Raw genomic sequence first — 144,179 nt, 5'->3', positions numbered from 1 at the left:
TGTTGTTACTCGGCAAAGGGGATTTAAGGTCCCAGGTGGAATGAAGTCTGCTAATCAGCTGACCTTAAAATAAAAAAGCTCATCCTGGATCATCCAGGTGGATCGAGTGTAATCACAAGCATACTTTTAAAGAAGCAGAAGATCTGACCAGAGAGGAAGAAGTTGAAGGGGTGCAGTAGAAGGAAGACTCATACTGCTGTCTTTGAAGACAAAGAAAGAGGGTCATGAGCCAAGGAATGTGGGCAGCCTCTAGAAGCTGTTGTGAAGATTCAGTGAGTTTGTACATATAAAGTGCTTAGAACATGGTTGGTACATAACAGGCCCATGTGTATATGTTTGATATTATTACCTTTATGAAATTAGAATCACCTTATTTAAATCTAATAAGGAAAACAAAAAATAAAAGCAATGCACAAACTCACTTATAAATACAAATGCACAATTTTAAATGAATTATCAGAAAATCAGCACTTCCCTGGTGGTCCAGTGGTTAAGAATCCGCCTGCCAACGCAGGGGACACGGGTTCAATCCCTGGTCCAGGAAGATTCCCACATGCCGTGAAGCAACTAAGCCCGTGTGCCACAACTACTGAGCCTGCATTCTAGAGCTCGCAAGTCGCAACTACTGAACCCACATGCTGCAACTACTGAAGACCGTGTGCCTAAAGCCTGTGCTCCACAACAAGAGAAGCCACCACAATGAGAAGCCCGCACACCGCAACGAAGAGTAGCCCCCGCTCGCCGCAACTAGAGAAAGCCTGCGCACAGCAACGAAGACCCAATGCCACCATAAATAAATAAATAAATAAAAAATTTTTTTTAAAGAAAATTAAATCCATTGGTTTATCATAAGACTAATACACCCACATTAGGAACACAAGGATGGCTTAACCTCACAAAATCTCTTATTGTAATCCATTACAACAACCAATTAAAGAGGAAACTGCATGTTGTGTGGTTATAAGATAAATCTAAAAATAAATCTAAAAATCAAGAGGTTTTTTTTCTGTACTGGTAATTACCAAGGATTACTTTAAATAATAATTTTTAAAACCTAGAAAAGTGAGTTTGGGGAATATGAGAAGATCATGGAATGCCAGTCCAAAATATCTGGTATTTACTTGGTATACAGTAGAGAAAGCTCAAACTGGAAAATAACATAAATGGGTCTATTTTTGTGGAGATGGGGAGCAATGGAGCTATCGAAGGCAGAGAGACCTTACCAGTCAACAGGTGATGAGAAACTGAGCTGGAACAGGGGTCTTTCCAGAGGAATTAGTTATATTTTGGAGAAACCAATAGAATTTGGTAACTTAACTAATTTTGGTAACTAAAGTCCAGACTGGGTAGATGGTCCTTCTGCTAGGCTATGTAGTGAAGGATGATGGAAGTATTTCGGGAAAGATGACATTGAGTTTAGTCAAGCTGATTTTGAAGTACCTCCAAAATGCCCAAGTGGTAGGAAATACGGATCAGAAGCTTCAAGTAAAAAGTAGAGTCTAAAACATTAATAGCGAAATCATTCGTAGAGGGATGATAGTTGGAGCTACAAGAGTCAATGAGATCACCTAGGGAGACTGCATAGCCTGGAAGGAGGGCCAAGACGGAACTTTAGAAAATGCTGACATTTAAGGGACGGAATGAGGACAAGAATTCAGTAAGAAGCTTGAGTAGCTGTTGGAGAGCAAGGAGTGTGCAGAGCTACATAAGCCAGGGATGAATTCCAAAAAGGATTACTTGCCTGCAGTCTGGAATGCTAGAAGGGTCACGTGGGAGGAGCATTCTGCAACAGGACCTCCAATTCTTGGGGAAAAGAAGTTCAGTGAAGTGCTGGGGTTGAGAGGAAGCATCTCGCAGTCTACTGGTCGCGCAGACATAAGGAGTAGGTGGAATCAAGAATCTAAACCACTTTTCAATAAAAGTGAGTAAGATCTTAAACTTGGGGATCAGACTAATATGGATTCAAATCCCAACTCTGTGCTTAACTTTTCTTATATGTTAAAAAGGGATAGTACTAGTACCAGCTTAGTAGGAGCTACTGTGATAATTGAGACAATTGGTTTCAGAGGCTTAAGTGGCACCTAGCCCATGATAAGTGGTCAATAAATTTGGGGTATTATTGTTATTTCAATAAAATAGATGAAACCATCTGCTGAGAAAAGTCAGGATGCAGGAGTAAAAGCAGAAACAACTATTATGCGTATTTAAATAGACCACTGCCCATACTTCCAAAAATAAAAAAAATGACCAGGAGGCAGTAAGCGGCCAGTTGAATTAGGCTGAGATGAACTTGTAATAGACCAAACCAACCCACACAGTCAGGCCAGTCCTCCCTGCATCACTCCACATTGAACAATGGGGTGGGAGTGGAACAAATGAATTGTCAGGAGCATTTCAGTTTGAGGAATGGCAAGGGTTAAAACAATCTAGTGTGGGAAAGGGATAAGATCTGAGCAAAGTAGGGAGATCCCGCTAGACTTGGAGGATGGGGCAGTGTTATGGGAGTGGGAGGTCAGATTAGGACAAAGATTAAGTTAACTGGTAGTGAGGAAGGAAAAATGTCTGGAAATAAGTAACTTAAATCCGAGGGAGAGATTCAGAGACCTGGGCATCTCACCAGCCAATTTCTTCTATTTCTATGTTGTGTGTTCTATTTCTCCTATGTTCTCTCCCTTACCTATGTACCTCTAGTACATTCAATAATCATTTCTAAATAACAATGCTAATTATAACTAACATTTTTAGAGTCAGGCAGATGCTGTGTTAAGCACAGTTCCCAAAATACTTCTATGGATCAGAACGCCTTTGATGCCCATTCCTGTTGACTAAACTTGCTCAGAGTAAGTGGCAGAACTGGGATTTGAACCTGGATAATCTGAATCTCAAGGCTGAGCAAGTAAGTACAGCACATACTTCAACTTGAGCATCACACAGGCAGCCTCCAAAACGATGGCCCCAGTAAACCCTGCCTCCTGGTAGTCTCACCCTTGAATAATTCCCTCCCCTTGCATGTGGGCTGTAATTAGTGGCTGGCTTCTAGCAAATAGAATGCAGCAGAGGTGAGGAGAGGTCACTTCTGGGATCAGGTTACAAAGAGGCTGTCTTCTGTCTGGAGCGCTCTCTCACTCACTCACTCTGCTGTGTTGTGAGCTGTCCATGAGAGACTCATGTGGCAAAGAACTGAGGAAGTCCTCTGGCCAACAGTCAGCAAGGAACTGAGACCCCCAGTTCCAGAAGCCTACAAATAACTGAATCCTGCCAACAACCACGTAAGTGAGCTTAGAAGCAGATTCTCCCCTGTCAAGCCTTCACATAAGACCACAGCCCCAGCCTGCACTCTGACCACAACTTTGTGAGAGACCTTGAGCCAGAGGCACTCAGTTAAGCCATGCCCAGATTCCTGACCACAGAAATTAAGAGATAATAAGTGTTCATTTTTACAAGCTGCTGAGTTTTGGAGTAAGTTATTATGCTACAATAGGTAACTAATGCAAGCATCTACTCTGTGCCTGACACTTCATGGATGTTGGGAATACAGAACTACATAAGATTCAGTCTCTGACATCTGAGCACTTATAGGGGAAACAAGGATATGAACAAGTGATTCCAACAGAACATGGTCCAGGCATGGGGGCAGGTAGACTAGCACTCAGCTCTAATTGAGAGGAACCAGAAAACCCTCACAGAGAAGGCGAAGCTTGATTTGGGTCTTAGGATGATTCTAAGTTAGTCAGATGGATAGTTAGGGAATGAATAGTTTTATACAGACAGAACAGATACGTACGTGCCAAGTATAGACAATGAAACGGCAATTAAATACTTGTGGTTGAGTGTGGCTGGCATTACAGACAACTAAATAATGGAAAGTCTTGTGTGCTTTGCAAGAATTTGCAAACATTCAAAAGACCATAATATACAATACATATTTGATTTATTCAAGAACCTGGACTATCTTGAAGTCATTTTTAGGTTAGAGGTCACAAATGGCATCGCATTAGGAATATGGCCTGCACACATGCCTGTCTGTCCCTCAACATTATTTTATTGGTTTGAATTAGTTGTTAATATTTAACACATAAGAGGTTTCAGATAAATATCCAGATGCCCAGCTTTGATTAACATGTCAGAGATCTTACATTCCCATTTAACAACAATTGGCTGGACTGAGGTGGCAACTGCCCCCTTCAGACAGAGCACACACACTCCAGTTTACCACAGTTCCCACCTGGCCCACTGAAGACCTTTAACTTTGCATCTCTTGCTCTGGGAACATAAATGTGTACTCAGTATAAACATCACAGCCGTCAGGAAATGTACTGGTGAACCCCCATCACCTCATCAACTGAGCAACCACTTGGAAAGATCAAGCAGAAAAAGTATTGATTTAAGACGGTGTTTCTTACACTTTAATGTGCACACAAATCACCTGGGTCTTGTTAAAATACAAATTCTGATTCGGTAGGTCTGTTGCGGAGCCTGAGATTGTGCATTTCTAACTTACAAGCTCCCAGATGATATTGATGCTGCGGGTCTAAGGACCACACTTTGAGTGGCAAGGGGCAAGGGGACCATGGCATTGCCCTTCTAGCCTTGAGAGTCAGAGTTCTACTGGGATCGTGGCTTGTCCTCTCTGCTAAAAGAGCCTCTTCTGATTGGAGCCCTGGATTTGACCTGGATTGGGGATGGAAACTGAGAGAAAACAAAAAAATAAGTGTGTTGAAAAGATTATCCCTTCCAGAGTTTTGTAGAACTTGTGGAAACTAAAGTAGCACTTATTGACATCTTCCATGTGCCCCAGGTTATCTCATTTAATCCTCACACAAAACACCCACAACAACTACAAATTATAAGGCATACGTGTAGGGTAGGGGGTAAGAAAGTGGGCTCTGGAGCCAGGTTGCCTAGGTTCATATCCCAGTTCTGCCACTTTCTAGGTGTACAACTTTGAGCAAGTTACTAACCTCTCTCTGTGTCAGTTTCCCATCAGTAAAATTGGGGATTATAACAGTACTACCTCACAAGATGTTGTGAGGATTAAATGAGTGAATACATGGATTGTGCTCAAGACAGTGTCTGGCATATAGAATTATTTGCTATTATTAATGTCTCTTCTTTATAGATGAGGAAATGAAGGCTATACAAAGTTGATTTGGTCACAGATCAAATGATGGGCCCAGCTTTCTTTCCAATGACTTTAGGGAGTAAAGGAAGAGAAAAAGGCGCAGGTCAGTGAAGCCATGTCTGGGGAGAAAAATGGTCCATGCCCTCCCCCTAGGTCCTTTTCTATCCTACTCCACAGTTCATTCTTGTCCAGGAGACATAGACACATGGCAATAATAATAATAAGTAAAATGTACTGAATATGTACATCATCTCATTTAATCCTCATGACAATCTTATGATGTAGGTACCACTGCATTGTTATTCCTCCAATTTGCAGATGGATGTTAGGAGACTTGCCCAAGTTCACATACTTAGTAAGTTTTAGAACTAGCATTCAAACCAAGGCAGTCTGGCTTCAGAATCTGGAGAGCTATACTGACTGAATAAAAATTGCATATATAAATGGCCTCATGATGATTTCAAAAAACATCTTAGAAACACAAAATACCAGTTTTGTATAAACTCTTTTGGAAAACAGAAAAGGGAGAAATACTTCCCAATTTATTTTATAAGACCAACATTACCCTACTACCAAGCTCAGAGGAAGATATCACAAGAAAACTGCAGACCAATATTCCTCGTGATTATACATGCAAAAATGCAAAATAAAATATTAGCAGATTGAATCTAACAATATATAAAAAGGATAATATATTATGACCTCTAAGGTTTTACCCCAGGAATGTAAGGTTAGTTTAACATTCAAAATAAATCAGGTAGGGAATTCCCTGGTTGTCCAGTAGTTAGGGCTCGGCACTTTCAGTGCCATGGGCCTGGGTTCAATCCCTGGTAGGGGAACTAAGATCCCACAAACCATGCTGTGTAGAAGGAAACACACACACACACACACACACACACACACACACACACACAAGATAAATCAGGTAATTCATCATATTAACAAACTAAAAAAGAAAAACATATATGATCATCTCAATAGATGCAAAGAAAAAGCTCATTTATAAAAATCCAACAACATTCATTTCCAATAAAAACTCTTAGCAGTGTAGGACTAGAAGGGAACTTCTTCAACCTGGTAAAGAGCATATACAAATAAACTACAGCAAACTTCATGATGAAAGAATGAATGCTTTTCCCCTAGGATAAGAAACAAGACAAGAATGCCCTATCCAGATGGAAACAAAAGAAGTAAAACTGTCTTTATTTGCAGATGACATTATCTTCTATGCTGAAGATCTGATGGAATCAACAAAAAAGCTACTAGAACCAATAAACTAGTTCAGCAAAGTTGCAGGATACAATTTTAATACACAAAAATCAACTAGATATCTATATAATAGCAGTGAACAATCAGAAATTTAAATTAATAAAACAATACCATTGGGCTTCCCTGGTAGCGCAGTGGTTGAAAGTCTGCCTGCCAATGCAGGGGACACGGGTTCGAGCCCTGGTCTGGGAAGATCCCACATGCTGCAGAGCAACTAGGCCCGTGAGCCACAACTACTGAGCCTGCGCATCTGGAGCCTGTGCTCCCAACAAGAGAGGCCGGGATAGTGAGAGGCCCGCGCACCGCGATGAAGAGCGGCCCCCCCTCGCCGCAACTGGAGAAAGCCCTCGCACAGAAACGAAGACCCAACACAGCCAAAAATTAATTAATTAATTAATTTTAAAAAAATACCATTCACAATAACATCAAAAATATGAAATACTTAGAGATAAATCTGACAAAAGATGTGAAAGACTTACAGGCTAAAAATAAAACATTGCTAAAAGAAGTCTTAAAAAGGCCTAAATAAAGGGAGAGATATACTATGTTCATGGGTTCATGAAGATTCAATATTATTAAGACGATGCAAATTCTCCCAACTTAATCTGTAGATCCCATGAAATCCAAATAGAAATCCCCAGCAGGCTTTTTTGTGGAAATTGAAAAACTGATTCTAAAATGTATATGGAAATACAAAGGACCAAAAATAGCCAAAATACCTTTGAAAGAAAAAGAACAAAGTAAACTACTAATACTATCTGATTTCAAGACTTATTATAAAGCTATAGTAACAGGACAGTGTGGATTGGCATAAAGATAGACAAATAGATCAATGAAACAGAACAGAGTCCAGAAATAGACCCACATATGTACAGATAACTGATTTTAAGAAAGGCACAAAGGCAGTTCAGTAGGGAAAAGATAATCCCTTCAATAAATGGTACTGGAACAATTAGTCATCTGCAAAAAGAAAAATGAACTTCTATCCATACCTCACATCATATGTAAAAATTAACTCAAAATGTATCATAGATCTAAATATAAAGCTTAAAACTATAAAACATTTAGAACATAGGAGAAAACCTTTGTAACCTTGATCTAGACAAAGATTTTTTAGATTCCTCATCAAAAGCATAATCCATAAAACAACAAACTGATAAGCTAGACTTTATCAAATCAAAAACTTTTGATCTTCAAAAGATATTGTTAAGAGAATGAAAAACAAGGTGGAGACTGAGAGAATCATATAACTGATAAATCATATAGTTAATAAAGGACTTGTATCCTGAACATATTAAGAACTCTCAAAACTAAATAATACGAAAACAAAGAAGCCAATAAAAATGGTCAAAATATTTCATAGAACAGACCCACACCAAAGAAGGCATACAATTGGCAAATAAGCACATGAAAAAAGATTTAGTCATTAGTCTTTAGAGAAAGGTGAATTAAAATCACACCACTACAATACCTATTAGAATGGTTAAAACTTAAAAGATTGGCTACACCAAGTGTTGATGAAGATGTGGTGAAAATAGAACTCTCATACACTGCTGGAGAGAATGTAAAATTGCACAATCACTTTGGAAAACAGTTTGTTAGTTTCTTAAAAAGTTTAAAATGTACCTACCATATGAACCTACCATTCTTCTCCTAGGGGTTTCCCCAAAACAAATAAAAGTATATATCCATACAAAAATATGTACGTGAATATTCATAGCAACTTTATTTTTAATAGCTAAAAACTGTAAATAACCCAAATATCCATCAACAGGTGAATTAAACTAACTGTGGTATGTCCATACAATGGAATACTACTCAGCAATAAGAAAGAATAAAATATTGATACATGCTACAACATGGATAAATCTCAAAATTATTATGCTGACTGAAAGAAACCAGACCCCCCCAAAAGTGCTTACTGTATTATTCCATTTTTATAAAATTGTAGGAAATGCAAACTAATGTACACTGACAGAAAAAAGATCAGTGGCTGTCTGGGAAGGTGGGTGGGAAGACCAAAAAGGAGGCACAGGAAACTTCTGAGGGTGATGGACACGTCCATTATCTCAATTGTGATGATTTCACTGGTGTAATCCCAGGTCAAAACTTATCAAATTACATACTTTAAGTATGTGCAGTTTGTTGTATGTCAATTATACCTCAAAAGGTTAAGTATAATAAAAATTTTTAACTGGATGGATAGATGGGTGGGTGAATGAGTGGGTGGATGGGTGGATGGATGGATGGATGGGGTCATCTTTTCTTCTTGAAGCCTAAGAAACAGGACATTCCCCCACTGAATTTTTTCAACATGTTTTTCCTATCCCATTAGGGGCTTTATCTGTCTCCCTGTTCATACCACATTGCCTGTCCTAACTCCTGCCACCTCTAAGGACCAAACCCTTGATCACTAATCACATTGTCATTAGTCTCCCCTCTGGGACTGTACAAGCTTTATTAGTTCAGAGCTTTTATTTCCTTACCTCACCACAATTCCAGGACTGGCCTTAGCACACAAAAAAGGCACTCAAAGATTTTCTGGTTAATTGATTTACTGATTAATTAATTGGAAAAACTATAAATTCTATAAGGTGTTAATTGTTTTCCAAATTCAATGAGATTTGGGAAATTGGGTTTTTACTAGACTGCTTACCTTCAAGGAAAAAAAAAAGTATGGGATCTTTGACTTCCAAATTTTCCATAATTGCCACATAATGCTTTGATAATCAGAAAACTGACTCTAAAAATAACTAAATGAGTACACATACCACTTAAATTTTAAAAACAACAGGCCCATCAGATTCATTGGCAACTCTAGCCAAATTAGACTGGTCCTTTCACTGTCTGTGTTATGCTGGATTTGGCATCCCAACCTCCTCTCCTCTTTAAGCTTAAAGTGGTTCCGGAAGATTCCAGGAGAAACCACAGCATGAACTGAAATAATGGATTCATGGAACAGGGTGATCAGGAAAGGAGCCAAGGTCAACCAAAGTGGTCTGCTTAGACAAAAGCCCTGATCCAGCAAATTTCTCCGAAAGAAGTATTTACAGCTTTGGAAAGCTCTGAGGAACACTGAACACTCAGGTTGATGGAATCCTGGCTCTAAGAGGTAGAGGGAACAAAGCGTTCCCTCCTGGCTTAGATTCAAGAGAGCCAGGCACTGGGTTTCTGAGTCCTCCCTGACCTCAGAGGAGACATCTGGCCTCTTTGTGCCTCTGTTTCTTCCTTTGTTTAGTGAAATTTATTTTGCCCTACTTGACTCATAGAGCACACAATAATAACAGCCACCATTTACTTAGAACTTATTGTGTTTGAGGCACTGGACTAAGAGTCATTTCATTTTCATAAACAGCACTGTTTTAATGCCCATTCTACAGATGATGTAACTGAAGTACAATGGAGTTTAAGTAATTTACCCAAGGTTCATACTGCCAGGTAAGTGGTGGATCAGGGATTTGAACTTGGGTCTACCTGGCTCAAGAGCCCTAGGTCTCAACCTCTGAAGTGATGTGGGGCTCAGATTAAATGTGATAAAGCATACACAGGAGATTGGAGGGAGCACTTACTGAGCCTCTATCATGAGCCAAGCACTTTACAGAAATCACAAATATGAATTGCTCTCAAGTTGAAAGGTGAAAGTAATATTATGTTTCTTTGTCTAGACCCAATATAATCCCGTTCAAATCCCACCCCACCCCCCAAGAATACAGGGTTATCAAGAAGTTGAGTTCACAGCCACCCCTTAGGCCCTCCCCTCCATCACTTTTCCAGCCCCTCTTCTTTCTGGGGACCTGGAAAGCCCCAAGGCACAGCAGTGGCTGGCCTCCCACTGAGCATCCAGTGGTTCCATCTGCACTGCTTCCTGGAAGAAGGGGGGCACTGGCCACCACCCACCACTTCCCACCCCACCCCTTGGAGCCTGGTCTCAGGGTATCCTCCACCCCACGACTCCCAGGCCCTGCCATAGTGCCAGCTCTTCAGAGACAACCTCCAGGCACTGCTTTTGAGCAAAGCTCTCTGAAGACTCACATTTCGTTCCCAGATAACTGAGATCTGACAGCCTAAGGAGCAGTACAGCCATACTTCGGAGGTATCATGGGTTCGGTCCAGACTGCCACAATAAAGCAGATACCTCAATAAAGCGAGTCACAATATTTTTGGTTTCCCAGTGCATATAAAAGTTATGTTTACACTATACTGAAGTCTATTAAGTGTGCAATAGCATTAGTCTAAAGAAACAATGTACATACCTAAAATTAAAATGCTTTATTGGCTCTAGACTGTTACTCCCAGCTTTGGGAAATTTTCACATCAATGACCATTTTAAAATTAAACTATTTTACCGGTATGGCCTAAAAAAAATGCTTTATTTCTAAAAATGCTAACCATCATCTGAGCCTTCTGCAAATTGTGGTCACTGATCACAGATTACCATGACAAACATAATAATAATGAAAAAGTTTCAAATTTTGAGGGAATTACCAAAATGTGACATAGAGACACAAAGTGAGCAAATGTGTTGGGAAAATGGTGTCAATAGACCTGCTCAACACGGGGTCGCCACAAACCTTCAATTTGCAAAAAATGCACTATCTGCAAAGTGCAATAAAGCAAAGCACAATAAAATGAGGTCTTCCTGTATAAACTTTAAGGACACAAAGACCCACTTATCCTCCAGGGCAAGAGAAGAAAAAAAATCCCAACCTTTTCTGATGAACCCCCAGGTGAGAAAAGAAGACACAATTCATTCTTGGACAGGCTATTCTGCCATATTAAATTCCCAATGAATTGCTCTGCTGCACCTACATCATCTCATTTAACCCTCACACCAGCTCCAGCGAGGTTTTTATTTGGAGGTCTGAGTAGGGGGCGCATCACTCTGCTACATTCCATCCAAGAGGGCTCCTCCTCAGGGTGGGAATCAGTGTGGGAAGGTCATCAGCTAGGGGCAGCTACGGCTTTAAGAGGAAAATACATACAAGAGAGAAGGAAGGGGAGTCTTTCCCCAGCACCATCCAGATCTGCCTAAACCCCCCAGGTTATCAGGGGTGGTGAGAGGCCTCCTATCTTAGGTAGGAGCTATGGCCACTGTTAATATTTATTAAGCACCTATTATATCCAGGTAAATGTGCTAAACCCCTTAAGCACACTATTCTATTCCTTCTCACAACAACCAAGAAATAGAAGTCTTGTTATCCCACTTTTGCAAGTAAGAAAACTAAAGCAAACAGAAATTGTGGGGGTTTTTTTTCCAAAAAAAATCAGAGCCAGCAAGTGCTAGGGGTAAGATTTGAACCCAGGCAATCAGATTCCAGAGACTGTACTAGCTCTCATAGCACCTTTACAACTAAATCCACGAGGCAGCTGTTATTACCCTCTTTTTACGGCTGAGCAAGCAAAGAGTTGAAAAGGTGAAATAATATCCTCAAATTAGTAGGCAACAGAAGCAGAATCTCACCCTTTACCAAGGTCAGCTTGCTAGAATCTCTGCCCGCACCAAAGGAAAGTACTTGAAAAGCTAAAGAGAACATGCAAACCTAAACCTCATTTTTCTCCAAAATTTGAGTTTATCCTCACCCCTAGGGTAGAGTTAGTAAGACTTTCCTTAGGCTGTTGTGTCACAGGATCTGGAAAGAAAGGCTTGTGGTTCCTCAGATGGCTCCACTTATACACCCTTTGATCTTTGCTAGAAAATTTTGTAAAAACCTATGAAAAAGTAATAGCAAAGTTTTATGTGGTGCTTACTATGTGCCAGGCCCTGTTCGAAGCAATTATAAACATATTAACTATTTAATCCTCCAAACAACTTTATTAGGTCAATACTAGCGGTGTGCTCTGAAAAGTTTAATAACCAACTCCCAGGGGGAACATTTGCCCACGTCCTCAGTATAAACATTCCCACTATGGCCAGTTTCAGGATACCAGTGTGATGTCGTGGACCTCAGCATTGGGAAGAGATGCCCAGTAGCACGTCCTATCATTGCCAACAACCAAATGAGACACACAGAAATAGCCTCAAGAGCATACATAACAGTAAAATGGAGTCAAATGATTAGGAATTGATGAGTTTTAAGGACTTGTTACTTTGGTTTTAATATAGGTTATTTAACTACAAGTTTATAAAATTTAATTTTTAATAGTGGCTGTTTTTAACAACCAGCTCACAACATTCCTGATAATTAAACAGTTGGCTTTCATGAGATTGCTCGGGCTTCAGCATGTATCTGGTCAGTATTATTACTCCCATTTTGGGGGAAGAGGCACAGAAAGGCTGGGTAATTTGCAGCTTGGAAATGCCAAAGCCAGAATTCAAACCCGGGAGGTCTACCTTCAGTATCTGGGCCCTTCACCTTCTCACCTACTGCTTCTCTTGCAAAACTGGCTGTCTTTCTGTCCAGACCATCAGCCCATAGGCTTTCTTTTCTGCTTCTCAGTACAAACGTCCACTGCATTTAGCCGGCGACTCACAGAAGGGCTCTGGGTTGAAGTGCAGCTTCTTCCCAGCACCTCGGAAAAGAGCTAAGGCCTCCCTATGCTTCCGCGGCGAAGGGTCTCGGGCGCGGCGATTGGCTGCGCAGGACCACACCTGGCTGCGCTCGGCGTCCCGCCGGGTGAGGCCCTGCCCTCGAGGCCCGACCGCGCCTGCGTCCAACCGCACAGCCATTAAGGAAAGGAGGGTCCCTTAATGTAGTGCAAATTATAGCTGGAACACAAGCAAATTGCCGGCTTTTAAGAGCGCATAAACTGAGCGGAACCTTTGAGATGGATCGGCATAACCCTAAACGGCATCCATAATTCATACCTGCAGTAGAAATGCTTCCCAATCGGAGGGCCGGAGCCGATCTATTATTGATGGGCCCCTTAGAAGGCCGCGACAGAAGCTTTTCTCCTGCTCCAGCCATCTAACGGCGTGGTCAATTCCTCAGGCGGCGGCAGCACATTTATTCATCAGAATCAACTCCCAATTAGTTTCCTAGCAGGACCCCGGGGTGGGGGGGGATTTATTTGAGGAATCAAAGTGAGTGTTTCTAGAACAGTACCCCCGTTCCGACCCCCGCGACGCTAATCAATACACACAGAACCAACGAGCAGCAGACAAGCTTTCGTTTTCACTCAGAAATGCTGCTGCCTTTGGAAATCACGGGAAGCAACACTAAGAAGCAATATTCCTTCCTCCCCGCGGAGGAATTGGCTGGCCATGGGCTTCTTGCCGTCTATAGGGAGGTCCCTGGATTGTCAGAGCATAGATATCTGGGTGATTTTTTCCGTCACTCAGACTATGAAGTGCCAATTATATTCTAGGCTCTTTGTAAAAGGCCTTGTAACAACTCCATGAGATGGGTATTTATCCCCCCCCCTCCCATTTTATTATAGACGGGGAAATTGAGGTTAAATAACTCGCCCAAGATAAAGCAGCTAGTAAGTGGCAGTGCCAGGATTTGAGTCCAGAAAATCTGATTCCAAAATCCATGGGTTTAACCACTACTCCATGCTGCCACCTAGAGGAAGAGGGGAGGGAACCCACAAGCTGTTTCCTGTGGGTCACAAATCCCTAGTGAAACTTGGACATTCAGCTACAGTAACACTACAATAGGCTGACAGAAACCAATCAACCAGTTGAGTAAGTAAATGCTGGGGTTTTTTATGTTCCTGCTATTTTATGATGTGATTTATTGTTTTATTGAATGCCTGACTAATTTTTAAATGGCTAAATGAATTAATGGCTATTAATAAATAGATGGTTTTAAAAGACTAAATCTTTAAAGTGAGGATTGGGGAGGGGGTATGGAGGATGATCATGAAAGGGGTACCCAGAATATAAAAGGTTGAGATCCACTGGACAGAGATAAAACCATCAGGGTTTAGAGCTGAAAGGAAATATTCATCGAATACTCAGATCCGTTAAACACCTACCCAGGTACCAGCCTCTGTGTCTGGCTCCGGGGACACAAGAATCAATAAGATGTGGATTCTAATGTCCCCAACAGACTAGTCAGATAGAGAGACAAGTAAATACCTGGAACGTGTGGCAGAATAACACAGGGCTGGATATAAACAAGTCTCCCCACAACTGTGCCTTCTCCTTCCCTCCCCAGGGCAGGCTGAGCATGGTGGAGGAAATCACACCACAGTGTGAACTGCTGAGACTCTATGTGCAAACCCTCCAACCTCTGCATGGCTCTCACCCTGCTAGGCTATCCTTTTAAGTGTCCCTGGTCAGCTCCCTCTTCCACATCTTCAAGGCCAGTTCCTAAAACCCCATGTCTTCCTTCTAGAAAATTGTGGCCAGCAGTAGGAAGAGCTTAAAGCATCTACCACTCCACCAGCAAACTTCTCTACATCTGTTTCTCCCAACCTTTATGTCTCATCTCCATCCCTCTCCAAGATGGGCAAAACCACAGAGACAGTCCAGTTGGAGTAAGGTCCATGATGGGCCCTAGGCCACGGAGCTGCCCCTGAATAGAAACCAAGATGGCGTGCAGAGCTGAGAGTGGAAAGGGGAGAATGTGGAGCCAACAGGAAGGTTTGCATAACTAAGGGAGATCAACTGCAAGGTCCAAATCAGTTGCCCAAATGACCGGGCCTCCCAGCATATGGAACCAGGGGGAAAAACCAAAGACAGGGGAGCAGGATGGTGGGTCAAGCAGGCTAGTGACTGATTAGAATACTTCAATGCCCCTGTTTCCCATGACCTATAGGAGAAAGCCCAAAATGGGAAAGAATGTTATGAAGGTGGGGACATAGAAAATGTTGGAAATATCCCAAGACCCCAAATATATATCCCTATATATTTCCCCACTGCTTTTTAACTGCCAGATAAATTATAAATAGCAGTGACTGCAGATGGTGAGAGGCAGTGAGAGTGAGGTGCTGCCATGTTGATTGTATCTGGCCCGGCCTGCTCAGGAGGCCAGCACCCCATCATTCCCCAATAAATCAGTAGGTCATTTTTCACTGAACTGAAGCTCAATACTCCCATCGTTTTCTCTCCTAACCAGCCCCGAGATTGCTCTGTGCTCTTTATTACCTTTCAATGACTTAAGCCCCTGAACTGAATAACTTCATCAAGGTGTCAACCTAAACAGATTTTCCCCATAATGGCCTAACTCTCACAGGTTCTTAATGAAAAATATTGATTCCCAAGGATTAGTTGCAGATTTATGTTTTGGGATGCTGATCTCTCTATCACCTGGCACCTTATCAGTAGATGAAAGGACCTAGTTTCCCTTCGTAGTTTTAAAAAAGCAATCACTGGCTATGTCAAGCTTAAGTCCAGAAAAACAAATAAAATTCTGTGTCTGGATCCCATGGAATACTTAACAGGTAGTGAAGGGAGTGGGAGAGGGTGGCGCCGACTCACCTGTCTGTTTTTCCTCATTTAGCATCTTCACTGGTTGGGTTCTGGGGAGACCAGGCACAGAGAAGCTGGGAGCAAATGTGACAAGCAGCCCTCCTGGTCTGACCGATCTCTGAGACAGTCTGGAGAAAAGCACGCTGTGTACATCCTGTCTGTGGCTGGAGACACCAGCTGGAAGGAATTCAGCAGCTGCTGGTGCTGGCTGAAGTGGCATTCAATCAGCACCGACCAGCCTAAGTTGGCTCTGCCAACTCACTCTGTTAAATACGGTTCTGGAGTGATGAAGTGGAGACTCTAGCACCTAAAACCTCAATAGGCTGCAGAGCAGAATCTCTCCCATTAGCCAGAGGTGGCTGGGATGGAATAAGATTCATTCTTTATCTATCTGATAACTATTCATTGAGGATCTGCTATGTGCCAGGCACCACCATGCAAGGCACTGGGGACATTGGTCAGCGAGCTCAGATATGGGGTCCTCCTCTCGTGGAAAAGGCAGACCCCTCCAAAAAAAACCTCACACAAATAAAAGTAGAACTGCAGCTGTGGCAGACAAGGTGCCACAGGGTGGTGGGGACAGGGCTGTTAATGAGGGTATCTACCTAGTGAGAGAGGTCAAGGGAGATTCTCCGAGGAAGTGATGGTCAAGGTAACACCAGAAGAATGGGGAGTGTTTTGGAAAAGTAGGGAGCACTTGGGCAGAGAAGTAGTGTCTGCAAAACCCGTGTTTTGGAGGGAGCACAGCTCCGCCTGCGTGGCCACAGTGCAGAGAGAGATGAGGAGCCCAGCTCCAGAGGGCTCCAGAGAGGCAGGCAGAGGCCAGACTGTGGATTTGGGTATTATCCTAAGAACGATAAGAAGCCATTGCAGGATTTTAAAAGCAGGAGGGTGACCTGATCGGATCTTCACTTTACAAAGATCGCTTTGGCTACTCTGTGATGAACAGATGGGAACAGCTTTGGAGCAAAAACAGGAAGAAGATGAAGGCTTAGGAGGGTGGTCCAGGCAAGAGATGAAGCATTGATGCTGCTGGAGATGGAGAGAGTGGACAGAATGGAGGAAAACTCAACAGGCATGATGCTGAATTGAATGTGGGGCGGGGGTAGGCTGAGGGGAAGGGGGGGCAAGGATGATTCCCACACTTCCTGACTGAGCCGCTGCTTTCCTGAAGCGATGGCCTCTCAGTGGGGGCACCGCGGGGTTCCCTCGCCACTGGGAAGCACTGCAGAGCAGCATGTTCATGACCTTTTCAGCTCCTAGAGCAGGGCTGGCAAAAGTCTTCTGTAAAGAGCTAGAGAGAAAATATGTGTGGCTTTGAAAGCAATCCTGTCTCTGTTACTCAACTCTGCTGTTGTAAAGCAAAAGCAGCCACAGACAATATGTAACACATGAGTGTGGCTATGTCTCAATACCAAAACAAATGGCCAGCAGGATTGGCCCTTCAGGCTGTAGTTTGCTGACCCCTGCCCAAGCGAACCTAGAGGAATGTGAAAACTAGACTGACCTCCTGGATTCCCCAGTCCCGGTGAGCTGGAGTATTCCGTTGAAACAAGATGTTCGGGTCAGGGGGAGACTCCCAGAGCTGAAGCTGGGCTGATAAAATAGACCTCCGGCTTCCCCAGGCCTCCTCAGGGCCCCGAACACCTTCCAGAAAGGAAACCTGGACAAGACCTTCCTATACATATTCATCTGTATTTGTAGCAGAATTTTTTTAAAAACACCAAAAGGGTACACAAGAAACTATTAAGTGCTTATCTATAGGCCTGGGAGTGGGAATGAGACTTTCACACGTATACATTTTTATATCACTTTGGTTTTTGAACCATAGGAATATATTACTCAAGTATTAGCTACTTGAAAAAATTAGTAAATATATTTCTTCATAAAGCACCCTCTGTTTCTCTACGGATAGAAATGTATATAGTTGCCTTCCATTAGGATTTTTTTTTTACTATTGAAAAGTACCAATATTTATCCTAAAATCACAACCTAAAATTAGGCATGGGACAGATTTTAAGCACAGCACCATTGCACAGAGAACTGCAGATTTATCTGGTGAAAAGTTCACAGAAGTACCTTTTCTGGTTTGGTTCTCAGGCCTGCTCTCAGTCTGCTTCCAACTTCTCCTCTGGTGTTTTCAACAACTCCCCATCTTCAGATATCAGCACCCACTTTTACTTGGGGACCCTCCCCTGGTGCATTGGAGACCGTCGGCTGGGACTGTCAATCGAGAGGTCCCGCCCCCACTATGTGTTGGTCATGTGACCCAGGCTAAGCCAATCAGATTACTCCTCTCCGGAATGCAGCAGGAGGGGGGTCCTGCAGACAAGGAAAAATAGTGAAGGTGCCTTGATCAGGTTTTCTGTTAGTACCTGTTGTCTAGCTCTTTGGGTCAACTCTTTCAAAGGTATGATTATTTGACCTCTGTTTCGATTTTAATTGATTTTTTTTAGCCTAAGTTGTCCAGAATCCACTTTTGTGACTTGATACTGATGAAGGGATCCTGCTTAGAAATCTCCACTATCTCCCTGTGGCCTACAATACAAAGAGCAGACAGGACATATAAGTCCCAACAACCTCTAGGCCGGCACCCCCTCAGCCCCACCCTTCGTCCCCACCAGGCACCCTCTGCTTCAGCACCGCTAGAATTTCTGCCCTTTCTCCAAATGCATCCGTATACACCTCTGTGCTGTGTTCCCACTATGTCACCTGCAAAAGTCCCTACTGATCATTTGGGGCAGCAGATTGTGGCGGATCAGGGTGCCAGTCCTGGTGAAGACAGGCTTGTTATCCAGCAGTTGCTTTTTGATAAACCCGGCTCTCCAAGTGTGAGATTAGCCAGGCTCTCTTCCCTTGAGAAACACACCAGAATCTACCACAACTCTGGGATCCCCTGAGCCCATTTCAAAGATCCAAAATGATAGTGTTGTGGATATGACAGCACTGAATTAAAGCGTTTCTGCCAGCTGACCTCTATTCCTTCAAGGTCTTGATTTTCTCATCTGTAAAGTGAGGATATGAATTCTACCAACATCACAGGGAGGATTTATTCATATATTTAACAAACACTCTAGACTGGACACTGTTCTAAATGCTTTACATATATTAATTCATTTAATACTCATAACAACACTATAAGGCAAGTACTATTATTATCCCCATTTTGCAGATGAAGAAACTGAGGCACAGAGAGGTTAAGTTAGTCATCCAAGGTTGAAATGGTATGGGGATGAAATGAAAGATTGCATGGGAGTTACTTAGCACAGGGCCCAGGAGATAATACATGTTTCGTAAAATGGTAGCTATTTGTTATGGACTGAATTGTGGGCCCCCCCCCCAATTTATATGTTGAAATCTTAGCCCCCAGTGTGATTGTATCAATATTTGGAGATAGGGCCTTAAAGAGGTAACTAAGGTTAAATGAGGTCATAAAGAGGGGTCCTAATCCAATATGACTGGTGTCCTTATAAGGAGAAAGAGAGACACCAGGGATGGGCACACTCAGAAAAAAGGCCAGGTGAGGGCACAGCAGGGTGGCCATCTGCAATCCAAGGAGAGAGACCTCAGGAGAAACCAAACCTGTCAACAACTTGATCTTGGACTTCCAGTCTCCAGAACTGTGAGAGGTATATTTCTGTTGTTTAAGCCATCTCATCTGTGGTATTTTGTTATGGGAGCCCTAGTGGATGAATACACTATTGAAGAAGACCCCACCTTGTGGTGGAAGTCACAGCTGCTTTTTCAGTGCTCATGCGACAACATCACCCCAGGATGTAATCTCCTTCAGGGAGTCCCTGTCCCATTAGGATAGAGTCAAACATCCTTTGCAAGATATATTGGGCCCTCCAAAATAACACTCCAAATTCATCTTCTGTCACCCCATCCACTCTCACCCTCTGTCCAACCACAACAAACTTCACACTTCCCTAAACATGCCAGGCCTTTGTATATACTATTGCCACCTCTTATGTCCTCCTCCTGCCATGCTTTCACCCATCCCACTTTGCTGGTGAACTCCTACGCATGCTGCAAGACCCAGCCTTGGTATTTCCTCTGAAGCTTTCATTGAACTGCCCAGGCAGAGTTGGTTATTTCCTTCCCTGTGCCACTACCACACCTTGTACACAGTTCTGTTATATTACATTCTAATTGTTTGCCCTCATGTCTCTCTCATTAGAATTTCGAACTCCTTGAGGTCAGACTATGTGCATAATTTACTTAGGGGTCTCTAGCATAGTGCCTGACACAGGGTAGATGTTCAGTGGATGTTTAATGATGCAGTAAGTGAAAGAGCACCTGAATCCAGGTTAGTTTATTCTCCCTCCCATGAAAAACTATAAAGCTAATCTTGATCCATCTCAAATAAGATTACTGCTGGGAAGGCTCTAAGAAATTCTGCCAGATTAAAGAGAGTAGACATCTCTCTAAGGAATTCTACTCAAACTCATTCTCAAGCTTTCTTTTGGCTTCCTTGGGTGGTACATTCTCACCTAACTCTGGTTCCCACAAGGCTGTCACTATGGCATATACAGCCTCTAAGAGAGCCCCCAGTGTTCCCCCCTCCCAGTAGTCATGACCTCCTTTAATCCCTTCCCTTTGAGTGTGGGATGTATTTACTGATTCACTTCTTACAAACAGAATTGCATAAGTGATGCCATGTTGCTTCTGAGATTAAGTTATAGAAAGACTGATGTTTCCATCTTGGGCACTCCCTCTTGCTCTCTCTTGGATCACTTGCCCTGGGGAAAGCCAGCTGCCATGTCACACAGCATTCTGTGGAAAAGCCCATGTGCCAAGGGCCTGAGGCTTGCCAACAGCCACATTAGTGAGTTTGGAAGCAGATCCACATTCCCTCCCAGTCTAGCCTTCAGATGAGACCAAAGCCCAAGTCAACAGTTTGACTTCAGGCTCACGAGAGACCTTAAGCCAGAGGCACATACCCAAGCTGCACATGGATTCCTGACCCACAGATTCTGTGAGATAGATGTTTGTTCTGTTAAGTTGATAATTTGGGGGATAATTTGTTGTACACCAATAGATAATGAATACAGCCACCAAATGGACCCTCCCACAAGGGCAAGTGCAAGTTAGACATCCTCTCTCTTGCTTTTCACCCCTGGATTTGGATCCCTAGGCTTAGGGCTTGATAAGACATAGATTTTTATAGACATCATTTTCTCCATCATCATTGCCATCTTCATCATCATCATCTCTAAGATCTATTGATGTGCTATGTCCTAGGTACTGCACTTAGTGATTGACATGCATCATCTTCCTTAAATCCTCACAATGACCTTGTGAATTGAACTTATAAGGAAGGGTACTTTGGTTGCAAGAAACAAAAACTGACTGTAGGTAACTTAAGCCACAGGGAATTTCCTGAAAGTAAATGGAGACCAGACCCTCTAAGGTAGACTCTAGACTATAACCAGGGCTGGAAGTAGGCAGGGACCAAGGTACCTCCACAGTCTAGGAAGGAGGAAGCACAACTAAGATAGTATAGCCTGATGTTTAAAAGCATGGGCTCTGGAATCAGACTCACTGGGTTCAAATCGTAGCCCTGCTGCTTGCTAGTTTTGAGTTTGGGCAATTTACTTAGAGTCTGCATGCTTCGGTTTTCCCACCTGTAAAATGAGGATAATAATAGTATGTGTCTGATGGCTTTGTTGTATGTATTATATGAGTTTATATAATTAGTGTTTAGCACAGTGCTGGGCACTTAGTAAGTGCTACATGGGTGTTAGTTCTTATTATTGAGAGTCTTGTGGAGTGAGTCTGGGTAGGAAACCAGCATTATAACTAAATCTAACTCCACCCATTATCAGTCACTTTGTCTTGCTGCTCAGGATTCAAATCCTAGGTAGAAAGCATCAGAAGACCCCAGCTTGTTTCCTGTGCCCACTCTATTACTGTCCCATGAATATGCATCAAATCAAAGGTTAGTCCTCAAAAAGGTTAGTCCTCAAAAGAAAACTAAGAGAGTCTAGAAATAAATCCACATATAAATAGTCAAATGATTTTCAACAAGGGGCCAAAGTAATTCAATGAGGATAGGATAATTTTCCAATAAATGGTGCAAGAACAATTGGATATCCTTGTGTTGAAAAATGAACTTAGACCCTTACCTCACACCACACACAAACATTAACTCAAAATGGATCATGAGCTAAAATTTCTAGAAGAAAACATAAGAGATAGCTTTTGTGACCTTGGGTTAGGCAAACATTTCTTAGATATGACATTAAAAGTACAATCCATAAAAAAAAAATTAACAAATTAGACTTCGTCAACATTTTAAACTTTTGCTCTTTAAAAGACACCACTATGGGCTTCCCTGGTGGCGCAGTGGTTGAGAATCTGCCTGCTAATGCAGGGGACACGGGTTCGAGCCCTGGTCTGGGAAGATCCCACATGCCGCGGAGCAGCTGGGCCCGTGAGCCACAATTACTGAGCCTGCGCGTCTGGAGCCAGTGCTCCGCAACGAGAGAGGCCGCGATAGTGAGAGGCCCGCGCACCGCGATGAAGAGTGGCCCCCGCTTGCCGCAACTAAAGCCCTCGCACAGAAACGAAGACTCAACACAGCCAAAAGTAAATATAAAAATAAATAAATAAATAAAATATTTAAAAAAAAAAAAAAAAAAAAGACACCACTATGAATAATGAAAAGGTAAGCCACAGACTGGAAGAAAATATTTGCAAAACACATATCTGATAAAGGACCTGTATCCAGAATAATGAATGCCTATAACTCAGTAGGAAGAAGACAAGCCAATCTTTTTTAATTGGCAAAAGATCTGAATAAACACTTCACAAAAAAAAGATATACCAATGGATAATCAGAGTATGAAAAGGTGCTCAACACCTTTAGCCATAACAGAGATGCAAATTTAAACCACAACATACCCTTTAGAATGGCTAAATAAAAAAGTCTGACAAATCAAGTGTTAGTAAGAATATAAAGCAAACGCAATCCACATGTTGATGGTGGGAATGTAAAATGGTACAACCACTCTGGAAAATGATTTGGCAGTTTCTTAAAAAGTTACTTACCATAAAACCCAGCAATTCCACTCCTAGATATCTACTCAAGAGAAATGAAAATATGTGTCCACACAATTGCTCACAGCAATTCATAACAGCCCAAATCTAGACAATCCAAATTACTTATGAATAGGTAAACAAAATGTGCTATTTCCATACCAGCAATAAAAGGGAACAAACTATTGCTACATGCAGTGACATAGATTTCAAAAAGAGTATGCTAAGTGAAAGAAGTCAGACACGTAGACTACATACTATATGATTCTATTTACATGAAATTGCTAGAATAGGCAAACCATAGAGATGGAAAACACGTCGGTGGTTGCTTAGAGCTGGAGGTAGGAACTGGGATCGACTATAAATGGGAATGAGGAAACTTAGGGGAGTGATGGAAGTATTCTGAAACCAGCTTGTGGAGATAATTGTGCAGTTATATAAATTTGCTAAAAACTCATTGAACTGTACATTTAAAATGGGTGAATTCTAATGTATGTAAATCGTACCTCAATAAAGCCTTTAAAAAATTAATGATAAACTCTGAAAAAAAGAAAGAAGATAAAACCAATGTGGGAAGAGAAGGATGCTTGGCTGGGAGAGAAAAACACACACGTATTATCCCATTAGGAAAATTAGGAACAGCAACTTGCCTGATGTCATACAGCTAGTAAGTGGCAGAACCCACATGCAAACCTCAACTCTTTGACCCCAAACCCATGCTCCTTACCCCTCCACTAAGCCAACTTTCTCACCTTATCACACAACTTGTCTCCAGTCAACGCCCACTCACATCCCCATGTGACCAGAATATTCGTCCAAATAGTGTGTAAGCAAGAGGCACTCCAAGGTCTGATGTCCTCAGACAGTTCATTTAAGTTGCAGTTGTTACTTTTCCATGAGCTTGGAGTGCTAGGGTTGATTTGGTGCTTTTTGTATATTGCTCATCTGGCAGAGAATTACTACTCTGCTCTACAAGTTCCCACAGATGGCTTTATTTTCCATTGCTATTAAATTGGTTTTGAACAAGACATAATTCTTCAAGTGCCTGGTGAGCTCTCTGGGTTTGCTCAGGCAAGATTCCATAAAAATGTAAATAATCGGAACACTTCTGGGATTATTTATCACAACTGACTTGCGGCTGTAAATTTATGTATTAATTTCAGCTGTGAGCTTCAGTGGGGAAAAGATGAACGGTTGAAAATAGACTCTCCCACCTAACACCCTCTTTATGTCCCCATTTCCCTTTGGCTTCCAGGGAACGTACTGTAGAATGGGCCACAGATCTGAGTCTGAAAGATATTGGACAGAACTGAAAAGAAACCAGGCGGGAAAGAATAATCCATAGGCCACAGGCTCGTCTCTTACCACTCTCCCCCTTGCTCTTGGAACTCTTGCCACACTAGACTTTTTTCAGTTCCTCCGGCTGATTCCTGCCTCAGGACCCTTGCACATGCTCCCTTGGCTTATAATGTTCTTTCCTCCCTTTTTTGCCTGGTTCAATCTTTTTTTTTTTTCAAAGTCTTGCATGTTTATTTTGGGAAGTGATTCCTGGAAATAGAGGTGGGGGAAGCCTGGTTCAATCTTATCATCCTTCAGCTCTTAGCTTAGCATAACTTGTTCAGACAAGCCTTCCGTGCCCACCCATTCACCAGACTTAAAGTCTGTCTCACCTACTCAATTGTAAACTTCTATAAACTTCATGAGGGCTGGGACCATGTCTTTAGCACCTGCATCCCCAGAGTCTGGCCCAGAGTGGAAGATGGATGAATATGTGTTGAATGAACTAATGGGTCCACTTGCAGTGGGAGAACATAGCAGGGCTCTCAGTGCCCTGCCCACATGCCCTCAGATCCCTTTGCCATTTCTGCGCACAAGCACAAGTGTGCAGCCCCAGATCCCTTCACCACTGTCTGCACACAAGCACAGGTATGCAGCCCCAGGTGTGCTTTCACTCAGCCAGGACCTGCATCTCATTGTCAAGGACTGGTCTCACTTTGTGTGTGCCAAGAGCCTGCAGTGCCTAGGAATTTATGTTCCTTTTAGGGGAAAACCCTTAACCAATTAGTGATGGGTACAGGCTTATAAACTTGCCTGCTCTCTTGTCTTAATGGGACAACCATGAGGGGTAATCTTGCTGCCCCCAGGGCTCCCCTGTGGGACAGAGCCACACCGACCTTCCATGGGTCCTGGCTTGATGACACCACACTCTCCTGGCCTCTGCCTGCCCCCACCCCACTTACTCACTCTTACCAGTGTTCCTGAGAACTCCTCCTAATAAATCACTTTTACACACAGCCTCATCTCAGGGTCTGCTTCTGGGAAACCCACCCTAAAACAGAGACCCTTCTGCTGGAAAAGGTTCTCGCTGAGCTGTGATTAATATCATAAATTTTAGTGTATGAGACACTCCAAGCAGCCAGACCATTTGCTGATTCACATGAGGATAGGTCTTGCCAATAACTCTCTAACTGGCGAGGGGGAGTCATGTCCATAGAGGGGGGAATGCTAACCCCCTTCACGTTTGAATCTTCACCCCCATAACCCAGTGCCCCATTGAAAAGGGATCAGGAAGCTGGACCCCTGGCATCCCAACCAATCTGGGCATGGGGGCCTGTTGGCTAGACTGATTTGTGGGGAAGCAAGATCATCTCTACCAGCTCCTTCTCCAGGATTTCAGCTGAGGCCAAGGAAGGGGAAGACCAGGCTTATATATGGGGAGATGGGGGCCCCTCTGGCTGGAGGATCTTAGGCGGATGCGGGTATAGGCTGTGAAGGTCTATGCAGTAAGAATGCCTTCAGCTTTAAGGAACAGAATATCCAATTAAACAAGGCTTAAAAAATAGGGGCATATTTATTGAGGAATTTGCTACAAAGAGAAGTAAGAGGGTGTTATGAGAGAGAAAATTTGAGGAAACCTATATAGATGGGGTGGGCGGAAAGGCCTCTCTGAGGAGGTACATTAAATTCAAGGCCAGAGATGGAAAGGAATCATCTCCATCAGGAGAAGTAGCATGGTTGGCAAAATATAACAAAGATGTCCATGTCCTAATCCCCAGACCCTATGAATCTGTTACCTTGCATGGCAGAAGGCAGTTGTGATTAAGTCCAGGACAGTGAAGTGGGGAGATTATTCTGCACATTCACTGGACCCACTGTAACCACAGTCCTTATAAGGGAAAGTGGGAGGCAGGAGAACCAGAGAAGATGTGACAATGGAAGCAGAGGTCAGAGTGATCCAGCCATGAGCCAAGGAATGCGGGCAGCCTCTACCTCTGGAAAAGGCAAGGAAACAGATTCTCCCCTGGAGCCTCCAGAAGGAATACACCTTGATTTTAGCCCTGTGAAACCTATTTTGGACTCATGGCCTCCAGAACTGTTAGATAAGAGATGTGTGTTGTCGTTTTAAGCCACTAAGTTTGTGTAACTTGTTACAGCAGCAAGAGGAAACTAATACAGGCATTGTCATAGAGGGAAGTTGTGTGCAAAATCCTGAGGCAGGAGGGATTTTAGTGTATTTGAGAAATATGAAGGTGACCAGTGTGGCTGGGCCCTGTGATAAGGTGAGAGAGGTGGGTGGAGCCTTGTAGACCACCAGAAGAAGTTTGGATTTTATTCTAAGATTGATGGGAAGCCATTAAAAAGTTTTATTATAATCTGCTCTCCATTTTTCCAAGATCACTCTGGCTGATGAGTGTAGAAACGGATGGGGGTGCTGCGGTGAGGGCTGGTAAGAGCCAAAGCACGGAGACCAGTCAGGAAGCGGTCCCGTAATCCAGGAGTGAGATGGTGATGGCCTCCACCAAGGCAGTGGGGATGCAGATAGGAGATGGCTGCAAGATATATTTCAGACACTGATTTATTGGCTCTGAAAAAATCAAATAAAGTAATTTGGACATCTTAATGCCAGAGGCCCTTTGATCAAATTAAAGCCAGCTTTTCAGAGACCACATGTTGCCTCCTGACAGTGACAAAACAATGTCACCACAGAAGTAGTCCCCAGAGGAGGGACTCGGGGATGCTCTGATACAGCAGAGGGGGTAGAAAGAAAATGCATGTCTTCCTAAATGTCCAGAGCAACAAATGACTACCTAGCGAGAAAGCAATTTAGCCAAAGTGCAGAAGGATGGTCTGGCCACATTATGGACACGTGCAAAGTCAGAATTCTATTCATGGGGACAATGACTTATTCTCCTAAACAATGAAAAAGTCCTGACCTGTCTGAGTTCCATGAAAACCTCTAGCTCACCTCCAATTTGAAGTTACAAAAATGATCATGGATCCTTCAGGAATTCAGATTTGATGTGAAGTATTATATATCCAAAGACCTGCCAACAGATGTCACAGAGTTTTGGAAATGTTAAAGACTCATGCCTACTGACAGAAGTGTTAAGTAGAATCGGAGTTCTGATTTTATTTTTAGGCCAGGAGGGAGACAGTGTTGTCCTGGGGTGACCTTCCTGAGTGACTTTTTCTCCTCACAAGAAACAATATTTATAATGATGACTCTGACAACAAAGCAACAAGAAAGCTCACATTTCTGGGCTTCCCTGGTGGCACAGTGGTTGGGAATCCACCTGCCAATGCAGGGGACACGGGTTCGAGCCCTGGCCCGGGAAGATCCCACATGCCGCGGAGCAACAAAGCCCGTGCACCACAACTACTGAGGCTGCGCTCTAGAGCCCATGAGTCACAACTACTGAGCCCGCGTGCTGCAACCACTGAAGCCCGCGGGCCTAGAGCCCATGCTCCGCAAGAAGAGAAGCCACCACAATGAGAAGCCTGTGCACCGCAAGAAAGAGTAGCCCCTGCTCGCTGCAACTAGAGAAAGCCTGCACGCAGCAACGAAGACCCAACGCAGCCAAAAATAAATAAATAAGTAAAAATATTTTAAAAAGAAAGCTCACATTTCTTGAGGACTTACTATGTACAACAATCCTAGAGACCTATTATTACCCCCATGTTAGACATCAGGAAACAATCTTAAGAAGTAACATAATTTGCCAATGTCATGCAAGGAGGCTGTGGAGATGGGTTTAACTACAAAATCAAGTTCTAAATCAGGGATCTGTGAACCAAGGCCTAAGGGCCGAATCTCACCTGCCATTTGTTTTCGTAAATTAAGTTTTATTGGAACACACCCACACCCATTTGCTTCCCTATGGCTGCTTTTGCAGTCCAAAGGCAGAGCTGAGTAGTTGCAACCACATGTCCCACAGAGCCTAAAATATTCACTATCTGGCCCCTTACAGAAAAAGTTTTCCAGTCCCTATTCTAGATCATGCATTACACTGGGAGCATTTCCTCATAACTCACCCTCCTACCCTTCATGCCTCTTCCACACCATCCACCCCACTCACAAGCTAGAGGCTGTTTCAGATCATTGTATGAGGCGACCAGCATCCTTCCACTTCCCAGCTGCCTCCCACTCCCACAGTTAGCCTGGTAAAACCCCTGCCATCCCTCCTCCTCAACCTGCTCCGTGGTTTAAAGGAGAGGAGAAGAGGTGGGGGGAGTGCCCTGCGCCTCCGAGGCCAGTGCTACACCTGAGAGAATGAGCCAGAGACTCACCTGGGGGAACACGCCCCCCAGGCGTGACTTACTCTTCCAGCCAACCATAAAAACCTGACCCGAGTGAGTTGGGTGAAACACTCATCCCAAGCATGACTTCTATTACATGAAGCCTTTCCACTGGGGGGGGGGGGTCCTCATAGAAACTCCACACAGCCAGGGGGATGGGGAAACAAGGACAGGGTGACTAGCGTGATTCTGACCATCTTGCAGCCCTGCCCCAAAGCCAACAGGAATAGATGCAAAGGAAAGATGGTGGCAGAGTCAGGCAACTGTACGCACGCCCTGTTCTCGCCTTACTTGCTCTATGTTGTTCCTTTACTCCAGCTTCCACTCCTCTTTGATTTTTTAAAAGATTATCTTTGCATCATTTGTTTTCCACTTACCACTTTTGCTGACTGTTAAAGTTATACATGGTTAAGTATCTGATCCACTTACCTGGTTCTGAATTCTTGTTTTGTTCTGGTTTTGGTTTTTTTGGCCGCACAGTGTGGCATGCAGGATCTTAGCTCCCCGACCAGAGATTGAACCCATGTCCCCTGCAGTGGAAGCGCAGAGACTTAACCACTGGACCGCCAGGGAAGTCCACTGGTTCTGAATTCTTGAGCCATGACATCCTGGTTCATTACTAGGGCTTTGTAATAGGTTATTATATCTGGCGTTTCAAGTCCCCTGTTATGACTCTTTTCTCACACTGTCCTAATTGAACTATAGAATTATTTTATTAAGCTACTAAAAAATGTAAATTCCAGGGATTAAGTCTGTAAGCTAATTTTGGAGGAAATTAAATCTTTAAAACCTTAGGTTCTCATTTAAGGAATTAATACAATTCTTTATTTATTTTAACCATCTGTATTGCTCAGTAAATTTTTACAGTTTTCTTCACGCCCATCTCCTGTTACAAACAGTCTGGTTATTTTATATTTTGTTGCTACTGCAAGTAAGACATTTAATGACAGTTTTCTTACTGGTTATTGAGTTTTAGATGTTTATATGATATCAACTACGCCCCTAAACTGTCCTATTGAAGTTGTTATAGTTCTTATCTTATATCACTTATAAATGATACATTGATCTCTTTCTTTCTCATAGCTGTGTCTCTTATTTCTCTGTACACCATATGGTCATTTGTCAAGTATGTCACAACACACTTGACCAGTGTAAAGGTGAGTGTATTAGTTTGCTAGGACTGCCATAACAAAGTACCACAGACTGGGTGGCTTAAGCAACAGAAATTTATTTTCTAGCAATTCTGGAGGCTACGAGTCCAAGATCAAGGTGTTGGCAGGGTTGGTTTCTTCTGAGGTCTCTTTCCTTGGCTTGTAGATGGCTGTCTTCTCCCTGTCTTCACATGGTCATCCCTCTGTGTCCTAATTTCCCCTTCTTATAAGAACATCCATCATATTGGATTAGAGCCCATCCTAGTGACCTTATTTTAACTTAATTACCTCTTTAAAGACTGTATCTCCAGATACAGTCACATTCTGAGGTAATGGGGCTTACATGTCAACATATGAATTTGGTGGACACAATTCACCCCATAACAGTGAGCAACCTTATCCCTAATGGGAATGCATCTGATGTTTCCACAGCAAGTCTGATGTGCACCTTGTTTAAAACAGATACTTTTATCATGCTTTTATTCCTAAGTTTTCAAAGAGCTTTTTATCAGGAATGAATCTCAAATTCTATTGAAAATGTCTTTTTGGTATCTATTGATATTGGGGTATTTTTACCTATTTTTACCTATTTCTGTGATGTAATGTGTTAATAGATTTCCTGTTATGAAATAGTTCTTGATCAGCATTCAGTATATATAAAGAAATCCTACAAATCAGTAGGAAAAGGATTCTTCAAATCTAGTATAAATTAGATAAAAGCATATAAACAGACAATTCAGAAAAAAGAATACACTTCTGATCAATGAACATTGAAAAAACCTCCACCTCGCTAGTAATCAGGGAGATGCAAATTCAAACGGGAATGAAATCCCATTCCACACAAGGGTTAGCAAGGATGCGGAAGACAGAACTCACACCCTGCCGATAGAAGAGGAAACTGCTACACCAAGCAAGCGGCGAAAGGTACACAATGTTTGCTGTAATACTGTTTATAATAACCACCAAAAAGAAGGAAATAACCTGAATGTCCATGTGTAAAAAATAATAGATAAATAACATATGGTGCGTTTATACAATGAATGAGCTAGATCTGCTTGTATCAATGTGAATAAATCTTAAGACAGTAATGCCAAGAGAACAAAAGCAAGTTCTGGAAGGACACATTTAGAATAAAAGCAGTTATGTAATTTTGAGGACATACAAAATAATGTGTAGCTAAATATTTATGGACACATAAAAGTTGTAGAGATACCAGACTCAGATTAGGAGGATAAATACCAACTTCATAATAGCTGTTATCACTGGTGTTTGCAAGGGGTGAGGAGGGATTCAAGAAGGACGGGAGGAAGGAAGGGAGAGGATGGAGTCCAGAAGCACAAAAAGGGCACCTCGACTAATCTATATGATTTTATTTTATTTCTTTTTAAATAAAATGATCTGAAAAACAAAAGTCTGTGCATTCTGGCTGAATCTGACTTGGTCATGGTGAATGATTCTATTAATGTATTATTGAATTCTGTTTGCTATTATTTTATTTATAGTTTTTCGTCTAGCTCCTTGGTCTGCTGTTCTCTCCTTTTTTTCTACTATATTCTTCAAGATTGGATTTCAGGGTTGTTTTATCCTCATAAAATGAATTAGAGAGTTTTCCATGCTTTTTTATAATCTGGAACCATTTGTCAAGTATAGGTATAATCTGTTACTGGAAAATGTGAAAAAAACACATTAGAAAAATTTCTGTTCAAGAAGGTTATTTTAGAGCTACCATTTAGTAACACTTTAAATTTTTATTTTTATATGGTTATTTTTCTCTTTGGGCTTATTACTTTTTCATGAGTCAATTTTTGTAATTCATATTTCACAAAAGAATCTGCATCACTGAGATTTTTTTCATTTCTTTACAAAGAGTTGTACATAGTAATATCTCGGTTTTTAAATCTCTCACGTGCCTTCTAGAGTTCCTCATCATTTTAAATTTTATTTGTTTTGGTTTTTTTCCCCTCTTCAGTCAGTTTGCCAGAGGTTTATCCATATTATTGGTTTTCTTCCAAGAGTCACCTCTTGGATGCATTTATCATAGCTTGAGCTTGTGTGTTTTCAAATCCATGGATTTCTGCTTTGTTCTTGAAAAGATTTATTTTTCTTTACTTCCTTAAGATTTTTTGCCAATTTTCATATTCTTGATTTTAAAGCTAACTTTATTCATTTTTATTTTCAACAATAAAAGCAAATTAAGGGCTTCGGTTATATCCTATAAGTTTTCATATGTATTATTCATATTCTCATTAATCTCTAAATGGTCTTTGATTGTACATTTTATTTCTCCTTTGACTCAATAATTACTTAGGAGATTGTTCTTTTTTCCCATATTGCCATATAGTAATAGCTGTTCAGTATTAATGTGAAAAACACAGATCACAAGGCCAGTGACGTGCCTGGCACAGTGCCCGACATGCCGAGAACATTTGCTAGATGGATGTGCTGACTGATCACGACACAAACATAAATCCCAAAAATAATGTCAACTCCCTAGTTATGTCTCAAAGTGTTGCTGTTATATTATTATTTCAATAATAACAATGAAGCGAAAGGGAAAATAAGCAGAGTCAAAAGTCCTCTGCCCTTTAGTCCATTACACAGTTTGAATATTAGGCCTCCATGCATGATCTATAGACAACATTAACCAACAATAGGAGGCTTCACACAACCAAATGAAACCACAAGGCTCAGACCTAATGAACAACAAAGACCTTTTGGCAACCAGGGCCCAACCTCAGGCTCTAGAGCTCTGCAAGAGAACCTACGAATTGCAGGCATGGCATATATCACATTTGCTGAAATGTAAGATGCAGGCCCCCCATGCATCCAATGTGTCCATTCTTCAGATGGAAGGTCCAGCATGACCAAGGTCAATGGATGACTCATCCATAGCCAAGACTGGCCAACTTTCCATAAAAAGCCCCTTGACAAGACATGCATACGCCCATATGCCCACCCTAAGATTTAATGCCACTCTGTACCTGTCCTTTGTTGTAATGTGTTTCAGGGACATGGGAACACTTTGTCCTTTTTTGTATATACTTTAATGACTTTTTCAAACTACAATAGTAATATATGCTCACAAGACACTTCCCTTCAAAGTAACTAATGTCAACTATTTGGTATGTATCTTTCCATATTTTTCCTGAGCTCATGCAAATATTCATACGTAAAAGTCACTGGAATGGATTTTCTTCTTTTTTATTTTTTCTAAAATGGGATCATATTATACCAATTTGCTGTTTTTACTTAAAAAGAGATTATAGGTGTATCTCCATATACTGTTTTTTAATAGCTGCATAAAACTCCAGAATATGAAATAATATAATTTATTCAATAATTCCCTATTTTTGGATATTCAGATTGCTTCCAGATTTTTGCAAGTATCAGATATGTTGTAATAAACATTTTTCTACTGATCTGGTATTTTTATTTCTGTTTACCCAAGTTAAATGGCTGGGTCAAAGAGTATGTATATTTTAAATTTCAGTAGCTACTTCCAGATTTCTTTTTTGAATGGTTAAAGCAATCTTACTCATTCCAGCAAAGTATGAGAGCCCTTATTTACCCCACACAATCACAAACCATGGATTATGAATCATAAGCCAAACTGATGAATTTCTAACATGATCTTATTGTCATTTTTATTTACATTTTCCTTCCCCCATAAGAATGAGCATAATTTAGTTTGCTTATTAGCCATCTGTATTTCCTCTTCTGAAAATTGCCTAATCCTATCCTTTGCATATTTCCTTATTGGATGTTAAAAATCTTTTCAATTTGCAGAAGTTCTTTGTAGATTAGAAAAATTAACCCCAGAGCCCTCCTCAGTACTTTTCGTGGAACTATCGAAAAAGAGGCACAGTATTTTTGCTGGGATCATTGGCATAAGAGAAATGCAAGTCTAGAGGTGCTGATGCCATCCATCTTTGTCACTATGTGAAAGAGTGATGAAAAGAAAATAAATACAGAGAAAGTAAGTCAGAGTGGGGCATGAGAAAGAGATAATGACATCATTTGAACACCCAGATACAGCCATACTTGAAGCTGGAGCATTTGGCCATTGCAATTTCTCAGTGAAGAGAGCCAATAACTTTCCTTTTTGGTTTGTGCTGGGTTTCTGTCACTTGCAGCCAAAACATTCCTGACTGTAGTGAGTTTGCACACACTGGGACCACAGTCTGATTCTGGAACAAGAACTTACCATCCAAAAGAACTGAACATTCTAAATTCTGGGTCCAGGTAATATTTGAACTGGTCTGATCATTGTTCCCGGGTGTCCCTCAGGTTTCCTACTACATGGCAACCTATAAAGGTTTTCTGGAACAATAGCATACCAAGCCCATGGGAAGAGTTCACAGTGCATACCTGTTTATTGGTCACCAGTGGAATTCAAGTCTCTTGGTTTATATCTGTACATAGATTGGACACACTTAAATGAGACCCAGGCCAGAAAAGGTGCAGAAGAAATCACTAGTTACTCTTAGAACTGCTGGGTATTTGTGGAACAGGAGTCCTTGAATCAACAGATGTGTCAGAAGGCCTATGCAGGCTAGGTCTCCAGCTGCTCATTGAAAACACAGTGCCTCCCTAAATGGGCTGTCATCATAAGGTTGATTTTTTTTGTCCTTTCTTAAACTATATATTGTGGGATTACTAGATAGTGATGTAGGGAGAAGAGGAAGTAAATAGGACCATGCCTGATAAGGCTTTCTCTACTCTGGAAACCATTTTAACAGAGGGGAATCAAGGGTGCCTGATGTGGGAATTCTGATTAGGTGGGAGGGCAACATACCAAAATGCTAATAGTTTAAATAAACTTTGAACATACTATCACAGTATCACAAATGGGGTCATTTAGGCATAATATATAGGCATCCCCAATTATAACAACAATAATAGCAAGCAGTGGGAAGCAACTGCATAGCACAGGGAGATCAGCTTGGTGCTTTGTGTCCCCCTAGAGGGGTGGGATAGGGAGGGTGGGAGGGAGACACAAGAAGGAGGGGATATGGGGGTATATGTATACATATAGCTGATTCACTTTGTTATACAGCAGAAACTAACACACTATTGTAAAGCAATTATACTCCAATAAAGATGTTAAAAAAAATAATAATAGCAAGCACTAACATTTTTTAAGTACCTGCTGTGTGCCAGACATTGAGTGAAACACTTTTTGTGAATTACTCCATTTTTTCCCCATATAACAACCCAGTGAGGTAGGCACCAAAGCTTAGAAGAAATCAAAGCTTAGAGAGGGTCTATCGGGCATGTTCGGCTAAAGCAACGAAACTCATTCTCAGTGGTTTAACAAAATAAAAGTTTACTTATTGCTCCTGCTACATAACCAGCGCAGGTTGGCAGGGAGGACCCTGCCCATCTTAGGCTGGTGGATGCTCTATCTGAACCATGTTTCCATGATTACTGCAGCAGGAGGCAGAAACCATGGCGAATTGTGTGCTACCTCTTACACGGAACAGATACCCATCACTTCTCCTTGCATTTCATTGACCAAACAAGTCTCACACCCTTATCCAAGGTGGAGGGAGAGGTGGAGTGCAATCCTACCTGTGCTCAGAAAGAAGAGAACTTGAAACATATTATACTGCTTTGAACTGATCTCACCGAATGCAAGCACAGAGCACAGCTGGTCTGGCCTCTTCCAGGAGCAGAGATGTTTCAATAACTGTGATGCCTTCTCCTTTTTTCTCTCTCTGCGACTGCTCCAGGTTAACACTGTAAAGCTGAAAGTCTCTACCTCGACCACACACACCTGACTACATCTCTATTGCTTTTGTTGTTCTCATAGCTAATGGCACTTAGATAAATCTACATCCAGCCAGAGTTTCAGAAGGAAAATGTTTTGATGTGTTCCCACCAAGTATAATCATTCTGCCAGTGCAGGTCCTTTGCACCTACTTGGGGAGGGGTTTTGTAGAACTCATGATTAGGGGTGGGAAAATGGATTATGCTTTAGATTGCCTGGTGTCTGAAGGACTCCTGGAGCTACAGCAAAATGTCTATTAGTAACAAAATGTTGCGATACATGTGGCTATGTGTTCACATATTTTCTAAAAGTGTGAAAATAGAAAATGCAAGTTTCTTGAAACTCCTCCCGGATGTCAGCTTTATTCACAATTTGGGCTACCTCTCTTTCCCCTCACTACTCCCATTTTCTGTCTATAACACCTTTCTACGGGAATTCTCATCCTTTCACTTTAATAGAACTCTTAGCCTCTTGGGCATAAAACTCTTTAAAGTGCATATTTGATTCAGCAGGGTTGTGGGGTTTTTTTTCCAAAGGAAGTTTAAAAACCTTCATTTTGTATTCACGAATAAATGAGAAGTGGTGTTATTTATAATTGGCTCCCTCTAATTCAGACTAAATGTAGATTAATCCTAATTGATAACACATAAAATTTAATTAAACCTTAATAAAGAACCTGGGAAAGAGTTCTCAATAGATGATATCAATGGTAATGTTGCACGTCGCTGCAGTCCTTGAGATAAAAACACAATTTGTAGAAGTATTTTCGGGACTTTGTGCAAGTCCAGATACAGGTCATTATTCAAACATGACATTCATTAAAGCTGTTGATAAATCTGAGCGATGGAGTACTCCCTACAGCTCACTGTTAAGAAATTTGGACCACGAGAGCTCCCAGCGACCTCTTCAACCCTCCTTCCTCTCCCCAGCGTGTTGATCAGATGGCTGCCCAGTTCCCTGACCATGAAGCAACCCCAAGTCATTGCCAGGAGCTGCTGTCACAACCCCCATTTCATCAGATAGACCCCAACAAACAGAACATCTTACTGTAGAAATCCAATTAACAATGCTACATAAACATCACCCTTTTGATCGATGCTCCCAGCACAGTAACAGTTTTATTTCATGTCCTCACGATATCTTTTTAAAGATTTATTATTTATTTATTTTTGGCTGCGTTGGGTCTTAGCTGCGGCATGCAGGATCTTCACTGAGGCATGCGAGATCATTGGTTGCGGTGCGCAGGCTTCTCTCTAGTTGTGGCGAGCAGGTTTTCTCTTCTCTAGTTATGGTGCACAGGTTCCAGGGCACGTGGGCTCTGTAGTTTGCAGCACGCGGGCTCTAGTTGAGGTGCGCGAGCTCAGTAGTTGTGGCACGCGGGTTTAGTTCCCCCACCGCATGTGGAATCTTAGTTTCCTGACCAGGGATCGAACCCGCATCCCCTGCATTGTAAGGTGGATTCTTTACCACTGGACCACCACGGAAGTCCCTTCATGAATATTTTATGTGTTCAGGAGTGATTGAGAACTTGATCCAAGTGTTTAACAATTGAAGCTGTTAAGTCTGACCATACATCACTGTGACAGAATGTGGGCTTTTTCAAGGGCGAAGATACAAGTCTTAACCACAGTGTAACTTACAGTTTCCTTAAAAAAAAAAAAAAAAAAAGTAAACCTGGCAGCTATGGAATACACTATGTGCATTTATAATAGCTATTTTATATATTGTAGTGTCAACATTTTTAAACTAAATGTTTTACATTCACATGTGGTAGGGAGTCTTGTCATTAAGGTGTGTGTGATATAGAGTCCGGTTGGTTTTCTCCTAACTAGACTGCACTTGTTTTTCATACGTAGTAAAATGCTTTGTGCATTATACCTTGCATAAGTCCTTATTCTACCACATGTTAACTAACCCTCTAGCTGATAATGCAGACACTTAACGGGGGGATTTATTTATAAGGGCTCTAGAATATAATACAAGTTATACAGACCAGCATCATCTGTTACGAATATAGTAGTTAGTGCAGCTTTTCTTTGTGTTGTGGTTGGTCTCATAACTAGGTTGAGTTTTTCTCTACCAAGAGGGAACAATACCGAACTTCTTTTCCTTGTGGAGTTTGTATTATAATAACCCTTAGGGTAAATTTGCTATGGGGGAGGGACACACAGCTTCAGCTCATGGAACCTCTGACAATTAAAATAGTGTCATCTGGTATAAGGTCCTGGGAAAAAATCACTTCATAGAGATAGCTTTCCAAGTGGTTTTAAAATTTATCCTTCTATTGAAGTTTTTAGGTCAATTATGTATGTTGACTAAATTTACAAATAAACTTGTTTATCCAACTAAGTGTCAAAAACCTAAAAAAGAAAATAAAAAAAAAAAAAGCATAAGACACAGTCTTTGCACTTAGGGGGTGGGACTCCGCTGGGAAGATGATCGGTTACTCATGGTCAGTTAATGCCATTATGTCTCAGGATGTGCATTCCTTCAGCAGGCAGTCTCCCTTCCTCTACCCACTCCCCCGTGTGCAGGGGGCTCACTCCATGCCACACTCTTACTAGACACTGAGGATAGAAAAATGGACCAGAGGAAGCTCCTACAAAATCATCCATGGGCAATTAAGAATTTTTGAGGCATCTGCATTTCTGTACATGATTTGCAAGGCTTATTTAAATGCATCATAACTGCCACTGAGCCGACTGTCTATTCCCGGTTCTTTTCCTTAAATGTTAAAGTCGAAAGACAGCACTCACCACCTGCTGTAGCTCGAGATCTGCTCCTTCTCCCAAGGTCTCCTGACATGGTAGGCCTTGCCTGGCGGCCCCATCTGACACAGCCTACCAGCAACATCTAGAAGCAGTCAGAACATCTGCTGGCCTTTCCTTTGCAATATGCAGCTGTTGGAGGCTTGTCACTCTTGCCTCTTAGGTCACTTCAGCCTGTGGACAATCAGGATCCTGGGTCCTAAGACATTCAGCTCAGTTTTCATCCAGTCTGGGTCTTTTTCATCCTGGTTGTTTATTCAGATGTTTACTAAGCACCTGCCATGTGCCAGGTGTGGTTATGGTGATACCATGGAGAACAAGAAAGATGCAGCTTCTTCCCTGTGAAATAAAATCTATAAGGGAAACAAACTTTTAGTAAGTTCACTGGATATTGGGAAGACGTACAGAGTACTCCGGGAACATAAAGTAGGTAGATCCACTCCCTTCACTGACAGCGTGGAACCCAAACAACGCAATCTTGAATTTAAAGTTTTCTACCCACCATCCGACTCCTGGGTGAGAGGCCACAAAACTGGCTTATGGAGGAAGAGGGGCAGGAGATCCAGGAGGATCTTTCCGGCATCCGACAGGGTACTGAGGAAAGAACACTAGGACAAGGAAAGTATGAAGGGAGAGAAAAGTGCAAGAAACTGACTAAGAAATTACAACACACAATGGATCCTTCCAAAGACTAAAGTTCACTTAGGAGGTCAAGATAAGAGTGAGCCCTGCAGGGTATGGAATAAGAGAGACTAGAAAAACAACCGGGGAAGATAATGGGGGAAAGTAGCTGCGGGAGGGGACCCTCGCTATGGCTTCCAGCAACACCGCACCAAGAACAACGCACACATAAAATGCTGCGTGAGTGTGAGGCTGCAGCTTGGGAGGGCCTCAAAACACTTCAAGAATGGTATTGATTTAGGTCTGCAACTTCTCAGCAGGAGATAAAGAAAAAACAAGAACATAGGTCACTGTGATTGCCTATGTGATCACACAGCATAGTGCTCACGATACAGTCTTTTTTTTTTTTGATTTATTTATGTTTATTTTGGGTGTGTTGGGTCTTTGTTGCTGCGTGCGGGTTTTTCTCTAGTTGCGGCCAGCGGGGGCTACTCTTCAGTGTGGTGCGCGGGTTTCTCATTGTGGCGGCTTCTCTTGTTGTGGAGCACGGGCTCCAGTAGTTGTGGCACACAGGCCCAGTAGTTGTGGCTCGCGGGAGCTAGAGCGCAGGCTCAGTAGTTGTGGCGCACGGGCTCAGCCGCTCCGCAGCATGTGGGATCTTCCCGGACCAGGGCTCAAACCCGTGTCCCCTGCATTGGCAGGCGGATTCCCAACAACTGTGCCATTAGGGAAGCCCTATATTCTTTTTTTGAGAGGGGAGAAAAGAACAGCTTGTGGTACAGAATGCATAGTATGATGTTGTTTGTGTGTGCACAGAAAACTTGTTAAGTCTGGAAGGATATACCCTAAATTGTTAGCGGTAGTCATCTCTGAGAGGTGGGAACAGAGTGAGATTCCTTGTCAGCAGTGTTTTCATTTTTTATAATGATTCTATATTGGGTTGATGTTTGTCCAGTATGCATAGGTGCAACTGTGAGGATTGTTAAAATAATAAAATACTTCCACATTGGTTAAAAAAAGCCACTCTCCCAAGCACTCCCTCCCCCAGGAATCTTCCTCAATCTACCAATGATCCAGCAGGTGAAAGGTTAATACCACGTATAGTTTGGAGCTTCCAGATCCCCTCTAAGGCCCGTGTCCATTCTGATTGGTCAGTTTGCAAGCTGGGCACATTGTTAATTTTTTAAATATCTAGTTTACCAAAAAATGTATATTCCTTTTTTTTAAAGCATGGCTTTGGCTCCAATCAGAATTGCATAACGACTCTCCTGCAGGAAGAATATTAGGACACTGGTTTGCAGTTTTTATTGTGGTCACTACTCACACGTCAAATGACATTTAATAAAGGACTCACTTTTATAGGCTTACCCAAATTCTAAAAATTATTTTTAAAAGTTTAAAGCAAATGGTGCTTCAGAGACCTTGTTCATTCTTATTTGCATTTCACCCAGATGTAAGCTGCCAAAATGAGATTCCCACCCAGGACCCTCTGCCTGATGCTATGTCACACGCCCAAGTGTGGTCACTTCCTCCTGAAGGCCTGTGTCAGCTCCCTTCTTACCACTAATTTTATACTTGGCCTTTGTTCCCTAATATTTCTTATTATTATGTTCTGTCAGCCTAACTGCTTTGTAAGCACTCTGAAGACATAAAATTTGGCAGATTTCTTTTTTTTTGTCCTCACTCTACCTAACCTACTGCCTAGTTTGCGGAGACTTTCAAGGATATTTATTGCTATTGGTACTGAAACGTGTTATTTGCAAAGTGATCCTCTTCCCTGGTTACTGCCAGAACTGTCTCTGCAGGGTTAGTGCAGTGGAAGATACAAAGCCTATCATCAGAGGTTTAAAACAGGATGAGGGTAGGAAATATTTTTCCATCTTAAGGGGCAAAAATCTTTCATCTGCCTGCCTGTCCCACAGGGTATCACTTTTACAGTCTTCTTTCATCCTTAATATCTTTTTCTATTCATACCATTATCTGGTAACAAATATTCTCTTTTCTCTTAGAATGGTTGTCACAGAATAAAAATTCTTTACTGATCCCAGATGTTCCATGCTGGACATTAGAAGGAGTCATTGCTCTTATCAGCATTCCGGTGTCGGGAGGTCAAAGTGCCTTAAACTAGATGAAGGTCTTCAGCACCCTGCTGATCAGTATAGTTAATGAGCAAACCTCAAACTCCAGTAGTTCAGCATACTGAGAACTTACTTCTCATTCACATAAAAGCCCAGTGATGGTATTTCTAGTCAGCAGGTGACTTTCTTCCATGCAGTGACTCAGGGATCGAGCCTCTTTCCATATTATGATTCCACTTCCCCCCAAGACTTTGGAATTATCTGCACCCTGTTGGTAGAGAAAGAGAAATGGAAAAGGTGCCCACTTCTTTTTAAAAAAAAAAAAAAGTGACACACATCACTTCTGCTCATATCCATTGGTCAGGACTAAACAGAGGAGCGCACACTGATGCACAGGGCGCTGCGTCATGTGGTCCCTGGATGGGAAGTTGCCTCCCAGTAAAACTTCATGCTACAGAAAGGGGATCATGAGGTTTGGGTGGATAGCCGGCCATCTGCCATAACAAATGAATTTCAAAGGCTTAGAAGATCATCTAATGAGACTCTTAAAGAAAACCATCTCCAAATGGAGGCAAAGGAAACATTTTCAGGTTTATTTTTCCCAAGACTTTTAATAACACTCCTGCTACTTGTCACAGGATGTGGGTTTTTATAGTAATGGGGGAAGGTTTTGAATTGGGAGGGGATTACACAATGTGACAAGGGTACCAGCCACATAAACCCTCAAATGAGGCTTACAGCATTGCATGGCTACTTCCGTAAAGCTTGCGGGCGTCAGGAACTCAATAAAACATCCTGTAATTCTTTGAGCCAAATTGGTCTCCATTCTCTATATTACCACTGCCTGCCAGGGCATCCTGGTGCTGGACCCATCCACACTTCCTGTCCTCGAGGCAAGAATCAAGCTTGTGAGGAAAACCTGAAGTAAACTCACAAAACATGTGTCTAATAAAGCTATTTCTTTTAAAAATAAAAGCAACTGCTACTGGTCCATATGAATATTTTTATTTTTAAAGTATTTTCGTTCAGAGGGAAGAAATGTAATTCATTCTTTTCCCCAAAATAATAAAGAAAATTGCTACTGGGAACAGTTTGGCGTTTGAAACCTAGTGGGAGATTTCACCCGCAGATGGTTTAGTGGCAAAAAGCTTTTAAGAATTTCTGACTGCTAGAAAAAAAAATATACGAGAGAGACACAGAGAGAGAGATTGACTTAATGTGATAAAGAAAAGGTGCATCCAAAGAAAGCAATCCTTATTCAAGGTCTGATGACTCGAATGATCTATTCGACTAGATCACAGATTCCAATATCTGGCTGTGCATCAGAATAGCAAGGAACGCTTGTTTAAAATACCTATGAAATCAGAATATCTGTGGGTGGTGACCAGACATGCTTATTTTTCAGAGCTCCATAGATGATTCTGTTGAAACCCAGCGGCCTGATTATTTTTTCAATTCTGTAGTAGTTATGGAGCTAGACAGTATTATTAGCTTAGCAAATATTCTGCATTCTTGGCCACTTGGCTATCATTTGCTACACGCTCAAGTCTGCCAGCAGCCAGCTTTTCACCAGGCCCCTCATCTCTCCACACAAAGCATTTGGATGATGTCCTTGAGAACCCCACAGGCAAAGCTGCCAGTGCATCTGATTATTTTATTTGGAAGCAAGGCAGGCAGAGTTCACAGCCAAGCCACCCAGCACTATCTGCAGAGAATCAGAGCTATGTCACAGCCAGTGGCTCTGTCGAATACCATTGGCCACATCCTCTGGGAAGGCAGGGTGGTATCCTGAGAGCAGCACATGCTTTGGCAGATGAGCTTTAACTCCCAGCACGGCCACCTGCCAGCTGGGAGCCCAGGACAAGTCCCTCCAACTCAGTTTGCTTTTTTGTAAAATAAGAATTCATAATCCTGACCTCATATTGTTATGCATTGCAAATGGGGACAAGGGGGGAAAGCATCTGGAAAAGAACCTGCCATAGAAAAGGAGCTTGATTGATGGTACTTTCCTTACCACATTTCTTTTAACCTCCTTCCCCCTGGAAAAATGATCGAAGGCCAACAGAATGCATTCATGTTTTCCCAATACTTTATGAATTGTCTACAGGTGGGTTATCCAAGATAGAATTACAGAGGGTTATCCAGGATAGAATGATAGAGGGTTATTCAGGATAGGATCATAGAGGATTATTCAGGATAGAGTTTGGAGACAGGTGTCCCCCTCTGTTTAAGTGAGGTGGCTACCATTGAACCGGACTCTTACCCCTAGTCCCAGGTGTCACACCAACCAGAAATCATCTCCGAGTACCTGAGGCCAATAGCAGGAAATCCCAGATATGGTTTTTGCAGCTGTAACTTGGATTATGGGCATGATCTCTGTGAGTCCCACATGGTCAAGTACTAAACTACATGAGATTCAAATTAATCACACTGTCGTAAAACACCAGACTCTAACTATTATTTACCCAGCACCAAGCAGATGTTTGCTTCCAAAGCTACAATCTCCTCTAATTGGCTGACGCTGTGCTGCATAAACTCCAACGCAAGCTTATGTTCTATAATGAATGACAAATGCCTAGAAGAATTCTCTGCGAACTGGCAGCCTCCCCCTCCAGCATGCAAATTGCGTCGAAATTCCATCGGCAGACGCAGAGCTCATCTGCATGATTGGCAGATGAGTGGATAAACACACCCATGAATTCATTGTCCAAATTCAATTTTGTTGGTTCGTCTCTGTTTTTAGTGATCACTTATCTGTTAATTTATTCATTCAGCCAACTTTTATTGAGCAACTATTCCACAACAGACACTGTCTTAGGCTTCAGGAATAAAAGATGAATGAAGATGTGGTCCCATCCTTCAAGAAGTCCACCACGAAGAAAGGGAGACAAGACTGGGAAAGAAAAATAAATGAACAATGTGAGAAGTGCAAAAATAGAGATGTGGGCAAGTGTCCAAGAGAGGGAATAATCAACTCTACCACAGGGGTTTATAGCTTCACAGATTTTCAAGTCAAAACTTAGAGGAAGATTTTAGAGTCAGCTAGACTGACAAGGTGTAGAAAGGGAGGTTCCAACAAAGAGAATAGTAAGGACACATGACAAAACATGTCGTGCTCTGGGAACTGCTGGAGCTTAAGGTACAAGCAAGCGTCTGCTCGGTTTTGGCTCCTTAAAAAGGGGCCCAGGTGGGCGTGCAAACTGCATAGCCCCTTTAAAGGGCAACATGGCTGCATCTATTGACACTTAAGATGTGCATGTCTTGTTGCAGTTACAAAAAAAAGGAAAAAGGTGAGCCTCTATAAGGGACAAGTTAAATAAACTAGGGTACATCAATGGAGAGAAACACTACACAGACCAAATGCTATATTAAAAAGGCATGAGTACATATTCTATATACTGATATGAGAAGATTTACAGTTATGGGAAGATCTCCAGAATATATTGTCAAGTGAAAAAATAGTGAAATAAAGAAGAATATATATAGTATGCTACCTTTTGGGTAAGAAAGAAGAGAAAATAGAAATACATATTCTTCTTTGCTTTGTTTTCATAAAGAAACCCTAAAAGGATGTATAAGAAACTAATACCTATAAGAGTGGCAGCTGGTGAAATAGATTAGGAAAGAGGGAGAGGTGAGGCTTTGCAATGTATATCTTGTATATCATTTTTAATTTTTGAATCACGTAAATACACAGCCTATTCAAAAAGTAGGACTAAATTTAAAAATGTATCTGCGTCATGGCCCAGCAATCCCAGTATTAATCACAGAGAATCGCTCAAACACAGGTGTAAGGAGGTGTATATAGGTATTTGTTGTAGCATTGTTTATCGTGGAAAAAACTGGAAACAACCAGAATGTCCATTAATAAAATCATGGAATAAATCCTGGTATGTTCATACTTTGGAATATTATGCAGCAGTTAAAATAATGAACTATGTCTACCAACGTGGACAAATCTCCAAGGCTTATTGTTGCCTGAAAAAGAAGGTACAGAAAGAGGTGATACCATGACTGTAACACACACACACACATACCCCAAATAATACAGTGCTATATAAGCAGAAAGAATTCACACCAACTGGTAATAGAGCTTATTTCTGGACATGGTCTAGAGCAGTGGTCAGCAGTATTGCTTTGTAAAGGCCAGACAGTTAATATTTTAGGCCTAGGAGGTCTTACTAGTCAGCTCTTCTTATGGAGTACAAATGCAGACAATATGTAAATGAATGAGCTGTGTTCCAATAAAACTTTATTTCAAAAACAGATAGAGAGCCAGATTGGGCCTGGGGGCCGTAGTTTGCATCTCCTGGTCTAGGGAATCAAGATGGGAGGTGTTGATTAAAGACTCTTTAATGTTTAATTTTTTTTACACAGAGAGTGGAAGTATGCCTTACTTATAGAACTAAAATTAATTAAAACAATATGGGTACATTAGTCTGCTGAGGCCCCATAACAAAATACCCTAGACTGTGGGGCTTAAACAACAGACATTTATTTTCTCATGGTTCTGGAGGTTAGAAGTCCAAGATCAAGGTGCCAGCGTCGGTTTCTGGTGAGGACTCTCTTCCTGGCTTGCAGACAGCTGCCTCTTGCTCTTTTCTCACATGGCCCTTCCTCCATGGGCATGGAGAGAGAGAGAGAGTTCACTGGTGTCACATTTGAAGGGAAAATGAGGGAAAACTACCATTTATATTTTCTGGTACATGTGTACCTCTAGAAGGAGTCATAAGAGACCAGCAATGATCTCTGATGAAGGAAGGAACTAGGCAGATGCAAGACCAAGAAGGAAGGAAGAATTTATACTGACTGTTTATACTGTCTCAGTTTTAACTACGAAAATGTAGAACCTGTTCATAAAGACTGTAAAGAACTGAGAAGGGAAGAACAAGTGCCGGGCACCTGGGAAGGTACAGTTTGGAATTATCAGCACGCAACCAGCCACAAGTCAAAGCCACGAAGAAGATGAGGCTGTCCAGGCAGGTGTGGAGAGAAGGAAATGGTGTGGAAGACAGACTCGGGGAACAGGGTGGGCGAAGGGGAGGGGGTGCAATGCAGTCAGGAAGAGAAGAGGCGAGGCCAGTGGCCTCAGAGGGTATATACAGTCTTCCCCACTTGTCTGAAGTTTCACTGTCTGCAGTTTCAGTTACCAGCGATCAACCACAGTCCAAAAATATTAAATGGAAAATTCCAGAAATAAACAATTCATACATTTTAAATTGTGGGCTGAGTAGCATGATGAAATCTCACGCCTTCCGGCTCCATCCCAAGAAACGTCCCTTTGCCCAGCGTATCCTGCCCGTTAATCACCTGGAAGCGCTCTTGGTTATCAGATTGCCTGTCTTGGTATCTCAGTGCTTGCGTTCCCGTAACCCTTATTTTACTTAATAATAGCCCCAAAGCACAAGGGTAGTGAAGCTGGCAATTCGGATATGCCAAAGGGAACCCGTAAAGCGCTCCCTTTAAGTGAAAAGGTGAAAATCTTGACTTAACAAGGAAAAAAAATCATATACTAAGTTTGCTTATGGTAAGAACAAATCTTCTATCCGTGAAACTGTGAGAAAGAAAAAGAAATCCACGCTGGTTTTGCTATTGCACCTCAAACTGCAAAAGGTACAGCCACAAATAATGATACGTGCTTAGTTTAAAAAGGCATTAAATTTGTACAGTAAGATATTTTGAGAGAGACCACATTCACGTAACTTTTATTATGGTATATTGTTATAATTCTGTTTTATTATTAGTTATTATTGTTAATCTCTTACTGTGCCTAATTTATAAATTAAAATTTATCCTAATACCTATGTATGTATGTATAGGAAAAAACAGTATATAGGGTTGGGTACTATCCACAGTTTCAGGCATCCACGGTGGGTCTTGGAACATATCCCCTGTGGCTAAGGGGGGACCGCTTTAATGATCTCTCAGCAAGAAATGCAAAGTGCAGACTTAAGCTTTCGGCAGTTGGATCGTTTCTGGGATGATATATTTAACCAGATAGTCTGTATTGTGTTTGCACTTTCTGTAGGAAATATATCACGTAGTTAACGTTTCTTCCCTGGAATTCCTTTCGCTCCTTGTCAGTGCAACCTGATTTGAGATGTAAATAAACAGCAGAGATCATGCCCGGATCTCGGAAGTCTCCAGTTCTGCCACCAGCCCCAGACGAGAGCCATGATGGATGGTATGAGGACCGCTGCATAATCGCTTCTGTTTTCATGCTCATTATCGTGCCCCTCATCTTCCCACAACCGAGACTCAACACATTAAAATCTCTTTGTTCCTTCCACAATGCTTGTATCTCCACTGCATCTCCAGCCTCCTTTAATATTGTTCATTATTGACAAGAACACAGAAAACCAATTACCCAGGTGGCAGCAGGAGGTCATGTGCCCACCCAGCCACACTGAGAGCCTGATTCCCTGTTGAGATAAACAAGAATCCCCACCAACAGCCAAGCCCCTCACCTGTCCTTGGGCTCCTGGGAGCCACCCGACACAGCCATGGGGCTTTCCACATGTTCAGCTAATTCAGGGTGTGTTTGTTTTCACCAGATGCTGCAGGTGAGCTGAGTGTCTGAAGTGCCAGGTCGGGCATGTTTGCAGGCAAAGCAGTTGTTGACACAGTGATTCAGGGCACAGCCTCCCAGAATATCTGAGTTCAAATCCTGGCTCCGCTAATGAAGCTGTGTGACCTCGGATAGATTCTTAACCTCTCAATACCTTGGACCCTCATATTGTGAAATGGAAATAATAATAGTACCTACCTGTTGTGGGTCGAATTGTATCCCCCAAAGTTGAAGTCCTAACCCCCCAGGGTCTGTGAATGTGACCTTTTTTGGAAAAAAAGGTCTTTTCAGATGAAATTAAGATGAGGCCTTCCCAGATTAGGGTGGCCCTAAACGCAATGACTGCTGTCCTTATGAGGAGAGACAGAGAGAGAGCAAGAGATTTGGAGCCATGGAGACAGACTTGCAGGGAGGAGTGCCGTGTGAGGACACAGGCAGAAATTGGAGTGATGCAGCTACTAGCCAAGGCAACTACCAGAAGATGAAAGAGGCAAGGAAGGATTCTCCCCTAGAGCCTTCGGAGGGAACATGGCCCAGCTGACATCTTGATTTCAGACTTCTGGCCTCCAGAACTATGAGAGAGTAAATTTCTGTTGTTTTAAGCCCCCTAGTTTGCAGCAATTTGTTATGGCAGCCCCAGGAAACTAACACACGCCCTCAAAGCATCGTTATGGGGATTAATTAGATACACAAGCCATGCAAGGTACTCACGAGAGTGTCTAATGTCTAGCAAGTCATACAGAAGTGTAGCATCATTCTCATTACTAATTATTATTATTACTATTATTATCGCTGTGGTTGCTTTCTCCCATAAGCAGGCAAGCATCCCTCACCATATTTGAGTAACAGCTGACAGGTGGACAGCCTGGGTACCGCCCATCTTCACAGAACCTGGAGCTTCCGGTTGGTAAGTCCTATGTCCACCTCTGGGGCAGGTGAAGAGACCCAGTTCTCCCGTCCACGTTGCCTGAGTCCCCTTTGCAGGGGGATTGTGAGCAGGAGGACGTCAAGGGCATTTGTGTAAGTTGACAACTTTCCAAGGACTGGGCTGGTTTCTGTCACACAGAATCATCCTGAGGGGAGGAACCAATTCTTTCATCTAGGTAATTGGGGCCTGGGTAGCATTGTGGTTAAGCACAAGGGTCTTGGAGTCAGACTGTCTGGTTCAAATCCCCCTCCCTCCCCTTACCAGCTCTGTGACCTTCAGCAATTCTATAACCTCTCTGAACCTGTTTCCTCCTCTGTAAAATGGGCACAGGCTGGCATAAATTATTGAATAATGTATGAGGGAATAGTCTGGGGAAGATGAGAAAGGGCAGTTTTTTCGGACCAACACAGCCCCTCTTCTTCCTCCTAAATACATACACACACACACACACACACACGCCCCTAGTGGCACTTCTGAGGTCACTCTCACAGCCTACTGTAACTATCTGTCCTTTTGTCTGTCTCTCTGTGTAGACTAAGCTCTTTAAAGAGAGAGGATGTGTGTCCCCAGCATTCTGAATGGACAGAGTAGTTGTGAAAAAGAACACATATTGAACAAAGTGACAGTTTAAACCAAAGTGTCTCAGTCTTAAGGCATTTACATTCCAACTTTATGATTTCTACTGTATCTACTTACTCCCTGAATTCTTGTTTTCATAAAGATTTTCTTCTAATCAGGGGTCAGCAAACAAAGCCTACAGGCCACACCCATTCGTGTACATAATGTCTGTCAGTGGCTGCTTTCAAGCTACAACAGCAGAAATGAGTAGCTGCAATGGAGATATTTGCCTGCAAAACTGAAAATATTTACTATTTGGCCCTTTACAGAAAAAGTGTGTCGACCTCTGCTTTCAATCAACTCATTTTTAATCTAAATGCATTTTAAAACAGGAAACGTCATATATCTAATGTAACTGGAAACCAATATTCCTTGCCATAGATGGATGCCAACAATCAAATAAATATGTAACTATTAAAACAAACCACATACCACCTAAAAATATCTACCACGCCTCAGGAAGCCAGGTTGTAATGGAGAGAACAGAAGACTAGGTCCAGGTGGAGGTGAAGGATGGTGGAAACTTGGTAGCCGAATTCTCTACAGTAAAAAATGTGGAGAGATTAAAGCAGAAGGGTTAGTACTGAATCTTGAAGGATACCCATGTAACCCTGTGGAAGGAAGAAGAGTACGCCAGTAAATGAGTCAAAGCAGACACACTCTGGGCAGAAGGAGAACTGGGATTTATAAGAGCAGAGACTCAGAGGGAACACGGGCAAAGGGACCACCGAGAAACGTAGGGGAATCTCCTCACGAATGAACAGAATAAATTAAAGGCATAAAGGAAAAAGGACACTGGGAACCAAAAAAATTCTTCTTTTCAACACCTCAAAGTAATGAGCATAACTTATAAACTAGATTAGAAAACATCTTAGCACTTTTATAATGAAAACAGCTGATGTTAATGAGAGTGATAACATTTAAATAGAAATCTGTTTACCTGTGGGAAATTCATGCATAACTTCAATGATGTACTGATTGATATAAGGACCACGGACCCGACTGATTAACCTTCCTGGTTTGTTTTTAAAGGGTAGCTTGGCTGGGGCGCAAAGGCGTGCTGAGAACTCAACAGCCTGACCAATGATTGGGAGTAATTGAAACCAGGTGGAACAGAGGCCAGAGCACACAACCTGGCCGTATGCTACAGTGCTTTCCTTTCTGAGCATCACAGACTTCTTGGAAAAGCTGAAGAAAGCTATGCCCCTCCTTCCCAGAAAAATGCACAGAAATACATACACCAAAACTTTTGCATTTAAATTTTTTCTACATTGGAAATGTATTCCTGCACGTGAAGAGAAGTTAAAAGCAACCTTTAAAAAAAAAAAGTCTTGGTCTCTTTTTTTTATAACTTATTTTAAGATTCAAGGTCTATTTGAGTGGTAGAGGGAATAGATCTAAAATTGCACATAAAACAGAAATTTTCAATTCTTCTCCAAATCACGTGTATGAGATTGCTGTGATTTCTTGGCTTGAATAACAAGTTGGAATTGTGGAGTGGTCTTTGGTATCTATACCAAATCAATTCCAATTTTTCATTTAAGTGGCACCTGAATGATCAAAAATCCTGAAACCGAAAAATCCATAAGAAACGAAAAGATTAGGGACTTCCCTGGTGGTCCAGTGGTAAAGAATCCGCCTTACAATGCAAGGGACTCTGGTTCGATCCCTGGTCAGGGAACTAAGATTCCACATGCCGCGGGGCAACTAAGCCCACGCCCCACAACTACTGAGCTCGCCCGCCTCAACTAGAGCCTGCGTGCCGCAAATTACAGAGCCCACGCACTCTGGAACCCCTGCGCCACAAGTAGAGAGAGAAAACCCACGCTCCACCACTAAAGAGAAGCCCGCGCGCCTCAACAAAGATCCCGCGTGCCGCAACTAAGACCCAACGTCGCCAAATATAAAAAATATATATATAAATAAATAAAAAATAAATCTAAAAGAAAAGAAAAGATTAACATTTCTAAATGTTTCTCTGAGTTTTGTGGGCCGCTCCAGCAAATTAATCCAACCCAAGGAGAGGGTCGTGGGAACCTCTGATTTATATCCAGTCAGTTAGAAGGCTGGTGACAACCTGGACTTGCCACTGGCGTCTGCAGTGACTGGGTGGGGAGCAGTCTTGTAGGACCGAGCCCTTACCTGGTGGAATCTGATACTGTCTCCAGGTGGATAGTGTCAGAATTGAGTTAATTGTAGGACACCCAGCTGGTGTCTGGAGAATTGCGTTTTGATGTGGGGAACACCCCCTCCACATTGGAATTGGTACCAGCGTGTATTTAGTTCCTCCACGTCTTCAGGTTTTAACACACCAAGAAATGGATGAGGCTCTATCGTTCTCAACTCCAGTCTGCAGAAGCTCTTTCTTTCAACTTTGTTAAGTTTGGAGAGTTGTCCATCTGCAGGGTAACTGACCAAAGAGCTCAGAGTTTTTCTGCAACATCCATCATGGCAGGACCTTGAATGGAAACATCTGCTTCATTCAGATGGCTAATAAGTTCCTCCAAGCAAGCCCAGTGGTGAAAGGCTTTGCTGCCAAATTATTTTGCAAGGGGGCTTTTCCTTCCCTTTTAAAAATGAAAATTCTGTCCAGTGTTCAATCAAGAGCTTGGGGATTTGTTTTCTGGAAAGGCCACACATTTGTGTTTAAATAAAAATGTAATATTATGCATCCATATTGTGACAAAAACTCCTTCAAAGACCAGCTTCTATGCCACTGGACAAGACTCCTTTAAAGATTTTGTTGGAGTCTTTGATGTCAATGTAGACAGCAATGAAGCATGCAGCATCTCCACCCAAGCAAGGAAGCCATGGGTTGTCAAGCATGCCAGATGCTCCCTTCCATGCCCAGATGTTTTTTCCAGTTAAAGTCGTGCCAGAAAAAAATAGTTTTCAGCCATTAATGTTTCCAAAGGGACCCATTAAAAGAAAACCTTTCTTCTGATTACACTGGTATACACATAATGAAAGAAGAATCATAGATCCACACTGAAAAGTACAGGCAGTTTCGATCAATTGCAGGCTGAAGGGAAGAGGAATAATTGTAATTCCGGCTGTAAGACATCAGGAAATAGTGTTCATCTCTTAGAGTAGGTGAGGTTATTTGATAGAGGCATTTGATTGGCATCTCTGCTCCAAGTCATAATGCAGCCTGGTCATTGCTAGGGCACAGGTCTTCTCTAAGACATCCCTTATTGCACAGATACTCTGTTGTGTGGCAATGTGGGAGATAAAGTTGTGGGGTGTTCCAAGATACAACTTCAGGGCAGAGGCAAAGGCACATACAGGTGAAGTTCCATCCTTTCCAAATCTAACCTTCTCCTCAGGAAACACACCTGTACTGCAGGATGCTGTGTGGGGACGCTGGGCTGGAAGGTGCTCCTTCAGCGTTGTGTGTTTTATGGGCCCCTTGACAAGAAATTCACATTCCAAGACACATTGTGGCTTTGGTGACCCGTTATGTTCAGTAATGAAAGTGAAACCGAGGTATGCATAAATTTCTCTGTGCTTTTATTTCTCAAAACTTCCCAAACTAGCTAAGCTGAAGATTTCCTTAAGCGTTATAACAAGGTGTACCTTCTTTAATTTCTATCAATGAGAAATTAATCCAGGCATTGACATGTAACAAACATAAACTTTGTATATTGTCTTAGGAAGCAAGCATCCCATTCCACAGCACAATTGTTTGGAATGAAACAGCAACTAAATTCGACAGCAAATTTTTTTTCAGAGATGTCTTCTATTACTTCAAAGTAACAGAAAGAAAGCTGGGAGAAAAGCATTGTGTGCCTATGTGCGTGCGTGCATGCGTGTGTGTGTATGTGTGTGTGTCTCATTCATAGAACAATTGACACTCATCCACTGGCCCCATATCTGTCCCCCTTCCCCACACCAGGTTAAGAAGCTCTGCAGTTAACATTGACTAATCCACTTAGGCTTGTACAGTCTGTGGGGACATGCACTTCAAGTGGGGATAATCAAATGGAATTGCGGTGAGCAGTCCTGGGCAACCAGACTGAGGGACGGAGATCTACAGTCGACATATATTTCAAGCCCAAATTGGCCCATATTTCCCACCATTTTATACTCCAGTATTGTCCAACTCCCTATTTATAGGTTTCTCCACTGGTAACTGGGATTCCCTTTGTGATACTGAGGTTGTTAGAGCTGGGGCTCTTCCCTTTCCTCCTGAGAGGCACTGTTGCCTCATGGTCAAGTGAACAGGTTTGGAAGTCAGATGGGCTTGGGTTTGACTCCCATTTCCACTATTTATTTTATTTCTTTAATAGTTATATGGCCTATTTAGTCCTTCTAAGGCTGTTACCTTATCTGTAAAATGGGAATTAAAGGAGACAATATATCTGTCATAAAGAGTCTGACTCCATTTTTTATCTTTGACTGCAAACAGCTTTCAAGCCCCACTCCTTCCTCTCTCCCTTCGGGCCCACAGCTGAGCAAGCTGATAAGAAAGCCTGAGTGTTCTTTCTTTTGGTGACGGTAAGAAGTCGAAACCACGCCAGCCCTGACATATGGACAGGAACACTTAGCCCAGCCCTACCCTCAAACTACCATAAAAGCCAAAGCAGTCTCCTTTCCTCGCTGTCAAGGATCTCTTTGGGAAGGCTGCCCCTCTCTCCAGAAAGCCTCATCATATGAGTAATAAAACTTGTCAGACCTCTTGGGGTGTGTGTGGCATGTGAACCAAATTTGGGGTGGTGGAGCTCATCCCCCTTCTTCAGGGTGACACAGGATGTCTAGGCAATGACCACCACTGCAGACACCACCAAAGCAGGGTCTACCTTCACCTGCTTTGGCTTGCTCGCTGGCTTGGCTGCCTGCTGGAAGGCGTGCTTTATGAACTGCTCCTGGCTAGCATGGTCCTGAGTTGTGCTGCTGCCTACCGGCTAGCTCATACTTGGAGCTGAGCTGCTTTGTGCCTCTTTGCTGAGTTCTTTCAAGCCTCTGTTATATTTAACCAACCTAAATCAGAAATTTCATTGGCATTTAGGAACAGGAGTATGGGATTGGGGCCCTTCCTAAAGCAGCCCTGGGTCATGTATCTTGGCCTGGACCCATCTGCGTGTCTCAGATTGAATTGTGTGTCCCAATCCCAGCATAAAACATGACTGCCAATACGTTGCAAGGAATGGCTCTTACCCTGTGACCATTGTGTATGTCTCCACCAGGCTTTAGTTCCCATTTAATGGAGGGCTCAGGGGAAAGATTGATACCCTATGCAATGTGTATGCTCGTGTAGGGTGATCACTCATATGGAGTTACGGTCATACTCCTAAAAGTAAACGGCCCACTAGGACCCTCAAAATGCCTTTGCTGCCATCTATGCCTTCATCATAACAAAAATTTTTATCCTCATGGTTATAGGAAAAAACACTCATGGCGTCCCATGCCACAGCCAAAGTGTTAATTCAAACATGACTTAAGCCATAGACCCTAAAACCCAATAAAGCAACCATTTCCACGGGGGAGACCCTTAAACCTGATGATACTAATTTGAGATTCTCTTGAGGAAGAAATTTCTAAATATGAGCAGGGTAGAGAGGACCCCCTCCCCAAAGTAGATCTAGTAACCACCACCAAATAATAACAACAACAACGCCTGGAGAGGAGGAAACAAAGAAACTGAAACAGAGATCCACAATTTGGCTCAATTGGAATTCCAAAATTCACTACAAGAATTTGTACAATGAAAAGATAAACGTGGGCAGATTGGCTTTTGCAGCCCTACAGCATAGGTTCTGAATTAACTATAATACCTACAGAGATGCACCGGTCGGCAAACCTTCATGACCTTAATTGATACTGAGACTCAAATTATAGTTATACCTGGGAATCCCACTTAATTTAAACAAGGTACTCCCTATAATCTTAGGGTAGTTACTGAACATAAAATAGAAGACAAAAAGGTGTGCCTCTCCTTAACCATCAGAAACACTGCCTTGCCTAATTTCCTAATAAGCAAAGTGCCATCGCCCTAAAATATCCCATAGTGGACATGGACGCTCTGACTCAATGTGTGATAAAGTTAAACTAAGTCTTAAGCATACAATCAGCTTAACAAAAATGGGACCCCACGGACCTCTCTGCACCTGGATAAAATATTTAATAAGACCAAATATATATCAAAACAGGACATTTGAGATTGAAACCCATTGTACAAGACGTATTTAGAGAAGAGGGTGATTATTCCCACTACTGCTCCATTTAATAGCTCAGTTTGGCCTTTTCTTAACCCGGGAAGGAATGAGTGGCACCTCACCATGGATGCTGCAATCTTAATGCCTTGATCCCACCCATTAAGGCCCCTACACCCAGTATTATTTCAATTACTGACTTCGTCCAATCAGCAGCTGGTAAATACTTTGCAGTCATAGATTTGGCTAAATCTCTTCTATTCAGTGCCTGTTTCAACAGCCTCTCAGTCACAGTTTGTCAGCACCATCAAAGGAACACAATACAGCTTTACCTGTCTACACATGGGGTATCACAAAGCCCTGTCATTGTGCACAATCTTTGCAGGCAAGGTCATAATCACATGTGTAATGGAACATGCTAGAAAGCTGCTGGTCTCCATCCCTAACCGGGATATCCCTGAAAAAGGATGGGACCCAAGGGTCAGTACAACTGGTTGAACTTCAGCACTGGAAGCCCCATCTACACACTTCTACAGACTCGTGGACCACTGCCAATGGTCTGGCCATCTGGTCTTCCCGATGGCAGAAACAATGATTCCTTATCCATATTTGCCCCCTTTGGGGTAAAAAAAACTCCATGAATCTCTTGCCTCACAGATCCCCAAAATATAAGTCCCATATGTCTGTGTACCTACTAAAGCCAGAGTACAAGGCCTCATCAAGAAACTTATTTCCTTCAGAAATTGACCAAAACTCTCATTTCACTTCTCAACATACACAATGCTGGGCTCTTTAATGAGTCATTCAATGGAAGTTTCTCATCTCCCTTACTGATCTCAAGATACAGGCTCATAGACAACCACAATCGCTGAATTAAACAAGTTCAAATTCAATTAAATGAAATTTAACACATTTCAGTCATTAGTCAAACATCAAGGATGAACTGTAATAAAGAATCTGCCTCCATTTTTGATGTTTGATGGCTGACGTCTTCCCAACCCACCCCTCCTTCTTCCCCTTCTGCCCCGTATCTGAGCAGGCTGATAAGGAAGCCTAGATGCTCCCTCCTTTGGAGTCAGCACGTCGTTCACAGCCTCAGCCCTCACACAAGATCCCTCGCTCCAGTCCCACCCCTGAACCACCATACACACCATCAGTCTCCTTTCCTCGCTCTCAAGCCATTTTTGAACCTGCTTGGGAGTCTGCCCTGCTCTCCCTAGAAAGCCTCATTCTGTGTGAGCAATAAACCTTTTCCATCAATCTTGATATCTGAACTAAATTGAGGGTGGGGGGGAGTCCCTGTCCTCTTTACAGAGTGACCACAATAGTACGTGGCACATTATGTGTTTAGTAAATGGAAATTAGTGTTACTTTTATTCCCCCATTTAAATTGATGGATATATGCAAACCTGATAGTTATCATATTTATGCTTGGATACAAGAGAGGCAGTGTATTAATCTAAGTGTTATCCTTGATGCCAAAGATGTTAGAGACTTCCCGTGCCAATGGCAGACACTTCACGTCACGGGATCCTGAGAACCCACAGTAAAAAACACTGAATGAAAACTTAAAGGATAAACATCTCCAGATTGAGGGAAAAGGCTGCACGTATTGGGTGTTCAATAAACATTTGTTGAATGAATGGATGGCCCCAGTATGTGGGATTTGAGAACTGATTAGACATAAGGCAGAGAAAAGGAACAAGTCAAAAATATTTCAGAAATCAGGAATGAGAAAGTTGCCCTGATGTGCTTTGTCCCTGCACTTGGCAAACTTTAGTGATTAAGAGAACAATGCTTTTTAAAAAAGTTTTGGTAGTGAGACATTCAGGAAAACCTATCAATAATTAGCAAGCCTGATCCTTTTTAAGACACTGTGTCTTAAAATGTGTAGAAATAATTCCAAAAAGATTAAAAGCAGTGCAGAAACCAAGGAACCATTTTTTTCTGTATCTTATTGATCATTCCAAGTGGAACTCTTAGCTATCTTAGAAAAACTGTGGTTCTGAATTGCTTTTGCCTCTAACTCTGGACCTCTACTCCTAAAGGATTGTTTCCTAAAGGAAAACATTCAACCAGAAAATTTTAGCACATCAGAATCTCTCTAAAGATTAAGAAGTCTCTGGAAAGTACTGAATGTCTAAATTGAAAAGTTTTTGCTGTCACATTCGGGTATAAGTGAAATAGTTATTCACATCCCTTCCCTTTTCTGTCTGTAGTTCACCTATGACAACTTTTCTCTCAGAAGTGAAATAAAATTAAAGTCCATGACACTGAGTGTCAGTCATGAAGGGACATGTGCCCAAGTCTGCCTTTGCTGAAGTGTTTCCAGAGACACCTGTCTGACGTCAAGCCTCCACTGCGCTTCTTTTCTACTCACTTTCACATAATCCAAAAGTCACATTTCAGATACACAGTTTCCACTGCGGTGACCTCATTAGGCCTAGCCACCTCCGTAATTCATTGAGAAGTCTCTTATTTAAAGGTTTATTCCCCCTCTCCAGACTGTGTGGGTTGAGTTTCTCCCCATCTGGGTTGCTTGGAACAAAAATAACTACCTCAACTCCTTGTCACTGAAGCAAGAGGAGATGGCATCAATTTCTCGGAACAGGATGTCATTCCCTTGTTAGCTACAGGTAGGACATTGGAGCGGCCCTCCTTCTGCTGACCTTGCTACACAGTGTTCCCACGTCTGGCATTTGACCTCCAGGATGCCAACAGAAAAGGCACTCTGAGTCCAGCAACTCCATGATGCTAGAACACAGGAATCTGAGGCCCCAGCTTAAATGATTCCATTGGTTTGTTTAGTGCAGGTCTGCTTCCACATAACCAAGGGACAGCCTTTCCAACTGGTGGCCAAACTTCTCAATCATTGGTTGATCTGAATATGTAAACCTCATCCTCTAGATCCAACAAAAAGTCACCTATTGGCTGTACTTCAAGGGAAAGGTCAGGTTTGGCTGCTACCATTGGAACCCAGAACACATGGGACTGTTAAGAGATGCAGGAAATCTGACTTTACGGCTTTTCTAATCTTCCCTCTATCTTGATTCTTCTTTGGCACCAAGGTAATTTTCCTGCTTAAAGAGTTATTTTATTAGGGCAATGGCAAGGTGCACATGCCTTGACTCAGTGCTTTCAAACTTCCATTAAACCACCTTCACTATTTTGACTATGTATCATTTATTCTATTATTTTCTTAGCCTTGTTCCTTAAGTCATTTGTAACTTATATTTTTAATCTTAAGCAATAATATCTAAGAGCTAATGAGTTTGGTGTGTTATATATTTCTTTTCCTAATTAATATACAGTATACTAAATACCCATTCAAATATTTTTTAAATATTCAACTTCGTACCATTTAAGATAATCTTACATACCATATGTAACAGTCAAGATTCAGACAGGACAACAAAAACTGAACAAGATTATTTTTTCAGAATTTTTTAAGCAGAGAACTAAAAATGCAAAAAGGGAACACTTGAGTTAACACAGAAATAGTAACTGCATGAAGCAGCTACCATCCCGAAGGAACAGAGAGAAGTGTATGGGGTTATTAGTACCTAGAAGCTTGAGGGACTTCCCTGGTGGTCCAGTGGCTAAGACTCTGCACTCCCAATGCAGGGAGCCTGGGTTCCATCCCTAGTCAAGGAACTAGATCCCACATGCCACAACTAAGAGTTCTCATGCTGCAACTAAAAGATCCCACCTGCCGCAACTAAAAGATCCTGCATGCCGCAACTAAGACGTGGCGCAGCCAAATTAATTAATTAATTTAAAAAAAAGAAAGAAAGAAAGAAAGAAAGAACCTAGAAGCTTGGGAGCAGAGACCCTGGGAGCTGAGAAGGAGTTGATGCCCAGACAGTGCTGGTGTCTGTGAAGGGCCTCCCGAGGCTGGTTCTGGGAGTGTGGGTGACAAAACTGGAAACTGGAACACCTGCTAGTGTAATCAACTGCCACTGCCAAGGTATAGAATCATTACTGGAGTGATACTGGCGGGAAAAGAAAACAAATAAGAAAGAAGGCATCCCTTCTCCTTCCTCCTTCCTCCTTCCTTCCAGTTTCCCTATTCACAGAGCATCCAGCTGGCAAAGGAGAAATGTGGTTCCCAGATCCCCAGCCCCAGAATCGCTGAGTAGAGTCTAGAAGGAAGGGTTAATTGAGAGACAATAGCTTCACAACGAGCACACCACACTTGGCAAAATAAAATACTTCCATAACAAATGCTCAGAAGATAAATGTCTGTTTGGGCAAATATGCTTGTGTGTTGTGAGAGAGAGAAATTGGAACACGCTTTCCAGACCCCTTCAAGGCCCAACAAACAAATTAAAATTTAGACAAGTCTGGGATTCTTCGCAGCTCAGCTTATGGTGAGGGAATTAGCTTTGCAACTCCAAACAAGCTAAGCTGTCTCTACAAAACCCCCTCAGCAGCACCTCGCCGGAAAGCCTGGAGGTGCTGAGAACACAAAGCTTTTTATTCCTGTTTCCAGCCACAGGGGTTGAGCTGGCAGATGGGCGCTGTGTCCAGCCCTGGGAAAGGATACCACAGACCTTGCCTCCAAAGAGCCCACCACCAATATGGTGAGGCAAGACAAACTCTCAAAATTTCCACAGTGCAGCACAAATCACCTTGGCCATGTGCCCTGTTATTGCTAGCTCCTGCTTTGAAATCTCCTGTGCCATCCAATCACACAAATTCCTTACTTGGTTGCAAATATGCCCTTAACTGTGCACCCCACCCTGTATCCCACCCTTTACAGTGTGGCTTTGCAGCTCCTCCCATCAAGAGTTGATTTCCTCAGCCCTTGTTTGGGATGGCTGTGTGACTTGCTTTGGTCAATAGAATGTGGCAGAAATGATGGAGTGCCAGTTCTGAACATGGGTCTCAAGAGGTCTTGCATGCTTCCACTTTCTCTTAGAACCCTGCCACCATGTGAACAAGCCTGCCCAAGCTAGCCTAGTGCAAGATGAGAAACCAGATGGAGGAAAGCCCAGGTGCCCCAGGCAACAGCCAACCTACCCCTGGAAGCAGAGGCACCTACTGATACACAGCTGACCGCAGATGCAAAAGGGACCTCAGCCTAGATCACAAAAACTACCCAGCTGAGTCCAGCCTAAATTTCCAAGCTGCTGAATCATGAACCATAAATTACTGCCATTTCAAGCCACTGTATTTTGGAGTAGTTTGATATGCAGCATACGGCTACACATGGCCAACAAAGCTGTAGGAGAACTTTCTCTGCTCTCTCTCCAGCCACATATTTCATTTCTCTCCCCCTCATTCACTATTCTAATCCCTCTACCTGATCACTCTTTCCCCTCCCTCATCCACCAGCCAACTCTAACACAACTATTTTTAGATCTCAGCTTAAATACTCCTTCTGCCAAGACCTCCCTCAATCTCTAATATAAATTAGATCCATATCTTATACTCTTGCACAGAATATTCTACTTTTTCCTTCAAGGAATGCATCATAATTTGTAATTATACATCTACCTGGGGGATTCTTTGTTTAATGTCTACATCCTCCAGTCTCCAGGAAGCTCCATGAGGACCTCTCTGTACCCAGCACCTAGGCAATGCCTGGCACATAGCAGGTGCTCCATTAATTATCTGATGAATGACTGACGGCTTCCGAGTTTGACAACTGGGCATCCTTAATACCAGATCCTTAAGGAAAGAAATAAAAGCCTATTTGACAGATCAAAGAAGAAAGTGGTGCCTCCTCTTCTTCCTTACTATTTTACCCATTCCTGGCACCAGTTCAGGATGCTTGGAATGGATGTGACTGATGACAGATACAGAATTATTGCATTTCCTGGACCATGATTCTGCCAGGCTATGAACCCATGTAGCAGAGGAAGATAATTGTCCACAAACATCTATCCCTCCTTCTTCCTTTTATATTCCCCCACGGGGTTTTAACAGGGTACATGGCCACCCTATTGGAATCTCACTTCTCAGCAACTGGGTATGATCACATGACTAAATTCTCACCAAGGAAATGTGAGTGCAAATGATGTACCAGCATCTTCATCACTTTCCTTAAAAGGAAATTACTAGTCCTCAATTTCCTCTCACCTTTCCTATGAGCTGGAACTAGGATGCGGTGCTGGTGAGTCAACTTTAATCACATGGATAAAGGTGAACCCCCAGGGGGTGCAGAGCAATAAGACAGAAGGAACTTGAGACCCTGGATGAGTTCATGGAACCAAGCTGCCTACTCAACCCTGGACCAACCTCGACCTGAACATGGAAAACAAATAAGCTTTAATCATGTTTTTGAGGCATTGTATTTTAGGGCTTCTTTGTTACAGCAGCTCAGCCTGTGGTCTAACCAATACACCTCACCAAGTCTCCTGTTCCTGGGGGAGTCAGGAAAGAGAAATGGATATAGAACATCAACTCCACCAGTCTTGGTCAGTGACCAGAGCACAGAATCTTACAATGTTCCTTCTCCACATCCCCCCCACCTAGTTCCTGTCATCAGACAACAAATTTCCAGTGGTTCTTTTCCCTCGCAGCTTTTACATTAGAATGAGAGCTTAGCCTTTACTGCCCTGGGTCCTCCTAAGACTCACTCAGGAAAATAGGACACATGATCATTTTTGGTATAACCCTTTATCTTGCTGAGGCTGACAGAGTTTAACAGTGGTAGGAATTAGAACATTCTAATCACCACCTCATGACGACTCATACCAAAAAACTATTTAACTCATTATACATTTTAAATTGAAACATACTTAATGTCATAACCCAAACAGAGTCTGTACCCGGGAGATTCCTTACACAGGTGGACAGCTGGTCTCCTGAACTTTAAGAAAATCTCTTTTTACACCAACGTGCAGGATTTCTCAAACTTTTCTATCACAGTTTCCTTAACTGGGCAGGAAAGAAAATTTGTACCCAAAGATGTTTAGGGATTTAACACAAAGTAGCCCTCCACAAGCAGGGCATTTCTTTAAAGTGTTATATTTTATCTGTAAAATTCCAATGCAAATTGTTTACATACTCTGCTTGTTTTAATATGAAATAATGTTTTCATTTGTTTGCCATAATTTTTAAGCCATTAAAATATGTTCGACCTCACTCATAAGAAGAAGAAAAGCAAATTAAAACTACGATGACATAATATTTTTCACCTATAAAATTGGGAACATTTTTAAACGTGATCCTACACTCTGTTGACAAGGGTGTGAGAAAACAATTCTCTCCTCCCCGCCTGGTGGGAGTGTAAGCTGGCACAGCCTGGTGAGAGGAGAGGGTGGTTAGACGATAGGTATCGAAAGTTTAAATGCAAAATTTAAATTCAACCTCTGGGAATTCGTTCTCCAGATATTCCTGGACATGGGTACAAAGACACGTGTGCAAGGATTGCATTCAGCGCTACCTGTAATAGCAAATGACTGGAAGCAGCCTCTGTGTCAATCAATAGAAGACCGGATACATGAGATGCAGTGGGTGGGTATGTGGCGGTAGGTTCTGGGTGGGTTCTCTGAGAAGCAGATGCCAGGCAGAGTGTAAAAGGTTTATTGGGGAGTAACAGTTATGAAGCAAAAGGAAAGGAAATAGGATTGAGCGTGTGGGTGAGGGAAGGGTGCCATTAGAGCCCAATTTAGAGCTAACAAGGTCCCCACCAGCCCAGAGGGAAGCCAAGATTGCCTGTTAGAGAAAGAGCCAGGCCCTTGTAGCACCACCTTGCTCAGTCCTGGGTAGGAGGCTGCCCCAGGAAGAGTGTGACCCCAACTCGACACTAAGGGGGGACCCTGAAAAAGGTCCGGCTTAAGGCTGTCAGCTCCCCACTCCTTGCAGCTGGGCAGCCAGCTGTTTCTCAAAGGCAGGTCTGGCGCAAGAGTCACCCATATAATAAAGAAGAAAGAGAGAAACGTGCACTTCCTAGTATGGAACAGTCTCCGGGCTGTATTGTTAAGTGAGAAATAATAAAGAGCGAAAGAGAACACAATGTTTTGGAACTAGACAGAGGCCTTGGTTGCACACCAATGTTGTCACTGAATTGTATACTTTAAAATGGTTAATTCTGTTATGTGAATTTCACCTCAATGTTTTTTTTAAAAAGAGAGAGAACACAGTGTGCTACTATTGTGTTAATAAAAAGGGAAATGCATTTATGTCCACAGATAGGTGTGGACAATCTCTGGAAGGAGCCGCAAAACACTGGTGCTGAGAAGAGAGACTTAATTTTCACTGAACATCCTTGATACTGCTTAAATTTTTTGCCATGTGCGTGTAATTACACCCCCTCTAAAAAGAACAGCATTAAAGAGGTTGTTTGATTGTTCTGATGAATGAATAAATTACTCGCCATCAGGAAAAACCAATAAAAAATTCCCCACAAGATTATTATCAGCAAGACACCATTACACTGATCTTTCCATTTCAGAAATTGCAGCCTCTGTCCAGATGCAGGGCCATCACAGGTTCAGTGCTGTCCTTGCTCTCGGGGTCAGAGGACTCCAGGAACACAGACACAGTACATTTCTGAACCACGTGGCAAGTATCGATACTTGCTAGAAAAGGAGAAAAATTATATCTTGATGAAAAGTGTTTACCAGCTGCTATCCCACTCAGCCTGAGCAAATTAGCATGTCGTCATGGACTTCATTATTTTAAAGATGGTGAAACGGCCAAGCCACTGACATTTCCCCTTTAATCACCATGTAAAGGACGGGCTGCCCCTGGGTCTCTCCACCAATTGCCCAAGCGTGTCTTTTGAACCCATTTGATGGTGTCACTCAATAAGGGCACTTTTTTCATCTTGGCTGCCTCTTTTTGACCCAAAATAATTTCAACCATTTCTACAGCTCCAGGCTCCACTAGGTTTTCTATTATTACATGTACCTTTCACAGCGATTCTAAACTGACCTTGAATGAAGAGACAATTTTTTTTATCTGTTTGTTTGATTGTACTCCTCATTGTACTGCTCCAAGCCAAGACTTTTCTTTTCAGTTACAGAAAACACGAGTGCTTGCTTTGCCTCCAAAGTCACACACGTGGTTTTTCAATGTCTCTGCTAGCGTTTTGTTTCATGCAATCAGTTCTCAGACTTTTCCCGATGGAGACATGTGGTTTGGGCCCATTTTAGCAGCTCCATATTATAGCCAATTATAAAAATAAGCATCTAAGAATATCTCATGTTTCTAAGATTGACACCAGCGCTCACTACTCGATTGCTGATTGTGGCTGGCGGTGCACTCAGCGTCTTTGTGGTCAAGTTCACTAGCAAACTCAGAAGCAAAGTCATATCCCAGGTCAGAAACAAACTTTGGGTTGTGTGGACATCCATCCTTCCATGTTACAAGTCACTGATTTTGAGATTTTGCTTCAAACTCTTATACCTTCTAGCTGAAAGTATAACTTTAAAATATTGCTGTTTAAGAAAGTAAATGAAAAATGATACTGAAATCCAAAAGCTAGAATTGTCAGCAATCCTACCTATCTTTGTTCATTCATTCATTTATTCAACAAATATTTATCGAGTGCCTCTTTACGTGCCAGGCACTGCCTGGGGCCCTGGAAATAAAATCAATGCTGGGCAATAAGAACAAGGCCCCGATCCTATGGAGCTTATGATCTAATAGGGAGATACAGATGTTAAACAAATCATCAAAAAAACAAATAATTACATATTGTGAAAAGTGTTCTGAGAAGAATATACCACTCTTACATGAGAATAGGAGGCCTGCTTTAATTTGGAAAGTTAGAGAAGTGATACTTTAAGGTGAGAGTGAGACCATGTCTTAGTCTGTTTGGGTTGATAAAATACCAGACATTGGCTTATAAACAACAGAAATTTATTTCTCATAGTTCTGGAGGCTGGAAATCCAAGATCAGGGTACCAGCACGGTTGAGTTCTCATGAGGGTCCTCTTCTGGGTTATGGATGGCTGACTTCTCGTTGTGTCCTCACACGGCAGAGAGCAGGGAGAGAGAGCAAGCTCTCTCGTGACACTTATAGGGGCACTAGTGCCATTCAAGAGGACTCCACCCTCCTGACCTCATCTAATTCTAGTTACCTCCCAAAGGCCCCACCTCCTTATATCCTCACATTAGAGGGTAAGATCTCATATGAATTTGGGGGGGACACAGACATTTAGTCCACAACACACCTGAAAGATAAGTCATTTCACTGGTCCAAAGTGGAAGGAAAAGTGTTGAAGCAGAAGGAAACACTTTTGGAAACACATGGTTGGCAGGGACCAGACCATGCTGGGCTTTACAGGCCACGATTAGAGTCTGGGATTTTACGGTAACGTTAAGGGAGAGTTTGATGGTTAAAATGAAGGGAATCACTTTAGCAGATATGTATTTGCTTGAGGTTTCTCTGGCTTTTGTTGAAAGAACAGCCCAGGCAGGAGACAAAATAGAAAGTGGAGGGATCAGGTGAGAGGCTGCTGCCATGGACAGTTGAGACATGATGGTAGCCTGGAGTGATGACAGAGGAGACAGAAAGAAATGGGTGAATTAAAGGTAGGTTTTGAAGGGACAATAGACAATACTTGGAAAGACAGCGTCTGTTCAGAAGCAGAGGAGTGAGAGAGGCAGAGTGTCGTGAACGACAGCAGAGCATATGACGCATCCCCTTTGGAAACCAGTCTTCCCGACCTTCTCCAACAGCATATCCAAGCCTCAGTTTCCTCCTCTATGAAATGAGGACACCACTACTTACCTCTTCAGGTGGTCATGCTGATTGAAGAGGATAATGCATGGAGAGCATCAATGGGCAATGCTCGAAAATGGTCTTCTTATGATTATCCCCTTTTTGCCCCATATCGTCAACTTTGCCCTTTGTAATATTGCTATTCTTCAAGTGAGCTAGATTTTGTCCTCTCTTTGCCCGTCCACTCACCTCCACCCAAACCTCCTCTCTCTATTCCATTTGTGCAGTAATGAGGTTACCCCTTCTCGGTCCATAAGTGCCCCCATCATCAACGTCCACGTCCAAGGCAATTTCTTCTGGGATGCTGAGCAAAGAGCTGGGTTCTCCTCTACCATCAGCAGGCCCTTTAGGTTCTATGATCTATTTAACAGTCCCTCATCTTTCATTATTTTTTATGGCAAGTGGGTCAGCTAGACTTGTCCCCATCATGGTTGCTAGAGCATTTACTCAAGAAAATGAAGAATAAAATATCCCCCAACAAGGTATTCTGGATATGCTCATGGCCCACACACAGTTCTCAAGGAAGAGTCCTCTCTTCCTGTTGATGAGGAAAATCATATCGGCTCCCTCACGACAAGGGGATGTCATCACGGAAATTTCTAACATGTAAGTTGTTGGCTGTTCTCATAGAGCTTAATTGCAACTCCTTGGGCCAGGAGTTACAGAGTTTGTGGTAGCTGCTTCTGGACAATACCCCAATTAAGTCAATTAAGTAATTAATAAATAAATAAAGCTTAAAATCAATTGGAATAGTATTATGCCAACATCAATTTCTTGTTTTTGACAATGTAATCGGATTACATAAATATCATTGGGGAAGCTGGGTGACGAGTATTCGGAACATCTGTAACTCTTGTACATCTTACATTATTTTAAAAGAAGAGGTTATAATTTTAAAAATCAAATGCAACTTAAAAAATTAATTATGGCAATCTGGTTTTGAAACACTCTGCCATTGTACTTCTGCATGCTCTGAGGAGGAACAAAATGCGTCACAGATCATCAAAGCTGCAAAAGCAGAATGGAACGTCACATAAAAATTCAGGCAGACACAAGGCAACAAAAATACCTCATTGACAGAGTCTGAGTTTCAAGCCGATTATCACAGAAGCCTGAGTGGTAGCAGCGGTCCCCAGGTCTTGTGGCAAAGTTTATCTCCTATCCTGGGGCTCTCAGGACCCCAATGCAAGAGCCCTCCACCAAGCCAGCCAGCCCCAGGGCCATCCCCACCTTCCTCAGCCTAAATCCTGAGAAGTTCACTGGGCTGAAAGGTCCACCACAAATTCGTTCTCCCATAACCCTTGGTACAAATGTCCCCAAATATGCCCGGTAAACTCACATGCGGGACTGAGAATAACAACAGTATCTAACGCTGGGCACATTCATCATCTTAATTCCCATAACACAACCAAGAGTTAGATAAAAGAATCCACTGTTAAACCAGCAATCCTAAACCAGTGGCTCTTCCACATGGTTTCCAACTCCCTTGGTAATTAGGGCCTGTCTCCCCACCCCACCTTCATTTCCAACCCTTCTGGAAACCTTTGCCTCCTCCTCTGAGGTCAGAGAACTTATAAGTAAAAAAGCCCCATCTTTTGAGATGTGGAGGGAGGGGAACAATCACTCTTGCCTTAAACCAAGATTATGAAAAATAAACTCGAGAGAAATTTTAAATGCTTTTGAAAAGATTTATAAATTAAGTAGCATTTGTCCATCTCTCTGCTCTTTAAAATTATCACGCATGCACCTGAAGTTTAAGCAAAGAAATCCATTAAACAAACAAGCCCAAAATCATACAACACAGATTTAGAGGTGTATCCCTTCACTCTAATGAATGTCCAATTCAGAAAACCATTTTGTCTTCAAAGAGCCCTGAAGGTTCTTATCTTTGCTATTTTTCTGTATTGTTAGCAGAAATATTACATCTTTGAAAAGAAGAAAAACATTATTCCCAAAGCTAAAACAGAAAAGGCTTTGAACTATTTAGGGATAAATCAACTCATAGTTACCAATAAGCTGAAAAGAATGAAAGAGACTATTTCAAACCAAGTAGGCCCCTCTTACATATACAGTATTCAAGTGTTAATTTCCAAATCAGCCTTAGAATATGCACATATACATTTAAATTCTGCTGAAATGTCACACAAGCCCTGGTTCAATCAGATAAACAATTTAATTCTTTCTCTAAGGAAGGAAAACTCAAGTAAATCTTCTAGACCCTGATTCAGGTAGATATTACCGGTCCCATCTAACCTCGTTCACCAGGATGGCATTCCTTATAACTTATACACAAATTTACCTTAACTTCATTTAAATTTTAAAATGCTTCTCTCAGCTGAGTGGCTGAGTTTTGTCATGAGGAGGAGTAGAAGGTACCCGCCAGGCCTTCAAGCACAGTTGGACTGTGTGTGCACTTCACAAAGGCACCTGACCAAGGTGATGAATGAGGTCAGAAATCAAATCCTCCCTCGGATCACTTGTTAAGCCATCTGGCTTGGTCCAAAGAGTTTCAGCCAAAGGAAGGGATGACTTTTGGTAATTGGTCCACTATACCCAGAGGAGGAACTTCTTTTAATTCACCTGTACAGAAGTGGCATCTCTCTGTAATTCACCTAAAGAACCATAGGTGCCAGCTGTGGCCCTGGACCCCACACACCTGTAGTCTGCCACCCCCAGGGGATGCACATTCTACTGTAGGGAGAACCAGTCTTTTGTCCACAGCCCTCCCCAGATCCAGCCCTTCCCTGCTACTGTCTCTCAGCCTTCACCCTTATTTTAAAATTTGAACTTCCAGTTCCACGTATTACAAGACCCATTCTTTCTGATTCTTATTTTACCTAGAAATTCAAGCACAGCTATTTCCTGGAATACGCAGCCCTTGACATGTACAGACACATACAGTAAAGGGCACCATACAATTATTTCAGAGATGAAGAAAATGTCACATTACAGATGAACACACAGAGTAGTCTGGTGCCCAGATGAACACCAAAGAACCTCAGTATCTGGAATTTAAGATTAAGTTTCTGTCTTCTAGGATCATATGAAAATAGCTGGACAGATTGCCAGCAAAGTTAGGGGCTATGTTTGTGATAGGTTCGATTTAAAATATAGGACACAGGGCACATGGGGAATTCACCTCAGGGGCTGCTGGAGAATCTCAAAGAGATAGATTGTTATGCTCTAGAGTTTTATGACAGGCCTCTCTGATCAGGAGACACATGCATATACATCAAGATGCTGTCAGTACAGAAAATGAGCAGGGTTTCAAATAGAAGCCCCAATCTGTTGACTCGTCAGCCACTCTTTTTTTTTTTCCTTTTTTTGTAAAACTTTTTTCCAGCTTTATTAGGGTATAAATGGCAAATAAAAATTGTATGTATTTAAGGTGTACAACGCGATGTTTTCATAGATGTACACACTGTGAAATGGTTACCACGATCAAGCTAGTTAACATATCCAGCTCCCCATATAGTCATCTTTTTTGTAGTGAAAACACTCAAGATCTACTCTCAGCAAATTTCAAATATACAATACAGTATTATTAACTGCAGCCATCATGCTGTCCATTAGATCCCCAGGACTTACTCATCGTACATAACTGAAACTTTGAACCCTTTGACTAACATCTCCCCATTTTCCCCAACCCTTAGCCCCTGGAAACCACATTTCTAGTCTCTGGTTCTGTAAGTTCACCTTTTTCAGATTCCACATATGTGAGATCACACAGTATTTGTCTTTCTGTGTTTGGTTTACTTCACTTAGCATAATACCCTACAGGTTCATCCATGTTGTTGCAAACAGCAGGATTTCCTTAATTTTTTAAATTGAATAATATACCATTGTATGTATTTACCACATTTTCTTTTTTTTAATTTATTTATTTTATTTATTTTTGGCTACGTTGGGTCTTCGTTGCGGTGTGTGGGCTTCTCATTGTGGTGGCTTCTCTTGTCGTGGAGCACAGGCTCTAGACACATGGGCTTCAGTAGTCGTGGCACGCAGGCTCAGTAGTTGTGGCTCTAGAGCACAGGCTCAGTAGCTGTGGCGCACGGGCTTTGTTGCTCCACGGCATGTGAGATCTTCCCAGACCAGGGCTCGAACCCGTATCCCCTGCATTGGCAGGCGGATTCTTAACCACTGCGCCACCAGGGAAGCCCTGTATATACCATATTTTCTTTATCCATTCATCCATCAGTGGACACTTAGCTTGTTTCCATATCTTGCCTCTTGTAAATAATGCTGCAATGAACATGGGAGTGCAGATCTCTTCAAGATACTGATTTCATTTCCTTTGGATATATATATACCCAGAAGTGGGATTGTTGGATCATATGGTCGTTCTATTTTTAATCTTTTGAGAAATATCCATACTGTTTTCCGTAGTAGCTGAACCAATTTCCATTCCCACCAACAGTGAACTAGGGTTCCCTTTTCTCCACAGTCTCACCAGCATTTGTTATCTCTTGTCTTTTTGATAATAGCCATTCTGACAGGTGTGAGCTGATATTTCACTGTGGTTTTGATCTGCATTTCCCTGATGATCAGTGATGTTGAGCACCTTTTCATGTACCTGTTGGTCATTTGTGTCTCCTTTTGAGAAATGTCTTTCCAGGTCCTTAGGGCAGCCACTCTTAATTGCAGGTGCTGATTTGGGATTTAGCTGCTTCTCACATGGGCAACTATTCCTGGGAGAAGAATAGCAAAGATTCACTTCTTAAATGATATCTAATGATTCTCCAGGCAATTGCCTGAGAGGTAGAGTGAAAAATAAGGGGACTTGGAAGCAACCTAAATGTCCATCAACAGAGGAATGGATAAAGAAGATGTGGTACATATATACAATGGAATATTAGCCATAAAAAAGAACAAAATAATGCCATTTGCAGCAATATGGATGGACCTAGAGATTGTCATACTGAGTGAAGTAAGTCAGACAGAGGAGGACAAATATCATATGGTATCACTTATATGTGGAATCTAAAAAAAGGGTACAAATGAACTTACCTACAAAACAGAAATGGAGTTACAGGTGTAGAAAACAAACTTATGGTTACCAAGGGGGAAAGCAGGGGAGGGATAAATTGGGAGATTGGGACTGACATATACACACTACTATATATAAAATAGGCGACTAATAAGAACCTACTGTATAACACAGGAAACTCTATTCAATACTCTGTAATGACCTATATTGGAAAAGAATCTAAAAAAGAGTGGATATATGTAACTGTATAAGTGATTCACTTTGCTGTACAGCAGAAACTAACACAACATTGTAAATCAACTATACTCCAATAAAAATTTTTAAATAACTGAATAAATAATTTTTTAAAAAAAAATAAAATACAAAAAGAATTTTAAAAATTTTTTTAAGAAAAGAAAGAAAAATAAAGGGAAATTGTACAAATCAGGGGATGTTTGCCTTTATATGTGTAAGTTACCCTCAAGAGTCTGCAGTTTTAAAAGAACACTTTAACCGATTCAGCAACTTGTGTGGCATCTCCCTGTACTCTTTGTAGGATGCTGGGGTCTCCTTACCAGCTGCTATTTTCCTATGAACATACAATGAGTTCTTGAACACAAGGTAGCATTTCATTCCTTCATTCAACAAAATTTATTAAGAACCTACTACATGCCACACTCTGTTTAAGGTCCTGAGGATACTGCAGTTAGCAAAACAGACAAAAAAAAAAAAAAAAATCCCTGCCTGGGGGAATTCCCTGGCTGCCTAGTGGTTAGGACCCCGTGCTTCCACTGCATGGGGCACAGGTTTGATTTCTGGTAGGGAACTAAGATTCCGCATGCCACGTGGAGTGGCAAAAAAAAAAAAAAGAATCCCTGTCTCATAGAGCTTAGATTCTGGAGTAGGCACGGGGAGACAGACAGCAAACCCACACACGAGTAAACGTGTAATAGGTCAGATGTGCTACAGAGAAGAATGAAGCACGGAAGAGACACTGAAAAGGTCAGCAGTGTGCTTTTATATGGGCTGGTCACAGAGGTGGCCAAGCAGTGACGTTTAAGCAAGTGAACAAGCATAGAGGCAGTGGTGTAAGCCCCTTGCTGGTAGGAGAACAGCCAGTACAAAGCCTTGAGGCAGGAGCGGGTCTGGGAATTGGAGAGACCAACAGGAAGCTGGAGTGGCCAAAGGAGGGACGGGGAGCTCAGACAAGTCGGAGGTGGGAGACCGCCCTGTGCCTTGTAGACAATATTAAGAACGTTAGTTTTGCCTTACATGGAAAGACATTGGAAGGTTTTGAGCAGAGGAATGTCTTGATCTGACTTACTTTTTTTTTCATACCTCCCTGAAACAACATCCTTTTGACCCTATTAGGCTCTCTGTCTTTGGAAAGGCTATGATGCATTGCTGGGTGTTGAGAGTTGTTTATTCTTCAATGTACAGTCGCCAAACTGAATTTATTCTTACTCAAGACTGGACAGGGCCAGGCTAATTAAGGGCTCTCCAAAATTCAAGTTTTTCATACATGTCTTCTTTTTTCAACAACTGTCATTGAGATGTAATTCATACACGAGTTCTTTTTTTGTGATATCTTTTTTCTGGTTTTGGTATCAGGATGATGGTGGCTTCGTAGAATGAATTTGGGACTGTTCCTCCCTCTGCAATTTTTTGGAAGAGTTTGAGAAGGACGGGTAAGGATGGGTATATCATCTATAACCCGCACTGCTCCCCAAGAAAGACGGGCTGTGTTGACAGAGAGGACTTTGTTCTGCTGGACACCTGGAGGAGTTTGTCAACGAGTTTGGGAGTAGACATTAGTAAGAACTAAAAGTCTCTACAAAGTGGACAGAGAAAGAATTGAAAACCCTAAGGAAGATAATAGTCAATGAAGCTGGACACTGCCAAGTTGAAGAGTGCTATCAAGAGAGAGCAAGACAGAGGATTCCGCAGCACTGATGGGCCTGAGGATACAGAGAAATGCCTGCTGGATGGGTTAGTTAGTCATTCATTGTGAGATGTGCAATACAAATCCGACTTTGGTCTCTCCATTGCAATCATCAGTAAAGTTTAGATTACTGTATTAGCTACATATCGCTGCATAACAAATCACCCCAAGACTTAATAGCTTAAGACAACACATCTTTATTATCTCACAGTTTCTGTGGGTCAGGAATTTGAGCCTGGCTTAACGGGGCCCTCCGCTTCAGGGTCTCTCACATGTTGCAATAAAGGTGTCAGCCAGGTTTCATCTTAAGGCTACACTGGGGGACACGTTGTTGGCTGAATGCAGCTTCTCATGAGCTGTTGGCAGAGGCTGCCCTCAGGTCCTTGCCGTGGGGCCTCTCCCTAGGGCCACTTAAAACATGGCGGCTGGATGTATCAGAGTGAGCAAGAGAGAGCATGTCAGAAAGAAGGAAGTCCCAGTCTTTTGTAACTTTATCTCCAGGACAACATCTTGCTACATTCTACTGATTAAAAACAAGTCACTGGACCCAGCCCACACTCAGGGAAGGGTGTTACACAAGGGTATGAATACCAGGAGGCAGGGATCATTGAGGGCCACCCTAGAAGCTGCCCACCATATTTACCCACTAGTGCTTTTGTGTGAATGGGTTATTTGAGATGATTCACATCTGGGCCAATGAAGTGCATAAATAGTATACAATTAGGAGGATCCCAGAGGCAGTGATTCACCAGGAATTCACAGAAACCCAGGTGGGGCTTTGGTTTTTCCTTGGTCATGAAATTGGGGGGCTCCTATAGCTGATTCATGTTGTTATAAAGCAGAAACTAACACACCATTGTAAAGCAATTATACTCCAATAAAGATGTTTAAAAAAAATTTTTTAAACCAAAAAAAAAGAAACTGGGGGGCTCCTCACAGGCTGGATAGATTCAGCTGCCCCAGATTAATTTGAGAATTGTATCCAGGGTCATTAACTACAGGTGCAGTGCCCAGCTAGCTATTCCTGAGCCAGAAGTAAAAGGAATGCATCTTCATGATATCAGTAACAAACCTGATCAGATAAAATAGGGCAGCATTAATTGACCTGATTCATTCATGCTGGAGGTGGACAACCACCCCAAATCAGAGGGACATTGGAGAAACTTCTTTGGGACTCCCTTTGCAGCCTTTGGAGAGTGCATTCTTTGGCACTGGATGTTCTCAATGGATCAGTCTGGTCCTGGCAGGAGAAGGATGGCACACTCAAATGAGGTATTTGAAGAGAGTTTAATGAAAAGAGTATTGCAGAGGTACAGGCAGGGTTAAGAGAAAATAAGGAAGGCGAATTACCCTGGAATGGTCAACAGTGGCAAGCCCTTACCCCCAGGCTAAAAGAGAAAGGGATAGAGAGGCTTCTGGAACCCAGAGAGCATTGTAGCTGTCAGAAAGAGCCGCCCAAAGGAACTGAGGCCTTCACGGAGAACGTGACCCTCAGGCTGGCAGAAGGGGAGTCAGGACCCTCCAGTCTCCTGCTTGGCCCCCTTGCCCAATCCCAGCTGCAAGCCAGAGGCAATGGTACGAGTGGAGAGTGGATCTGGAAGTACACACAGAAAAATATCCAAACATAAACAAAACACCTGGCAGCTTGATCTGAGCTTCTAAGAAGTGCAGAAGTCATAGCAATTCTCCTAGGAAAGAGCAGACATCGGTAAGCTCTCCAAAGCTGCCCTTCCAACCAGCATGGAGAAACACAAAATAGCTTTTAAAACAAAGCTACGACTGCCCAGGACTAGGGGCTTTATTGGGAAGCGTGATACAGGTTTTTGAGCCTGCCTCGGGGTGCTGTAAGCGTGTCAGTCCTTGGGGAGGGCGGGAAGTGAGGAACCATAATATCGTATTCACAGAGATCCAGGCAGCATTCTATCAAGCTCCGTTCTTTCATTGCTTTAGCCAAGTACTTGACAAGACTGGTATGGGTGTTTGACTATGGGAACAGTCATGAACTATACACAACAAAGAGAAAAGCCTCCCACCCCATCTGTGCAAAGACCAGGGAGGCCTTTACCAGAAGTCATACGACAAGATGCTGCTGGCTGCCAGTTAGAAAATCGGACTGCTAAGAGCAGGCTGCTGGGCCAGCAGAGCCAGGCTGTACAGGAGGACTAAAGGCCCCTGCCCTGCACCCCAGAATTCGTGCCCTGCATGATGCTAAATCAGAAGGGAGAATAGCAGGAGATGGTATTGGCTGCCCTGGGGGGACAGGAGGCACCACCCCATTGGACAAGCAGATCCAAACTTGAGTACTTGGAGTCAGCCGGATATGACTCAGCCACCTGAGGCCAAATTCCCAACTAGGAAGGCCCCCGGAGGGTGAGAGGAGCAAATCTCCCACCTCCGATGAGTGTCATCTCCAGAATAAGCCTAGGGCTCAAGGCAAAAACCTTGACCATTAAATAGCTATTTCATCATCTATGTAAAGATAGTTTTTAAAACCAGGGTCCCTGTAACCCATCAGACACTCAGGTGCATCTGAGCCAAATTCATGCTAAAACAGTGTTGTTAGGGGCCCTGGGAAGCCAAGATATCTATAAACTATTTGTTATAGAGAAAATGATACTTTGTGATCAGCTGCACCCACAATAAAAAACAATCTGCAGACATCCAAAAATCAAGAAAAAGGAAGGCAAGAGAAGCCATTCCAACCAGTTGTAAGCATCAGAAAATCCAACCCAATTTTGTTCATGTAACTGAATGATCCACAGGCAGGTATGGTTTGATCCAGGCTCCCAAAACTATTACCAGAACCTGGGTTTTCTCACGTCATCCCTTAACTCCATTCTTCTCATTCCATTTCTTAATTCCATTCCTTCATACAACTTCTCACAATTTCAAGATGGCTGAACAGTTCAAGTTCAGAAGGAAAGAGAATCTCTCTCTCTCTCTCTCTCTCTCTCTCTCTCTCTCTCTCTCTCTGGCTCTCACTGGCCCATCCCTGATCAATCACTGTGGACTGGGGAATGAAAAATGCTGACTGGTTTCAGTGAATCAGAGCCCAGCACTGGAGCTGAAGGTGGGATTGATCCCACCTAATCCACGTGAGCAAAAGTCCCAGAGGAATGTTCCCAAAGGAAATTCACAGTATTGTGGGGAAGGAGGAACTGATGCTAAGTCACTATAAATGACAAATGCAAAAGATAAATAAACATAGAAGGCCTCCCTCCTGCCAAGAAGCAAAAGATCCTAGAGGGAGAGACAGAAAAGGAGTAGGATGCCCACCCAAGGAGACTTTGGTGGGGTGGAGGGAGGCGGCAGGGGGTGCTCATGCTCATGGACACGTTTCCAGGCTAAGCTTAAATTCCAGAGCGGGTCTATGTCAACCAAAAATGGCCACCCAGCTCTCAGCTCCTTGTACACCTCAGTCACTGCCTCCCCTGCATTTGTTTCCCCTTATTCTGTGTCTTAGTTTTCTATTGCTGCATAACAAATGGACAGAAACGTAGCAGCTTAAATAACACACATTTATTATCTCACAGTTCTGTAGGTCAGAAGGCTCAGCATGGCTCAACTGGGTTCTCTGCTCAGAATCTCACTGGGTGAGATTTCATCATGGTGTCACGGGAGCTGGGGGTCTCATCCAGGGCTGGGGTCCTCCTCCAGGATGGCTGGTTGTTTGCAGACTTCAGTTCCTTCTGATTGCATGGCCGAGGTCTCTGTTTTCTTGCTGGCCATCAGCCAGGGACCTCCCGCTCCTCCTAAAGTCCACCCTGGGTCCTTGCCATGTGGTCCCCCCGTAGGCTGTCACATTCTGAACAGTTCTGTCACCAGGAAGGTCCTGGCTCCTTTTAAGGGTGCACCTGATCAAGTCAGGCCCACCCAGACAATTGCCCTTTTGATTAACTCCAAGTCAACTCATTAGTAACCCAGCCATGGGAGTGACATCCCCTCACATGCACAGGTTCTGCCTGCCTGTGGGGGGAAGAGGTTACACGGGCCGTGCACACCAGGGAGTTTGGGGCCAGCTTAGAATTCTGTCTACACAGTTTGGTAATTGAACTCTTCTGGAATCAGCCCCTTCCTGTTCAGTCAGTGTGATTTGGGGTAGGATTTGGGGTAATCTCCTAACCTAGCCTCAGCCAACTGGTGTACTCCACCATCCCAGCCACAGTGGTCAGTTCAGAGATGTCACCTGCCCCCAAGCAGGCCCAATCAAAGTGAATCCAGGGACTTTTGCTCACATGACCAGGAAGGACCAAGTTCTCTCTCTCTCTCAATAATGCTAAAATGTTAGGCTGTGAGTCTAAAGCTGATGGTGGCCACCATGAAAGTAGAGCCTGCCTAGGAAAGAAGCCAAATCTAAAGTCAGAGTCAAAAGATAGCAAGAGGGAAGCCAACTCCTGGGGATGTTGTTGGAGCTCCTGGATCCAGCTAGGCCTGAATCCAGACCATTTCCCAGCTCTCAGCAGGGATATAAGTCAAGAGGTTCCAGATACACCACCTACAGGTGACGTGGAGGGGCTCCTGCTAGGCTGACTGCTCACCCAGCTGTGTGGGGAGGAGGAGATGCCATCAGGAATCAGCAGCATGGAGGTGAGGGTAAGTTCTCCCCCCATGTCTGGGATACAGGGAGGGGCCTGGAAACAAAATCCTAAGTTAAATCTTCTAAGATAATGTTCACCAAACTGAACTGGTACAAAGACCACTTTTCAAGGAAGCAGCAGGATGGAAACCAAGGGAAGCCCAACAATATGTGGAGGATACAAGACGGGACCCAGAGGAGTTCTGGGAGCAAGAGCCACTTCTTCAAAGTGGCCCTGGTGTCACAGGAAGAGGGCAAAGATCCGTGGGGTTCCTCCTCCCGCCACTTTCGTTTCATTCAAAGCCACGAGACCAAGCCCTGTGATGCCTGCGAGGCCCTGCCTGCTCTGGCCCATGACCTCTCCAACCTCATCTCCTGCCTCTCCCCAGACGCCACCCCTGCGTCACCTTGCTGGTCCTCAGACAACTGGAGCTTCAGGCCTGCCTCTGGGACTTTGCACTTGCTCAGCCTCGTTATCCTGTCTGGATGTAGATACAGATGTTGATGTAGATGTAGACGTAGACGTAAGTATAGGCATAGGTGTAGGTGTATGCACGCTGCCCCATACCTCCTTCAAGTCTTTGCTCTGTCACCATCTTCCCCATGAGGTTTCCCCTGACCACCCGGTTTCTACCTAAAGCTTGTTCTCTGCCCCCACTCCCACCACCACCCAGAGCTCCCAATTCTTCCTCCAGATTTACTTCTCCCCATAATATTTATCACTATCTGATTCGTGCGTGTGTGTTTATTATGTGCCTCTCCCAGCTCCCAGCAGAACGTGAGCTACACGAGAACCGTCTTGTGTGTACTCTGCGTCTGTGGTGCCCAGCATGGGGGCAGGCAAAAAGTGGGTTCTCAATAAGTTTTTGTTAAATGAGTATATTCTTATCATTATCTCCCCAGCTCCCCTGGAGCTGAAGTTTCCCAATATTTGCCTGATCAAAGGTCCTACTGAGTTCAGTTTGGTGTGAGGAGGAAAATGAAACATTTACATATTCAACAAATATGTCATGAACACCAGCCATGACCCAGACCACTGGGGACTCCTGAACAGGAGGAATATGGCAGTGAACAAGACGGTCAAGGTTTCTGCCCACAGGGGCTAAATGCTGGTGAGTTATCATGCCCATTCCTCCAATCCCAAATCCTTCCTGGTGGGAGAGGTCCTGGAGCTGACTGGACACTAATGGGAACCCGCCAGCCCGCCCATCAGTCTCAGCTTCCCTGACCTAAGATGTCATGGTGGAGAGTGGGGTCTCAATGGGCCTGACATGACAAGGAGCAGATGAAGATGATGGGGGAGATCTGCAAGGGAGGGTAGCTCAAGACCAGACTTGTTGACCTCGGCCACTTCAAAGTGTCTTCCAGCTTCCGGTGTGAATGGAGGAGATGACACACACCTGGGGGAGAGCCAGATGGCTTCTTCAACTGGGGCATTCTCCCCTGAGGATGGGCCAATGCACCTATGCCATGTGATATTACTTGACCTGAAAATCCTTCTGGGAGACTCCAGCTTACAGAGTCTTGACAGTACCAGGGAGTGTAGCTAAGCTGTAGGTTGGAGGGAATGATGTTGGATCAGTGAGTGCTCAAGGGGAAATAGTTCAATAAGTCATTAGATATGAAAGCTGCATGGCAGAGCAGGTAGAACAACCATGTTATGGGCATAAGCTCTGACCCCTGAGCATCTGGGACCTGATGTCTCTGACCCCTGATCTTGAAAATGGGAAATAAGTGGAAGTTAGGGGCCATGACAATGTATCAAGTAGCACAGCACTTGACAAAGAGCTTCACAAATGGGCATGGGTGCATGGTAAATGATGGGAATGTGAAGAAAGGGACAGAGTGCATCACCTTCCTATCCCCAGCATGGGACCAGCACTGTGCAAGGAAGGCATGTTGAAGACATGGAGTATAAGTCAGCTTTGGCTGCAGTAACAAATAACCCCCAAACCTCAATGGCTTCCCTTAACAAATATTTATTTCTTGCCTATGAGTATTCAGGTTGGCTGTGGCTCTCCTGGTCTTGGCTGAGCTCACCTGGGTTCTGCTGATCTCAGCTTGGCTCCAAGCTGTGGGTTGGGCTCAGGTCTGCTCCTCATGTCTCCTCACCCACAGGTCTCCTCACATGAGGAAGCAATTGCCAAGAGGTCAAGCCAAATCACGCAAGCACGGGTAAGACTGCTGCTGGTGGACTGCGTCATGTCTGGTCAACGGCCAAAGCCCAAAGTTAGCAGGTAGGGAATTAGACTCTACCTATTGAATTGCATGACAAAGCCACCCAGCAAAGGCTTGGATGTTCCCTCCTAACAGAGGGAGTGAGCAGAAGATTTGAGAACAATCGTCCAGTCCTCCCACCCACCCACCCCGCAGCCAACAGGAGTGTTCCGGAGGGTCTCAGAGACTGGAAGGAATTCCTCAGGGCCAGAGTCCTCCTGGGAAAGGACAGCCCCTCCCTCCAGATTTCATCAGCATGCATCTGATCTGGCTCATAAAAAGCCAGGATGAAAGTGAAGGCAAACAAGGTAGGTTGCAGATGTCTCCAAGGATCAGACAAGCTATGTCCCTTTCTGAAACAATCAGTACCTGGGGCAGTGGAGGCCGAGAAGTGTAAAATGACCCTCCTGTGGTGGCTGAGAATCCCAAGAATCGCTGCACGTCCTGGATGGATTTGCGGAGAGGACACTCACTTCTAGAAGGCTCCAAGACATGCACTTTGTAGACATCCCACGTAGACACTGTGTGGTCTGGAATTCTGCCGGGCTTAACTGTTTATTACATATATGTTTTATAGGGAGGCAATATAGATGTTTTAAAGGACCTCAGGAGGCATGGGTGGGCAAAGAAACTTTAAGGACAAATAAATACGGAATATTTAATATTAAGTTGTTTACTGTCTCTTCCATGATAGCATTTCTTCAGTAAAGCCAGGTAAACACACACACACACACACACACATTTGCACACGCACTCACACACACAGCCACCTCTCCTTGGCAGTGGAGCCCATCCCAGCAGCTGTGGCTGAAGCCCTGGGTTCCAGGACTAGAGAGAATAGCTTAATTCTAAGCCCCACTGGATGGTAGGCTGAGGTTGCAGAAAGACTCCCACTCCCGTCAAGCCTAAAGGTGGGGTTCTGTAAAAGGATATAGCTGAGAGATATTCAAACATTTTTTTTTAAATTTTTATTTATTTATTTATTTATTTTTGGCTGTGCTGGGTCTTCGTTTCTGTGCGAGGGCTTTCTCTAGTTGTGGCGAGCGGGGGCCACTCTTCATCGCGGTGCGCGGGCCTCTCACTATCGCGGCCTCTCTCGTTGCGGAGCACAGGCTCCAGACGCGCAGGCTCAGTAGTTGTGGCTCACGGGCCCAGTTGCTCTGCAGCATGTGGGATCTTCCCAGACCAGGGCTCAAACCCGCGTCCCCTGCATTGGCAGGCAGATTCTCAACCACTGCGCCACCAGGGAAGCCCTCAAACATTTTAATAACCAGTATAGCACAGGTCCTGACCGATCAGAGCCATGGCCAGCACACTGTGACCTGCATGCCAGTGTCCGTGATCTCTGCAAACAGCTGGGAGAAGTTGCAGAAGGTGGAGGCCGGGAATCCAATGGTACGGCTGACATTGAAAGGCGAACGGGAGTGGCACCTGCGCTGTGACCCGCTGCTTTCCTGTGTGCAGAGGACTGAGCATTTCAACCGCAGACCCCAGGGGTCCTGCAGGGCATAAGCTGGATTTGTCTTCCTGCCTGAGGCAACTACCAATTATATGTGCTGTGAGGCAAGCTGGCCTCCCGCCAGAGGAGGAGAGGACGGGATCTACAGAAGCTCTCTCTGATCTAACTCATTAGAGAAGTTCAAGAATACCCATCCAGGAGGCAGCACAGGGCAAGGTAAAAAGTCAGGATTTAAATCCTCACTACCTGAGAGGCCTCAGACAAGGGTTTCTTACCTCTCTCGGGCTCTGTCCCCTCATCTGGAAAAAGGGAACCAACAGCATCCAACTGGCAGGATCGTGATGACGATGACATGAGCTAACGACACAGCTAAAGCCCTCAGATGCAAACTTAGCCTCCAAAACAGGAGCTGTTATTGACATCCACGATGGGAGGAACAATCCAGGAATTAAACCAAAAACAAATGATCAGAAGGGAAAGTGAGACGCAAAGACTACATGATATTGGCAGTGTGAAGTCTGACTCAAAGGAGATTGTTGTGATTGTTCCTGCCCAGGATAATCCAAGGCTGGAAGAAAGTGGGAATACTGAGCGAGGTCCAAGACCCCTCTGATGGGAATCTGCGCAGACACATTCTCACCCAGCGTCCCTCTCCAAGCAGCTGGTCCAGCCCAGCTAAACTGGGGCTCGAGTTTGTAACAAGACAAACGACCTGTGCTAGAGAAGCAGCATTAGTTGCCACTTCCGTGCCAGGATGAAAGAAAACCAGATCAGACCCCAAGTAACACCCGCAGGGCCACACTCTCCACACCCCAGTCTTTTAATTTTCTGTAATAATCACATGTGACATCTGAAAACACACCAGCCTCTATAACATCTACTTATGATGCTGTTTAAGACCCACCCACCTCTGATGGAACACCAGAGATTTTTGGAAACTCAAGCAGGCTCTTCTTGTCTCCAGATGAGACGTCTACTGTGGATGTGACCGGGAAAAGGGCCCAGAACATGCCGGTGGCAGCACAGAAGTACTCAGGATGCCTAAATTGCTACTTAAGTGATGTGGTGTGAAACTACTTTGTTGGCTGAATTTGAGAAGGCATAACACCTGGGAGGCAGCAAAGCACCCCTTCCTGAGCTCTGCCTTCCTGAGCCAAAGGCCGAGAGCATCCTGCGAATTTCCAGAGGTAACTCCATCCCAGCCTCCAAAAGGACTGGGCCAGTGGGGGCGTTTGTTTTGCTGTGCCATAATCACAGGAGTGACTGGCTTGCACAGTTTATTTTCTTTTATTTCAACCCATCCCCAAAGCCCAGAGCAACTTAAAACAAGAAGAGCCACCACCTCCATCAAGAAAGGAGTATTTTGAAAGTTTAACTGATAATTCCACAGCCATTCATTCAGCTGCCTCCCAAGGAAATGGAAAGCATCTGGAAAATGTATTTAAAAATTGATTTAACGTTGAGCCATGTTAACTGTTTTAATTTCCAAACAATGCAATGCCCACAAAAATATCAATTAGCAATCAGGCAGGAATATTGGCGTCTGCTGCGGGATTCATTTATTTCAGCTCTGCAAAGTATCTAAGAAAGAGAAATCCAATGTGCCCCGTAGCTCCAAGGAAGGGAAATTAAGCCAGAATTGAAGCCGAATCAGGCCCTGGCGAAAACGGCGCCTTTGCCTGCACCCACTCCTCTCTGGCGTCTCCCTCTGGAGGGAGGGCAGTAACTTGTACTAAGGTCTTCATGCTTTGACAGGAAACACCCCTCCCTCCCCAGCTTCTCTGTCTCCAAGCTGGAAAACTAGGGAGACTGAAATGAGGCTGAGAATGCCTCCCTGCTGAGGACACAAGCCAGGTTAAGAACGTGCGAGATCATTTTCAACAATTATTCTTCCTTTTAGCGCCTCTTCAATTCCAAGGCCCCGGGGTCTCCCTGCCCCCACTGAGGCTCTGAGTCGGGGTGCGGGACTCCCACCGTCTGCAGCGCCCTCGGTCTCCACGTGCCCTGGGCAGCTGCCTGGGCCCCAGGGCCATGCGCAAATGCCGCTCACCACACGAGCCTGGGCATCAGGACCAGCAGAGGGCAGCCCAGCCCAAGACTCTGGGAGACCCAGGCTCCTAAAAGGAAACAAGACAAGACAAGAGTGCAGAGGAGGTCTCAGCAGCCCGCAGAGGGTGGACGCACCACGCCAGCTCCCCGCGCCTCTCCCTGATCCACTCACTAGATCTCGCCCAACCTTGGTTTGCTCAACTCCTAAACGGGAATAATGACCCCAAACTGCAAGGGACGGAAAGGCGAATTAAATGAGATTGTGTGAATCAGCGACTACCAGAGCTGCCTTAATCATAAGAGTCACCCGGGGAGAATGCTAAAAATGCAAATTCTGGGATCCTCCCCTGCAAAATCTGATTCAGCAAGTCTGGTACCAGGCCCAGGAATTTGGATTTTTAAGTATCACTCCCAGATGATTCGGATAATGAAGCAAATTTACAAAACAAGAGATTAAGTGCCTGGCCCACAGGAAGGGTTCACCCAGCTGCCAGCACCAGCTCAGGCCCGTGGGGTGAACGGAAGGAGAAGGAATCTAGGCTTCTCCTGCCTGCCTGAGTATGCATCAAAATTACAAATGCACAAACCCTCTGACCCAGCAATGCCACTTGGAAGAGTTTACCCTGCAGGTACACTTGAACGGATGCAAAGTATATAAGGTCAACCGCCGCAGCATCGTTCATAACAATATAAAAATAGAAACAACTGAATTGTCATCTACAGAGATCTAGTTCAATACAGTTATGCCGTAGCCAGAAAAACAACAATTGCACGGCTCTTAGGTACGGATATGGAACTACCTCCAAGGTATATTGTCAGGTGAAAAATGCAAGGCACAGAACAAAGTGTGTAACAAGTTTTGTAAAAGTGCAGGGATAAACTATGGATATGCATAGAGTATCTCTGGACAGATACACAAGCTGGTAACATTGGCTGCCTCTGGGGAGGGGAATTGGGCAACTAAGGAACGGGGGATGGGGGAGATGGTTCACTGCACACCTTTTCGAACCTTTCGTACTTTAAACCAGGTGCATTGCCTACTGTGTGCATTATATAACACACAAAACACTGTAACATTTTAAAATAACTTTTAAATGTATGCGTATTATATTTCAATGAAAAGGCTTTAAGATAATAGTAAGTCAAAGGGCGTGGCTCCGGTTTGCAGGTGCCATGTCTGGCCACTTGTGGCTGCAGAAATTGGGAATCCCCCAGTTTGCTATCCCCAAGGGACGCTGGGGCGGACCTGGAGACAGCGAAGCACCAAGCTTTGCTCTCTGGGTTTTTGCACTCACTCTTCCCTCTACCTGGGACATTCTCCACCTGGCTGGGTCCATCTTCTCTTCTTTTGGTCTGCAGCTTAGGAATCACTGTCCTCTGGAGGCTTTCATGGCCGCTCCCCGTTTTCCCAAGCCTAGATAGCTGCCTCTCCCGAGCATTCCCTGGGGGCCTGTGTCCCCCCTCACAGCACCCCTCGTACTGCGTCATGGTCGCCGGGGTGCAGCAGTTTCCCATGCTGGACTGGGAGTTCAGAGAGGACAGAGGACACGCCTGGCTGGTTCATAGTTGCCTCCCCAGAGCCCAGCACCAGCTTAGTCCAAAGTCGGTGCTCACTAAAGACACAAGGAGGCACAAAGAAGTGGGAGAGTGAAGGGAAGGGGAGAGTAAGACAGGCAGGGAGGAAAGACGGGAAGGAAAGCCACACCCCCGGCTCCTCTGTCTCAGCTCAGCCCTTAGTCACCACCACCAACCTCTGCTGCTTTCCTCCCCTGGTCTTACCAGATTTGAAATCTTCTTTATTTATGAGAAAGCCTTACCTGCCTTACTCACCTCTGTATTCCCTGTTCCTACCGCAGGCTTGGCACATAATATTAATAGGTGCCCAGTATACGTCAATTGACTTTATTAATTAATACTGGACGGTGAGGAGGGAGGAGCAAAGGAACCACCGACAGGACTTAAGTCCTAAGAAATTCTGATTCAGTGGGTTCTGGGTGGGGTCCACGGGACTGGCAGTTTTTAAAAGCTCCCCGGTGGGGCTTCCCTGGTGGCACAGTGGTTAAGAATCCGCCTGCCAATGCAGGGGACACGGGTTCGAGCCCTGGTCCAGGAAGATCCCACAGGCAGCGGAGCAACTAAGCCCGAGCGCCACAACTACTGAAGCCCGCGCTGTAGAGCCCGCGAGCCACAACTACTGAGCCCACGAGCCACAAATACTGAAGCCCGCGCGCCTAGAGCCTGTGCTCCGCAACAAGAAAAGCCACCGCAATGAGAAGCCCGTGCACCGCAACAAAGAGTAGCCCCGCTCGCTGCAACTAGAGAAAGCCCATGCGCAACAACGAAGACCCAACGCAGCCAAAAATAAATAAGTTTAAAAAAAAAAAAAAGCTCCCCCCTTGACTTTAAAGTGCTCTGGAGTTGAGAATCATTTACATGTGCTCGGTAGGGACTTTAGATTTTTCTGGGAATGCAGGATCTCCAAGGACTGTCAGAGAGCCCACCCTGAATTTTAGGAACCTTCCCGCTGCCCCAGGTCTGGCAGGGCGGACCAAGAGACTAGGAAAGGGATTAGGAGTGGGGGACCGGGCTGGGTCTGTCCGGCTCACCTGGAGGAGAAAGAGAGGAGGGGGTCCGGGTGGGGCTGGCGCTCGGAGGCTCGTCCAGCCAGGAGCGAGTTTTGGCGCCATCTAGCGCCCGCTGGAGGCTCTGCAGCTGCAACATGCTGAGCTGCCGGCGCTGGGCTGGGGTCACGGCCGCGGCGTTTTCCGGACCCAGGGAGGCGATCTGCTCCGCGGACAGCTCCTGCAGGGGAGAGGGGCCAGCGCCCTCAGAGGCGCCCCTCCGCGGCTTTCCCAAACCTCGGCCATCCGCCCAGGACCCGCACACATTCGTCGTACCCATATACCATTTGTGCTCCTCTTTAGGATTTTTACTTAAAATCAGATCACTCTTTCACTACTAAAATAAACTTATTTTAAAATGAAAAGAATTTAATGGAAATTTCCAAAAACGGAAAATTGGAATGACTCGCAAAAGTACTCATTTAAAATATGCCATAATAAATAAAACAACACTGTTGCATTGTAGCTATATGTGTTGGCCAACAATGTCTGAAGCTGAGGCCTCTTTAAAAACAGAAAAAAGAGGGGATTTTAAGTGTTATAGAGGTGTTAAATACATTTTAGCTCCAAATCGAGACTTCCTCCTTCAAGTAATCAGTAGTAAAGGAGAGGTGAAAAGGTGACAATGTTGTTTAATGCAGTGCAAGGTACCCACCCTACCCCACCCCCAATGCTTCAAGTCCCCCATCTGAGAAACACTGATGTGGAGGAGAAAACACACACCTAAAAGGCAAAGACCTGAATCTGTGTCCCAGCTCTGTCACATAATAGCTGTGTGACCTTGGGCAAGTTTCATAGCCTCTCTGGGCTTTTGGACTAGATGTGGGATGGCACAGATAACTCGTCTCCTAAGTGATTCTCACCCTTGCTGGTGAGTCCTGTGAGGGCTCAGTGAAGGGGAAGTACAGTAATCTATTCGTGATGTCTGCCATGGACACCGGAAATGGGAAATTCTGCTGAGAGCAGAAGTCCTTTTAGGGCCCTGAACGAGATGTTTTCTGAAGTCGCTTCCATCCTAGAGAGGGCTTGGTGACTAGTTCCAGTGGGTGTGGAATGAGATGGGATGGCAGGGGCCTCTAAAGTCAGCCTGCTTATTTTCTAAGGGCCCCAAAGATTCTGAGAAAGGGGGTTCTGCTCCTTCACCCCATCTTCTTCTCTCCTTCACCTTCTTCTTTCCCGTCCAGGTTGATGCTTCTCTGGAATCATGTCATTCCCCTGCTTAGAACCCTTCCCTGCCACCTCTCCAGGCCACAGCTCAAGCTCCTGAACATGGTAATGAGGGCTTCAAGCTCGGGTCCTGCCCACCTCTCCAGCGTCCTCTGCGCTGGCACACTTCACTCCTGGAGAATGGAGGTCCATATCTGCAGCCCCCAGAAGGCAGCACTTCCTTCTGCCTGGAACACTGTTCCTCCCTCTCCACCTAGCTAACCCGTCCTGCAAAATTCAGCATCACCTCCCCCCTCTCACCACAAACACACACACACATGCACACACACACACACACACACACGCACACACACAGAGGACATGTTCTTCTGGCTTACACCTTACATCTACCATTAATATAGAGTCTGCATTATAAAAATTATCTATTTTTCCAATGTTGCTGCTTGCAACCCACAGGCCAGATTGAATCTCTAGGCCTATTGCACTGTGTTTTAAAATATAGATTCAAAGTGGTTGCCAACATTTAATTATCAGGAGATTTCATATGAAAATGAGATTTCTGGATTCTTAAATAAAAAGGAAGATCCAGCAATACTTGGCCCACATTGTCACACTGCATCAATGTGCCAGAGATGAGAAGCAGCTTCCCCAGATTTAGACAGGGCTCTCCAGTTCACTTCAGTCCCTACCCAGGCGACTGCACTCCCTTATGTTACTTTTCAAGCCCCTGAAGGCACTGTGTTATACCCCTTCACCAGTGCATCCCCGGTGCACCAGCCTGGAGCCTACATCCTAGCGCCTAGGCTGGAGCCTACCACAATGTAAGTGGCCACTAGGAATTTTTGGAGTAGGTAAGCTACAGACTGCATTCCAGACAAGACCAGGAGAAAGTGCTCAGCAACATGCCAGCATCAAGAACCAAGCTGCCTACCCCATGCAGAGCCCCCAGAGGAGAAGCTCAATGGCGTTAAGGACTATGACTTATTTCCCCTAAACAGCTACCACAACTCTTCTGTGCTGGGAACTGTCCTGGGTGCTGAAGTGGTTCAAGGTCCGCTCTCTTTCTTAAAATGAACCAATGATGTTGCATCATGGGAGTTTGTCTAGCCTCCTGTGTGTGCCTTATCCACTTTTTATGGACAGCATGTGTTTCCAAGTTACACAGCAGGCAAGAACACCAGCGTCACTCCTCATCAGAGCAGACTGTCCCCACCAAACCCTCTCCTAATCTTGTACATGACAGGAAGGAAGGACCTCTCACTGGATACCCTGCTTCCCTAACCTCAGTTGATCCAATTCAACTCTCTCAATTTTTTCCATAGCTGTTTGTCACCTGTCCTACTGTGGCTTCCTTAACAGTTTTCTTAAAATCAATTAAAGTATTTTACTTAAATTTATTTTAAAAGGAAATGTTATACAGGAAATGTTCTCTCTCATCTGCAATTCTGAAGTCCAAAAGAGTCAGAAAACAAAGTCTTTTCCAAAGTTTAAGACAAACTTATCTGCCAGCAAAATCTGACCTAAATTGATGTGAGACCATTTATAGTCTCTATTTATTCCAATTAGTGTGATTTGTCACAGATTTCTTCACGGACATATTAATGCATTTGCTTACAAGGTGCTTCCCCAGACACTGCTGAAGGTATTAAGTTACCATACTGTAGATTCACAGAGTGATCTTCCTAAAATCTGGAAAATTCCAAATTCTGAAATATATATATGCCCCCAAGGGTTTTGGATAAGGGAATATGCACCTGTCATACCATCATAAATAGAAAATCAGTACCAGTGGCGATGAAGAGAAGGAAACCGTAAAAATAGATACAATTAAAAGATAAATTTAAATTGAAGAAAAAAATACTTAAAAAACAAAAACACCTAAAATTATCTTGTGATCCATCCGCTGTTGGCACACAGCTCTCCTCTGGCCCTATTAGCAGAAGGCTGGTTGCAGGTCCCTAGAATCCAAGGCCCACCATCTGCCTCCCTGTGTGATTTGAAATAGGGTCAAGCTCCCATTCTCCTTGAGGAACTGAGTACCTACTTTGAATATCTCATCAGGAAGGCATTTGATTGCTGATGGCTGGAAATATGGCATCAAATCCTTGTCAAGCATTCGGAGCTCTTCCTTACTTAATCCAGCTGGGGTGAAAAAGGAATCATGAGGGTTTAGTTCAAGCCATCAGAACTCCATTTGTTTTATTAATGGTGCCGCATAATGTACAGATCTGCGTGTTCTAGGCAAACATCTTTCCTTACAAAAGTCCCTGAAAATCACACCGGGGAATTAGGTTCCTTAATCAACTCAGGGAAAAAAATCTGGGTCACATTAACCCTGATTGGTCTCCTACAGGGAAATGTATGCCCAGAAGGAGCTTCACTTTACACAAATTTCAAATTGTGTATAAATCTATTTTGGAGCCAATTAAATAACATTCTAAACCACTTTAGCTACACAAAAATTACCAAGAGAGCTTGTTTAAGAAGCAGACTTGCAGACCCCACCCTCTGCAACTTCAAGTCATGAAATCTAGGTTCAACCATAACTCTATAGATAGTCACTACACGTGGTCAAGGATTCTTTTTTTTTTCAACACTATATTATTTAATCTTTATTTTTTTAACATCTTTATTAGAGTATAATTGCTTTACAATGGTGTGTTAGTTTCTGCTGTATAACAAAGTGAATCATCTATACATATACATATATCCCCATATCCCATCCCTCTTGCATCTCCCTCCCACCCTCCCTATCCCACCCCTCTAGGTGGTCACAAAGCACCGAGCTGATCTCCCTGTGCTATGCGGCTGCTTCCCACTAGCTATCTATTTTACATTTGGTAGTGTATGTATGTCCATGCCACTCTCTCGTTTCGTCCCAGCTTACCCTTCCCCCTCCCCGTGTCCTCAAGTCCATTCTCTACGTCTGCATCTTTATTTCTGTCCTGATTCTTTCATTATTTTGTTTGTTTTTGTCCCCAGATTTAAGGTTGGAAAGGGAGAGAAAGGCATGCTCAAGGTGTCTCTTACCTGCAATGGTCCCAAGCTCCTGCAGGACAGAGCTGGACCACTCGGTGGGCCCCCCAAACACAACTTCTGCCTTCCTCTTAAACTCTGCCAAGACGTGGGTGCTGCAGAGAAGGGTCCCAATTCTGGCCACCACCACCCTGGTTATGAGGGAGGATGTAGTGTGAGCCTGGGAGACGCTCCGGCCAAAAAAAGATATGCAGAAGGTTTCAGCACCAAAAAAGGATCCAGCTAATCTCACTCCCTATTTTAGCCCAGAAAGGTTGCAAAGCTCAGCAGAGAACATCTTGCTGAATGAATGAATGAACGAACCAATCAATCATTTGCTACTTTGCACACTAGTGTTTTGGTTACCTGAATTCTGAGATCTTTATAAGTGAGATTTCGGTGATGTTCATGGCACACAGGGTTGCACCAAGTCCTACTAAGTGGAAGCTCTTCAGATCCTGGACACTATAGCCTGAATCCTCCAGGAACCCTTGCAGAATGGATTTAGCCTATAAAAATGCGGGAAGATAGGAAATGAACTATCCAGGGATGATCAAGACCCCAAGGTCTGAGGGGATACTGGAGCCAGCCTCCTGACTGATCGCCCACCCTGCTCCTCTGAACATACTGCCCACCCCAAATCATCCCAGCCACTCATCCAGGTTAACCTCCTGAAGGTGCTGCTTCTACGGAGTACGTCCCCTGATCTATGGAGGCATCTTTAGGCCGTGAAGCTCTGTATCCTTCACCAATATTAAAGACACCTATGGGCTTCCCTGGTGGCGCAGTGGTTGAGAATCTGCATGCCAATGCAGGGGACACGGGTTCGAGCCCTGGTCTGGGAGGATCACACATGCCACGGAGCAACTAGGCCCGTGAGCCACAACTACTGAGCCTGCGCGTCTGGAGTTTGTGCTCCGCAACAAGAGAGGCCGCGACAGTGAGAGGCCCGTGCACCGCGATGAAGAGTGGCCCCCGCTCGCCGCAACTAGAGAAAGCCCTCACACAGAAACGAAGACCCAACACAGCCAAAAATAAATAAATAAATAAATAAATAAATGAAAAAATAAAAAAGACACCTATACCTTGTGTCTGTGTCTGCTGGCTTATTCCCTTCATCACTCATGACCTTCACATAGTTTGGTCATTTAAGTTCTTCTGCATCAGGATCCAGACTTTTCCAGCAACTGTTTTCACAACTTTCTGACAAAACCTTGTAATGTTCTGCCTTTGCACCTTTACTCAAGTCAGTGCCTCCATCTGAAATGCCCTTCCTGCATTCCCAACTGTTAAAATCCGACCATCCTTTTATTTGGGAGTCCAAGTCAAATGTTACCTTCGTGAAATCTACCCTGAAATAGGTTTGCCTCTCACTCTTCAATTCCAGGGAGTAGTACGTTAAATCCTTTGGCATTAAAAAACCACACAGGAATCTCTTCAATGAGCTTTGATTTAGGGGCTGATGTGTAGTGTAGTGTCCCTATAATTTTAGTATAGTGACCATTCATTATTCATGACTTTCCCTGGAGAGCCAGACCTCCTACACTCTCACTTCATGTGGTTCAATTGGAGCTAACTGCATTCTGAGTTCCAGAGGTGACGCTATGGCCTAGTCCTGGCCAGTCAGTTTGTCTCTTAGCCTGGTTGCAGTGACTGGTTCTAGATTCGGCATGTGATCCAGTCAAAACCAACCAGGACTTTGGTTGGAGCAATTAGAAGAGAAGAGCTTTCTTTACTGTGGACTGGACCTTGGAAGGACAAACACCTCAATCTGCTAGAACTCAACACGTGGAAAGAAACTGCCTCTGGGGACTTCCCTGGTGGCTCAGTGGTTAAGAATCTGCCTGCCAATGCAGGGGACAGGGGTTCAATCCCTGGTCCGGGAAGATCCCACATGCCGCGGAGCAACTAAGCCTGTGCGCCACAACTACTGAGCCCACGTGCCACAACTACTGAAGCCCGTGCGCCTAGAGCCCGTGCTCCGCAAGAAGAGAAGCCACCACAATGAGAAGCCCGTGCACCACAACAAAGAGCAGCCCCCGCTCAATGCAACTAGAGAAAGCCCACGCGCAGCAACGAAGACCCAACACAGCCAAAAATAAAATAAATAAATAAATTTATTTGAAAGAAAGAAAGAAAGAAACTGCTTCTGAACAAAGCCCACACAAAGGAAAACAGGGTCAAAAACTGGTGAGAGATGGATTCCTGACAGTAGTGTTGAAGCCCCTGGATCCAGCCATACCTTAATTCCACCCTTGACCTTCTCAGTTATGGAAGTCAATTCCATTCTTGTTCAAGCCACTTTGAGTTGGGTTTTCTGTCACTTGTAACTGGATTAACCCTGATTAATTTGATCCAGATATGTTGGACCTGAGGAAGGACCCAAGCCAATCTCTTGAAGATGAGCCGTATAATTGTCTGGCTCCTCAGGGCTCATGGAGGCAGATGCAGAAGATTACAAAAGGGCCAGAGCTCACAAGGCAAAGATAGGGAGGAGACCTCCAAGGATGAACATCTCCTGAATGGAAGTGAGGGTCACAGGGATACAGTGAATCTTCCCATCGCCCTTTAATGTCAGTCCATCCCATCACACACTGTAGATCACTCCAGTGTTAAGAAAAAGTATTGGCAAAGATGGTGAAACGCTGCAATAGGATTCCACTTTTCACGTGGCTGTTGTCTTTCTATCCCTCAGGTCTGTTTAAATGCTACCTGCTCAGAGAAGACTTCCTGGATTCCCCCATCCCAAGTAGCTTCCCTCCGCACTACTTCCATGAGCACCTTGCCCATTTTCTGCTTATCACTTATCAAAATTTATTAAATGTTTCACCTCCATCACTCAACTTTTTGTCTGTATCACCCAGTAGAATCTCCAAAGACAAAGACCATATCCAGCTAGTTCACTCCTGCATCCCTATACCTGATACAATGCCTGGCCCATATTAGGGTACTTTCGGAATAATAAGTACTTTTTGAATGAATGAATGAACATCTGAGTGAGCGAGCTATAGAAGTTGTAGGCAATATATACTCCTTTGAAATGGCATCAGATTATTGCCGTCATGTGATGCATTGGCTTCAGAGAGACTTCCCACGTCTCTGCAAATTGGACTGGTCAGTGTCTTCATGAAGTTTCCCCTCAATGATTACAAAGCTCACAGGTACTGTAAGTGAATTTCAGTAACACAATGTTTAGATTTAAATGTCTTTGAATGGCAATGTGCATCCAAGATAATAATAGCTAATATTTATTGAATGCTTACTGTATGCCAACACTGTTTTGACCATTTACACATACTATCTCATCTAATCCTCACAACAACCCTAGGAAGTAAATATTAATATTATCTCTATTTCACAGATGAGGAAACTGAGGCACAGAGAGGTTAAGTAACTAGGCCAAGGTTATACAGCTAGTAGACAATGGTTCTAGGATTACAACCTGGGCAGTCTGACTTCAGAGCCAGTGAAGATGTTTGGGGATGAAGGAAAGATGGAGATTCAAGTTAGCTTTTGAACTTTTCTTATTAAGTCTTCATAATCAGGTTTCACTCATCGACTCATAGCAATCTGTGCCCCCCAACCATCAGGCATGCCCATTTTAAAATGAAAGTGCAAAAATACAATTCAAATAAAATTACTTTGAAGATGTGATATTAAATTGTCCTTGCCACTGGAACCTGGAAAATGCAAGCTCAGCCTGCAAGGTGATAAGCCAAAACATATTTCTTTGAGTGACTGGAGCACTGTATCTGTAATGATTCCAAGACAATTAATACCAACACTTTTAGGCAATATTAACCACTGGAAAGTGAATAGCTGTAAGATTTCAATCTCTGTTCATCCCTCTGGCTTCTATAATAGTTTTTTTTTCCTTTATATTGGTTTTTAAGCTGAACTATCTGTTAATGTAGTTCCACCAGGTCTGACTATTAATCTAGAAACACGCATTTAAGCGTCTGATTGGGAGCTAAAGTTGAGGAACTGACTGCAAATGATATATGCAAATGTTGGTTTTCATATCCTCTTCAAACATATTGATAAATCTCACTGCCATCCATGGGAATTGAAAATTGATAAAAAGGGAAAGAGATACTCTAGTTTCTAAGTTGGATATATTTTTCTGTTTTCTCCCAGACTGCGAATAGAATGATTTTAATATTGGAAGTGTGATGTGGCACTTCTCAAACCAGTCAAAACCAGTTTTAGTGTCACGGAACCCCAGGATTGTAGAATGTCAGAGTGGAAGGAACTGCGGACTTGGGGGTCCAACCCCCTCACCTTGCAAATGAGGAAGGTGTTAAACTGCCAGAGAGAAGAAGTGTGAGGATGACAATATGCTGATGACAACAGTGAAGACAACTAATTTTTGTTGACTACTATGTCGCAGGCGTTGTTCACCATATTTAACATGTATTAACTCACTTAATCCTTATGGCCAGGACCCTCCATGTTACCTAACTCCAGGGGGGCACAATTCACACCATGTTCTATTTGAATGGTGCCACCCAGAGTCATGTGACATGGCAATCCTGATTACAAAAAGCTCATGAGAGTAGGGGACATGCCTTGGTTTTTTTTGCCCAGCATCCATTCTCCCTTTGATAACACCATGCTTTTCCTTTGGTGAACCACCTGTGCTCATTTCCTCTTGCTGCTGTAACAAATGACCACAAACTCAGTGGCCTGAAACAACACGGATATATTCTTTTACAGTTCTGGGGGTCTTAAGTCCTAAAATGGGTCAGCAAGATGTGTTCGTTCTGGAGGCTCTAGAGAGAATGCATTTCCCTGTCTGCTTTAGCTTCTAGAGGCTGCCTGAATTCCTTGACTCGGAGTCCCATCTTCCATCTTCAAAACCAGCAGCACTGCATCTTCAGATCTCTCAGTGTGTCCCTTGTCCCTCTGCTTCCACTGTCACATTGCCTTCTGTATCTGTGGTCCTTTCTAAGGACCCTTGTGATTATGTTGGGCCCACCAGGATAATCTCCCATCTCAAGATCCTTAACCTAATCACATCTGCAAAGTCCCTTTTGCCACATAAGGTAACATAGTCACAGGTTCCAGGGATGAGGATGTGGACATCTTTGGAGATCGTTACGACACACGCGTTCCCCATCCTCAGTTCATATGGCCCTGGTGAGATGGATTCCACTCCCTGGTGTATGCCAGGCCAACCCACATATTCTAATCCTGACCAGATAGTTTAGGGCCGGGCAATTGCATGATTGGAGTCAATGCTGGGACTGTTTCAAAAATTAATGAGAAAGGGGCACTTTTTTCTGGGGTTGCTAATTACATGATGCATAAGCCTAGTGCTGAAAACAACAGCTGAGGGAGGGCTACCTGAGAATGAAGTTAACACAGAGCAGCTAAGACTCCCCTTTCTAGCAATACAGTGGATTAACTTCCCTCCCAATTGAAACAATTAAATTCTGGACGGAACTTCTTCTTTAGCCTGTGAAGAATTAACTGACACAGGAATCACCCTCTCACCATAAAGTGAACAAAGTATATGAAACAACTGTATTTAGACACCGGACAACAGGGAGCACAGGTCTATAATCCTGGAAGAAGGAAAACAAATCAGGTGAGCCCCCACAATTGCCCTTGCTCTCTGCCCAGAGGCAGTTTCCAGGCTATGGAGCAGGATAGCGAACCCAAAAAAGCCCAGCGGTCAGGCTGAGTTGAGGATACAGATATCCAAGTTCAGAGAGGCCAGGGATCCTATAATTTGTTGGGCAAAGTACTGGAGAGGAAGAAACTGCACAGAGAGAGAGAGAGAGAGCTCCAGAAATCTGCAAAGAGGTCTTCTCAAGTCTGGCTAAGTGCTGATCACATACAAGGAATGAAACTCCACATAAATATCAAAAAAGGCATCAGAAAGCGGTAGGCTGAACAATTCTCAGAGCTCACATGGAGCTGGAAAGAGTTCACATTCCCACCAGCCGGAGAGAAGAGGTCTTGAAATACACGGAGCATTGGATAGAGTCCTCAGAAGAATCATGTCTCAGTGATGGGGATAAATTAACCACAGAATAAAGCTCAGTCTAGACTCACCCTTATAATGCTCAAAGGGAAGCCTCAAAATGATCATACTGATCTAAAAGTAATTTAAGTGTATGCCAGAACAAAGCCCAATACTCTTTAAAGGAGTACCACTAAATTGGGTGGGTGCTCAAAGATGTAAAATTTACAATGCCCATCAGCCCCTCAAAATTACTAGACTTGCAAATAAGAAAATATGACCCATAACTACGGGAAAAATTAGCTAACAGAAAGAGTCTCAGACATGACAATTATGATGGAATTAGCAGGAAAGGTTTTTAAAGCTACTATTATAAATACTATTAAGTATGTTCTAGGATGTAAAGGAAAATATACACAAAATTAAGACAGAAGTAGAATATTTGAAAGATCCAGCAACATCTACTTACCTGCTCTGGAGTCCACTCTGTCTGCTGGCTGAGGGAAGCCACAGTGTCGATGGAGCTGAGATCCAGCTGTTCAAGCTCACTCTCAGTAAGAGCCAGAACAATGCGCCCCAGGGAGGCGAGATGGTACTCTCTCCAGTAAGAAGGCGTGTCCCAAACCTTCAGGTGAAAAAAAAAAGCCAGATTAGACAAGCCAGATTAGACTGACCATTAACTGACAGCATTTGAAACAGACACAGGGTAAATTTCTTTAATATATAAACTTCTCTTATAAATCAAGAAGAAAACGATGACTACATCTATTATTTCTTTAATAGACAAAAGACATGAACAGGAAATTCACAAAAGAAGAAATAAACATACAGGAAAAGTTCAGTCTCAGTCATAATTAAGGAAATGTATGTTAACAACAATCAAAGAATACTAAATTGGCTGAGCATATGGACGAGGAGTAAAAAGAATTGGAAAGATATGGGGTACAGGATACCCTCATTTGTTGGTGTTGAGAATGTAAATCGGTACATGCTTTTTAGAGGGGAATCTGGCTACATGCATCTAAAGCTTTTAAAATATTTATACTCTTTGACTCAGAAATTCCATCTCTTAGAATTTAGCCTAAGTAAACAATAAGACAAGTGGCCAAAGAAATATGTATAAATATGCACCTTGAGGCCTTAAAAAAATAAACAATCTAAAAGTCTACCAACTGGTTAAATAAATAAAAACCAGCCATAAAGTGAAATATTATATAGCTATTTAAAATACTGATATAGATTTATATTTCTGATATATAAAAATATGCACTATACACTGTTGGTGTGGACAGCACGCTATTGAATAGTATGTGACTGTGATGATATATTTTGTAGCATATATACGTATCTATGAAATACATGTATGAAATATATAAATATATTTTACACACATACACAGAAGTCTGGGAAGCTTCAGATGAACATACCAAAACATTAGCAAGTGCTTACCTCTGGGTAAAAGATTATGACTGATTTTCTTCTTTATTATTTTCTGACTTTTCTACAATAAACTTGGATTACTCATATAAAAAATAGAGTTATGGGCTTCCCTGGTGGTGCAGCAGTTGAGAATCTGCCTGCCAATGCAGAAGACACGGGTTCGAGCCCTGGTCTGGGAGGATCACACATGCCGCGGAGCAACTAGGCCCGTGAGCCACAACTACTGAGCTTGCGCGTCTGGAGCCTGTGCCCCGCAACAAGAGAGGCCGCGACAGTGAAAGGCCCGCGCACCGCGATGAAGAGTGGCCCCCGCTCGCCGCAACTAGAGAAAGCCCTCGCACAGAAACGAAGACCCGACACAGCCAAAAAAATTAATTAATTAATTAATTAATTAATTTTTAAAAAATAGAGTTATCATTTTAAGGAATTTAATGTCTTAACCCCACAAGGGTAACTATATAGTCCACAACCATCCTAATAGCTGAAACAAGCCACTCAAAGTGATCTTTATAAAGATGGCAAATTACTTCTAGTCCTCTTTTTATTCCTTTCTGCTCTGTTTTCAGGTGAATTTGCAACAGATTCTGAGAAAACCTCCTGCAAGCAGCAGTGGGGTTCTCCGAGTGGAGAAAGAAAAGGCACAATTCCTGGAAACCACCTCAGTCAGAGGCACCAGAGCACCCACGGAATTTGATTTACTGAGCGTACCTTAGATGCCGACACATCTCATTCCCGGCCAGGACACATCTCATTCCCTGAGAGGGAGGAGCTAGAAATCTCTCCGGTGCGGAGATCACAACTATGGCTCTGAACTGATGCAGTGAGATTTCAACAAGATGCCCCAAGTGAAAGTGAAAGAGAGGGGTCTGTGCACGGCAGGGCTGGGCCCCCGTGCTGGGTTTCCCTCTGTGAGTGCTTCCTCCCTGAGATGGGCTTCACCTGTACTGCCTTCTCCTTCAGGGTCCTCAGCTGAGCTGGGCTGAAGCTCCTGACGGCGCCCAGCAGCTCCACGCTCCTGAGGAACGCATCCTCCCCCAGGCAGAGCAGGCCCTCGGGGGCCCAGCAGGCGTTGGCTTCGGCCAGCTTGATGATGTCATTGGAGGAGGGAGCCGAGACTCCATGGCAACCTGAGGAATGGGCGACATGGGGAAGGAACAGAGGAAAGAGAATTTCAGGAAATGTGAGTCTGTTTCTTTATTGAAATGAGTAATGTTGTTCTCCAATCGGATTTATCCATGAGAAGTAGTGTAGGGTAGAAACTGAGCTCAGGGACTCAGGGACCAGTTTGAAGCCCACTTGTGCCATTTCTTCCTAACGAAATCATGGAAATGCCAACTTTTTGCAAAGCCACAAGCACACACACAGTAGGAGCTTTGCATCATTATGACTGGACTGCTAATTGCCTTGAGGGCAATAGGAGGTGGTGGTGAACAGTTCTGGCTTTAGATTCAAATCCAAAGCTATTTAACCCCTCTGTGCCTCAGATTCCTAGTCTATAAAATGAGTATAAAATTACCTCATAGAATTTTTGCGAGGACTAAATGTGTTATTATTTATAAAGCACTTAGAACAGTGCCAGGTATACAGTAAGTACTCAATACGTGTTAGCCATTTTTACTATGCTACCTGCCATAGCCACCCCATGCATTTGAGTTTGCAACCCAGAGTTAAGGCTTCCAGAATTATAAGGAAGGGGCGCGCCTATCTAAGTGTGGAAAGGGAAGATGATTTGCCCTCCATAAAAATCTAGGTGGAGGCTATGGCCTTCCCATCCCAGGACAGAGGAGAAATGGGTCTGTTACATTTTCCTTGGCAACAGGAGAAACCCATCCATATCAGTCCTGAGTAAGCTGAACCATGCCTAGTCAAACCACTTTCTCAGCAACACACAAATGAGATATTGTCTTTGCTGGCCCAGATGTGCCCAACCTGAGAGAAAACCTTCGCCTTAAGAGCAATCCTGGGTTTCTTATCTTAGGAGCTGACGACCCCTGATGCTGACAGACTCACCAGCGCCACCCGGGGCTGGGCATTTCCCAGGCCTTGTGGCCACGGCCCTTTCACTGCATCTTAAATGGAAATTCACTGGACTCTAATCAAGAGGCAAAACTGGACCAGGTCAAGGGTACATGTCTGGTCCTCAAACATCTTTATCACAACCCACTTGGAGGAGACAAAAGACCCATCTCTCCTAGACTCCCTTTGCCCCACTTTCCAATGAAAGCAGGATTCAGTGAAAGTACAGAATTAGAGAACAGAATGGTTTAAAAGTACAGCAGGGACTTGGTCTTATCACTCTGTATTCCTGGGGCTTAGAATAGGGCCTGACACATAGTAGGTGTTCAGGAAATATTCGTTGAATGAATCAACACACACAAAAATTAACTAAAATGGAACCAAGTAGTAATTCTGCTAATCCATTAATGACTATAAGCACAGCAGTAATTAATACCCAGAACCAACTAAAGAAAACTCCAATTAAGCACTGGAGCTAAGCGCACCCTCCCCCAAGGGCGGAAAGTCTTACTTTCACGTATCCACAGGCAGAGAGAAGGAGCACAGCGATACGACAACCAGACCGCTAGGCAGCGAGGACGGTACGGCTAGTGGTGAACATCACCTGCTTTGGGTTCAATTCCAAGAGCTGCCATTGACTGACTCTGAGACTTTGGCCAAATCTCTCAATCCCTCTAAACCTCATTCTCCTTCGTTAAATGGGAGAAAGCATACTGCCCACCCCATAGACAGAGTTGAGGACGAGACAATGCATGGAGAGGCGACGACCCAAGGTGAACATCAGTCCGATCATGACATTTCCGTGCTCGATGCCGCCATGAAACCCCACCTTCGGGTCTCCTTTACAAGGAGATAAGACCCCACTCCAGCCACACTGCGCCTCATTCCTCCTTCCTCCCCCACTCCTGTCACACTCCTTCTGCCCAGAAGACTCTAACTCCAGGCACCCACTGGGCCCACTCCCACACTGCCTTGGGTCTTTCCTCAAACGTCACCTTAGTGAGCCCTTCCTTAACTGTGTTCTCCTTTCAAATTACAGCCCCACATCCCACACTCCCTGACTCCTGTCCTTTGCTTTATTTTCCTTCTTGATACTCATCACACAACATACTACGTACTTCACTTATGTCTGTAATTTATTGTCTGGCTACCCCCAACCCCATCTGAAAGTAAGCTCTATGAGGGCAGGCGTTTTTGTTTTGTTCACACAGTCAGTGCTCAAAAATTATTTGTTGCAGGAAAGAAAGTAAGCACAGATTACTTTTATTATTACAATTATTCTTGGGTCTGGTTAACTTTGTCCCCTCCAGCCTGGCACAAGTCTGCACACAGTAGGTGCACAATAATACTTGTAATCATATCTAATACTTACTGAGCATTTCCTACGTGCCAGGCACTGTTGTGCACATGTTTATAGGTTTAAAACCCACCAACCTTCACGATAATCTAATGAGGTAGGGATTTTCATTATCCCCATTTTACGGAGGATAGAACCCAAGGCACAGAGAGGTTAAAGAGCTTACCCAAAGTCACACAGCCCATAAGTGGCAGCCCTGGGATCCAAATCCAGTCAGCCTGGCCCCAGCATGGCAATTCATAGCCACACAGCCATCTTGGTCCTTAAATCAATTGTTTTGAAATGTTTGTTGCACATGTTCACCCATTAAACCTACTGGCCTGGGTAAGGAGTGCAAGATGTGATTCCAAATCACTTTACAAAGATGTAATTCTGGGCTTCCCTGGTGGCTCAGTGGTTAAGAATCCGCCTGCCAATGCAGAGGACATGGGTTCAATCCCTGGCCCGGGAAGATCCCACATGCCCGGGAGCAACTAAGTCCGTGCGCCACAACTACTGAGCCTGCGCTCTAGAGCCCGCGCTCTGCAGCCAGAGAAGCCACCACAATGAGAAGCCCGCGCACCGCAAGAAGAGTAGCCCCTGCTCGCCTCAACTAGAGAAAGCCCAGGCGCAGCAATGAAGACCTAACACAGCCAAAAAAAAAAAAAAAAGAATAAATAAATTTATTAAAAAAAAAAAAAAAAGATGTAATTCTATGCCCTGTGGATTTTTGCTACTCTACTGCTTTGCAAACATTGCATTCAGTCCCCTGGACAAGGAGTCCTCTTGAAGCCAGGGACTTCTTAGCCAAAACACTGCTGCCACGACACGGGCTCAGATACCCCCAGAAACACTCACCAGGGCTGCGGTCAGAGCTGGGGCTCTCCTCACTGCTGTTCCGAACAGATTCAAAGACAGCCTGGAGGAATTCTTTGGGGGGCAAAGTCCCAGCCATCTTGGAAGCTGTCTGTTGAAGGATGTCAGGAAACTGTGCAGGGCAGCGAAGATGAAAGAGGAATGAATAATAATTAAAGCACATGAAACACAGACTTAGAGTGTAAACTGGAACACTGCTTCACTGCCCCCACTGCTTTTTTTTCTTTATACAGGCATACGTCGTTTCATTGCACTTCGCTTTACTGCACTTGCAGATACTGCATTTTTTATATATTGAAGGTTTGTGGCGACTCTGTGATAAGCAAATCTATTGGCACCATTTTGCCAACAACATTTGCTCATTTCATGTCTCTGTGTCACATTTTGGTAATTCTCACAATATTTCAAACTTTTTCATTATTACTGTATTTGTTATGGTGATCTGTGGTCTGTGATCCTTGATCCTTGACATGACTATCGTAATTGGGGCACCACAAACCATGCCCATATAAGACAGTGAACTTGATCAATAAATGTAGTGTGTGTTCTGACTGCTCTACCAATAGGCTGTTCCCATCTCTCTCCCTCTCCTCATGGCTCACTATTCCGAGATACAACTATATTAAAATTAGGTCAATTAATAACCCTACAATGGCCTTTAAGTGTTCAAGTGAAAGGAAGAGTCACAAGGCTCCCACTTTAAATTAAAATTAAAATGACTAGGCTTAGTGAGGAAAGCTTGTCAAAAGCTGAGACAGGCTGAAAGCTAGGCCTCTTGCACCAAACAGTTATCCAAACTGTGCATGCAAATGAAAAGTTCTTGAAGGAAATTAAAAGTGCTACTCCAGTGAACACACAAATGATAAGAAAGTGAAACAGCCTTATTGATGATATGGAGAAAGTTTCAGTGGTCTGGATAGAAGCTCGAACCAATCACAACCTTCCCTTAAGCCAAAGCCTAATCCAGAGCAAAAACCAACTCTCTGCAATTCTATGAAGGCTGAGAGAGATGAGAAAGCTGCAGGAAAAAAGTGTGAAGCTAGCAGAAGTTGTTTCGTGAAGCTTAAGAAAAGAAGCCATCTCTATAACATAAAAGTTCAAGATGAAGCAGCAAGTGCTGATGTAGAAGCTGCAGCAAGTTATCCAGAAGATATAACTCAGATAATTAACAAAGATGGCTACACTAAACAGCCTTATATTGGAAAAAGATACCATCTAGGACTTTCATAGCTAGAGAGGAGAAGTCAATGCCTGGTTTCAAAGCTTCAAAGGACTGGTTGATTCTCTCATTAGGGGCTAATTCAGTTGGTGACTTTAAGTTGAAGGCAATGCTCATTTACCATCCCAAAAATCCTAGGGCCCTTAAGAGTTATGCTAAATCTACTCTGCCTGTGCTCTATAACTGGAACAGTAAAGCCTGGATGACAGGATATCTGTTTACAACATGGTTTACTGAATATTTTAAGCCCACTATTGAGACCTACTGCTCAGACAAAAAAGATTCTTTTCAAAATATTACTGCTCATTGACAATGCACCTGGTCACCCAAGAGCTCTGATGGAGATGTCCAATGAGATTGATGTTGTTTTCACGCCTTCTAACGCAATATCCATTCTGTAGCCCATGGATCAAGGAATAATTTTCACTTTCGAGTCTTATTATTTAAGAAATACATTTCTTAAGACTATAGCTGCCACAGGTAATGATTCCTCTGATGGATCTGGGCAAAGTAAATTGAAAACCTCTTGGGAAGGATTAACCATTCTAGATGCCATTAAGAACATCTGTGATTCATGGGAAGCGGTCAAAACATCAATATTAACAGAAGTTTGGAAGAAGTTGATTTCAACCCCCGTGGATGACTTTGAGGGGTTCAAGACATCAGTGGAGGAAGTAACTGCAGATGTGGTGGAAATAGCAAGAGAACTAGAAACAGAAGTGAAGCCTAAAGATGTGACTGAAGTTCTGCAATCTCATAAAACTTTAATGGGTAAGGAGTTGCTTCTTATGGATGAGCAAAGAAAGTGGTTTCTTGAGATGGAACTACTCCTGGTGAAGATGGCTGAAATGAGAACAAATGATTTAGAATATTACATAATCATAACTTAGTTGATAAAGCAGCAGCGGGGTTTGAGAGGACTGACTCCAGTTGTGAAAGCAGTTCTTCTGTGGGTAAAATGCTATCAAACAGCACTGCATGCTGCAGAGGAATCATTAGTGAAAGGAAGAGTCACTTGATGCGTCAAACTTCACTGTCCTATCTTAGGAAATTGACACAGCCACCCGAGCAAGCACCACCCTGATCAGACAGCAGCCATCAACATCAAGACAAGAGCCTCCACTGGCAAAAGATTATACTTCACTGAAGGCTCAGATGATGGTTAGCATTTTTTTGGTAATAAAGTATTTTTTAATTAATGTATTTACATTGTTTTTTTAGACATAATGTTATTGCACACTAATAGACTACAGTATAGTGTAAATATAACTTTCATATGCACTTGGAAACCAAAAAACTCATGTGACTTGATTTATTGCAATATTCACTTTATTGTGGTGGTCGGTAGCCCAACCCATAATATCTCCGAGGTATGCTTGTAGCAGCTTCTCATATACATTTAATCCCTAGCCCAACTAGTCTCTACAAAGAATCATATAAAATAATACCCAATCTCAGTACTAATCCAATACGTGTTCAATAACATAAGTATATATTGTTTTTCACCCATCAGATTGTCAATAATAAAATAAAGTGATAATACCTAATGCTGGCCAAGATGTAGGAAATATGCATACTTATTTCTCTGTGGGACTGTTAGATGGTGCATCATTACCATCTGATAATATCTATAAAATGTATGTATGCCTATGTCTTTTGGGGTTGGTACTGTTTGTTAATTTTTGTTAAAATTTATATGTATAAAAGGAGGAGGAAAGAGTTATCTCTGAGTTCTAGGTGAAGACTAGCAACGAGGGGGCTTCCGATTGCCCTGGAGAAGGTGCCATTTCTCATCTAGAGCAGATGCACTTTGTCAAGCTCAGGATATTATTGGTAATCTATCCAAGAGCCTAGAGAATTCATCAAACGCTTCCCTATAGCTGTGTGTCTCTGTGTCCCAGTCACCAAAAGAGTATGTCTCAAAAGTCGCTGGGTTTTATAGTTCCTCCTTCTATTCTAATCTTCAGAATCAGAGTCACAGTCTAAGCCAGTAGTTCCCAGCCCAGGCTGTAGGTGAGAAGCACCTGGGAAATCCACAGACACCCGGGCCCTGCCCGAGAGATTCTGAGACCATTGGTCTGGGGTGGGGTCCATGTGTCTGTCCCTTTTAGAATTTCCCCGGTGATTCCCATGTGCAGCTAAGGTCACAAGCAAAACTGCTCTAAGATAAATAGTTAACTTCTAAAGAGCAAATTGCACAGCAGAGTATATTCCATTTTGTATTTTTAAAGGGAGAACATGTATAGGCAGGAGGAAGATTTTCCAGAAAGGATGCAGAAGAATCTGGGAACAGCAACTGCTGCTGAGGAGAGAAGCTAGGAACCTAGAAATGTGGGGTGAGAAACTTCTCATCCTATAGCCTTTGGTATAGTTGGGATTTTCTAACCAGGAGCATGTATTACTTTCTATTAAACATTTCAGGCATTAAAACAAAAAGTAGAGAGAATAATACAACAAAGCACCCATGTGCCCAGAACCCAGCTTAAGAAATAAAACATCACAAATATAATTGATAGCTCCCTCCCTCACCCTTGGCCTCCCTCCTTCCCCAGAAGTTAACTGTCACCCTGAATTTGATATTTGATAATTAACCATTCTCATGTACTTTTAAAGTTCTCTTACATATGGCATTGTTTTGCATGTGTTTAAAATTAACTAGTATTTATTTACTTCGTATCCTACTGTACATATTTTTTTGCAACTTCCGTACACTGTTTCTGAGATTTAACCATGTTGATACAAGACTTTTTCGATTTCAAAAGCTGATTTTTTTTAAAAAGATTAGATAAGCATTTAAGATATATGCAGCTGCTGCTTATGACTCTAGGTTTGGACACCCCAGGAGATGATTTTACCATGACCGGACACTGGAATGTTGCTCTGCATGTGTGAACCTGGGTGACGTGCCAGGTGTTCAGGCCCCCTGAGCGTGTATGACAACACACATCTTGCGTGTGTGAGTACAGGGGTGAGGGTGTATGGATGTGCTTTGTGGTCGATCTAACTCTTGTTCAGCAAACATCCCCTCCTACCCCACCCTCCACCTGCATGGAGGAGACTTCCTGCCCCACTGAGGTGGGCTTGCTCATGTGACTTGCTTTGGCTGATAGAAAGTGACAGCCGGCCATTTTCCAGCCCAGGCCTTAAGGAGAACTGCACTTTGCACACCCTTTTCTAGAGTTTCAGACTTTCACTGTGAGAAGAATAAGCTCCAGGTAGCCCAGCCCTAGAGGCAAACTCAGTGTCACAGATCCACAGATCAGTCAGCAAGAAATAAATGCTTCTTGTTGCATGCCGGTGAGATTGTGTGGCTTTGTTACGCAGCAGAAGCTGACTAGTACGTGCTCATCTGGCATGCCTCTTAGCCTTGTCTAACTCTTGGACAGTTACTCCAAGTAGAGTGTTACACCCAAAGGCAGTGCTCAATAAAGATTTGGTTTAGCATTAAATATGTTTGCCCATGTGATTGCACACATTGGACACACATATGCATGTGCATATGGCGCTGGTGGGTGTAAGCCCTCGAACAGGCATGCATGTGGGAAGCACACAGATAGCAGAGTGGCAGCTAAATGACAGCTCCCAGCCTGTGCACATCTGCCTGGAGGCCAAGTGAAAGACCCTGAGCTCGTTTAGCGGCTGCCTCACTCCCTTTCCCTGAACCTTGGGCATCCTGGAGTGGAGCTGGAAACACCTGAGCTCTTTGAGGCCGGGAGGAAGTTTCCAGAAAAACAAACTGGCAGCAAACCCAAGGGAATATAACTAACCACACTTTCTCTCCCCTTCAAACTCCCTCAGCCTTCTAAAGATAGAACACAGAGGTACCTTTGTGGCAACAGAGCTTAATTCATCTCCTGAGAAAAGTACTAGAAAGGGTCCCAAATCCTTTGTAGTCTCAGCTGTCCAGTTCTGGGGGAGTCTAAGGAGAGATAATAAGCAGTAAATGGAAATATCACGCTCTTGTCCTTGTCCCCCAGCATCTTTTTCTTTTAGGAAAAGATTATCTTTATACCTGGAGAGGCTGTCAATCCCTTGGTCCCACGTCCCTAACCAAGAAAATAGACATGTGATGCAAGCTGACCAATCAGAGTCATCCCTGGCAATTGTGATGGAACTACTAGAGAAGCTCTCTCTTTCTTCTGGCATCTCTAGCAGTAAAAAGGATATTGGAGGCCATTCCTCTCACCAAATGGAGAAAATAAAGGCCACACCCAAGAATACAGAGCTGAGAGATGGGAGGAACATATTCCTGATGACATCATTTGAGCCCCTGGATCCAGCCATGCCTGAAGTCCCATCCATTTCTAAACTCAATCAACTCCCATGTTTTAGTGTGAATTGAGCTACTGAATTTCTGTCATTTGCATCAGAGTGTTTCCTTCTCCCTTTTCTCAACAGAACAGTAATGATATATTTGCTCCTTTTAAATTACCATAATGGTCTCCTCCTATAGCAAGATGAAATTTCCTCTCGAGCCTGGCAGAATAATAACAGCACTGACCCAGGATCCAGTGTTGTTCTTATGGCGACCTCAAATGTCTACAGGGAAGTGCCTCACACTAGGATATCTCTAAAGGAGGTCTGCCCAATTAGCAATGATAACCCTTCTCCTAGGACCAAGGCAAACCACCCCTGGCCAAAAAGCCTCCCCTTAACTCTTTGATTAACGATATTATCCCAATAGACTGTAAGTTCCATGAGGGCAGGAGCCACACTTAATAATAACCACTGTATCTTCATTCCTAGTCATAATGCAGTTGTCACATACTCAGTACTACATGCCAGGCACTGTTGTAAGTGCTTTAACACTTAATGCATTAACTCAGCTAATCATCACAACAGCCCTATGGGGACTCTCACTGTTCCCATCCAAGAGATGCAAAAATAAAGTGCAAAAGACTGAGTATCTTTTCCCAGATCACACAGACAGTAGACGGTAGAAAAATTTAACCCAAGGAGTCAAGCTCCGAAGTCCCAGCTCTTAAACTCTATATAATAGTAAGTGTCTGGGACACAGTAATTACTCCAAAAACATTTGTTGTCTAACCGTTGACCGATATCTAGACCCTACTCAAATATCTGACCTAACTTCAGAAAACTCTGCATGGAAAAGAACAGCTCTGTTTTCCCCCAGGGAGTTCTCACTCACCCAGAGCTGACAGTGCCTCTATTATTTGCATTATTATTATTGGTGGTGTTGTTTCACAACAAAAATAATAATAACACCTCCATGCATTTGTAAAGTGCCATCTTTCTGAAACTCTTTCCCTTTCCACAAGCCAAGATGTATTGGTGACAACGACATGAGGCCTGTAGAACAGCTATCATTCTCACTTTACAGGGAATCTGAGGCCAAAAGAAAAAAGGTCATGTTTCCAGAATAAATCTAAGTGTCTAACCTCGTCCTAAGTTAGAGCCTCTGCTCGGAGGCAGGAGAGCCAGGGCTGGGTGCCCCTTCGCCAGCACCCCTACCCCAGCCCTGGAGCCGAGCCCGGGCCCTCCTCACCCGTGCTGTTCCAAGAGCCTGAGCCTCACGGCCACCTTCTGCTGGGGGCTGAGGTCCAGGCAGTCTCTGAGGCTGTGCAGGGCAGTGGCCCAGGCCCTGGGGGACACCCCACGGTGGATGACGGCCGCTGGCAAGTGACACAGCAAGTTTCCCAGGATGTCCACGGTGTACTCATCAGCAACGGAGTCATTCTGAAACCAACAAGCGGAGCTGGTGGAAAGGTCCAGTGGGGCTCAAGATCGTGATCCCGTAAAACACTTCCTGACCCCAAACCTCGTAAAGGTTCCAGGATCTGAATCGCCTACCCTGCCATGGACTTGGAGAGAAGGCACGGGGCCTAATTTTACCCCAGGGGGTGCCGACCTCAGAAGTCTAGGGGACCCTACGGGCTGCGGGTGTGGGTGGAAGACTTGTACATCGTGAGCATTCACTCAGTGAGGCTGTGGTCGGCGTCACTGTGATTGCTCTGAGGATACCTCAGGGTTCAGTAACCACTATAATGATAGTACTGCAATAATCAAAACAGCACTTCAAAGTTCGTACGGCCCTTGAAAGCCTCCAGAGCTCTTTCTCAAAATGACAAAAATAGCTAACATTTAACGAGTGCTTACTATGTGCCAGGCACTGTTCTGAGTGTTTCCATGCCTTAATCCATTCATCTTCAAAGTAACCTTAAGAGGTAAGTACTAATATCATCCACTTTTTCAAGATAAAGAAGCTGTCACCTCTGCCCTTTGGGCCTTTGCATTAAACAATATATTACCTGTTTCATGCCCTCAATACTCCATGAATAGAGTGCTATTGCACCCATCTTACAGATGAGGAGACTGAGGCTCGGGAAGGGGAAGTGACCTGTCCAAAGCCACATAACCAAGCGCTGGCAGAGGTGAGTCTGGAACCCAGACTCTGTGTACTGTGCTCCTTCCAGTACTCCAGAGCGGCCTCCCAACATTCAGGCCCCAGAATGGCAGTCCCCAGAACCAGTAGCCAAGAGGGTTCCACCCAGTGGTTTCAGAGCCAGCTTTAAGACCCACAAGTCGGACTTCTGGCCATCACGTCAGACTTGAGAGCCCAGCCAGATCCCCTGAGGGCTCCCCAGGATGGCCACAGATACCTGGAGGGGAAGGGACACCAGTGAAAGTGTCACCCAGGAAGAGTTTCCTTACCAGGCACTGCTGTACTTTCTTGAGGACTGAATTCTTTTTGTGGGAATCTAAAACCAAGGAGTCCAGCTGACTCTTCCCCAGGCTGATCAGAAAGGGCACACACTGGGAGGCTGGGACAGAAGCCAGGTAGCGAGCCCTGGAGAGAGATGGAGAGAATGAGGGAAGGAAAACAGTGGCTGCTCTGTATTTGCCCCTGAAATCAGGGTCTGTATGCCCAAGAGCTTATCACAGGGGTGTTCCTTAAATGCTGGTTCTCCCCAGAGATGTTCTGTCTCCTTTGGGCAGGTAGCAAGCCTCCCACCCATCATTTTCCTAATTTGTGGGTGGGAAACAAGCTTCGCATAATGCTCTTCTCCTACAGGTGGGAAACAAGCTTCCCATCATGCTCTTCTTCCATGACCCAGCAGCACTGATCAGAGAATAGGATCTCCATAGACAGAGGCTGGCTGGTGGACTGGTTGAGGGGAGATGAGGAGAAAGGAAATGAAAAAGTAGAAGAAGAAGGAGACAAAGAGAAGAGAGAATAAAACAGAAAGTGGAGGGGAAAAGACGAGAAGGAGAGAGTGGAGAAAGTAAGCGAAATGACTGCCAGTTCTGTCAACCCCAGTCCAGAACTCTCCTCCAAGCTCTTGACCGTATATTCTCAACAGGAGCGATATCACCCCCGTGGGGAGAAACTGGTTCAGGGAGAGGGAGGGATGGGGGCAGGGAATCTTAGTTATTACAATGATTTGTGATCCGCCAAAGCTCAACCCTACTCAACAAAATCTTACTCCTTGTAATTTCTCTCATTAGGGAGAGATTAAGTTTTTCTCCTTTGGGAGGCAATAATGAAATAAAAGTTGAGAAAGACTGCTCTGGACCCATGTGGCATCATGGCCACCTGACTGTTCCCAAGGCAAATTCAACCTCCTCCCCCAAACATGTTCTGCCTCCTCTCTGCCATCCCAGACTCCTTTGTCTCTTTATCCCCAAATCTGTCCTTGCTAGCATCTTAATATTACTCAAATCTGTTCTCGCCTCTCTAGTCCTAGTATCACCATCTTATTTATTTCTTCATTCATTCATTCGGCAGATATATACAGAGCATCTGCTGCATGCCAACCACTGTGCTGGGCACCAGCTACCACCATGAACAAGACATGAGGGGAAGGTCTCTACCCTTGGGATGCTGTAAGGGGAAGAAACACAGAAACCAGTTAATAAAACAGATCATTTCAGCTAGTGATGAATGTAAGGAAGAAAATCAAATGGCTCTGTAACGGAGAATGATATGGGAACAGCCAGGAGAGCCCCTTTGAAGGCAGTACTATTTGAGTTGAGACATGAATGTGTGGGAGAAGACAGCCATGCCAAGGTCAAGTTTACAGAAATAAGCTTCCACTGTCTCTCTCCTTCCAGCCAGGCCCCCTGCACTCCATCCTCTATCTGGACAGTGGTGATGATCTCTCCCAGAATACAAGTAAAACACCCCAAGGCGTCACACAAGCCCTCCCTGACCTTTCTGCCCTTCTCATTTGAGCCCCTGGATCCAGCCATGCCTGAAGTCCATCCCTGGACTTTCCTGAATCCAAAATTACCTTTTATTGCCTAAACCAGTTTGAGTCAAGGTTCTGTCACTTTCAACCAAATATCAACTTGATATTACAATTGGCTTCATGCTTGTCTGTTTTTCCTCCATGAGATTGTAAGCTCTCATAAGGGGAAAATTTACTTATCTCTGAGAGCTTAGTACGTAGTAAGCACTCAATAAATATTTTTAATTCAATGAAGACAATGGCAGCAAGAGAAGGGAGAGGGAAATAAAGAGAAAAAGAGAGAAACAGTGTCCAGACCATATTTAAAAAGCAGGGCTGCCCCCCACGCCTGAACACCCACACATACCAGGAGAAATCCCCACTGCTCCCATCAGCCCTGATTCCCCTGGAGCCTGGACACAGCTGTGAGGCCAGCCCAGATGTGACCTGCTTCACTGGCACTCACTCATTCAGGCTCGGGTTGCTTTGGCTTTGGTTTTTAAATAACAAGAAAAAGCAAGACAATCTGTCTAAAATATCAACATAAGGCTCAGAATTTAAATACTGATTCTCAAGGACTTAACTGTCGAAGGCACTGTCCACTTGCCCCTGTTTCCTCACCAACACCCAGGGAGAGAGAATCACTTTGGCTTTGGTGACACCTGCCAATCTTATTGCTGAGCCAGAAAGGGAGACTGATGTTCACTTACGGGAGTGTAGCCAAGAGGAAGGGTGGCATAGAGGACCTGGAAACTTCCCAGTATTTCCACGCCAAACAATTAATCTAAAAGATTAAAGCAGTTCCAGGAATTTAGTCCAATAATAACAAGGGCAAACACAGATTGTGCTTTCGGTGTGTCAGGCACTGTTCTAAGTGCTTTACATACGTTCACTTATTAAACAGAACACCCTACAGTGTAGGTAACACTACTGCACCCAATTTATGGATGAGGAAACTGAGGCAATAACAAGATGCGCACAAAAATTTAAGTCTGAGAATGCTCACCACAGTTTTATTTATAACTGCAAGCAAGTGAGATGTAACCTTAATATACATCAGTAGGGGACTGGTTAAGGAAATTATGGTATAGCCATACAATGGAATACTATGCAACTACTTTGTTTCCATACGGTAGATTTATGTGTGGGCGTGTGTGTGTGTGTGCACACGCACGTTATATACATTTAAACAGAACATTGTGTATGGTATGAGCTCATTTGTGTTTCTTAAATTACATGTAGATATGTTCTATATATACCAAAAATTCTCCAAGTCAATAGCAAACTTTCTCTGTAGTTACTTCTGGAGCAGGGATTCTCAGCCTCAGCACTACTGACATTTTGGACAGGATAACTGCGTTGCAGGAGCAGTCCTCTGCATTATGGGATGTTAAGTAGCATCCCTGGCCTCTACCTGCTAGGTGCCAGTACCATCTCCCCCAGGGGTGACAACCAAAGGTGTCTCCAGATATGGCCAAATGCTCCCCTGCTGAAAACCATGCTCTAGGAGAAACTTTACTTTCTCTCTATTGTTTTGTTTTATAATAATGTGCTTTCAGCAAAAAGATAAACAATAAAGGCAAATTTTCTGATTAACTGGTATTTGAAGGTTCTGAGAACTGGGCAAAATCAGGTAAGGAGCTTTATTGGGACAACTCTTCCTGTTTGAACATGTAGGTCTTCCTCAAAGCTGGCCTGAACTCCATCCATTGCATCAGTTTGATGAGTGGAAGGAGACAGCCATGCCAAGGTCCAGGTTTCAGAAATAACCTGCTTCCCACCCTACCTGGGCAAGGCTTTTAATATAGTTCAGTGGTTCTCACCAGGGAACCATTAGAAATGAAAAGTATCAGGCTTCACCCCAGAAACCCCAGGGAAACTCTGCAAGTGGGGCTCTGCAATCTCTGGTTTTTTAACAGTTTTATTGAGGTATAATCAATATACAAAGAACTGCACATATTTAATGCATACACTTTGATGAGCTGGGCATATGCAAACATCAATCAAGGTAACAGGCATGGCCAACAGCTCCCAAAGTGTCCTCCTGTCCCTTTGTTTTGGTTTTTGTGGACAGAGCACATAACTTGAGAGCAACCCTCTTAGTGAATTGTGAAATGCAGATACCATATTGTTAACTGCAGGTGTTGTGTTGTACAGCACATCTCCACAACTTATTCATCCGCCAAAACTGAAACGTTATACCCAGTGGACAAGCCTTCCAGACAATGCTGGTGCAAGCTCGAGTTTGATAACCACTGACAGAACGAACAATCTGAGGGAAATGACAGGCTTCATTAAAAATCTGCATGTTCCTCTAAGGATCTCAAAGGATTATACACCCGGCTTTTCCCTTCCTGGCTCTCGGGAAGAAAAGTCATTGTTTGGAAACTTTTCATTCACATCTGAAATGCACCAGGCCACCTGCTCACCCTCTCAGACTCTGTACAGCCGACCGTTTGCACTCCAAGTCCAAAAGCTGCCCCCCAAGGCCCGCTTTTACTTACTTAGATACAGTGAAAGTCAGTCACTGCCTCTGGTCTCCCCAAAGGGTTAAAGAGTCTCCTTAACTATTTGGAAAATGAAGTTTTAAATGAAAAATTAAATTCTCCTAGAGGACTATTTCCATTCTAGGCTACCTCTGGAAAGGGTATGAAAGTTAGATGAGGGTATGACCTGCAGGCCCAGGAAAGCATAATTGTGAACATGCAAAACGGTATCCCTTCCAGCTGAATTTTGGGGTTCAAATCTGGGTATAGAAGAGCTAATCTGCTGAAACTCTGGCTGTAGAGACATAGGTATGTGGAGCTTTTAAAAAAGAAATTGGAGAAAACCTGACTCAGTATTTGGCCCCATATCATCACTTGCATCAGTACAATCCTGGCACAAGTATCTTAAGACACCACAGTTAATCCACCCAGCAACCGGGTAGGGAGAGAGAATTAGAAACAAGGAAGTGCTTCGAGGGTACCTGATACGGTGAAAGCAGAGAGAAGTTGTTCTCAAAATACTGGAAATGAGCCAGAAAGGAGTCCACGCTCATGGCCTCAATGTGGGAGCACATCACACCTTTGACCAGCTGCCCTGCGCTACAAAACAAAACAGGGACCCAGGAGAAAAGGGGAGTAGGGAAGAGGAAAGAAGGAGCAAGCAAAGGCAGATCTGATCTGACACCAGCTGCAGGCAGGACTGTCCAACTCTCCCTCCTGGGAAATAGGCTCCTCGGGAGGGAGACTCCAGAGGGCTGGTCAGCCCCAGGCTTACCTCAAGAGCTCCTCGGGCCTCCTGGTTGTCTTTGACAGAAGCTCAAATAGGAACAAGGCCTGAGGGAAGAGAATGATTGCCACAGGGATGGAGCACTCACCTACTGTGACGAGTCCTATGCTCCCATTTTACAGATGGGAAAATGGAGGCTTTGTTACTTACCCAGAACCACACAATTGCTAAGCGGCAGAGCTGGGACTTGAGCTGGTGTCAGGTAATTGCAGAGTCCACGCTCTCACACCCTAGGTGATCCGGTGCTCCAGAAGGTGAATGAGGAGCAAAGCCAGGGCAGCAAGCCTGGAAGTTTACTTCATGTCCTCTAAGAAGCCGCTGCCCAGTTGAGGACCCCCTAGAGCCCCTATTTTCATGCCCACCTGCTGTTTCTGAACACACGGCATCCCAGGAAACAAAATGGACGGATGAATAGACCAGGATGGGCTTTCAAGTTCCATCAGTAAAGTAAGTCCTGCTCACAACAGTGCTCCCCTCAAGCCCTCCCAGGTGGGCCCCAGGAGAGCAAGGCCTAGTAGGCAGGGGGGTCATTTGTTTCAAGGAACGTAATTTTACAGAACACCTAACGTGCATATACGATCAAATACGACATTCATCTGTTTTATAGACTCTGAATCTTTGAACATAATTCCCTAAACAGAATAAATTATGAGCTGGCATTAGGCGGAGGCATCGGTGACATGACAGCTGAGCCCAGGAGAAAGGAGCAGCAGGGGAGGTAAGTTCCAGGCACTCTGTGTGTGGCCCCAGAGATTTCCTCAGGCACAGGATCAAGTTCCAGGGTCCCCCCATCATCTCCGCCATCTCAGGAAATGGCACCTCCATCAACTCAGTTGCTGAGACAAAAATATCTTGAAAGCATACGTGGCAGGACATATTTTCCAAAGTGATCACATATTTTCTGCCTAATATGCTCTTCTAGAAGCTTCCAGAACAACTCCCCCATCAAGAGATGGAGTCTGCTTGTAGCTGGAGGTGGGTGGCATGGTGGGGGGCTTTGCGACAGCCTCAACAGACAGAGAGCAGCAGAAGTGATGCTATTTGACTTCCAAGGTCGCCAAAGATGACAGCTTCTCACAGCTCTCTCTCGGGACACACACCTTGGGAGCCCTGAACCACCCCTATAAAGCCAGCTGCCCAAAGCCACCGTTCTGGACAGTATTCGACACCTAGAAAGGCCGTAACAAATTACCACAAACCTGGTGGCCTAAAACAATAGAAATTTATTCTCTGGAGGCCAGAGGTCCAAAATCAAGGTGTTGGCAGACTAGGTTTCTTCTGAAGGCTCTTGGGGAGAATCTTCCCCCACCTCTTCCAGCTTCTGCTGGCTTCTGCTTGGCTTGTGGTTGCACACCTCCAGTCTCTGACTCCGTCTTCACGTGCCCTTCTCCTCTGTGTGTTTCAAGTCTGTCTTCTCTTCCGCTGTCTGCGTTTTCCGCTCTTATAAGGACACTTATCATTGGATTTAGGGCCCATTCAGATAATCAAGGAGGATCTCATCTTGAGACCTTAATTAAATCTTCAAAGACCCTTTTCTCCAAATAAGGTCACATTCCCACCCACAGGTTTTGGGTGGACATAACTTTTGGGGGGTACCGTTCAACCCACTACATGGAGAGACGACACCCAAACAGACAGAGACACCCCCAGCTGTTTGAGTCTCCCCAGCCCAGATGTCAGACACATGAATGAGACGCCAGGCCCAGCCACCAGCTGAATCCAACTTTGTGAACGACCCTAAGCAAGAGCCTTGGGAACCATGGGGGTAAATAATAAAATAATTGCTACCCCACTGAACCTGGAGCTGGTGGGTAACCAGCAACAGATCATGGGCACATAAGGCCTGATGCCTCCCCTCTGTCACACCCGCATCCAATCTGACAGCCAATTCTGTCACTGTTAACTTTCAAAATGTATCCAGAATCTGACCATTGGTCACCACCTGCATTGCTACCACCTGGTCCAGGCCACTGTACACAGTAGCCTCTTAACTGGTCTCTTTGTTTCCTCCCTGCTCTCCTCAACTCAGTCCCCAAGCAGCAGCCAGAGTGATTCTTCGAAAACCAAAGTCAGATCCTGTCCCTTCTCAGACGCCCCTCAGCTCCCTTTCTTGCCCTGGGTAGAAGGCGATCCTCACAGCGGCCACTCCACAACCCCTCTGAGCTCAGCGAGGTCACCTGTCTAAACAGCTCACTCCCCACCCCCTAAAAGGCCTGGCCCTCCCCCTGGTTTACTTCCTCCTTAGCACTCATCAGCATCATCTACCACCTAACAGGGCACACGTTTAATTGCTGACCTTCTGCACTGTCTCCCTCGCTAGGATGGAAGCCCCCTGAGGGCAGGGATTTCCCTTTGTTTTGTTCGCTTCTGTGTCCCCAGCACCACGCACAGCGCCTGGCACCTGGGGGTCAGGGGCTCCACAAACACTGACGAGTGAGGGAATGAAAAGCAAGTCAGGGGAAGTTCCGAGGCCACAAGTCGGCCTCCACAGCACAACCCCCTCCAGGAGGCCCCAGTAATAACTGCTCTTATGTACAGTGCACTGCCCAGCATGATTCTCATGAGAAATGATCCCCGTTTTGCACATGAGCAAACTGAGGCCGTGGGAGGAGAAGCAGTGACCCCAAAGTTAATAAACAGCAGCCTCGGAATTCACACTCGGGTCTCGTCTAACTTAACACTACGCTATTCTATCTCCTGAGTTTAATCACAAGAAATAAGTTTCTTTTACCAACTTAACCTTAGAACAGACCCTTCCCACAAGACCGTCAGAAACCCAGGCACCACCTCTGGGAGTCACAGTCGTACCTGACTCCGCCGGAGCTCCTTCTCTTTCAGGACTGTGGGGTTGAATCCAGGTTCCCTCCATAAATCAAAGAGAGACACTTCCTTAAAGAAAGCCCCTTGTATTTCCACAATGCCCGAGGCGGTATCTCCTGCTTCCATCACCTGTCAAAAGTGAGAAGAAACATAATAACGACCTTGTAGAAGGTACATGGAGCGTTGGGTGAGGGCCAGGCACTCTGTCTAGTGCTTCACTGGCAATAAAATCCATCAGGTCTGCTCAGCAACCCAATGAGGTGGAGACGATCCTTATCCCCATTTTACAGGTAAGAAAACCGAGGCTTAACGAGTAAGGCTGAAAAGTCGATACATGAGATTTAAGCCCAAATCTGTCTTATTCCAAAACCCACACTCTTTAATTTAACCATAGGCGTGACAGCTATCTGCAAGGTGTTGGTTAAAATTAGGCTGAACCCTTTGGGTTGGTTTCTTAACAGATTGTAGAATTGGACCTGGCAGGTCTGATAGAATAGGATGCCCAAAAGACCCACTGCATGTGAGAAAGAGGAAAATGGACGTGGCTTCAGAGCATGAAAGGAGGGGCGTTCAGAAGCACTAGGGGGATTCAGGATTCATTTTCACATTTGAAAACCAAACTCCTAAAACATTATTACAGCAAGAAATCTAACTGAAGAAAAGTCTTCCAGATTCGACTGGCTGGGGAGAGCACCAGGGTCTGGAGAGAATAAGGCACAACCCCCAGAGGCTCCTTCTGGAAAGGAGAGAAGGTGGGCATCAGGAGAAGGCATTCTCCAGGTTCAGAACAACCCCACCTAAAGACACAGCCCACTCACAAAGCCCCAAAACCACACGCTCTGTGAGCCCCAGGGCTGCGGACCAGACATTTCCCTCTCACCTTGCTCAAGACACCGTGCTGCTGGGCAGGTGACAAGTCGGACACGTGGAGGGAGACGGCGCTTCTCAGGAGCTGCACGAGGTCCCTGCGGTCCATGGCGTGGAAGGCCTGGGTGCCCACCCCAGCCAGGAGCACGCCCATCTGGCTGACGTTGTAGAAGGACAGCACCTGGGGGCACCGGCCAGTGAGGATGAGGCCCACCTCCAGGCCTCCACCCCTCGGACGTTTACTAGGCCCTACTGTAGGCCAGGTATCCGGATGGGTGCTGGGGCACCACCGTGACCAAGACACAAGCTGCCCTCCCAGATCCTCCTTCCTTCCGTCAGGGAAGAGAGTTAAGTATCAAAACACAAGACACCAGTAACTGTACCGCTGGGGGAATTACTATGCCACCTGAGGCCACAGCACAACTAGCAATGTGCCATCCATGTGCCACAGCTGACCAGGCAATGGGCTTTTCTGTGTGTAATCTGAACTAGCTGACAAGATTTAAATATTGGAGGAATCTTATAAAAATCCATATTAGAGTTTCTGCTTTATAAAAAAAAAAAAATCTGAACATCAGGCGATACTGGGCCCACGTTGGCAACAATGGGCAAGAACCTTCAGGTAGGTCGTGGGACTCTCAGTTTACCCAGCCCACCCCCTCTCATGGGATCTTGAGAAAGCCCACTGGCCTCAGTATTAGCCTCAGTATGTCACCGGCAGGCATCTGACATGGCAAAGCCCCACGCTCATCTACCTTCACGTGGAAGCTTTGAGTTGAAGTGAAGAAGTGTTTCAGGACATGAGTCTGATATTTTATGACAAATACAACTATAGCTGGCCACTCTAACAGGAATCACGCTTGGTTTTTCCCCCTCTCCTTTGGAGTGAAGACGCTAGATGTAATATAATCAGAGACATTCCTTGGTTCTGCAAAAAACCGTTGAGTGGTTTCCTGTAGTTATTCCCTGTAGAATGGACAGTCTCTTACTGTCCCCAAGGAAGGCAAGACCTTTTGAGCTCTTGGCTTCTTAGCAAAAGTCACCTCACCCCTCTGTAGGAGGAGCTGGACACAGAAATGAGACAAGCCTCTTGGTCCAGGGCTGTGAGGAACAAGACAGTCTCCCTCAGCTCCCTAAAATCAAATTCACAGAGTGGACCCATGTGGCCCCAGTCAAAACAGAAGGTCTGCAAAGCCTTCAAACGAAAGTCACCAGAAGTCCTGAAGGGACAAGATGAATGGTCTATCCTTGGTCTTGAGTTAGAAAGTAAGAATGGGTGGGCATTGGTCATGGCGCCATGATGGAAGTAGTTAGCATGGGAGTGAAGCAAGCAGGCTCTGAAGCCAGATGCCCTGGGTTCAGTCCCAGCTCTGTCCCTTTCATGTGGCCTTGGCAATTCCCTTTTACACTCTGTGCCTCGTATGAATGACCTGGAAAATGGAGGTTATAACACTACTGACCTCAGACGGTTGTTGGGAAGCTTAAATGATCAACTCAGAGATAGCTAACACTCATTGAGCGCATACTCTAGGTCACGTGTTTTTCTAATCTCTTCCTGTGCGCTGACTCACATAATCCTATGGAACAGGTGCTATTGTATCCCCGTCTTACAAACTGGGACACTGAGGCCAAGAGAAGTTAAGCCAATTCTCCAATGTCACACAGCTAATAAGTGGCAGGCCAAGGATTCGAACCCAGGTAGTCCCCCTTGGCACCATCTTCTTACTGATTGGCTGCCCCTGTTGTGTGTGTATAACTGGCCCTTGGGTCTCAGGGCATTAAAATAGAGTTCAAGCTCCAACTGACCTTCTCATGGGCCAGGTATTTGGCAGACAAGATGACGACCTGGCTCTTGGCCCAGCCTGAGACCTGGTTGAGGGTCGAGATGGCACCGTGCACAGCCTCAGGGCAGAGGGATTCCAGCTGACTGTGGGTCAAGCCCACGACTGCATCCGACAAAGAGCCCAGGGTCTCGTTGAGGGTCTGGTTCTCTGTGGCAATTTCCAGGAGGTCGGCTTTGAGCTAGAAGGGGAGCAAGCTGGGATGAGGGTCGATAGCAAGCAAGATGGTGGTTCCTTCTGACTACACCCTGGGATGCACCCTCGACCCACCATGCCCTGTCAAAAGGAGAGGGACTCCTGCTAAGCCCAGACCGTGAGTCGCCCCACTGAGAACGCCACCTCCTCTGGCCTTGACTTTCGTATGCTACAAATTCACTTTATGTTTCATTTAAATATTAATTTGTTATTAAATCAACCTTAAAGCATGGCAGAAGGAAATTTTGTTCACTTCACCCGTAACTCAGCCGCACTCCCGTAGCAACTATTTTATTTTTATGACCTTGAACTCTATATCTTGTCTATATGGCTGCTTTTCTTTCATGAAATAGCTGGGGGGGGAGGTTCATAATAATATATAATCTATGTAAAAATAATTCTCAACAGTAACAAGAAAGTGAAAGTCTCCTGAAAATCTTACCTCAAAAAAAATTACTATGATTAGCAATTGGGTGTATATGTTTCCAAAACTTCTTATGCCTTTATAAATAAACTGTGGCATGTAGTCTTTACATAGTTGTAACATGAACACAAGTGCAATTTTCTGCTCTATATTTTTCATTTAATATCATGTGTTACAGGTTTTCATATTTCTGTGATCCCCTTCATTATTTTTTGTAACATGCCTGTCTAGTTATAGTCAAGTGTGTTTCCCAACTGCTTCCAGTACAGAAGGTGATAAACTCATCTATTGCAACGTGACCTCTGTACAAAAAAATGAGAACGGTTCACGTTTTAACACCTGAACTTGCATGAACCATACATTCATGTCAGACGAATGTACGCAAGTGTTCTAGATGGCCACTTGGGGGCAGCAGAGTAAAGTGAGAGAAACAGCTGTCACAGTTCCTGGCTTTCTCCAAATTCAGCAGCTCCCCTTCCCTAAAGCTCAGCTCCCACATCTGCAAAAGGCCTAAAGCAGTGGTTCTCAAAGTGTGGTCCTTGACCAGTAGTATTAGCATCACTTGGAAAGCTGTTAGACATGCAGGTTCTCAGGCTCCACCCCAGACCTCCTGAATCAGAGGCTCTGGATGTGGGTATGTTTTCAAGCTGTTTTTAACAAGCCCTCCAGGTGATTCTGATGCATCCTCAGGCTTGAGAACAACTGACCTAGATGATCCAAAGGGGTCTCTCATATCTCATTGTATCTGACTTTCTTCTTGGTCACAGCTACCCCTGTGACCTTAAAATACATTTATTTTCTTATTTTTGCTCAAGCTTGCTTGGGAAGGATGCTTTTCCTGGAAAACAAAAATATGCACTGACCAAGACAATGCCTACTATGTAAAATTCCAAGTGCGACTGAGGGCTTTGTGATGTGTGAGAAACTGCTATGGAATTATTGACGATGTTATCAAATTTTCTTGAATACTGCTCTCATGTCATCTTTTCAATTAAAACAATGAGAAAGACAAAAAGAAGTGAGAGAAGCCGGGCAGAATTAAGACTTTAAGGGAAGAAAGGAAAGAGAGATGGAGTGAGGAGGGAAATGAGACAGTCCCCATGTGCCTATTGGTCCAAAACCTTGGTCTAGGAGCTCAGTAAATACATTCCATTCCAGTGCTCTCCACCTTGGCTGCACTGGAATCACCTGAGGCCACAGCCCAGACCAATGACACGAGAATCTCTGGGGGATACAGCCTGGTGGAGGGGCGTGTCACTAACATAGAACCAGGTTGGAGAACCACTGCTGTATCTCCTCGCTATGCCGCTCATGGTCACCAGCCCAGCAGCTTCAGCATCGCCTGGAAGCTTGTTAGAAATGCAGAGCCTCAGGCCCCACCCAGACCTTAAATCTGCGTTTAAGATCCCCAAGCAACCTTATGCACATTTAAGTTTGAAGTGGCTGCTCTGATTGAATTTTGATCTATTCAAGCTTTTCCTACCGTTTTTTGTTGTTTCTTCCCATTTTAAGCTCATCCCAGTGTTTGAGATACCACCTGCGAGGCTGGACCTAGATCTTGATAAACACTACGTGTTTTCTCTCAAAGCCAGGCAAGACTGTTCTTCCCATTTCTCTGGCTGGTGAAACTGATGCTGAGTCTCCAGGGCCCTGTAGCCCTTCTGCACCTTCTGAACACCAGCCTGGAAGCCCCTCAGGTGGCTGCACTTGATCATCTGGTGAAGGATGACTTGGGCCACAGCGGCATCCAGCAGCTCCAGGTCATCGTAGAAACAAACCAGCAGCCCCAGCCTGTGTGAGAAGATAAGGGATGCTGGTGGAGGGCGCAGAGCTGGGGGCCACAGCCGCAGCCCCACCCCAGTTAGAACCAAGAGGTCACGATCATAGCAGCTGCTGCGTACCAGATACTGTGCTGAGCCCTTTACCTGGATTATCTCATCACAACCCTGCAGGGTAGGTGCTCTCATTAGCCCCATTTCACAGAAGGGTCAACTGAGACTCAGAGAGATCAAGTGATTTGCCCAAGGCAAGTAGTGGTGCCGGGCCTTCAATCTAGATCCATCCAACTCTGCCATCTCTCCTCCTGAGGCAATAAGGGGCACAAGGAAAGCATGTGCTCAATTAGCCACAGAAAAAACCCAATTTTCCACTCAGAGATAAGGGGTTTGTCCACCCTGAGGGATTCTCTGAGGCAGAGGTTTATTTCCAGGGTGCTTTATAACCAACACCACCAGATGATGGTGACTTCAAAAGGGAAAAAACACAAGAGGCACTTTGTTATAAAGCAGAAACTAACACACCACTGTAAAGCAATTATACTCCACTAAAGATGTTAAAAAAATTTTTTTTAATAAATAAATAAACTTCTTAATGAAAAAAAATCTATTGAATAAAATAATTTAACGTTTAAAAAAAACACACAAGAGGCAGAACAACGTAGGAGCAGAGATGGGATTTGAATCCTGGTCTAACGGGGAGCACTGCATCTAGTGGTTAAGAACATAGCTTCAGGTCAACTGGAGTTTGAAGCCCAGCTCTACGAGACATCTGACCTGTAGCAAGTTGCTTAACTTCTCTGAAAGGCTGCAGCACATGGTTGTGCAGTGCGTACGCTGTACTATGTACAGGGTAGCCCTGCCTCTCTAAGCTTTTAATGGGGAGGTTTCCTTAAATACGATGAATGAAGGAATGAGGAATACTGTGAGAGTTAAATGAGAAAAGGCATACCAACTAATTAGCATACTTCCTGGTGGATACTAAGCACTTCATTAGTGGATGCTCTTAGCATTAGTATGAAATCTACTTAACTTAGCATGGCTGGACCAGTTGGTCGATCATGATCAGACACTGACACTCTCAGACATGTCCACCGGAAAGCAACCAGGCCAGGGAAAGGATCTGAAAGTGTGTCTGATGAAAAAAGAAGACTCAGAAGAAGTGAAGACTGAATATTAATAACCATGTTAAGGATAACTAATATTTCTTGACCACTTACTATTTGCAGATGTTCTTTTTTTTTTTAACATCTTTATTGGCGTAAAATTGCTTTACAATGGTGCGTTAGTTTCTGCTGTATAACAAAGTGAATCAGCTATACGTATACATATATCCCCATATTGTGCAGATGTTCTTGATCTTTACAAGGGTCTTAATGAGGTAGGCAGCTTAGTAGCTCCCATTTTACAGATGGGAAAATGGAGGCACAGAGAGGTGCAGTAACATGGCCAAGATCACACAACTTGTAAGTGGCAGAGCCAGGATTAAACCCAGGAACTCTGGTTCCAGGTCCCATATTCTTAATCGCTAAGCTATTTTTGGTGTAACTATAAAAAAAAAAATGGGAGCCATGCTAATGGTGAAAATTACTAAGGATAGGGCAAGAAGGTGTTAAGAGTTTTATATGAGAACATTCTCTGCAAGTGCTTTGAAAAACGTAAGGTCATGTGGTAATGTCAGAGGAAGCACTGTGACAGTAAGGCCCTGGGAGATGGACAGAAGATGGGTGAACAGTGCCCGTCACCCCTCCCCACTGCACACATGCCCCCAACATTCAAACCCTTTCTGGGGTCACCAGGTGTACAGCTCCTGGTCCTCCCCTGCTGGAAATGGTTCTGGGGGATCATGTTACGATCACTAAATTGTAGAGCTGATCTCATCCCAGGGCTCCCCACCTGAGAGTCTGGATAACAAGGGGTTCACAAATATGGGGACCCATGAGCTATTTCCAATACTCAACCCAACCTCTTGGAAATTACACATTTACCTTGGAATGGATGGAGTACTATTTAAACTGTTCCATTTTCGTGCCCAGAGCTGGAATCTTAGCACTTGATAAGGTTGTATAAAATGACTGGCACATAGGAGATGCTTAAAAAGCATTTGTTTTCTTCCCCACTTCACAACCTCTTGAAAGGAGTCTCTTTGGGGAAACAACACCCTCACATGCACAAAGACATGGAACTATCCAAAGACATGGACCAGCCACCTCCCTTTCCTCCCCGGGTGTTTTGCTGCTCAGAGGAAGCTGATGCTTAGATGGCATCTTGAGAAACAGCTCCAAGGGCCCAACGCCCACGCCCCTTGCCTGTGGATGGTAGAGGTATTCCTCACATCAAAGTTGGAGGCGCTGATTCTCTCCAGAAATGCCTGGGCCAGTTCAGGTGTGATGTCATAAACCGTGTCCAGCTGCTTGGTGGCGTTGTCATAGCTGATAAACAGCCCAATCTGGGGGACAAGGACAGGAAGATCAGCGAGGTGGGATGCAGGGGCCCCGTGTAGCCCCGCCCTGGTGGTCCGTGCTGTGCCCTACTCTTGGCACTTGGAGGTGCCCGTTTCTCATTTTCATTGATTTCTCTTTTTCCCTATAATAGTTTATTACAAGACATTGAATACAGTTCCCTGTGCTATACAGTAGGACCTTGTGGTTTATCTATTTTACATATAGTAACTTGTATCTGCTAATCCCAAATTCCTAATTTATGCCTCCCACCCCCTCTCCCCTTTGGTAACCATAAGTGTCATTGATTTCTTAATGGTCTGTCACTGCTGCTTTAGTTTCCTCTTCAACCCAACTGTTATTTAGGAAAGTTTTTTGTTTGTTTGTTTGTTTGTTTGTTTTTACTATCTGAGCAGTTGAATTTTTTTAAAGCTAATATTTGCACATTTATTTCTAGATTTGCTTTATTGAGGTCAGAGAATATGGTCCATAAATTGTTTGCTTTGGGGAATCGGAATTTGTTTAATAGATGAGTCAGTTTATAAATGACCCTCAGGTGATAAAAAAGAGTGTGTGTTCTCTTTGTAAGATACAAAGTTGAATATATGTATATAATATATATGTAAATGTATGTTTACATAATATATAACACACCTATATTATGCAAATATATATAATATATTCAACTTTATTAAATATGCTATTCAGATTCTTTCTATTCTTGTTCACTTTTTCGCATTGAAGCCTCCTATATTTCAACGCATGGTTACTCTGCGCTTAAAGGTCTCACAAAGTTGTCTCTCCCTCAAGAATTGTACTCTTCGTCCACATGAAATTCCCTCTTAGCGTTGGCACTCTGTGGCTTCACCTCCCTTCTCTACATTTTTAGAAGATGAAGAAATGGTGCAAATGGCATCTGGATCTCAGAAATTCCCCGCTAGGGGCCCAGTTTCCTAAGAATTTAACCTCTGTCGACTTCCTGAAATTCACTCAACTTCTTTTGGAGAGTAAAATGGAAGTTTAATCCATTTTATAACTGGGAATTATAAAATTGAGAGACATTTGAAATATTTCCAGCCTCCCAGGTAAAAAGAGGAACCTCGTTCTGCCTCTGGTTTCACAATAACCAGATATTGCTGGGTCAGTCGGTCCTTGAACAAGCCAGTCATCTGATGCAAACACTTCTCTCACTGGCCAGCAGAAAGTCAGGGCACACAGGATAAAAGCTGGTGGCAAGCCCCAAACTGCTTACGAATGCCTCCCTGTGGGCAGCATTCTTTGGAGGCTGCATTCTAAAATCGTGCTGCCCCAGGGATTTTAGTGTCATCGGGCCAACATCAGAAGGAGAAAGACACCTGACCGGTGAGTTAAGTAACCTCGAATATGTGTATTTCTCCACTGTAAACTCTAGAGTTAAAATCCAATCATCACACATGCTGAAGTAGCTATCAATAGAAGTAACCATAAATAGAAGTAGCTATTAATCCACATCGCTTTCCATTTGCGTTCGTGCTTCCAAGGACCGGAAACTCTACAGCTATTGTCCTTGGCCTTTCTTGAGTACAAAAATACCCTTAAATGATTTTTGGTGCGTAGCCAACATTTATAGATCATGTTTTTTCACATCAGAGCTAGCTTAATTGTCCACAATTCTTTTTCTTTTCTTCGCTTTTCTACACTAGAACACAATCCAATGACTGACTGCTTGAGGTCTTATTCCAGGAATTTTCTTTAGATGCTCAAGTTATGTTGAGCTGCGGTGGGTGTTCATTTCCCAGGGCACCTTGACTGGCTGGCTGAACGTGAGAGGTTTAGAATACACCTTACCCCAGAAGTATTAGTGATGGAACATGTAAATGCACTTTTCCAACTTACTTCTATAGGACTAATTTTCATAATTTCTTCAAAGGATAGGTGAACCATATATCTGCCCAAAATCCATAAGTTTTCTGCACTGACCCATGAAACAGAGTCATCTGCAAAAAATAAGTGGACAAATAAGTAAAAATTAATAAAAGACTGTGCACTGGTATATGATAGTCAAAAGATCTTTCATGTCAGGACCTCCTTTTTGCATTTATTAATTCATTCCACAACCATCTTTTGATCCCCTACTTAGGAGATGCTACACTACACACAGGCAATGACAGAGTCCACCACTTCGTTACTCAATAGAGTGGCCCTTGAACCAGCAGCCTCAGCATCACCTGGGAACTTGTTAGAAATGCAGATTATTTTTTTAATACTTAAGACCACAAAACACAGTTTTATTTTTAGTTAGTTACTAACTTGAAATATATTTGACTCTTTTATTACTACCAGTAACAATCCTTATCTTCCTTATTGATTATCACCATGTACGTGAGCCAAACCTTCCTCATATGCACCCCAAATGGTCTCCAAATCTTTACTCTCTTGGGCCCTTCTCATCAGCTAGAATGCCTTTCCCCTAACGCTTCAGCTTCCAAACCCAAACCCTACCTTAGAAAACAAGCTCAAGTGTTTCCTTTCTTAAAGCCTTCTCTCATCTCCTCAGCCAGCAGCAGTGTTCTCCCTTCTCTGAATTCCCAGAGGACTCAATCATTCCATTCAGGCATTTGAAATTCCCCATCAGCAAAAGTCAGTGGGGCTTTAAGAACAATCGTGGCCAGGATCCAACTTCAAGTTTCAGTGAACTAGAATTGGCTGCCATTGCCCCTAATCCTCCAGTAAAAGATTTACACAGAACACCATTGCGTTGGTAGCATTTTGGGGAAATGAAAAAAGCAGAGGAGCCGCTATAGGGTGCAGTGAATCAGTCACCAAGAGCTGTTGCAGCAAGCCGTGGGCAATGGCTGATGCCCAGAGGAGACAGTGAAGTCAGCTGATGCCTGGGCCAAGTCACCAGGACAAGAGGGTGCCCTCCCCCAGCCCAGGAATCAGACCTGTTGTGGTGAGCACAGGTAAACACCTGTGATCCTCTCGATGGGGACTCTGGACACTTGACTTGGTTATTAGAAGAAAGTGTGGCCCTGGAAGGCTAGAGAATTCTGGGGGGAAACCACTAAATTCACCAAGAACCAAGCTGAGTTGTTCATTTCTAATTAATTTTTTTTTTTTTTTTTTTGGCTGTGTTGGGTCTTCGTTGCCGCAGGCGGGCTTTCTCTAGTTACAGCGAGCGGGGGGCTACTCTTTGTTGCGGTGCACAGGCTTCTCATTGCGGTGGCTTCTCTTGTTGCAGAGTACAGGCTCTAGGCACATGGGCTTCAGTAGTTGTGGCTCGTGGGCTCAGTAGTTGCGGCACACAGGCTCAATAGCTCCGCGGTACAGGGGATCTTCCCGGACCGGGGCTCGAACCCACGTCCCTTGCACTGGCAGGCGGATTCTTAACCACTGTGCCACCAGGGACGTCCCTCTAATTAATTATTAAGCATGAACTGTATTTCTGCAGACCAATGATCCCCAAACTTGGGAGAGTTTTGACACCCAAAGTATTTCCAGTTACCTCAAGGAACTTCATGAAAAAAAAAGTTTAAAGTCCAAATAGAATTCATTTCAATTCACTTAGTTTAATAATGAAGCATATCACATAGGAATTTTAGGAGAGTCTGTCTCCAACTAAATTCTGGCAACAAGGACTTAAGGGACGTCTAGAGTCTGGAGGGTGAGTTGAGTGAATTTCTCAGGGTCACTTAGTGTGAGATTCAGTTTTCTGGAGGCCACCACTTTGCATCAGGCAGAGGGAATTCTGCTGCGCATGGAAGACATTGATTATTCCATTGTTTGATGCTTCTTATATACAAATTTCAGAGCTGAATTCCAGGAAAAGGATTGATTGGCACTCGCTACACTTCACCGCCACCGGCTTTCTCTGTTTCCCACACACACGCAGCTCACTCCCACCTCGGGGCCTTTGTATTTGCTGCTTCCCCTGCCTGGAATGCTCTTCCTCCAGAGCCTCGCATGTCTGATCCCATTTCTCATTTTGGTCTCAATCCAAATGTCACCTGCCCAGAGAGCTCTGCTCTGCCTCCTTAGTCCAGCAGTCAGAAACTACAGCCCGTGGACCAAACCCAGCCCAACACCTGATTTTGTACAGCCTTCGAGCTTGGTTTTTACATTTTTTTTTTAGTATTTATTTATTTGGTTGTGCCGGGTCTTAGCTGCGGCTCGTGGGCTCCTTAGTTGAGGCTCACCAGCTCCTCAGTTGCAGCATTCGAACTCCTAGCTGCGGCATGCATGTGGGATCCAGCTCCCCGATCAGGGATCGAACCTGGGTGCCCTGCATTGGGAGCGGAGACCCAACCACTGCGCCACCAGGGAAGTTCCCGGTTTTTACATTTTTCAATGATTGAGGGAAAATCAAAAGAAGACGAATATTTTCTGACACATGAAAATTACATGAAATTCAAATGTCAGTGTCCATAAATAAGGTTTTCTTGGGACACAGCCATGCCTATTTATCTGCTGTCTAGAGCTGCTTTTGTACTACAACATCAGAGTCGGATAGTTGAGACAGAGACTGTAGGGCCACAAAGCCTATAAATTTACTCTGGCCCTTTACAGAAAACACTTGCCAAGCCCTGTTCTAGGCTAAAGCAGTAACCCTTTCCATGGCATTGATCCCTTTTATTTTCTGCAGAGCAGTTACCAGTATTTGTGTCCTCTCTTTATTTACTTGCTTACAAGTTTTCTCCACCTACTCTCCCACAATAAAATTATAGCTCCATGAGAACAAAGACTTGGTCTTCTTTTCCTTTGTATCTCCAGTGGCTGACACATAGTAGGCTCTTTTTAGGTGTTTAAACAGTTTATTCTCTTTACATCACTAACATTAAAGATTCAACAGTTGAAGCTACCTGTGAAATTGTTTGCGTTACTAATCTACATAGCCATTCTCTCTCCTTTTTTTCCAATTGTAGTAAAATACACGTAACAGAAAATTTACCATCTTAACCACTTTTAAGTGTACAGTTCGGTGGCATTAAGTACATTCACTTTGCTGCGCAACCAGCACCACCATCCATTTCCAGAACTTTGCAAAACTGGAATTCTGTACTCATTAAATAGTAATTCCCCACTCCTTCCTCCCTCTGGCCCCTGGCAACCACCGCTCTACTTTCTGTCTCTATGAATTTCACTACTCCAGAAAATAGTAGGTTTTTAACAAACATCTGCCAAATAAATTACTCCTGACCTATTGCTGCTTCGGTTGCAGGAAGCTTAGCACTAAATTTCTGTGCTTTATTGCCTATATTTTCTTTTAAAAGAACTATTTTGTCCCACTTTGATACAGATTTTTAACACAGATTTTGAACTTGTAACCTTATTCTAGAAGTTTTCATTGAGGGACTTCCCTGGCGGTCCAGTGGTTAAGACTCCTCGCTTCCACTACAGGGTTCGATCCCTGGGAACTAAGATCCCACACGCTGCGCAGTGCAGCAAAAGTTTTCATGGAATCTAAGGTGCCATCATTATTTACGTTCCACTAAGAAACTAAACTTGGACACGGCGTTGATTGTAAGGTACAGACGATGCTGACTTCAGAGACTTCAGCGTGTGAAAAATGCACCGATGAAATGGGGTATGTGGTTTTTCCATAAACCACATCAAACACTTTTTGGAAGCTGAGGGAGCTAAAAATCTTAAGTGACAATGAAATCAAATCCCTATCTTCAGAGATGAAGCATCACTTGTAAGGATGGACTCCCCCTAAAAAGTGTTCCCACCTCAAAGCCTGGGCTCACCAGTGCCATTGGAGGACGTCTGCAAAATCCCAGTCATCCAGGAGTAGAGAGCCCTCTGGGAATGGGCCGAGGTTTGGTCGTAGAGATCTTTGAACACCACAGACCTACATGACATAAACATGGGTGTCAATTAAGGAACAAATATGAAGGCCTTCAGGCAGGGTCCAAACAACAAAAGTATACAAAGCTATCTTTGGTTAAAAGTCCTTCCCACTCCCTTGCTATATGTAGCTATTTTCCTGTTTCTCCTCTTCCCATCACAGTTAAATACCTTCCAAAGACTGGTCTCCGCTTCCTCACCACCAGGTCCTTTTTCTTTTTGGTAACAGTTTTATTCAGATATAACTTATACCATACAAAGTATACAACTCAATGATTTCAGTATATTCACAGACTTGTACAACCATCACCACAATCAATTTTAGAACCCTTTAAGTACCTCAAAAAGAAACCTCCTACCTTTTAGCTATCACCCCAGAACTTCTAGTCATCCCAACTCCTAGAAACCACTAATCTACTTTCTATCTTTATAGATATACATCTTCTGGATATTTCAGATAAATGCAATCATATAATATGTCACTTTTGTATCTGGCCTCTTTCACTTGGCATGATGTTTTCAAGGTTCATGCACGTTGGAGCATGTATCAGTAATTCATTTTTTATGGCCAAATTCTATTCCGTTGTACAAATATACCACATTTTGTTTATCTGTTCATCAGTTGATGGACACTTGGGTTGTTTCCCCCTTTTGTCTATTATAAATTATGCTGCTGTAAACATTCATGTATAAGTGTTTGTGTGACACATTTCATTTTTCTTGGGAATAGACCCAGGAGTGGAATTGCTGGGTTAAATGGCAAATCTATGCTTAGACTTTTGAGGAACTCCAGACTATTTTCCAAAGTAGCTGTACCACTTTACTTTCTCACCAACAGTGTCTGAGGGTTCTGATTTCTCCGCGTCATTGTCAACATTTGTTATTATCGGACATTTTGATTACAGAGATCCTGATGGGTGTAAAGTGTCTTGGTCACTTTTTAAGCCACTTGCATCTGGTTTCTTCATCACCACACCACTCCTTGTGGCCCAAGTCCTGAATGACCTCCTTGTCACCATACCCAGCAGTCCCATTTGGTCCACATATGACTTGACCTTTCACAGCATTTGGCACTGATCACCCCTCCAGTTCATACCTGCAAAATAGCTGAGTCTCCTCATCCTGGAAGACTTCCCTCACCTCCACCCACCACCACTGAAAATCAATTCACCAAATGACCAATCTGCCCTTTTCTAAGCTTAAAGTTTATCCTCACCACTTTCCCAGTCATTTCATATGTGAAGAGGCAAACTTTCCCTTAAATCTATCTTAATATCTTCTTGCTGTATCTTTCTTTTCTTCTTCTCCTCTTCCTTTCTCCTCTTTCTCCTTCTTATCGGTTGTTTTTTTTTTCCCTCTTTCTCCTCTTCTTCTGGTTCTTATTCTTCCTCTTCTTCTTTCTCTTTCTCTCTCTCTGTCTTTTTTGGGTTGTTGTTTTGTTTTTCAGAACGGCACAGTACGTGAAAGGGACAGGAGATAGAAAAAACGATGTTTACATTATTTAAGGGAAAGCTTGTCCATTTGTAAAAATGCTGGCTCTATCATTCCCTAGCAGTCTGACCTAGGGCAAGTTATGCAATCTCTCTGTGCCTCAGTTTCCTCATTTGAAGAATGGGGGTGGGCTTAATGACATCATCCTCACAAGGAGAAGGGGACGGGAGGGTAGAGTAGGAAAAGGTCAAAACTGAGGTTCAGAAGAACTGGCTTGAGTTCAAATTAAGTCAAGCCCCAGGGGGTCACTTCAAGGGATGCTGTCCCCTCTTTGGGCTTCAGTTTCTTCATCTGCGAAAGAAGAGGTTGGATTAAATGATGCTCATCAGGAAACGGGAAATGGGGCCATATTCTGGGCTCCCACCTCATGATGAGAATCTGGTGTCGGGCAATGTTATCTCTGTATTGATCTGTTGTCTTTCTCTCTGTAAGGCTTGTAACCTTCTCCCAGGCTCTTGTCAGGGTTTACATAAAGTTTTGTGCTGGTCAGCTGTGAGTTTTGACTGTCAAGTGTCCACTCCTCCCTCTTGTCATAATACCGCCTCAGTTTTTCTTGGGGAAATGACATTTCTCCCCTTCTTGATCCATGTCGTTTGGGTGGGACTGTGACCCACATCTAAGCCATTCAGCATATACGATCCCATTGGCCACAGTGACTGGCTCAAGAATGGGCACATGGGGACTTCGCTGGAGGCCCAGTGGTTGGGACTCCACGCTTCCACTGCAGGGGGCGTGGGTTCGATCCCTCCTGGTTGAGGAACTAAGATCCCACATGCTGAGTGACGCAGCCAAAAAAAAAAAAAAATAGAATTGGCACATGACCCAGTGTGGACCAATGAGAATCAGGTCTAGGACTCTGCTTGGAACTGTTGGAAAAGTCCTCTGGACCAAGCACTCTGAGGAGGGGACCTGGAACTGCCCATGCTCCCTCATGGAGAGAGCCCGCCTGGGAGTGAGGCCAACACAGAGGAGGGCAGAGCTGAGAGATAAAAAGCCAGAGATGTTCCTGATGATGTAATTTGAGCTTCTGGATCCAACTGTGTTCTGTCAGTCCTGCTGACTCTCAAGGTGGAAGTCTCACTTTAGTGCTAGAGAGTCTTCAACACACACTCAGCTCCTTTTTTAACCAAGGGAACAGGTCCTAGGCTCAGAAGAACATATCTAGCTAGGATTTAATGACACTGGTTTGTTTTTTTTAATTGTATTTATTTATTTATTTATTTATTTTATTGTATTTATTTTTATGATTACTTAAGACAAATGATACTGGTTTCCCATTTACAGTAATTATACCATATTTACTTTTTAAAATTTATTTACTTATTTTTTATGAAGTATAGTTGACTTACAATGTTGTGTTAGTTTCAGGTGTACAGCAAAGTGATTCAGTTATACATACATATGTATCTATTTTTTTCAGATTCTTTTCCCTTATAGGTTGTTACAAAATATTGAGTATAGTACCCTGTGCTATACAGTAAGTCCTTGTTGGTTATCTTTTTTATATACAGTAGTGTGTTTCATATTTACTTTTTTTAAATAAATTCATTTATTTATTTTTGGCTGCATTGGGTCTTCGTTGCTGTGTGCGGGCTTTCTCTAGTTGCAGCGAGCAGGGGCTACTCCTTGCTACGGTGCACAGGATTCTCATTGCAGTGGCTTCTCGTTGCAGAGCACAGGCTCTAGGCACACGGGCTTCAGTAGTTGCGGCACGTGGGCTCAGTAGTTGTGGCTCGCGGGCTCTAGAGTGCAGGCTCAGTAGTTGTGGGACACAGGCTTAGCTGCTCCGCGGCATGTGGGATCTTCCCGGACCAGGGATCGGACCCATGTCCCCTGCATTGGCAGGCGGATTCTTAACCACTGTGCCACCAGGGAAGTCCCATATTTACTTTTAAAATAGATATTTTTAAGTAAATAGAATGAATCTATTTTTAAAAAACACGAACTAAATAATAATACAGGTGGTATATAGGTATGGAAAAATTGTGAGGATGATACCAGAATGACTAAAATTTGGGAGACTCTGTTTTAATCAAACCATCTCTAAATTAACCTGTCCCCACCTGCCTTCTCCCCTCCCTCATACGTTACCTCCTTGACTTCTCAGGAAAGACTCTGAGGGGCAGGGGGACACTCACAGGTTCTTGAAGGCGTCTTCACGCAGGTCCCGGGGGAGCCTCTCCGTGATATCCGGCTGGAGAAAGTGGCCTGAGGAGCCCCTTAGCACCCTGCCCAGGATCTCCACACACTCCAGGGGGTTCAGCACCTGGAAACACCTCTCCAGTGTGATGAGAAACAGGCTGCGGTTCACGCCCGGGCTCTGCAAGGCTTGTTTCCGAATCTCTCCCAAGTCAACAGTGATGTCATCCAGCTCCTACAGGAATGACAGAAGTTAGGCTTGTCTTGAGAGCTGCCTCTTGATTTGGAAACCCTGGGAGAGGCCACACGTAGCAGCAGTGGTGAAATCCAGGACCACTATTAAACACCATGCTGCTATGTCAAATCTTCTAGACCTTTCCATCACCTAAAGAACAAAGTCAAGGCCTTCACCTGCTTCACCCACACTAGGCACCTTGTCATTCTCCAGATACACCATGACTGTCACACCTCAGGCCCTTGCTCTAACTGGCATCCCCTCTCCACCTCCTTCTCCCAGAGAAATCCAGCTGATCCTTTAAGGCCAAGCTCAGCTGTCATTTCATTGGTGAAGTCTTTTCTGATGTCCTACTTAAGTCAAATCAAATCTCCCTCCACTCGGGGCTCCCAACAGCATCTTGAACCAAACTCCATGATGCATTAGAGATGCTTATGGGCCTATCTTTCCTCCAAGCCAGTGGATCTCAATCTTGGCTGCACATCAGAATCACTAGGGAGGTGATCCCCAGCACCACTATATAGAGTCTGGTTTAACTGGTCTCTGGTGGAGCCCTGGCATCTGATTCCAGTGTGTAGATGAGGTTGAGCCAGGAAAGTGCTGGGGCCCAAGCCATGTGCCTAGTGGGATGCCTGGTACCTAGAAGACATTGAGAAATAGCCCGTTAGAATGAACGAATGAATGAATCTTTTGAACCACAGACCCCAGGAATGCTGACAGGGTGTAGGTACAATCAGACTGGACACGACTCTGTCCTTCACCCAACACACCCTCCAAAAATAACAACCACAATTTACTGAGTATGGACTACACTCCAGGCACTGTGTCAAGCACGGAGCAAGCGTGCATCACCTCCTGTAATTCTCACAACAGTCCTATAGGTTAAGCCACATAGGTCTGCGGGTCAGACATTCCTAGGTTCAAATGCCAGGCCCTCCACTTACATGTGTGTCCTTGAGCAAATCACTTATTTTTTTTAAGTCTCAGTTTCTTCCTCTTGAATGAAGATAAAATCAGTGCCTACCTCCTAGATTTATATAAGAATTGAAGGAGATAATGAATGGAGAGTGCCCGGTACCTAGTGAACACTCAGCAAACATTACATGCTATAATTAACTCAGTATTACAGGTGACAAGAACAAAAGAGAGACTAGTTAACCAGGCCAAACCTGCACGAAGCTGGGATCTGAAACAAGTGTACTGAGTCCAAGCCCACACCTCTCACCACACCCATGTGTTTCCTAACTTCCGTCACTCCTGGCTGGGGCCAAACGGTGCAGCGGCTAAGAGTGTAACTTAGGGGTTATTGGGCAAGGGTCTGCGGATAGTATTAGGGCATCTGTGAACACTGGGGGGAAACTGCATCCTCCTTTTCACTACCATGGAATTGGTCCCTGGCATCTCCTTCAGGGCTGAACGTAGGCAGCAAGCCAGCAAGGTGGCAGGAGAACCTTTGATGTGTCATCACTAGAAATCACAAACACTTTCATAACTCACTACCATTGTTGCGAATGTCTTGAAATCTCGCTTACACTCAACACTTCCTCAAAATTACAGAAACTATTAGACCCGCCACTAAATCTTGTTATTGTATGTGTTAAAGAAGCACATAAATTACTGTACCCTTAACTTTGTCTTATGTATTTTGATAAATGTATTTCAATGGAATTGGCTTCCTTTGTCATCCATTGTTATTTCATTTTATACATTTTAACACATTATTCTGAGATGGAGCCCACGAGCTTCACCAGATGCCAGAGGGCTCACAGCTAGAGTCAGGAGCCCAGGTTCCCACCTCAGATTTGCCGCTTTCAAGCTGTGTAACCCGAGGTTACTTACTCAACCTCTCCAAGCCTGTTTCCTCATCTGAATATTGAAACGGTAAGAGTCTATTTATCCTTATTTCAGAAGGTCCTGGAGACAATTCAACAGGTCCAGGTTTGTTAAACCCTTAGAACGGTGCTGGCAAATATGGCCCACAGGTCAAATCTGACCCACTGCCTGTTTTTGCAAATAAAGTTTAATTGGAACACATCCACACCCATGGATTGACCTGCCATCTACGGCTGCTTTGATGCTACAACGGCAGAGTTGAGTAGTTGTGACAGAGATTGTATGGCCTGCAAAGCCTAAAATATTTACTATCGGGCCCTTTACAGAAACAGCTTGCTGACCATTCCCTCAGAATAATACCCAACACACAGACAACATTGATCAGTATCATTTTCAAAGACCACCATCCTCATTTTTGCCATATCTTTGCATTGCCTTTACTATTACTTAGTTCATATTTTTACTTTAAACTGACTCTTTTTAAAACTTAAATTCATTTCAGAAGGAAACACTACATCTCCACCAAACTCACAGTTTTGATGTGTCTTTTAATAACAGACATTAAAATAAGTTTATGATTATTAAAATGTTTAAATGGTTCAATTCCCTTTGGAAAACACTGTTCCACACTCAACTGTCTCTGAAAAAAAAAACACCTCTACACCTCACCTTTCTGATTCCAAGGGTTCTCTGGGTCTCGGAGGCCTTTTCTTTGCTCTTACATTACCAACCTCATTTTGTGGAAATTTTCTGTTCCTGTTTTTTGTCTCCCTGGACCATAAGCTCCTTGAGGACAGAGACAGTCTTTCATCTCTGAATCCAGTGTCCCCTGGTGCACAGTAATCATTCATGGATGTTTATGAAGCCAAACTACTGGGACTCCTCAGTACACCCCACTTCTCAGTACTCATAAGAATATGACTTTAAGGCTCTTCATTTGAACTTTGGAGAAAGTAAGAGAGGAAACCTAGGTCCCAGGGAGTTTGCAGAAGGAGAAGGAGGGAGGAAGAGATAAAGAGGGGCCCAGGCCTGAGTGAGGCTCAATTCCATTCAACTCGACAAACACCAACTGGCCCTGGATTTCCTCTGCTCCCAGGATGCCAAGAGAGCCTCACCAAGCGGTCCTTCTTGTCTTCTAAGAGACATTTCATGGCAGTGCGGAATTGCTGAGCGTCAGTCCCCCTCAGGTCCTCCAGCAGTTTCCAGGGCTGGTACAAACATTGTTCCAGGTGGTTTTCCATGGCCGCCTGGATATGGAACGTTGGGAGAGTCAGTGAGGACAGGACAGGAGCACATGGTCAGCACCACGGCCAGCAGCCCAGCCAGGCCACCTAATTCCCTGCAGAGACCGCAAGCTGGCAGCCTGCACACGTTTGGTTGAGTTGGCTCCAAAATTTTTTATGAGCTGCTAACATTTAAAATTCAGGGAATGCCTCACAAAATTCCAAATTTCCAACTTCTCTTGGAAACCACAAAGATGTGGCAACGCTGGGCACACACCCCCTTCTGTGTAATAATCAACAGGCAGAGGGACAGCCGCTCGCTGTAATCACTCTTCCTGCTCACCACCCACTACGTAGCTGATTTCCCCGCGGCCTGCCTGGTCCCTGCAGGTGACTGAGGTTTCAAGTCCAGGGCAGCTGGCCTCTACCCGGAAAGTTTACTACTTCCAGATGCGCACTGCTCAAACCCTCTCCCATGCTCCAAGCCCCCAGCAGAGGAGCAAAATTCAGGCAGCATGAACTCCCCATTGCACCCCCTCCAGGGTGAGAAGCAGAGGTCAACAGCCTCTCCTGAAAGAGATTTCCTCTGCTATCTGGGGAATTCTTTTCTAAATCTTCCTTAAATAGAGGTGCTCTAGAAAGGCAGCATAGTGTGACATCATGGACCAAAGGTGAGCTCTAGCACCAGATAACCTGTGTGCAAATCCCCACCTTGCCACTTACTAGTTGTACGGCCTCGGGCAAGTTCCTTAACTAGGATTGTTAGATAAAATACAAGATGCCCAGTTAGATTTGACTTGCAGGTAAACGAATAATTTTTTAGCATAAGTATATCCCAAATATTGCATGGGACATACTTACACTAAAAAATGTATTTGTTGATCATCTGCAAGTCAAATTTAACTGGGAAACCTGTATTTTTATTTGATAAATGGGCAACAGTATCTCTGGGTCTCAGTTTTCTCAGCTGAAAGGTAGGGACAATAGTCAAACTTACTACGTAAGTAAGAATTAATCCTAGGTCATGGGGAGTAAATGATTATGTAAAGTGTTCTCAATAAGTGCCAGCCATTATTCTCTTCCCTGAATGAGTTGAATAATTGTTTACTCAATGTCTCTCCCCTTAGAATGAAAGGCCCACGTGGGTAGTAATGTGACTACCTGTTCTCCTGAGTCTCCAGTGTCTAGAACTGTGCCTGGCAGAGAATAGAGGCTGGATAAGTAGATACTAAATGAATAAATGAATATACAAATAGGAAGAGAGGTAGTATAGCTCCTAATCAGGTTAAATTATACACATTTTATGAGAAACCCTACTGCTAGAGAGAAAGAGGCAGGCATCACGTCTCTTTAGATTGCACAGATGAACAGGGCGAAGAAAGCAGATGCCATGAGGCCACCAGCCACCTCCACCTAGTGGGTGTCCTGGTAAATGGATAACAACCAGGCTTCTGAGTGTCGTTCTCACATGAATGTTGGTTGACACTTTCATCTTCACTATAAAGTAAGTAAAAACTGAAACAACAAAGACGTATGTCAGAATTTCATTCGTCAATGACATGACTTCTTTGCTGAATCAAATAATAGTCTTTGAAATCTGAAAGAATGTTGTCTCAATTTTCTGTGCTATTCATAGTGTATTGGTAAAGGCAAGACAAAATGCCCTGGGCTACTGATTATGCTAATGAGGCACATGCTGGCCAATTCACCGCAGTCCCCACCATGCCCTATTGTTCCCCAAGGCAAATATCCACTGCCATCCATTTACATGTTTGTGCTACTGTTTTTCTTCCAGTAGAGTTAAAAGGGAAGAAAAATATTTCTTGGACCCATGATTGAGAGACTGATAATTATACCCAAAGGTCCACTCTCTTGTAATTATTTTAGGAACAGAATCCCACAAGTTTTAGCTGGGTACATGGTCTCTCATCTTGCTCCTCTGCAGTACGATGTGACTGTGGACTGTGAGCCAATGAAACGTGAGCAGGAAGAAGTGTGCAACTTGCAGGTCACATCCTTAAAGAGAAGCTGTTCAGCCTTCACTTCCTCTTTCCCACCACACCCTCCCTGGGTTGGAGAATGGATGTGCTATTTCAATCATGTGGGCAACCACTCCCTAGATGATGACAAAGCAACAAGACAGAAGGAACCCAGGCCCCTCGATGGCCTTTTGAAGCAGAGCTGTCTCTCCTCTCTGGACCTCCCACCTAGCCCTGGACTATTATATGAGATAGAAATAAACTAAACTGTTTGAGCTGCTGTAATCTATGGTCTCTTTGTTAGAGTAGCTCAGTCTATACGCTAATACCAGTCCGTGACCTTGGACCACTACCGGTCTGTGGCCTGACAGGAACCAGGCCGCACAGCAGGAGGTGAGCGGCGGGCAAGCACGCAAAGCTTCATCTGTATTTACAGCCGCTCTCCACCACTCGCATTGCCGCCTGAGCTCCGCCTCCTGCCAGCATTATGGTGAGTTCTATACTTATTTCATTATATATTACAATGTAATAATAACAGAAATAAAGTGCACGATAAATGTAATGCACTTGAATCATCCCGAAACCATCCCCCCGATCCCAATCCATGGAAAAACTGTCTTCCATGAAACCGGTCCCTGGTGCCAAAAAGGCTGGGGACCGCTGCTCTAATACGCCATGTCTCCATCAAAAGTGGAAAAATGAAGAAGAGACAATGGAGCTTATATCATGTTTCAAAAAACACTGGACAGAACACGTTTCTTTGTGGAAGTGAAGACTAGCTCTCCACTTAGCCCCCTTCTCTGACTTACCTGGCCCCTGAGTTTGCAACCCCTGAGCACTGAGAGGGGAACATAGGGACGGGTCTCAGATACACACCTGCAGGCTGGGGATGGTGAAGGCAACGTTCCGTGAATTCAGATAGGCCAGGACTCTGCGGGACAGGTCTGCCGTCCACACGTGGGAGCTTCAGTCGAAGACAGACGGGAGAAGGTCATGGTGACAGGCCCGCCTAGGATGAGCAGTCCCCCTACTGGCTGAGTGCTCAGGGGACCGAGGTTCAGAAAGGACAATGAACATGGGCCGGGCACTCTGTGCTTAGAGGTAGGAGATGTGTTTCCTTGGCACAGTGAGGGGCAGTTTCCAATTCTAGGAATCAGCCTGCATACCAGTCTCTCAAAGACAATGATCAATTTGGAGCTGTGTGCTATACTCTAAATCCCATAACAATCCACTCAGATTAATAATCCAAACAGACTGACTTGAAAAGGTGTCCTGACTATATTAAGTTTAACAAACAGATGCTTTGTATACCATGAGAGGCTGGAATAACACAGTTAGGACTGTAGGCTCAAAACCTGGGTTTGAATCCTGGCTCTACCACTGAACGGTATGGTCTTAGGCAGTTTGCTGAATTTTCCTGTGCCTCGGTTTCCCTTTCTATGTAATACAGCTAACAACTGTGAGAATTAAACTTGTCCACACATGGAAAGCGCTTAAAACATTGCCCAACACATAGAAAATGCACAACTTCATTCGTAACAGCCAAAAATTGGAAACAACTCAAATATCCAACAACAGGTGAAATGTTAAACAGATGGTATATCCATTCAATGGAATGCCACTCATCCAGACAAAGGGAATGAGTTGGACTTTTGCTTTCAGCTGTGATGGAATAATTGGCAGTAGATAAATCTTCCTGCCTTAAACAATTAGAAGGCCTTTTATAATCACATTTTTTATAGATACATAGATAGATGGATAGACAGATAGATAGATAAAAAATTTTAGCCTGAAAGAATATATCCAAAACTATCAACTGGAGTTACCTTAGGGAAAAGACTGTTTATGGGGATCTTGTACTTTAATATAATTGAGTGCCCCTGTCATGGGGCCCCAAGGCTCCCATTTCTCCTTCATAGTACTTGTTATATTAGAATTACCTGTTAATATTTGTCTTCCCACAAGACTACCTAGTGCCCTGCTCCACATCCCTGGTATCTAACACCAGCCTGTACACAGAATATAAAGTGACAGTGAGAGCAAAGTGACAGTGAGCCTTGGAGCCAGGCTGCGGGATACTCACCCCAGCTCCACCATTTCCCAGCTCTGTGACCTTAAATCACCTCCCTGGGCCTCAGTTTCATTATTCTGTCCACTGGGGTAACAATAGGGCCTACTTGGGTGGGAGGAGGGGGAGGCTTGGGAAGATTACATGTGTTTCTATGCATAAAAGCACTTAGAATAGTACCTGCTACATAGTAAGCAGTCAGTAAACGTTAGCTCTTGTGCTAGAGCAGAGGGGGCCAAAACTGTGTTGAACAAATGTATCTATTCTAAAACACCTGTGCATTGGGTGATATTTTTTGTAATGAGTACATTTTACTTTTTATAGTTAAGAGACTTCCATTAAGAATTTTTATTAAAAATCTATTCCATCCCTTCCCCTCCCCTTTAGGATGAGTTACCTTTGAAACTGTATGAGATCCAGCAATGCTACAATGGAAATAAAATGAAAAGACAACTTAAAAAGGAATCATTCCAGAGAGATCATAGGCACATTCTGTTTGAAATTCTTAGAAGCAACAAGCAGGGACGGCGGGGACATTACCATTCAGGTAGCTTCCGTCTATTATTTCTTCCTAAAAGGCAAAGAGATAACGTCGAGTATAACATCCGAAAGTTGGCAGCTTCAGTACAGAGGATGTTGCTTAAAATAAAATAGATACTCACCGCCATTTTTTGCAACAATGGAGGCAAATCTGCAACAAAGCCATTGAACGTATAAATAGAATTGAACTGGATGACCCTCAAAAATACAAATGTTTATTAAGAAAAGAGCCCCCGAAAAGGTTACTCGTGAAGGAAATTTTTAGTGAATTTTAATTATACTTGTGCCCGTATGTGCCAGTGTGAAAAAACCTTGGTTTGAAAAACCCTTTCAGAATGATCCTGAAAATTCTACACTTACGTGGGTATACACACACACACAGGCACGCACACATCCCAAAACACTTTGCGGCATCATGTACCTAAATTGATCTAACCCCACTCCGTTCCCTAAGATGTGTGGAAACCATGACAGATGATTCCTCCCTCAGGACTTACCCTGCCGGGAATCTGGAACTCCATGACTTGCCACTCCATGGCTCAGAAAAAGGAACAGCAAAAGAGAGTATGTCCTAGGTTCCTGAGACATTCTCCTGTAGTTAATTCAAGCATAGAAAAATTCAGGTTTGATTCAGGTTGTATCTGTAAATATATTTAGGAACATTCAGAAGACAAAAGGGGAAAAAATAGACCCAGAATTCCTTGAGGTGTTTGTTTTTTTTAAATTTTAAATTCCATCCACTTTGCTTCACCTAAACGCTATGCTAGTATAAAACACAATCATCTCTCTCCTCAATCTACAATGGCCTGTTTATATTCTGACATCTACCTCTCATTCCCCTCAATCAAACAAAGAGCAGCGGTTAAAAGCATGGATTCTGTTATATCTGACAAAGGACTTATATCTAGAGTATGAAAAGAACTCTAACAATTCAGTAAGCAGAAGATAAACAAGGCAACAGGGAAAAAATATAAACTTAAACTTCATTTTTAAAAAAATACATTTATGGCCAATAAGCACATAAAAGCTTATCAACATCATTAGTTACCAGGAACGTGCAAACTGAACACTTATGAGGTACTGTAACTGAGCCGGACCGTATGGAGCTTTCCCAAAACAGACCCACACTCCCCTCCGCCTGCCTCTTGGCTGTAGAAAGATTTTAGCCTCCTAGGCCTTCCCCAAGTTCCAAAGAATAAATTTAACCAGGGAAGTGAGAAAACGCATAAAAAGGAAAACAGTCAAGCAAGACAAAATAATAATACTTTAGCCATTAAAGTCAAGGACCTTTAGCTCCTCCTCTAGGACTGTGGATAATATTCTGAGCCAGGTCCTTTGAGCTGTTTTGCAGATACTGAAACCCCCACCAGGTGGAAAAAGTAAACTTATGCTGCCCACAAGCACGTAGGCCACAGACCAGTTATAACCAGAAGGTTAATGACATTGACTCCCAGTTACCACCAACCAATCAGAAGAATGTCCATGAGCTGATCACACACCCCCAAACCCCCCTCCTTCACCCTGTCTTGAAAAACCTTTCCCTGAAAGAATTTGGGGATTGGGGGGCCTTTTGAGCACTAGCTCTCTGGACTCCTTGCTTGGTTGCCTTGCAATAAATGCTGCACTTTCCTTCACCAAAACCCAGGGTCAATAGATTGGCTTTACTGCGTGCGGGCAAGCGGACACCAGTTTGATGTGGTAATAAATTCACTACATACACACTAGAATGGCTAAAAGTTAAAAAGACTAACAACACCAAGTGTTGACGATGATGGGGGCAGCAGCAACTCTTATACGTTGCTGATACAGCCACTCTGGAAAACCGTTTGGCCGTGTCTTATAAAGTTAAGTATACAATACTCTATGATCCAGGAATTCTGCCCCTAGGTATTTACCTAAGAGAAATTAAAACATACGTCCATACAAAGATTTGTAGAGTTCCATTCCAAAAATTGGAAACAACTCAAATGTTCAACAACAGATGAAAAGTTAAACAAATATGGTATATCCATTCAATGGAATACCACTCATCAATAAATAAGGAATGAGTTGGACTTCTGCTTCCAGCTATGACGGAGTAATTGGCAGTAGATAAACTCTCTTGCCTTAAACAATTAGAAAACAAACAAAACATGAAACAAAGGTTTTCAGACATTGGACAACAGGTAGGACAAGACTGAGATCCCTGAGAGAAGGGAAACTGTGAGATAATAGAAAACATATATTGGTTTCTGCCCCCAGTTCCTGGAACAGGGCCCCTAAGTCCCTCAAATTTCCTAAATGATAAGAGCACTAGGAGGATCTCTTGTTCTAATATTTGGTTTTTGACTCATCCCTGACACAGGGCTCCTAAACCCTTGTAAATTCTTAAGTGATAAGAGTACTAGGAGCGGTACGGCCACTCTGAAGAACAGTATGGAGTTTCCTTAAAAAACTAAAAATAGAGCTACTATA

The 144,179-nt window shown here is 43.8% G+C and overlaps 1 protein-coding gene across 2 annotated transcripts; it reads right to left on the bottom strand.

The window, feature by feature from the left end:
- Window positions 1-82,437: 82,437 nt before the first annotated feature.
- OTOA (otoancorin) lies at window positions 82,438-142,313 on the bottom strand. 2 transcript variants are annotated; one of them, XM_059896302.1, is made up of 28 exons: window positions 142,223-142,313; window positions 141,848-141,876; window positions 141,726-141,756; window positions 141,583-141,610; window positions 139,994-140,081; window positions 137,031-137,162; window positions 133,847-134,082; window positions 130,118-130,221; window positions 126,267-126,367; window positions 124,260-124,399; window positions 121,843-121,966; window positions 119,522-119,737; window positions 117,729-117,896; window positions 116,837-116,977; window positions 114,017-114,075; window positions 113,724-113,841; window positions 111,466-111,539; window positions 109,239-109,374; window positions 108,073-108,263; window positions 106,392-106,485; window positions 101,330-101,459; window positions 98,059-98,246; window positions 96,149-96,304; window positions 90,078-90,220; window positions 89,727-89,863; window positions 88,741-88,838; window positions 85,515-85,710; window positions 82,438-82,976 (listed from the first exon to the last, which is right to left on the bottom strand). In XM_059896302.1, the coding sequence occupies exons 1-28, from the start codon at window positions 142,311-142,313 to the stop codon at window positions 82,906-82,908; spliced, it is 3,420 nt and encodes a 1,139-aa protein (XP_059752285.1). In that variant the 3' UTR covers window positions 82,438-82,905. The 2 variants fall into 2 exon arrangements, with proteins under 2 accessions (XP_059752285.1, XP_059752284.1); XM_059896301.1 differs by lacking the exons at window positions 130,118-130,221; window positions 133,847-134,082; window positions 137,031-137,162; ... (3 more) ...; window positions 141,848-141,876; window positions 142,223-142,313 and having other exon boundaries at window positions 124,286-124,399; window positions 126,267-126,352.
- Between the last annotated feature and the right edge of the window lie 1,866 nt (window positions 142,314-144,179).

This window comes from Balaenoptera ricei, chromosome 15 (assembly GCF_028023285.1).
Source record: "Balaenoptera ricei isolate mBalRic1 chromosome 15, mBalRic1.hap2, whole genome shotgun sequence".
Lineage (NCBI taxonomy): Eukaryota > Metazoa > Chordata > Mammalia > Artiodactyla > Balaenopteridae > Balaenoptera > Balaenoptera ricei.
The sequence above is the reverse complement of the archived record's forward strand: the minus strand, read 5'-3'. Positions and strand labels throughout refer to the sequence as shown.

What these genes read in the sequence shown, in the direction of transcription:
- OTOA (XM_059896302.1), bottom strand. Translation starts at nt 142,313, where the DNA reads ATGTCTCAGGAACCTAGGACATACTCTCTTTTGCTGTTCCTTTTTCTG. An exon ending in AATACCTGGCCCATGAGAAG is followed by an intron (nt 117,897 to 119,521) that starts GTCAGTTGGAGC and finishes CGGTGCCCCCAG; the next exon opens with GTGCTGTCCTTCTACAACGT. An exon ending in TTCCTGATGAGATATTCAAA is followed by an intron (nt 85,711 to 88,740) that starts GTAGGTACTCAG and finishes TCTCCCCTGCAG; the next exon opens with GAGCTGTCCGCGGAGCAGAT.